The sequence below is a fragment of the Homo sapiens genome, chromosome 3, assembly GCF_000001405.40.
Source record: "Homo sapiens chromosome 3, GRCh38.p14 Primary Assembly".
In the NCBI taxonomy this organism is placed as follows: domain Eukaryota; kingdom Metazoa; phylum Chordata; class Mammalia; order Primates; family Hominidae; genus Homo; species Homo sapiens.
In genome coordinates, this window is record NC_000003.12 from 138,487,431 (window position 1) to 138,597,762 (window position 110,332).

Below are 110,332 nucleotides of genomic sequence, written 5' to 3' on the forward strand. Positions count from 1 at the left end.
TCTTTGTCCAGGCTAATGTATTAGAGATTTTCCCCAATGTTTTCTTGTAGTAGTTTCATAGTTTTGACGTCTTAGATTTGCCTTTAATTCGTCTTTATTTCATTTCTGTATAAGGTGAGAGTTTGGGGCTTATTTTCCTTCTTTTGCATATGGATATCCAGTTTTCTGAGCACCATTTATTGAAGAGACTGTTTTTTCTCAGTGTGTCTTCTTGGCACCCTTATCAAAAATGAGTTCACTGTAGGTGTGTGGATTTGTTTTTGTGATCTCTATTCTGTGCCATTGGTCTATGTGTCTGCTTTTATGCCAGTACCATGCTGTTTTGGTTACTATAGCTCTGTAGCATAATTTGAAGTAAGGAAGTGTGATTCTTTCAGTTTTGTTCTTTCTGCTCAGGATAGCTTTGGCTATTCTGGGTCTTCTATGGTTCCATAATACATTTTAGCATTGTTTTTTCTATTTCTGTGAAGAATGTCACTGGTATTTTGATAGGGATTGCACTGAGTCTGTAGATTGCTTTGGGTAGTATGGATATTTTAACAATATTAATTGTTCCAATCCATGAACACGGAATATCTTTCCATTTTCTGGTATCCTTTTCAATTTCTGTCATCAGTGTTTTATAGTTTTCATTGTAGAGATGTTTCACATCTTTGGTTCAGTTAATCCCTATTTAATTGTATTTGTGACTCTTGTAAATGGGATTTACAAGAGTAAATTTCCAATTTCTTTTTCAGATTGTTTAGTGTTGGCATATAGAAAGTCTACTTATTTTTTGGCCTGGCACAGTGGCTCATGCCTGTAATGCCAGCACTCTGGAAGGCTGAGGTGGGTAGATCACTTGAGGTCAGGCATTCAAGACCAGCCTGGCCAACATGGTGAAACCCAGTCTCTAGTAAAAATACAAAAATTAGCTGGGCATGGTGGTGGGTGCCTGTAATCCCAGCTACTCAGGAGGCTGAGGCAGGAGAATCACTTGAACCTGGGAGGTGGAGGTTGCAGTGAGCCGAGACTGTGCCATTACACTCCAGTCTGGGCGATAAGAGCAAAACTCCGTCGAGACGAGGGGGAGGGGGAGGGGGAGGGGGAGGGAGAGGCAGAGTCTACTTATTATTTTTTTTTTTTTTGAGACAGAGTCTTGCTCTGTCACCCAGGCTGGACTGCAGTGGCGCGATCTGGGATCACTGCAAGCTCCGCCTCCCGGGTTCATGCCATTCTCCTGCCTCAGCCTCCCGAGTAGCTGGGACTACAGGCGCCTGCCACCACGCCTGGCTAATTTCTTTTTGTATTTTTAGTAGAGATGGGGTTTCACCGTGTTAGCTAGGATGGCTACGATCTCCTGACCTTGTGATCCGCCCACCTCGGCCTCTCAAAGTGCTGGGATTACAGGCATGAGCCACCACGCCCAGCGATCTACTTATTTTTGTATGTTGATTTTTTATCCTGCAATTTTACTGAATGTGTGGGTTCTAGTTTTTTGATGGAGTCTTTAGGTTTTTCCAAATATCATATTCATCTGCAAATAAGGATAATTTGACTTCTTCCTTTCCAATTTGGATGCTCTTTCTTTCTTGTCTAATTGCTCTAGCTGGGACTTCTACTACTATTTTGAAAAACAGCGGGCAACCTTGTTGTGTTCCAGATCTTAGAGAAATGGCTTTCAGTTTTTCCCCTTTCAGTATGATACTAGCTGTGAGTTTGTCATATATGGCTTTTATTATGTTGAGGTATGTTCCTTCTACACGCAATGTTTTGAGGGTTTTCTTTTTAATCATGCAGGGATTTTGAACTTTATCAAATGCTTCTTCAGTATCAATTGAAATGATCATATGGTTTTTGCCCTTCATTCTGTTGCTATGATGTATCACATTGATTGATTTGCTTATGTTGAATCTTCCTTGCATCCCTGGGATAAATCCTACTTCATCATGATGAATGATCTTTTTAATCTGTTGTTTAGTTTGCTAGATATTGTTGAGGATTTTTCCATCAATATTCATCAGAGATACTGGCCTGTAGTTTTTTTTTTTTTTTTTTTTTTTTGCCACCTAAGCCTCCCGAGTAGCTGGGCCTACAGGTGCACACCACCATGCCTGGCTAATTTTTGCATTTTTTGTAGAGACAGGGTTTCCCCATGATGGCCAGACTAGTCTCAAACTCCTGACTTCAAGTGATCCACCTGCCTCAGCCTCCCAAAGTGCTGGGATTACAGGTGTGAAGCCACCACACCTGGCCTAGTTTTCTTTTGATGTGTCTTTGGTTTTGCTATCAGGGTAATACTGGCCTCACAGAATGAGGTTGGAAGTATTCCCTTCTCCTCCATTCTTCAGAATAATTTGAGTAGAATTAGTATTAGTTCTTCTTTAAATGTTTGGTAGAATTCAGCAGTGAAGCCATTGGTTCTCAGGCTTTACTGGGAGACTTATTACAGCTCAGATCTCATTACTTGTACTGGTTTGTTCAGGTTTTGGATTTCATGTTCATGGGTCAATCTTGGGAGGTTTTATGGGTCTAGGAATTTATCCATTTCCTCTAGATTTTCCAATTTATTGGCATATAGTTGTTCACAGTAGCCACTAATAATCCTTTAAATTTCTGCAGTATCAGTTGTAATGTCTTTTATCATCTCTGATTTTATTTGAGTCTTCCTTTGTTAGTCTGACTAAAGGTTTTGTCAATTTTCTTTGTTTTCAAAAAACCAACTTTTGTTTCATTGATTTTTTGTATTGTTTTCTTCATTTCTAATTCATATATTCCTGTGTTTATCTTTATTATTTTTCTACAAATTTTGGGCTCAGTTTGCTCTTGCTCTTCTAGTTCTTTAACCTTTTCCTGTTTAGAAAAAAAAAAAAAGTGCAGCTCGCTGCCAGTGCTCATTCCATTTTACGTAAACATGCTCTTTGAGGCTGAGGCAAATCTGATTTTCAATGTGAAAATAAAATATAAAAACTGTTCTTGTAGTTATTTCTAAACAAAACTAACGTCAGAATCATTGGAATCATAAGAATCATCTATTTCAGAAAAATCAGATTCGTCAAATGAATCTTCAGCCAACACCTGTTTGAGAATGACCTTAACATCACCTGTAGGAATGCTACATTTTCTAGGATTTGACAATTTCAGCAACTGACAATTACTGCATTTTGTAAATGGAAATACCACTACTAAAAACAGACTGTTATAAATAGAATGATATATTTTGTTTCCAAAGTAAATATATTACAGCAATGTGAAAATAATAAAAATGAGCTATTTCATGGCAAAGTTATCTTAAGGTAAACACTGCAGCTGTAAGGACCCCTGGCAAGTATTCTCAGGGCAAATGGGAAAAGAGTGAAGATGCATCATTAGGTTATTTGAAGTTTTTCTTATTTTTTGATGTAGGCATGTATAGCTATAAATTCCTATCATACATACTACTGTTTTTGCTGTATCTCATAGGTTTTGAGATGTGTTTCAAGAAAATTTTCAATTTACTTCTTAGTTTCTTCATTCACCCACTGGTCATTCAGGGACATACTGTTTAATGTCTATGTGTTTGTATAGTTTCCAAGATTCCTATTGATTTCTACTTTTAATCCATTGTGGTCAGAGAAGATGCTTGTTATTATTTCAATGTTTTGAATGTTTTAAGACTTGTTTTGTGACATAACATATGCTCTATCCTTGATAATGATTCATGTGCTGAGGAGAATAATTTTCAGTATTCCTCAGCCTTTGGATGAAATGTTTGGTAAATATCTATTAGATTCATTTGTCCCACAGTGCAGATTAAATCTGATGTTTCTTTGTTGAGTTTCTGCCTGGAAGATCTGTCTGATGCTGAAAGTGGTGTGGTGAAGATGCCAGCTGTTATTGTATTGGGATCTCTCTCTTTAGCTCTAATAATATTTAGTTTACATATCTGCATGCTCCAGTATTAGCATAAGTATTTATAAGCCTATCGTGTTGCTGGATTGACCCCTTTATCATTATATAATGACCTTTTTGTCTCTTACAGTGTTTGCCTTGAAATCTATTTTGTCTAATATAATTATAGCTACTCCTGCTTTATTTGTTTCTAATAGCATGGAATATCTTTTTCTATCCCTTTGTTTTCAGTCTATATGCATCTTTATAGGCTAAATGTGTTTCTTGCAAGCAATAGATCATTGGGTCTTGTTTCTTCATCCATTCAGCCACTCTTTGTATTTTGATTGTAGAGTTTAGTCCATTTACCTTCAATGTTATTACTGATAAGTAGGGACTTACTCCTGCCATTTTGTTGTTTTCTGGTTGTTTTGTAGTCTTCTTTTCCCTCTTTCCTGCCTCCCTGTCTTTCTTTTAGTGAAGGTGGTTTTCTCTGGTGGTATGATTTAATTTCTTGTTTTTTATATTTTTTTAATCCATTGTATATTTTTAGATTTGAGGTTACTGAAAGGCTTACTGCAAGTTATAATTCATTATTTTAAACTGATGACAACACTGATTGCATAAACAAGCAAAAATAAAATAAAAACTCTACTGTTGATCTCTCCCAGCCACCCCCCACCGCCACCCTGCCCCACCATGGCCACCACCAATGGGACTGCATTGGATTAGACCTGAAGCCAGCACAGCACTGGGTCTTGCCCAAGGCCTGCTGTAACCACTACTTGACCACCACCTACCTCTCTCTCTCTCCCACTATGGCCACCACCACTGGGACTGCATTGGATCAGACCTGAAGCCAGCATAGCACTTGGTCTTGCCCACGGCCCACCATAACCACTACTTGACCACCACCTACATTCACTCAAGGCCCTAGAGTTCTACAATCAGCAGGTGGCAAAGCCAACTAAGTTTGTGTCTTTCCCTTCAGGGTGTCAGGTTTCCCCAGGCCCTGGGCAAGTACAGAGATGCTGTCTGGGAGCCAGGGATTAGAGTCAAAAACCATACAATTTTGCCTGATGTTCTATTCTACTGTGGCCAAATTGGCACTCAAATCACAATATGAAGTCCTTCCTGCTCTTCCTTCCCCTTTCCTCTGGCAGAGGGGCTTCTCTCTGTGGCCACCACTACCACTGGCACACAGGAGGTTCTGCTAGGCCACCACCGATGTTCACTTAAAGCCCAAAGGCTCCTCAGCCAGCTTGTGGTGAATGCTGCCAGGCCTGGGACTCACCCTGAAGGGCAGTGGGCACCCAGGGCAGGGTCCAGAAATGCTGTCCAAGAGACTAGGCTTGGATTCAGGGACCCCAAAAGCCTCAGGGACCCCAAAAGCTCTATTGTGGCTGAGCTGGTACCTAAGATGAAAAGACAAAGTCCCCTTTACTTTTCCCTCTGCTTTTCTCAAACAAGAGGAGTTTTTCATCATAGCCACCACAGTTGGGAATGTGCTAGGTCACACCTGAAGTCAGCATGTCTCAGAGCCCAAGGCCCACAGCATACTATCTGGGTATTGCTGCTAGTAATTCACAGCCCAAGGACTCTTTAGTCAGTAGGTGATGAATCCTGCCAGAACAAGGTCCTGCCCTTCAAGGCAGTGGCTTCCCTATTGACCCAAGGTGTGCCTAGAAGTGTTCATGAGCTAGGGGCTGGAATGGGGGCCTTGCGACTCTACCCAGTGCCCTAACCTACTGTGGCTAAGCTGGTATCCAAGATGCAAGGCAAAGTCCTCTTTACTCTTTGCTTTCCTTTCCTTAAGCAGAAGCAAGGAGTCACTTTCATTGCTGCCTGCCTGGGGTTGGGGGAGGAGTGGTGCAAGAACTCCCTTAGCTGCACTGGCTGGTGTCTCCCTAAGTCATGTGTCACCCTAGTCCTCCGGCTCTGAGCCCATCCAGCACTAGGAGATGCCTAGGAATTAACTGTAATCTTTGTGTCCTAGACTGCCTTTCAAGTTTACCTAGGACCCCAGAGCACTTTGGCCCACGGTGGCAAGGCTTGCCAAGAAACTCAAGTTCTGATAGCTGGAATGGACAATTCCACTCTGGCTAGGTCTGGTCCAAATGCTCCCTCCATGCATTTGCGCTGGCTTAGCCCAGCATGGCTTTACTCTCCACTATGACAAGGCAGCACTGAGTTCAATGTGAAGTGCCCCAGTTGCTGTGCTCTCCCTCCCCCAAGCACACAGACTCAGACCCCACAGTGCAGCCACTGCCAGGGGGTCAGGGAGGGGTGGCATCAGTGATTCAAAGCTATCTCTCTAACCCTCTTCAATGCCTCTTTCAGCAATATGAAGTTAAAACCAATACTGTGATTGCTCACCTGATTTTTGGTTCTTGTGATGGTGCTTTTCTGTGTGTAGATAGTTGTTAAAAGTTGGTGTTCCTGCAGTGGGAATCAATAGTGTAGGCTTCTATTCTGCCATCTTGCCCTGCCATCAATTTCTTGGAATAATTTAATCAATTCATAGTATTTACATTATTGAATATCCAAATGCTTTTTGTACCCAACCCTCAAGACACAAGGTCTTCCACAAATTGTAAGTTAGTGTTTAGAAATGTAACTGCAGGCTATCATGACAAAGAATTTTAAATCTAGAAGGAGCCTATTATCTTACGTCTGATCCCTAAGGTCATAACACCAAGGATGTGGATGCTTGTTTGCTGACATTTACTCACCATTCCACCATGCTGCTTCCTGGAAATGTGTTATAATATTCTATATGCCCACCAACAAGAATGACAGAGAAATCTTCCTAGACCTGCTGCTTATAAAAGTGGGGAAGAATAGTCCAAAGTGACTTGTACTTATGGGTATGAGGCAGAACGCTGACCCTTAAGAAAACGTGACTGCATATTGAGAATACAGAATAAACAGAAGGCAGCAAGTAAAGTACTCTTACATAAAATGCAGCAAGGATGTACAAGTTGCCCAAGGAAGGTTCAGCCTAGGAAGAGAATATGACTCATTATTTGTCAGTAATATACAAGCATCACTGAGGACACTTATGTTTGGAAATTCTTTACAGAAATTTTATTTGAGATCTCAAGTCCTTATAAAAAGTGCATTACATCAAGATTGCAAAAGACACTTTTTAAATGAGAGACTTCTATCTACTCATCCATTTTACCCTATGATTCATTTCCTACCCTAACAGAAATGATGAAACAGTTTTTCTTTCTTCCTTTTCTTCCTCCTGCTTTGAAAGGGCAACTGTCATGAGGGATATCTTAACAGAATGTGCCAATTAATCCTTGCCAGGAGAGCAGTAGCTTCCTACTGGCTAAATTTAGAGAGCCCTTGGCATTCCTTTTGGTGTGGCTCAAAGATTATTACAAGCTGAATCTAAAAGATTGCAACCTACTACTTGCAATCTGTCTCCCTGGGCTCCTCTTTTACTCACAAACTCCACTCTAAAACAACCTTAAATTTTAAGCACTCAATAATTGCTTTAGAAATGAAGGGATCTAAAGTTAATTACCTTACCCTTGCAACTATTTTCTGTATAAGAATCTCAAAGTTAATAAAAATTATACAGATGAAGAATGACCTAATACTAAGAAGGGGATGAATTCTGAGAGCAAATACATTTTACAACCCTTGTCTCAAAATAAGATCAATCCTACAAAATACAAAATGTTAAGAATACAATTTACACAGTAAAAATGATTTGATTTGTTTTCAGTATGAAAGTACTTTTAATTTCTTTACTGCAGGTACAATGGCATCCAAGTCATCAATTTCTGTAATACAAAAACAGTAATAATAAAAGAGAGTAACTTTTTCTAGTGGTAAACTCACATGAAACAAGAACCTATATGCAAAGGCAAACCCCAAACATAAAGGCAATAATACTGGTGCTTTTGTGCACATGAAGTTTTTCTCCGATAGTGATGATAGATTATCACTGATTCGGATACAGATGCTTCACAGGGGCTCTGTTTATATAAGTTACCACATACCCACAAGTACCCTCTGATTCTAGTATTAACTTCATTAGCAGCATGTCCTTATTAACAGATCCAACTGCCCACATGTGTGATATGTTAGTGTCTCATTAGATCTGTATCACTACACGGGTGCATCTACATGATGAAATCCCAGGTAGAGGCGTCTCCTCCCTAGGTCTCCACGTGAGGACTTAGGAATTTCTTCTCATAGAACAGTCTTGTCCTCTTTAATTTTCTTGGGAAGATTTCTTAGTAGTGGATCACTCTAAGATGAAAGGTATCTGCCAGCTGGGTGCAGTGGCTCATGCCTATAATCCCAGCACTTTGGGAGGCCGAGACGGGAAGATCATCTGAGGTCAGGAGTTTAAGACCAGCCTGGCCAACACGGTGAAAACCCACCTCTACTAAAAATACAAAAATTAGCTGGGTGTGGTAGTGGGCACCTGTAATCCCAGCTACTTGGGAAGTTGAGGCAGGAGAATTGCTTGAACCCCAGAGGCAGAGGTTGCAGTGAGCTGAGATTGCGTCACTGCACTCTGGCCTGGGTGACAGAGAGCAAGACTATGTCTCAAAAAAAACAATTATCTGCCTAATCAAAAAGATAGCCTCATCGAGTGTACAAACCTCAAGTACAATATATTATAGAGCTTAGCCTGGTCCAGCTTACCAGATAAACCAATCCAGGCTCTTTTTTGACAGGCTCTTTCTGAATTTGATTTTTCTTCCTAAGACTATCTTATTCCAACCAGCCTAAGTTAGAATTCACTCTCTGAAGCTCCTGGCCACCAAAGGAGCAAAATCCTTTTTCTCATTATCCAGATCCCAGCCCTACTTAAGGTAAGCCACAATGGCAGGTTCTCTAGATACCCACACTTTTTTCTAGCTTATTCTGTTAAGCCATCATTAATAAACGCGTTCCCTTACATAAAGCATGCTTTCTTGGATTCCAACTCTCTCCATTGTGTAGCTGGATCTTGGTTGCTCTTCACTTAGCCTACACACATAGCCCATGCTCTCCTACTATTCATTTAGTTCTTTTAAGCTCCCGACTTCAGTCAGAATACTTGTCTGAACCCACTAACAAAGCATCAAGATATGGGAACAGAAACAATATAAGCAAACCTACAACAGAGAATTTGTTTACAATTCCCTTACATTGTGGTAAGGTACAAGATCAAGGTATTCCCTGACTCCGCCCCCTGCCCATTCTGAAATTACACCTGTTTTCTCATTAAGTGAGAAACCTGCCTTACAAATGAACCTCACAGCAAAGGACCTTGGCCGATATGGGAATTTCCTCAGTCAATCACACCATTTACATGAGAAAAAGAATGGATTGTTTTTTTACTCACTAAAGGTACTCTCCATGTCTGTTACTCAGTATGCCACCCTGCACCTACATGCTTAGTGACACCTATTAATTAAAAAAACTGTCATGTTTGCCAGATTTAACTTTCCCAATGTTAATGTTTAACACCAGAACTTCAACTTTGACCAAATTACAGAATTCATCTCCAGAGAAACCTGGCTTTCTGAAGCAAATGATCTTTATGAACCATGCTGAGTGTCATAATATCTGAAAGGAAGTTTCTATAGAAGCATTCTGAAATAAGTGTTACCAGCACACCCTATTAAAATATGTTTATTAATGTGCCAAATATTTATGAATGATGAGAACATCACTGCTTAAGTTAATAGCAATCCCAAAGCAAGAATCATATTATTCTATGAAACCAGGCTCTTCAGGATATCAGACAACACACTTATACAGTTTCATACCTCATCTCAAGTTTAACTTTCAAATTACATTTTCACTTGCTGTGATCTTTTTAAACATGAGGACAAGCCTAAAGCAAGCTCACTCATTGTCTCCCTTGCTTCCCCACTGCACATAAGACTGGTCACAAAACTTCCTTTATGTTCAGTAGGCTATATATTCTAATTAGATACTTCTTTCACTTATTCTTCTTATCAAGTTTTCATTGACTCATTCCCTTATTTTCATACCAAGCTTCATCTCCTCTTCTAAAAGCAAAGAGCCATTCTTTAAAAAAAAAAAAAAATCTTTCAAATGAGCTATACAGAAAAAATTCACTGGTGAATACATCACTTTAAAACTTTAAAAATCATTCTTAATAGTAAGATAAATAATTTTATAGCCATATGTAATTATATTTAAACTAGATAAGGTCTCTATTTTGCCTTATGAGTCCTAAGCAAATTTTTTCCTTTTAGGAGACACTACTACTAATGAAGCCCTCAATCTGACCCTCAGTATAAGTGTAATATTTCATCTTTTCCTTTCCACAGATATTTATGACTTTATGTTACTTCATATAACCAGAGAGGAAATATTATTTGTATATTTAAAAAATTTTGTAGATAGGTGGTATCTTAAGAAAAAAAAAGGAGGGAGGAAGGACCTTCTAAGATCATAAATCCTAAGAATATTTCTCATTAGACAATGACAGAGCCAGGGTTAAACTAGGCATGGACAGAATGATGCCATCTCTCATGATAAGGTCCTCCAACAAAGGTAGTTCCTATTGCTGTTAAGGGTCTGTGTTTCTGTTCTATGGACTAATCCAAACAAACTCTAACTGCTTGTAAGGAATGTGTTTCCAGAACTGTTAGTGGTTTCCAACCACTAGGTAAAAATACTAATCCAGTGACCAAGGAACACCCTTTTCTTAAATGCACTGACATTTTAAGACTCAAAATTTCACCATCACCACCAGAGATCTTACCTAAGATTTCAAGTAGATCATTAGTAAATGCCTGAAATGCTGGGAAAAATTCCTCGTGTTCTTCCAATTTGTAGATAATGCTGTTTAAAAAATGCACAATTTAAACCTGATTTCTAACTTTGGGTTCTTGCATCTGATTGCAAACAGAACATTTTCAAAATAGAAACTATATTGCTAATTTAAATATAAACTTAATGATCATTTACTACAGTCTTTTCTTTCTGAGCTTTTTGTTAATCCAATATCACTTTTCTTAAAAAAGCATTTCAATATCAATGTAAAATTTGTTAAATTCATATATAACATTCTTTTTTTTTTTTTTTTTGAGACAGAGTCTTGCTCTGTCACCCAGACTGGAGTGCAGTGGCGCTGTCTCGGCTCACTGCAAGCTCCGCCTCCCGGGTTCACGCCATTCTCCTGCCTCAGCCTCTCGAGTAGCCTCCTGTAGTGCCTGCCACTACGCCCGACTAATTTTTTGTATTTTTAGTAGAGACGGGGTTTCACCGTGTTAGCCAGGATGGTCTCAATCTCCTGACCTCGTGATCCGCCCACCTCGGCCTCCCAAAGTGCTGGGATTACAGGCGTGAGCTACCACGCCCAGCCAATATACAACATTCTTAACATGGCAAATTTCCCATTAAGCTCAAGGCTTCTTAGATCATGCTTTTACAGCATTTTCTAAAAATAATTGGCTTTTACACCCAGTATCCTATTAAACATTAAGAAAAAATATCAGGCTGGGCACAGTGGCTCATGCCTGTAATCCCAGCACTTTGGAGGCCAAGGCAGGAGGATCACTTGAGGTCAGGAGTTCGAGACTAGCCTGGCCAACATGGTGAAACCCCACGTCTACTAAAGTACAAAAATTAGCTGGGTGTGGTAGCGCATGCCTGTAACCCCAGCCACTCAGGAGGCTGAGGCATGAGAATTGCTTGAACCTGGGAGGCGGAGGTTGCAGTGAGCTGAGACTGAGCCACTGCACTCCAGCCTGGGCAACAGAGTGAGACTCTGTCTCAAAAAAAAAAGAAAAGAAAAAAAGAAAAAAAATCAGTAGTCAGTAAAACTGTGGGAAGGAAGAAATAGGCCAATAGCAAGATATATGTTCCTTTTAAAAGCACCAAGTGTCAGATTATGTAAGGGTTCTTCTAGGAAAACTTGCAAAACATATGGTTTATGTGGTATATATTGTGTGTTTCCCTTCACATATGCTGTAATATAAAATTGGGGGTCAGGTGTGGGGAAAGTTGCTTTAACTATAGCTACAATGTCTTGATATTTTCTAAAAATACCAGCTTTTATGTTATAGATGCCTAGTCTTTTAAAAACTCCTCAACATTTATCTTCTAATCAAATAAATATACTATTAATGATTATTCAGTGGTCTATGGTAGTGTCCTAAAAATAGAACTTATTGATATAATCAGAACTTACATGATGTTGCTAACAAGGTTTGAATTTCTCCATATATAATATTTCCTGAAAACAGGCTTATGCTGAAGAGTACCTGACCTTCTTTATAGGCCTTACAATCTATTTTTATCTTGAAAATATTTGGCATTTCCTCCATCCCTAAGGGTTTGAGATTATCTTAGATTGTCAAGTTACTTAAAAGATGCTATTCCAAGGCTGGGCATGGTAGCTCACACCTGTAATCCCAGCACTTTGGGAGGCCAAGGCAGGCGGATCACTTGAGCCCAGGAATTTGAGACTGGTCTGGGCAACATGGTGCAACCTTGTCTCTATCTCTCTCTCTACACACACACACACACACACACAAATTAGCTGGGCGTGGTGGCGTGTGCTTACAGTCACACACACACACAAAAGATGCTATTCCAAACAGGGAAGGTAAATAAGTTTTGAAAGTCTTTAATTTCACCCCTCCAGGAACTCTCGATAATACTTATTTTAATTTTTATTGTTTAGAGACAGGGTCTCACTGCCTTGCTCAGACTGGACTTAAACTCCTGGGTTCAAGTGATCCTCCCACATCAGCCTCCCAAGTAGCTGGGACTACAGGCGTGTGCCACCACACCCAGCCATTCTGGATGATACTTTGTAAACTTTTAAAACAAATACCTCTGGAGGTCTTCAGGTCCTAATACCTGCATAACCTGCTCATTCACATCTTCATTAATCAGCCTACAGAGTTTTCCAACAGTGCTTACTAGCACACACAATGAGGATGAACTATCTGCAAAAGAGAAATAAAAGGATATTTTAACAGAGAATTTCCAAAATTACATACATCAAACATTTTATGCTTCAGTTATCCTCAATTTTTCACTTAAACATTTTTTAATCTACTTTTTGTTAATTTATTAAAAATTCTTAAATGGGGGCCCAAAATGACAAATTAGGTCATCACCTAATTCTAAGAGTTCTTGGAGGTTTCTCACAGCATTGTTCATTTCTCCAAGCCTAGTATAAACTTCATTCATTCGGGGATAGACTCCATTTAAAGAAGGCACATCAAATAACTTTTGGAAGTGAGAAACAATAGCTTGCAAAGTTTGAAAGTGTGGCATATTGCTGTCCTGTCCAAAAAAGAGGTAAAAAAGAAAGAGTTCATTATCTTAAAATAATCCCAAATAAAAACTTTTAAAAGACAAATAGAACTCTAGTAGAACAAATATCAATATCCACAATTTATCAGTTTTTGAGATAAGAAACATTAGAAGGTGACCGTTCATGTAGGTATTACCTTTTCCTTATTTTCAACTTCTTCCAGCATAGTATCTACTATAAACAACAAATCTTCAACTTTGATACCTTCATTTTCATCCTGCTTCTTCAAATTAAGCCAAGGTACCAGTTCTGCAGATAGTGTTTTCAAGGACTTATACAAATCCTTTATAACAAAAGAAACTATATGGTATTATTGATTTAAATAATTTCTATAGTAACATAATAGAACATAATTAGTAAAATTATAAGTTTTATATATTATATGTTTTATAAAATTAATAAAACATAATTACACAGGTTAAAAAAATATATATGTAACCATCATTTTTTTTAAATAAAAATACTACTACCAATTTAGAACAAGTCAGTTAAAATTAGGTTTCTCCAGGTAAACACAGGCTTTACAGAAAACATTATATATTGATTATTCTGAATCTGAGTGCTCTAAGTAATTTTATGTTATTTATTATTGTTCCATAATATTTCATTATTTTGAATTGTTGATACACAAAGAATAAACTTGCCCTTGAATTTTGGTTTTGAATATGTTATATAACAGCTTTATTGAGATGTAATTCATATACCATAAAATTTACCCTAAGTATACAATTCAGTAGTTTTAATATTTTCACACATGTACAAACATCAGCACTATCCAATTTCAGAACATATTCATTACTCCAAAAAGAAATCTCAGACCCACTAAGAGTCCTTCCTTCCCCATTTTCCCTTCCCTGCAGCTCCTAGGGTTAATCTCTAAACTATTTTCTGTTTCTATGGATTTGCCTATTCTAGGCATTTTGCATAAAGGGAATTATACAATAAGTAGTCTTTTATGAATGACGTCTCTCACTTAGCATAATGTTTTTAAGATTTATCCATGTTATAACATGTATCTCCAGGCAAGTTTTTAATGTGAAAGGTTCCCTAAATGTATTCTACATTATAATACTCCACTTAGTTTTCTTGGCCTAGTTGTGGTGCCCTAATTGATTTTAAACTGTGCACAATGGGCAAGGCTACTGAAAGTTTAGAGCTCTAGACTGATCAATCGACAAATATTTAGAATTCCTAGTCCGAAAATCTGAAATGCTCCAAAATCTGAAACTCTGAGCAACAACAGGACACTCAAAAGAAATGCTCATTGGAGCATTCTGAATTTCGGATTTTTGGATCAGTGATGCTCAAATGGCATATATTCTGCAAATACTCCAAAATCTGAAAAAATTCTTAATCAAAATACTTCTAGGCCCAAGCACTGTGGATAAGGGATACTCAATCCATATGTGTATGGCACAGCGCTTGGTCCTTTAGAACAACGCTGTCCAAAAGAAATGTAATGTGAGCCACAGTAATTTTAAGTTGTCTAGGGCCATAGTATGGAAAGTGAAAAGAAACATGTGATATTAACTGTACTAGTATATTTTATTTAACCCAATATATCCAAAATATTATCATTTCAATATAAAATCAATTATTTTAATTTTTCCCATACAAAGTCTTCTAAATCCAGTGTATATTTTACACTTATAACACATCTGAATTAGGACTAGCCACCTTTCAAGTGATCAATAACCACATGCAGCTAGAGGCTACCATACTAGACAGCACAGCTCTAGAGAACAGAAAGAAGTACAAGAAGTTCCTCCTTTTTCTAACTTATTTTAGTACTTCACTTGACACTCTCCACTTAAGGCTCAGACTTCACATATTGGTATCTTTAACCTTTCAATTGGTAGGAAGGCAGTTACTATTTTAGTAATTCATAGCAATAAATTCCATGTCAAATGAATGTTTTACAATCAATGCCACTAGAATTTGAAAAAAAAAAAAGTCAGCAAGTAACAGCATAATGATACCTTTATTAACCAATGCTCCAGGAACAAGGCACATTTATAAAGTAATCTATGGTAAAAAGCATACCCAATCTAATACATTTTTGCTTCAGAATAAAAGAGTATTACAAAGCTAAGAAGAAAAGATGTTCTGGTCTCCTAAGCAGTGACAGGATGGTTGTAGCACAGTCCATCAAGTAAGCTCTGAAAAATATAAGAGGGTCTCCTAGGTTCTTTACATTGCCCAGTTGTGGAGATGTAGAAGTACTACCATGAGCCAGCCTACCGTGTACGTCTGGCCTCTGAAGCACTGGAGAATAGCAAAGCAAAAGTATTCAAGAGTGTACTGGGTTGGGGAAAGCTACAACATCTGTAGTTCACCTTTCTTGGAAAGGCAGGAGGGAAAAGACACAAGGCTGGAGGCAGCTGGCTCCATGTCTTTCCCAGCCTTCTTTTCTTCCAATTTTTAAAACTAGTAAAATACCCATAAAATTCACCATCTTAACAATTTTTAAATGTAAGTTCAGTGTTAATATGTTCATAATGTTGTGCAACCAACATCACCATCCATCTCCATAATTCTTTTCATCTTGTAACACTGAAACTTTATACCCATTAAACAATAACTTCCCATTTCCCTCCTCCCTCTAGCCATCACCACTCTACTTTGTCTCTATGATTTTCACTAAGTATCTCATACAAGTGGAATCATATAAGTGGAATCTTCTTGTGACTGACTTATTTCACTTAGCATAATGTCCTCATAATGTTCACCCATGTTGCAAGGGTCAGAATTTCTTTCCTTTTAATGGCTGAATAATATTGCAATATATGTATATACCACATTTTGCTTATCCATTCATCCCTCAAACCTATCTTACTCTTTAAAGCCAAATTTAACCTGAGGGAAAAAACTAATCTGGGAAGATGGTTGTCCCAAACTTAGAGGTTGCTACATATCAAATAACCTTTGATATGAGGCCTCAGAGAATCTCATGTAGTTTCTTAATTTGGACCCTGAAACTGTAGTATTAATATCTGAAGCACTGCTCAAAATCCATGAGTTACTCCAATGGCAGAAGTAACTAATTCTTAATAATTTCTTCTTGGGTGTCCTCAGAATATTCTAATTATAAAGCGAATTCCTTGCCTCCTCCTCCTCCTCAGAAAACCATACAATAGCAAGAACTCACCACCATGGCAAAGCCCTTCTTGGGGGCTACAATCAGAGTGTTCTCTTTCTCCTCCAGACTCTAGAGCACAAGTTATCTGCATCATTCACTCAGAACTTCAACCGGTAATCTATTTTTATGTCACTCATTTCCTTTAACGATATAAATGATTACATTTTGTTTCATATTTTTTAGTATATTTTGTCTAATTAGTCTGAATCTTGTGTTCATCCCATAATGGCTTAGCATGATAAACGATCAATAACTATCCATTAGTGTGATTCTTCCCTTTGTCTTCTTCCTCTTCTAGTCTTTTCTTCTAGGAAGGCTAGGGCTTTTTCTAGTCCATCCCTTCTGAGATGAAGAAAGGTGGAGTCAGCACTGTTTCCTCCTACTGGGAGAACCCTCTGACAGGCAGTGATTGAGGAAATACCATGATTTACACTATTACTAATTATTTTACACTCTTCTGAGATACAGACTGGAGGAACTCCGGTCTATAAAGTAAGTATATTAATCTAGCACTGTCACTCAATCAAAATGTTTATGTATTGTATAGCTCTGTCTGAGCCCTATATAAAAAGGGAAGTCGAAATTTAAAAAAAATTAACATCACCACCCCCAATTTTGTTGTCTTGGAATATAATATTCTGCTTCATTCCTTTTAACAAATATTAATTGAGCACTCATTCATCAGGAGGATCTTGGGGACATATCAGAACAAATAAAAACACTGTCTTCATGGAGCTTATACATTCTTAACAGATATCTTCTGCATCATTTGTACTTCATGTAATAAGACTTATGTTGCAAACACTGTTATTGAATCACATTTTCATTAACAGGCATATGCTATGTATTATATTAGTTACTAATAAATCTAAAGTGTAAAGGGCAAAGAAGTTAAATACTACTGATTTCAACTATTTACCTTTCAGCAAACTAGTTAACAAAAACTGAAAAAACCTGAAGCTATGCAATAAATACACAATAACTCTATAAATAAAATGTGGTCTTCCATGAAGAGATAGGATAGGGAAGGGTAGCGTTGGCTGCTAGCTTACTATCTGTTCTAGAGAATAAGCAGAAATGGAGATAAGCTCAGTTCTGAGAGACAGAAAATAAAGTGTGAAGAGAGAGAAAATATCCCCAATTATAATAAAATGAAGGATAAGACATTATATCTGAAGAGGGATAAGGGCCAGGAAAATCGCAGCATGGAGATATGAAAAGGAGGCAGATGAAGGTAGAACAGGGAAGGGCCTAGAAGTACAAAGTGGATCCACTATAGATTTTCAATAAGGAAACTAACCCCAAAATTTCTTGTTTGGTAGAATCTTAGAGGAGGTAAAGCTTACAGTAATGACAACATCAAATAGACAGTACCTAAAATAGATATGTAAGTAGGAAGATTTCGGTTTTAGATAATAAGCTTTTTTAGCTTTAGAGTTAACACACAAACAAAAAAATTAAACCCTATTTAATTTTTAGCCCTGAATTAAGTCCTATTAATAAAGCACATAGAGTCCAATAGATGTTCAAAGCATATAATCATAGTCAACCCCTTACCTTTAAGGATGTCAGTTGATCTGCCCACATTTCTATTACAGGAACAAGATGCTCAAATCCACAATCTTGAACAAGATCTTTATTAAAATTTTGGACTCCCCCTTTGGTCTGTTTATAAATTATTACTGGAGCTCTTGGATTGTGGATAATTGAATTGATGCTACACAGCACCTTTAAAAAAACATAGTGTATATAGTCAAAATATTTATCCTATGCCTACAAAGTTATATATTTTAAAGGAGTGCTTTATGTCTATATATATTATATACACATATTTCATTAAATATACAAAGAAAATTATCATAAGGAATTGGCTCATGCAATTATGAAGACTGACAAGTCCCAAGATCTGCAGTGAGTAAGCGAAGACCCAGAAAAGGTAATGGGTATTTGCAGTCCAAATGCAGGCAGACTGAGACCCCTGCAAGTGCTAATGTTTCAGTTTGAGTCTGAAGGCAAGAAAAAAACCAGTGTCCCATCTTGAAAGCAGTCAGGGAGGAGGAGCTCCCTCTTATTCAGCCTTTTGTTCTACTCAGGGCTTTGAATCATTGGATGAGGCCCACCCCATTAGGAAAGGCAGTCTGATTTACTAAAGTCTACTGATTCGGATGTCAATCTCATCCAGAAGCACCTTCCCAGACACATCCAGAATAATGTTTAACCAAATATCGGGCATCCTATGCCGCAGTAAAGTTGAAACAAAATTAACTATTACAAACACTACCTAGGTTCAAAAATTGTTAGTATTTTGCCATATTTGCTCACTATCTATATTTTTAGGTGAACCATTTGAAGAAACTCTTCACCCTCAAATAATAAAGCATGCATCTTTTAAAAGTAGGCATATTCTCCTACAAACTCACAAGAACATTATCAGACTATTTAAGGAAATTAACAGCAATCCCCAGGCTGAGTGTGGTGGCTCATGCCTGTAATCCCAGCACTTTGGGAGGTTGAGGCAGGAGGATCACTTGAGCCCAGGAATTCAAGGCTGCAGTGAGCTATGATAATGCACTTCAGCCTGGGCAACAGAGCAAGACCCTGTCTCCAAAAATAATATCATTGATGCCTGGATTGAATTTTAGGTATCTTAATATATTAAGATAGTATACTATTTGACTATAACCCTCTCCCCATAAGTGATGGGTTCTACCTTACATATCATCCGAGGAAAAAAAGGGAGACCTCAAAAAGCATGTTTAAAGAGAGAAGAATAAAGCCATTTCCTATTACCACCATCAAGTTCAGCCTATTTAATAAAAAGTTTCACAATATAAAGATAGCATTTTGCTCTTGAATCTTTGTCCCTGGTCATACTTCAAGATATAACTAATAGGCCTCCTGGTAATATGACTTAAGATGTTTATTACTTCAGATGTTTATTTAGAAGCTTTTTAAGTCCAAATTAGTATAATTCAATATTTCACTTCAAATTGATGTATGTATATTTGTTTTATATATTTATTTGACAGAGTCTCACTCTGCAGCCTAAGATGGAGTGCAGTGGTGTGAACGGAGCTCACTGCAGCGTTGAATTCCTGGGCTCAAGTGATCTTCCCATGTCAACCTCTCAAGTGCTAGGACTACAGGCACAAGCCACCATGCCCAGCTAATTAAATTTTTTTTTTTCTAGAGATGTGGTCTCACTATATTGCCCAGGCTGGTCTCAAACTCCTGCCCTCTAGCAATCCTCCTGCCTCGGTCACCCAAAGTGTTAAGATTACAGGCATGAGCCACCATACCCGGCTTGAATTCCCCTTTTAAAGGACAAAGCCTCTCAAATTGAGTCTCAGAAACAAAATGAAATCCAGTTATATACTGGTACAAGAAAGTCTAAAACAAAACAGTTTTCAGAAAGGTGCTTGGTTCCCATTTACAATAGCAATAAAAGTTATAAAATACCTAGGAAATAACAAGGTATTTCCTAACAAGAAATATGCAAGAGCTAAATTTAAAAATACACAACACTTTATTGAAGACTATAAAAGATGACCCTGATGAAAGTACATATTTCTGAATGTGATGATTCAAAAAGGTTAAGGTGTCATTTCTCCAAATATTAATCTATAAAGTCAATTCAATTTTAGTTCATCTCAATGAGATTTATTTTTTAATTTGAAAAACTGTTCATCCAGAAGAATAAATGTGCTAAAAATATAGCCAATAAAAAAAATTTTTTTAATGATAGGATACTTGCCTCAAAGGCTATTAAAACTTTTAACTATAGAAATTAAAATATGGAAATAGTTGAGAAATGCAACAGACTAGAGAATCTAAAAACAAATCTGTGCATATAAATGAATATGATCTATGATAAAATGTTATTTCAATAAAGTAGAGAAAAAAGTAGCGTATTAGAGACTGCAAACACAAATGCCCAGAGAATTCAGGTACGAGTATAAATGAGTGACGTAAGGATGAATAGGGACTGCTAACTATAGAACACATGCTCATATCTGACAAGGGAAAGGCCTAATTCTGCTGTGATAATAACCATGCAGGAATTTGTTGCCAGATCTTCTGACTTTTTAGGAGAAGTTAGAAATAGCAGCCTAGAAAAAATAAAATATCTTAATTTTTAAAAAAATGAATAATCTAAAACTTAAAAATCTTATGTGTACCCAATAAAATGTGAGTGAAAGTCCAGTTCAGTCACTAAACTACCAGGTTTAACTGCTCAGCTATTCAATAAATGATCTATAAAACTAGGAAGGTGAGATTCCCTATATCACACCATATAGAAAATTAAATTTCAGATGAACTAAGGTCTCTAAACAAAAACAAAAGCCATACAAGGACCCTAAGAAAATAGATTTACTTAATAATAATGGTAACAACAGAAACAATACGAGGGAAAATGGCTTACATGGGGAAAGTAGGGAAAAGGATTATAGAAACTTTTAAAAATCATAAAGCTCTTTACTAACCTCCTTTGAACTAGGCCAGAGTCTCTTTTAAGTAGTAAGACGAATTCTACAATGTTTTTAGTCAAATAGTTATGTCACGGAAAGACAAGACAGAATAAGTACACATAAATATGAGGTGCAAGTATTCCTTACCAACTGATAATTTATTACACCACAACTGATAACCAAGATTCATGACAAACATCAGTCTTTTTGTCATGAAAAATCAATTCAATACCTGAAAGTATCTCTGGTCAATTAGGGCCTGTTGCTGATTATATTTGCTGGGCTCATCTTTCTTCTCTGTGTCCTCAGCCTTCTTATGATTAATAAGCTCCTGTAATCTAAAAGGGGGAAAAAAATCAAGATAATACAAAATTACTTCCTAGACACTGGACCAAGATGATAAACTAAGTCAATGATCCAGCCACCCTCCCAACAGCCTTATATCACTTTACTTATATGTGTGTGTGCACACATGTATGTATGTGTATGTATAAACACATACATATATGCATATATAGAGTTAAAAAAAATTTTTTTTTTTTTTTGAGACAGAATCTCGCTCTATCACCCAGGCTGGAGTGCAGTGGCGCAATCTCGGCTCACTGCAAGCTCCGTCTCCCGGGTTCACACCATTCTCCTGCCTCAGCCTCCTGAGTAGCTGGGACTACAGGCGCCCGCCACCATGCCTGGCTAATTTTTTATATTTTTAGTAGAGACGGGGTTTCACCGTGTTAACCAGGATGGTCTCGATCTCCTGACCTCGTGATCCACCCACCTCAGCCTCCCAAAGTGTTGGGATTACAGGCGTGAGCCACCGTGCCCGGCCAGAGTTTAAAATTTTTTAAATCATATTGTCACTGGAAAACTAGAAGGCCCTCTCAATAAATCGCAAATTAGAAGGAATCTCTGAAGACAGAAGAGATCAGATTGAAGAAGAAAGTTCTAACCACCCCCCAGCACCCACAAAAGACAGCACAAGAGAGAAATACAACAAAGGATGGAAGCGACTTCCATCCAACGTGCTCCAAGATCACAGACTACAGATAAAGGGAGCAGGAAGCATGGGAAGGGCCACTGGTTTGGGTACTGTAGCAGGAACAGCTAGACGTTTGGTCCCTCTCTCTTTGTATTCTACCAGTGGCAAAGAACAGAAAATGGCAATGCCTGGGCCAGTCAAGAGGGCGTGGAGATCCAACAGACCATTATTCCAGGTGGCTACTAGAATGCTAGGGGAAAGGAGAGTCTCTTCACCCAGAAATACAACTATGTATAAGTGTATCCACCTAGTAGTAAACACTTGTCCTTCTCCAAATATCTAGAAGACAGGCTGTAGTAATCTTTCTTCTCCCTCCTCATGGCTTTGAAAACAGTACAGTAGTACACGCTGATCCGTAGTTTCATTTTCCATGGTTTTAGTTATGCAAGGTAAACCAGGGTCCAAAAATATTAAAAGGAAAATTCCAGTAATAAATAAGTTTTTTTATTTTATTTTTTTTTAATGCTCACTAGTCTGAGTAGTGTGATGAAATCTCATGCTGTCCCACTCCATCCCACCTAGGATGTGATTCATCCCTTTGTCCAGCTTATCCATGCTGTAACTGTATACATACACTACCTACCAGTTAGTCACTTAGTAGCCATCTTGATTATCAGATCAACTGTTGGGTACCACAGTGCTTATGTTCAAGTAACAATCCTTCTTTAACTTAATAATGGACCCAAAATGCAAGAGTAGTCATGTTAGCAATTTTGATGTGCCAAAGAGAAGTCATGAAGTGTGTCCTTTAAGTGAAAAGGTGAAAGTTCTCCACTTAAGAAAAAAAGTGTATGCTGAGGTTGCTAAGATATACAGTGAGAACGAATATTCTATCTGTGAAATTGTGAAGAAGGAATAAGAAATCTGGGCTAGTTTTGCTGTTGGACCTCAAACTGCAAAAGTTACAGCCACAGTGTGTGATACATGCTTAGTTAAGATGACCTCAGGATCACCTGAGGTCAGGAGATTGAGACCAGCCTGGGCAACATGGTGAAACTCCCTGTCTACTAAAAAAAAAAAAAAGAAAAACAAATACAAAACTTAGCTGGATATGGTGGCGCATGCCTGTAGTCCCAGCTACTCGGGAGGCTGAGGCAAAAGAATCGCCTGAACCTGGGAGGCAGGGGTTGCAGTGAGGTGAGATCGTGCCACTGCACTCTAGCCTGGGTGACAGAGTGAGACTCCATCTCCAAAAAAAAAAAGAAATACTGTGTTAGGACTAATGGCATGGAGAGTTTTGAATGCTAGCCCAAGGATATTAGATTTAGCACATAAAAAAATGAGAAATCATTGATTGTTTTTCAACAGGAAAATGACATGATGGAGTTTTACTATTCTATTTTACAAACAGCAGGCAGAGCGCATCGTTAATGAGTCATAGAGTCAGTTTAGTGGGTTGAAGTCCCAGCAGGAAACTGATGGCATACTCAAATTGAAGAGGGGTAATTTGAAGGATTATTACGAGACTACAGTAGTCCCCCCTTGTCAGTGGGGGATACATTGTTCCAGGATCCCCAGTAGATACCTGAGACCTCAGAACCAAACCCAGTTGCCATCAATTGGAACACATTTCTGTCCATGTCTTCCACCCACAAATTTAATGCTTTTTCCATCTTTTTTTTTTTTTTTTTTTTTTGAGACGGAGTCTCGCCCTGTTGCCCAGGCTGGAGTGCAATGGCACGATCTCAGCTCACTGCAACCTCTGCCTCCCGGGTTCAAACAATTCTCCTGCCTCAGCCTCCCAAGTAGCTGGGATTATAGGCACATGCCACCATGCCCAGTTTTTGTTGTTGTTGTTGTTTTTATTTTTAGTAGAAACGGTGTTTTACCATGTTGGCCAGGCTGGTCTCAAACTCCTGACCTTGTGATCCGCCCGCCTTGGCCTCCCAAAATGCTGGGATTACAGGAGTGAGCCACCGTGCCCCCCCAGTCCTAACACAGTATTTCTCCTGACTCCTTTCTTACTTGATTCTACTACTTCCCTACAATTACCTACACCAGTCACATATATTCCCCTTATATTCACTCAGTTGCTATTCTCTGCTTTCTAGTGAGTATATGCCCAAGCCAAATTATAAATGACTTCCTATTTACTACATTCACATTCTTCACAGTTTTGCCTAAAGGCAGTGCCATGAGCATATTATCTAGAACAAAAAAGGACACAGAAAAGCTGATATGGCCTCTAGAAGGACTAGACGTAAACTGATATATCTGAATTTAAATGTTACTTCCTTTCACTTAGGTGAAAATGTTCAACTTATCAATGAATTGTTTGCAAATCTGATTAATAAATGTTACACTGTAGATATACAACATTTTTACTGTCAGTGCAATAACCTAAATATATAATTGCATGTACTGATCAGTTACTCTGGGAAATGAAATGTGATTTCATTAACCAGATGAATAAATAGATACCCTCACTTAATAATGACAGTAACTACAACTTATTGGGAGCCTAATGATGATAACTAGTAGGTACTGAGAGCCTTCTCTATGCAGGAATTCTAAGCACTTTACATGTATTCACTCATTTAGTCCCATTGTTTTTCTATTTATATAAGACAATGATTAGTAAAAGCTGGGGACTCATAGGAAACTGGTTCACTTAGTCTCACAGAAAATATCTGCCATTAACAGTATTACTGAAAAACTTCACATTCTGCAAAATCATGCAAGTAATTAACAGGGCTCAGGAGAAAATAGTATTAGAAACCAGACTACTTACAACTGATGTAGCTTTAGAACTGGAGAATAAAAACAATAATTGGTGCCTCAGGAGTTAAGTTGGACAGATCAAGCATGTCTGGAGATTGCCTCAGGATATATTAAAAATGCACAGACAACAAAGAAGAAATGTTGGCTTATGGATGCCAAGACATAAAGACTGAAGTGGAGCCTTGGGCCAAAGAAGCTGAGGTTAAAATGGGCAAAGGAGGAAGTGCAACTTGCTTCCAGCCTATAGTCTGTCTAATGCTGGGGGTCAGGGAAGGAGCCCAGGGTACTGCTGCTCATTCTAAATTTTCTTAAACTAGAGCTAAAAAGGGCACTTGTCTATGTACTAGCAAAGCTTGCCCCTTTCCTGAAGGCTATAAATATTACTGCAGTTATTCTAGTGCCTTGAGTCTAGGAAAAACCACACATGAACAATATAACTTCTATGTTATATTGCTGATGATCCCCTCATTTTCTATTTACATGACTTAATTGGCATTTTAGAAACCTGTGTTGTAGCTGCCTGGACTGTACTCAGAAATACGCTAGAGCTGTTCTACAGTATCCAGAGCAGTCAGGAAGGGCCTGAAAGATAATAAAAATCCCCTAGGAGTGCCTAAGGGGTACTTCACATGCTTTGCAGACACTCATTCCATGTATTCAACAGCAGCAACTATGTTTTTTTGTGGACACTGAGAAAACAGAAAACTGTACCTCCAACTTAAAATATGCTGTTTTATCTATTTTGTATAGCCATCTCCATAAGATAACTTTCCATGTGCAGAAACTTTATAGCTTTTAACTGTGTTCTGTTGGAGCTTTTCCATGATCTCACAGTGGAATAAGATCCATGCTGGAGATCAGGAACAAGTTAAAAAAAAGGACTGCCAATTTTGTTTTTAAAAATTCCACTAATTTAGCTACATGCAAAACACATAGGTGCATCAATGTGAGCTTCTCAAAGCTATACTGTTCCCCGAGTCTTTTACCCTACAATCTTAGGACTTTCTAAGATAGTTAGTGATGAAAAGAAGGGTGGTTCACTTCAACCCAGCACCAGTGCCAAACTCTGAAGGCAAGTGTTTCTCTAGGTGAAAAGTCCAGCTCCTGGCTAAAATCCAATGTGTTATATTTCAGGCACAGCCACAGGTAATTACAAAGGCTCTGCCTGGAAGATCTCTTGCAGGGAAAGCTGTCCTCTCCACACCAGACATGATGCACAGCCTGTGCACTGCAATCTCTCGAGACAGTTGCAGTCAAGGACACGCCACCTCCTTTCCTTCCTGAAAGCTATACTACTACTACTACTGTTATTCTAGTGCCTTGCCACAAGCATTTCTGCATTCCTACCCTAGTCACCTGCATTAGGGGCCTCTTTACTTGGAGCTTAGACTGAGGCATGTGTCAAGTACCTCTATCCAAGATCTTCTTATTGGTGGAGAAGCCTTAATTAAAATACTTTTCTCCACTCTGACTCAGTACTTTTCTACTCCTAGCCTTTCTTCTCCCTACACTTTAAAATAGCAGGAATCTTTTGTGCAGGGCTCCTAGGCAGTGAGATGATTCCCCCCATCTGGGTGTATGTCAGACTGTTCCTCACCTGGTGCTATTCCATAGGGAAAAATGCAACACTGAAGAGTCAGCCCTTTTCATTTTGGCCTCTTGTTTATCCTATAGCAGTAAGTTAACAGTTTGACTGTTAATTTCACTTTGACTCATTGGCCTAACCACTTCAAGGACTGTCAGCTCAACACAGAGTGGCTGTAGGATTTTGTTTTTCCCCTAGCAAAACATAAATACTATTGAAAAATTAAATGAAATTAGTGTAGTACCTTTGTTTATCTTATAGGGACAGACTTATTTAATCACTTCCTAAGAAGGAAATTTTATAATCAGCCTGTTTGTAATACTAACTCAAGAAGAGTCCATGTTCTCCCACATTAAATTGTTAATAGCCTTATTTGACATTGAAAGTTGGTTAACTACAAATCTAAAAAAAAAAAACAAACAAACTCAATTTTCTCTGGTTCCAAAAGGAAAAGAGACTATACCCTCTTCCATTTTCTTGTAGCATTTCCTTTAGAAAATCTGTAACTACAAATCCTTTACTCTCTTTAAGATGTACATAAATCTTATTAAGAGCTAAAGAAGGCTCTTGCCAGTTTTGAATCTCAGCAATGTCTTTCTTGGGGGCTTTGGAATCATTTCTTTGAAATGTGAACATCTCGGAAGATGGTACCTTGTTTCCCTGTCTCTGTTGGAATTTCGTCAAGGCTCCTGGCCCCAAGTTGTAACCTCTTACTTATCAAAAAGACATTAGAAGTTTTTATTTTTCCTTTAATACAGATAATTAACATGTATATAATGGATTGTATCTGCCTTGCTATACAAAAGGGTGACATTTCTTTCTGTCTTTGCAATATCTCTAACAGATTGCCTGTAATGTGCATCACAATCTGATTGAATCTGATTGAATTCAGTAATAAAACTGTTTCTTTTTTTTCCTACGTTTGTAAAGAGAATTCACTGGATTGACAGGAGATTTTAGTTTTAATTATTTCCCCAGCATCAGTAGTACTTTGAAAAAATATTCTACCTCTGGCACTACAGAAATAAAAATTTTTAAAGTTTTACCTTGAAAAGTAAATTTTTTTAAGTTTTTAAAGTTTCTTTAATTTTAAATTTTTTAAGTTTAAGTTTTTAAAATCTTTTTTAAGTTTTGTTAAGTTTTACCTTGCAAAGTAAAATTTTTTTAAGTTTTACCTTGAAAAAATTTTTTTCATTGAGTGTTTTGTTTAGTTCTAACTGTATGGTAGCTAAGAGTATAAGTTTTGGAGTCAGAATGATTGGGTAAGGATCTGATTTCTGTTCAGTTCTTCCATATACCAGTAACCTGTATAACTTGGGCAAGTTATATAACACTCCCAAATTTGTTTCCATGTCTAGATACTACCAAAGTTTTAAACTTTATTAAAAACAAAAACACATCATTTCTTCAAAATTTAGCAGAAAAATATAGCAGGAATTGGGTCTGAATCATAATTTTAAAGGACAATAATAAAAGTCACTCGAAAGACCGGAGCCCAAATAAACAACAACAAGAACAATATATATATGCAATCAATTCTCATTATTCATGGTAGTTATGTTCTATAAAATCACTATGAATGCTGAATTAGCAAATACTGAACCACTGCTCCTAGAGGAAATACAGGGTCAGGGTCCTGCAAGTCTGGTCACATTTTCCTTAAATGATCAATATATAACCTTGTTGTCTGTATGTTTCTATTTAAAGACACCTTTAAAATATATATTTTTTTGATTCATTAACATTGAACTCATGGACAACAGCACTCTATAACTCATACCTGATAAAGCTTATCTAATAGGTGTATTTTTTCCACAAGGCATATTATAGCCTTCTTGTGGATAAGAACACCAAACAGCACTTCAGCACTAACTCAGAGGCCATCTTAAAGAAATCACCAACAAAAGGCATAGAAATGCAAAAAAAAAAAAAAAAAAAAAGTATCACTAAATAGATGGACAAAAGGACATTTGTTTATAGTATGAGAGCTCAAACAACAGGGCAGATCATCATCTTGTTTGAAAACTAAACATGTGTGTGTTGGGTGACCCAAATTATTTGCCACTGTGTACATGTCCATGAATGACTACAGGTGCTGTATGGATTTGTGATTATAAATAAATTTTAGCAGGTAGACAAATTCATAAATATGGAATCTATTAATAATGAAGACTATCTATCTCTACGTATGTGTAAGTGCATACACATGTGTACGTGTGTGTGTGCATGTTATACACTTGCTTTAGAGTCAACAGTCAATTCTCATTATTGCCTTCTCTTTTTACTTCCCTACATCCTCCTTCTCCTAGTTGCTTCTCTCTCAATCTCCTATCTCATTAGTGGCACTGACAACCACCTTGTTATTCAAGGTTAAAACTCGGGAGACTTCTGACTCTTCCTTTTCCCCCACAACTCCCTATATTCAACCCATCATGAAGTCCTATTAGTTCTACCTCCATTCTCCAATTCCAAATACTTCTCATCACCTCCACTACTGCCACCTTTGACCATGTCACTACCATCTCTTCTCCAAACTCATATAATGGCTACTCTCCCACGATTGTACGTTTAGTACTTATAGCATATCGAAATTGTCTTATTTTTTCATTATCTTTCTCCCTTCATGTAATCTCTATGAGGTCAGGGACCTTTTCTATTTTGTTTACCACTGCAACCAGTGCCTAGAATGCCAAACAGATGTAAGAAGAACTGTAAGTACACAAAATATCAAGGAATAGTAGGAAGGGAATAATTATTCATTGAATATGCATGCATCCTTTCTGAACCTTCCACTTCTCTTTTCTTGTTTAGTTTTCCTCCTCTATTATCTTTTTTTTGGGGGGACGGGGGGTGGAGGGACAGGGTCTTGCTCTGTTGCCCAGGCTGGAGTGCAGTGGTGTGATCACAGCTCACTGCAGCCTTGACCTCCTGGGCTCAAGCAATCTTCCCACCTCAGCCTCCTAAGTAACTGGGGCTACAGGTAAGTACCGCCACACCTGGCTAATTTTTAAATTCTTTGTAGAGACAAGGACTCACTACATTGCCCAGTCTGGTCTCAAACTCCTGGACTCAAGCAATCCTCCTGCCTCAGTCTCCCAAAGTGCTGGGATTACAGGCGTGAGCCACTGCACCTGGCCCCTATTATTTTAACCCAGTATGTAATTCCTGGATACTCATGATACTTGCCTGTCACTGTGTTATGTGTTGCCATAGGAAGGAGGAAACAGAGCTGTCGCTGAAAACTGAATCATATATGCTAATACAACTGACTTAATATATTTAATGCATATATTAACTCATAGCTTTCAAAATATGTCATCCCAACACTCCCCACTTTCTCAAATCCCATTCCCTTGAATCAAAGAGTACACATAGATAATCTTCAGAAAACACAATCACTGAGATCAACTCTTTGAAACACTGAGCACTTGCTTTTCAAAGTCAGGAAGGGTACAAGCAGTAGATATAAATGGCTCACTGCATTCCTTCTGGTACTTTTAAAGTGTGATAACGCTCACTTTAAAACATTCAGATCATAATTATCAACAGCAAAAATTGGAGGCTTGTCACTTCTAATTTCATTGATTCTCTTGCAATTCTTCCATTACTTCCCAAGATAATTTTCTATTTAAAATCTTTGTCCTTTATTACTTTAGGCAACTACCTTTTTTGTTCTCACTTAAATATATAGCCAAATCCAGCATGGTAGAAATTGCTCTTAAACTGTGAAACCAGAAACACCCCCTTTTAATGTCATTTTCCCCATCAGCCTGGTAGGTCCAAGCCAAAGCCACTAGTAGGTAGCATAAGCTGACATGTAATAAAAATAAATAAAATAAGGCCAAGCGCGGTGACTCATGCCTGTAATCCCAGCACTTTGGGAGGCAGAGGCGGGTGGATCACGAGGTCAGGAGATCCACACAGTGGCTAACACAGTGAAACCCCGTCTCTACTAAAAATACAAAAAAAAATTAGCCAGGGGTGGTGGCAGGTGACTGTAGTCCTAGCTACTTGGGAGGCTGAGGCAGGAGAATGGCGTGAGCCCAGGAGGCAGAGCTTGCAGTGAGCTGAGATTGTGCCACTGCACTCCAGCATGGGCGACAGAGCAAGACTCCGTCTCAAAAAATAAATAAATAATAAAAATAAATAGGGGTGGAGCCAAGATGGCCAAATAGGAACAGCTCCAGTCTACAACTCCCTGCATGAGCAACGCAGAAGACGGGTGATTTCTGCATTTCCAACTGAGGTACGAGGTTCATCTCACTGGGGAGTGTCGGAAAGTGGGTGCAGGACAGTGGGTGCAGCGCACCGAGCGTGAGCCGAAGCAGGGCAAGGCATCGCCTCACCCGGGAAGCACAAAGGGTCAGGGAATTCCCTTTCCTAGTCAAAGAAAGGGGTGACAGACAGCACCTGGAAAATCGGGTCACTCCCACCCTAACACTGCACTTTTCAAACACCCTTAGCAAACAGCACACCAGGAGATTATATCCCGCACCTGGCTTGGAGGGTCCTACGCCCATGGAGCCTTGCTCTTTGCTAGCACAGAAGTCTGAGATCAAACTGCAAGGCGGCAGCGAGGCTGTGGGAGGGGCGCCCGACATTGCTGAGGCTTGAGTAGGTAAACAAAGCGGCCAGGAAGCTCGAACTGGGTGGAGCCCACCGCAGCTCAAGGAAGCCTGCCTGTCTCTGTAGACTCTAGCTCTAGGGGCAGGGCATAGCCAAACAAAAGGCAGCAGAATCCTCTGCAGACTTAAATGTCCCTGTCTGACAGCTTTGGATAGAGTAGTGGTTCTCCCAGCTCGCAGCTGGAGATCTGAGAACTGGCAGACTGCCTCCTCAAGTGGGTCCCTGACCCCCGAGTAGCCTAACTGGGAGGCACCTCCCAGTAGGGGCAGACTGACATCTCACACAGCCGGGTACTCCTCTGAGACAAAACTTCCAGAAGAATGATCGGGCAGCAACATTTGCTGTGCACCAATATCCGCTGTTCTGCAGCCTCTGCTGCTGATACCCAGGCAAACAGGGTCTGGAGTGGACCTCCAGCGAACTCCAACAGACCTGCAGCTGAGGGTCCTGTCTGTTAGAAGGAAAACTAACAAACAGGAAGGACATCCACACCAAAACCCCATCTGTACATCATCATCATCAAAGACAAAAGGTAGATAAAACCACAAAGATGGGGAAGAAACAGAGCAGAAAAACTGGAAACTCTAAAAATCAGAGCACCTCTCCTCCTCCAAAGCAATGCAGCTCCTCACCAGCAATGGAACAAAGCTGGACGGAAAATGACTTTGACGAGTTGAGAGAAGAAGACTTCAGAAGATCAAACTACTCCGAGCTAAAGGAGGAAGTTTGAACCCAAGGCAAAGAAGTTAAAAACCTTGAAAAAAAATTAGACGAATGACTAACTAGAATAACCAATGCAGAGAAGTCCTTAAAGGACCTGATGGAGCTGAAAACCAAGGCACGACAACTACATGACGAATGCACAAGCCTCAGTAGCCGATTCGATCAACTGGAAGAAAGGGTATCAGTGATGGAAGATCAAATGAATGAAATGAAGTGAGAAGAGAAGTTTAGAGAAAAAAGAATAAAAAGAAATGAACAAAGCCTCCAAGAAACATGGGACTATGTGAAAAGACCAAATCTACGTCTGATTGATGTACCTGAAAGTGACGGGGAGAATGGAACCAAGCTGGAAAACACTCTGCAGTATATTATCCAGGAGAACTTCCCCAATCTAGCAAGGCAGGCCAACATTCAAACTCAGGAAATACAGAGAATGCCACAAAGATACTCCTCGAGAAGAGCAACTCCAAGACACATAATTGTCAGATTCATCAAAGTTGAAATGAAGGAAAAAATGTTAAGGGCAGCCAGAGAGAAAGGTCGGGTTACCTACAAAGGGAAGCCCATCAGACTAACAGCTCATCTCTCAGCAGAAACTCTACAAACCAGAAGAGAGTGGGGGGCAATATTCAACATTCTTAAAGAAAAGAATTTTCAACCCAGAATTTCACATCCAGCCAAACTAAGCTTCATAAGTGAAGGAGAAATAAAATCCTTTACAGACAAGCAAATGCTGAGAGATTTTGTCACCACCAGGCCTGTCCTACAAGAGCTCCTGAAGGAAGCAATAAACATGGAAAGGAACAACCGGTACCAGCCACTGCAAAATCATGCCAAATTATAAAGACCGTCGAGGCTAGGAAGAAACTGCATCAACTAACGAGCAAAATAACCAGCTAACATCATAATGACAGGATCAAATTCACACATAACAATATTAACCTTAAATGTAAATGGGCTAAATGCTCCAATTAAAAGACACAGACTGGCAAATTGGATAAAGAGTCAAGACCCATCAGTGTGCTGTATTCAGGAAGCCCATCTCACATGCAGAGACACACATAGGCTCAAAATTAAGGGATGGAGGAAGATCTACTAAGCAAATGGAAAACAAAAAAAGGCAGGGGTTGCAATCCTAGTCTCTGATAAAACAGACTTTAAACCAACAAAGATCAAAAGAGACAAAGAAGGCCATTACATAATGGTAAAGGCATCAATTCAACAAGAAGAGCTAACTATGTTAAATATATATGCATCCAATACAGGAGCACCCAGATTCATAAAGCAAGTCCTTAGAGACCTACAAAGAGACTTAGACTCCCACACAATAATAATGGGAGACTTTAACACCCCACTGTCAACATTAGACAGATCAACGAGACAGAAAATTAAGAAGGATATCCAGGAATTGAACTCAGCTCTGCACCAAGCGGACCTAATAGACATCTACAGAACTCTCCACCCCAAAGCAATAGAATGTACTTTCTTCTCAGCACCACACCACACCTATTCCAAAATCGACCACATAGTTGGAAGTAAAGCACTCCTCAGCAAATGTAAAAGAATAGAAATTATAACAAACTGTCTCTCAGACCACAGTGCAATCAAACTAGAACTCAGGATTAAGAAACTCACTCAAAACCACTCAACTACATGGAAACTGAACAACCTGCTCCTGAATGACTACTGGGTACATAACAAAATGAAGGCAGAAATAAAGATGTTCTTTGAAACCAATGAGAACAAAGACACAATATACCAGAATCTCTGGGACACATTTAAAGCAGTGTGTAGAGGGAAATTTATAGCACTAAATGCCCACAAGAGAAAGCAGGAAAGATCTAAAATTGACACCTTAACATCACAATTAAAAGAACTAGAGCTCCCTCTCCCTCTCCCTTTTCACGGTCTCCCCCTCTCCCTCGTCTCCGTCTCCCACTTGGCCACAGTCTCCCTCTGTTGCCAAGGCTGGACTGTACTGCCGCGATCTCGGCTCACTGCAACCTCCCTGCCTGATTCTCCTGCCTCAGCCTGCTGAGTGCCTGGGATTGCAGGTGTGCGCTGCCACGCCTGACTGGTTTTTGTATTTTTTGGTGGAGACGGGGTTTCGCCATGTTGGCCGGGCTGCTCTCCAACTCCTGACCTCGAGTGATCTGCCTGCCTCGGCCTCCCGAGGTGCCGGGATTGCAGACAGAGTCTTGCTCACTCAGTGCTCAATGCTGCCCAAGCTGGAGTGCAGTGGCATGATCTCGGCTCGCTACAACCTCCACCTCCCAGCCGCCTGCCTTGGCCTCCCAAAGTGCTGAGATTGCAGCCTCTGCCCGGCCACCACCCCATCTAGGAAGTGAGGAGCGTCTCTGCCAGGCCGCCCATCGTCTGGGATGTGAGGAGCCCCTCTGCCCAGCCGCCCAGTCTGGGAAGTGAGGAGTGCCTCTTCCCGGCCGCCACCCCGTCTGGGAAGTGAGGAGCGTCTCTGCCTGGCCGCCCATCATCTGGGATGTGAGGAGCCCCTCTGCCCAGCCGCCCAGTCTGGGAAGTGAGGAGTGCCTCTTCCAGGCCGTCATCCTGTCTAGGAAGTGAGGAGCGTCTCTGCCTGGCTGCCCATTGTCTGGGATGTGGGGAGCACCTATGCCCGGCCGCCCCATCTGGGATGTGAGGAGCGCCTCTGCCCGGCCGCCCTGTCTGGGAGGTGAGGAGCATCTCTACCTGGCCGCCACCCCATCTGGGAGGTGAGGAGTGCCTCTGCCCGGCCGCGACCCCGTCTGGGAACTGAGGAGCGCCTCTGCCCGGCCGCCCCGTCTCGGGGGGTGGGGAGACCCTCTGCCCCGCCGCCATGTCTGGGAAGTGAGGAGCCCTTCTGCCCGGCCGCCACCCTGTCTGGGAGGTGTACCCAACAGCTCATTGAGAACAAGCCATGATGACGATGGCGGTTTTGTCAAATAGAAAAGGGGGAAATGTGGGGAAAAGAAAGAAAGATCAGATTGTTACTGTGTCTGTGTAGAAAGAAGTAGACATAGGAGACTCCATTTTGTTCTGTACTAAGAAAAATTCTTCTGCCTTGGGATGCTGTTAATCTATAACCTTACCCCCAACCCCTTGCTCTCTGAAACGTGCTGTGTCAACTCAGGGTTAAATGGATTAAGGGCGGTGCAAGATGTGCTTTGTTAAACAGATGCTTAAAGGCAGCATGCTCCTTAAGAGTCATCACCACTTCCTAATTTCAAGTACCCATGGACGCAAACACTGCGGAAGGCCGCAGGGTCCTCTGCCTAGGAAAACCAGAGACCTTTGTTCACATGTTTATCTGCTGACCTTCTCTCCACTATTGTCCTATGACCCTGCCAAATCCCCCTCTCCGAGAAAAACCCAAGAATGATCAATAAATACTAAAAAAATTAAAAAAAAAAAAAAAGAACTAGAGAAGCAAGAGCAAACACATTCAAAAGCTAGCAAAAGGCAAGAAATAACTAAGATCAGAGCAGAACTGAAGGAAATAGAGACACAAAAAACCCTTCAAAAAAATCAATGAATCCAGGAGCTGGTTTTTTGAAAAGATCAACAAAATTGATAGACCACTAGCAAGACTAATAAAGAAGAAAAGAGAGAAGAATCAAATAGACGCAACAAAAAATGATAAAGGGGATATCACCACAGATCCCACAGAAATACAAACTACCATCGGAGAATACTATAAACACCTCTACGCAAATAAACTAGAAAATCTAGAAGAAATGGATAAATTCCTCAACACATACACCCTCCCAAGACTAAACCAGGAAGAAGTTGAATCTCTGAATAGACCAATAATAGGCTCTGAAATTGAGGCAATAATTAATAGCTTACCAACCAAAAAAAGTCCAGGACCAGATGGATTCACAGCCAAATTCTACCAGAGGTACAAGGAGGAGCTGGTACCATTCCTTCTGAAACTATTCCAATCAATAGAAAAAGAGGGAATCCTTCCTAACTCATTTTATGAGGCCAGCACCATCCTGATACCAAAGCCTGACAGAGACACAACAAAAAAAGAGAATTTTAGACCAATATCCCTGATGAACATCGATGCAAAAATCCTCAATAAAATACTGGCAAATGGAATCCAGCAGCACATCAAAAAGCTTATCCACCATAGTCAAGTGGGCTTTATCCCTGGGATGCAAGGCTGGTTCAACATACACAAATCAATAAATGTAATCCGGCATATAAACAGAACCAAAGACAAAAACCATATAATTATCTCAATAGATGCAGAAAAGGCCTTTGACAAAATTCAACAACCCTTCATGCTAAAATCGCTCAATAAATTAGGTATTGATGGGACATATCTCAAAATAATAAGAGCTATTTATGACAAACCCACAGCCAATATCATACTGAATGGGCAAAAACTGGAAGCATTCCCTTTGAAACCTGGCACAAGACAGGGATGCCCTCTCTCACCACTCCTATTCAACATAGTATTGGAAGTTCTGGCCAGGGCAATCAGGCAGGAGAAGGAAATAAAGGGTATTCAATTAGGAAAAGAGGAAGTCAAATTGTCCCTGTTTGCAGATGACATGATTGTATATCTAGAAAACCCCATTGTCTCAGCCCAAAATCTCCTTAAGCTGATAGGCAACTTCAGCAAAGTCTCAGGATACAAAATCAATGTGCAAAAATCACAAGCATTCTTATACACCAATAACAGACAAACAGAGAGCCAAATCATGAGTGAACTCCCATTCACAATTGCTTCAAAGAGATAAAAAACCCAGGAATCCCACTTACAAGGAACGTGAAGGACCTCTTCAAGGAGAACTACCAACCACTGCTCAATGAAATAAAAGAGGATACAAACAAATGGAAGAACGTTCCATGCTCATGGGTAGGAAGAATCAATATCGTGAAAATGGCCATACTACCCAAGGTAATTTATAGATTCAATGCCATCCCCATCAAGCTACCACTGACTTTCTTCACAGAATTGGAAAAATCTACTTTAAAGTTCATATGGAACCAAAAAAGAGCCCGCATTGCCAAGTCAATCCTAAGCCAAAAGAACAAAGCTGAAGGCATCATGCTACCTGACTTCAAACTATACTACAAGGCTACAGTAACCAAAACAGCATGGTACTGGTACCAAAACAGATACATAGAACAATGGAACAGAACAGAGCCCTCAGAAATAATGCCACATATCAACAACCATCTGATCTTTGACAAACCTGACAAAAACAAGAAATGGGGAAAGGATTCCCTATTTAATAAATGGTGCTGGGAAAACTGGCTAGCCATATGTAGAAAGCTGAAACTGGATTCCTTCCTTACACCTTATACAAAAATTAATTCAAGATGGATTAAAGACTTACATGTTAGACCTAAAACCATAAAAACCCTAGAAGAAAACCTAGGCAATACCATTCAGGACATAGGCATGGGCAAGGACTTCATGTCTAAAACACCAAAAGCAATGGCAACAAAAGCTAAAATTGACAAATGGGATCTAATTAAACTAAAGAGCTTCTGCACAGCAAAAGAAACTACCATCAGAGTGAACAGAATGAACAGAGTGAATCAGAGTGAACAGAGTGAACAGGCGACCTACAGAATGGGAGAAAATTTTTGCAATCTACTCATCTGACAAAGGGCTAATATCCAGAATCTACAATGAACTCAAACAAATTTACAAGAAAAAAACCAAACAACCCCATCAACAAGTGGGCAAAGGATATGAACAGACACTTCTCAAAAGAAGACATTTATGCAGCCAAAAGACACGTGAAAAAATGCTCATCATCACTGGCCATCAGAGAAATGCAAATCAAAACCACAATGAGATACCATCTCACACCAGTTAGAATGGCGATCATTAAAAAGTCAGGAAACAACAGGTGCTGGAGAGGATGTGGAGAAATAGGAACACTTTTACACTGTTGGTGGAACTGTAAACTAGTTCAACCATTGTGGAAGACAGTGTGGTGATTCCTCAAGGTTCTAGAACTAGAAATACCATTTGACCCAGCCATCCCATTACTGGGTATATACCCAAAGGATAATAAATCATGCTGCTATAAAGGCACATGCACACGTATGTTTATTGTGGCACTATTCACAATAGCAAAGACTTAGAACCAACCCAAATGTCCAACAATGATAGACTGGATTAAGAAAATGTGGCACATATACACCATGGAATACTATGCAGCCATAAAAAATGATGAGTTCATGTCCTTTGTAGGGACATGGATGAAGCTGGAAACCATCATTCTCAGCAAACTATCGCAAGGACAAAAAACCAAACACCGCATGTTCTCACTCATAGGTGGGAGTTGAACAATGAGAACACATGGACACAGGAAGGGGAACACCATACACTGGGGCCTGTTATGGGGTGGGGGGAGTGGGGAGGGATAGCATTAGGAGATATACCTAATGTTAAATGACGAGTTACTGGGTGTAGCACACCAACATGGCACATGTATACATATGTAACTAACCTGCACGTTGTGCAGATGTACCCTTAAAGTATAATAAAATAAAAATAAAAATAAAAATAAATAAATAAAATAAAAAATCCTAATAAAAGAGGCAATTTTGGTAAAAATATAATTACTTGACGTTTTTCTTAAGGGCTTTTTCCAGCTTCTTCACCTGCTGTTTATAAAGTCTTAATTCATGCTGCGTAGGCCTGTGGAAAATAAATAATGATAAATTAATTCAATTTACTGAATAAAAGCATAAAGGTACTTAAATATTAACGACATACAAAACTTTGTTACTTGTCACAAATATACTTATTAAGCTTCTGAAAATATTTCATGACTGCTAATTTGGAGTTTACTGGCCATTTAGATTTCTTCTTCTCTGTAATCCCTTATTCAAAGCCTTTTAGTCGTTTTTTGCTGCTAATCTGTTACTTGTTTTTATAGTGAAATATTTCAAGTATACAGACAAAAACAGAGAACATTATAACAAATCCTGGTGTATCCACCACCTAGCTTTATCAAATTTGAATATTAACAGATTTGATTCAAATCTTAACTCAAACTTTATACATATACTTAAAATTCCCTCATTAATGTCATTCTTCTCCTTCCCATACCATAGAGAACCACTATCCTCAATTCATTGTTCATTATTCCCATGTATGTTTTTAAATTTTTACTACATATTTATATAATCATAAATTTACATATTATTGTGTTCAAGGTTTTCACATTTTATATAAATGGCTTATGCTAGGTATCAGGTCCTTCTCTCCATTAAGGTATAAGTTTTTTCTTGTTGTTTTTTGTTTTTTTTGAGAAAGGGTCTCACACTGTCACCTAGGCTGGAGTGCAGTGGCACAAGTTCAGCTTACTGCAACCTCCACCTCCCAGGTTCAAGCTATTCTCTCACCTTGGCCTCTTGAATAGCTGGGACTACCGATGCGTACCACCACACCGGGCTGATTTTTGTATTTTTTTTGGTAAAGACAGGGTTTCACCAAGTTGGCCAGGCTGGTTCTCAAACTCTTGACCTCAGGAGGCCTGCTTCGGCCTCCTAAAGTGCTGGGATTACAGGTGTGAGCCACCACGCCCAGCCATTAAATATAAGCTTATTGAGAACAGGAAATTTGTTTTGGTCCCTTGTTCACCCCAGAGTTTGGGACAGTGTCTAACTTACTATAGGTATTCAAATATTTGTTGAATGAAAAAAGGCTCAACAATGTTCATTCTTTATTACTGTCAACATAGAGAGTGTCATCCTTTTGTAGCTATGCTGGATATATCTTTCTGTTGTGTGCCATTATAAATTTTACTTTTCTTCTCATCCCACAGCACAGGAATAAGAATAACAAGGCATTCCAGTATAATTTGAGAATGAGAACTCCGCTGGCAAAAGACTGAATCTAATATAGTAAATATTAATGTATTATACATTTCAAAATCAATAAGAGTAAATTTCAAATGTTTTCAACCACAAAAGGTATTAGATGATGGATATGTTAATTAGCTTGATTTAATTATTCTGCATTATAATCATGAATCGTAACATCACTTTGTGCCTCATAAATATATACAGCTGTAATTTGTCAATTAGCAATTAAAATAAAAATTTAAGATAATAATCATGCTGAGTGAAAGACGATAGACAAAAAAAGAGTAAATATTGTATAGCTCCACTTATAAGAAGTCTAGGAAATATAAACTAACGTATAATGATTGAAAGCAAATCAGTGGTTGTCTCAGGGAAAGGCAAAGAGGGGCAGGAGGGATTACAAAAGGGGCAAGAGATAACTTTTAGAGTTTTTTGTTTTGTTTTGTTTTAAGAGACAGAGTCTCTGTTGCCCAGGTTGGAGTGTGGTGGTGTGATCACAGCTCACTGCAGCCTTGACCTCCTGGGCTCAAGTGATCTCACCTCAGCCTCCTTAGTAGCTGGGACTGCAGGAGTACGCTACCATGCCTGGCTAATTTTTTTTTTTTTTTAATATGGAACGCTTCATGAATTTGCGTGTCATCCTTGCGCAGGCCTGGCTAATTTTTAAAATTATTTGTAGGCCGGGCACGGTGGCTCACGCTTGTAATTAACACTTTGGGAGGCCGAGGCGGGCGGATCACGAGGTCAGGAGATCGAGACCATCCTGGCTAACATGGTGAAACCCCATCTCTACTAAAAATACAAAAAATTAGCCGGGCGTGGTGATGGGCGCCTGTAGTCCCAGCTACTCGGGAGGCTGAGGCAGAAGAAATCACTTGAGCCCGGGAGGCAGAGGCTGCAGTGACCCAACATCGTGCCACAGCACTCCAGCCTGGGCGACAGAGCAAGACTCCGTCTCAAAAAAAAAAAAAAAAAAATCTCAATGGGCTAAAATTATTTGTAGAGATGAGGTCTCACATGTTGCTCAGGCTGGTCTCGAACTCCTGGCCTCAAACAATCCTCCTACCTGGGCTTCCCAAAGTGCTGGTATTATAGGTATGAGCCACTGCACCTAGCCTCCAAGGCGATTATCTTGACTGTGATTGTTAGGGTGATTATCTGGATTATAACTGTTTCATAGGTGTATACACATATCAAAATTCAATAAATTGTGTACCTTACATATATGCAGTGTACTGTACATCAATTGTAACTCAATAAAGCTATTTTTTAAAAGCAAAAAAAAAAAAAAGACTGAATCTATTTGAAGTTTTTTTTTTTTTTTTTGACACAGGGTCTCGCTCTGTCACACAGGCTGGAGTACAGTGACACAATCATGGCTCACTGCAGCCCTGACTTCCTGGGGTCAAGTGATCCTTCCACCTCAGTCTTCGGAGTAGCTGGGACTACAGCCACAGACCACCACACCCAGCTAATTTTTATATTTTTTGTAGAGAAGGGGTTTTGCCATGTTGCCCATGCTGGTCTCGAATTCCTGCCTCAAGCAATCCACCTGCCTCAGCCTCCTGAAGTGCTGAGATTACAGGTGAAAGCCACTATGCCCAGCTTATTTGAAGTTCTTAGCTAGTTTTGTCTTCTTCACTGTGGACTCCTATTTTCTCATTTCCCTTGCCTACCCATGTGCTCTTGTTCCTTTCATAAGTTATCACGGGAAAGAACTGACTAAAGTGAGTATAAGAATATTATGTACTCATGATTAGCTTTAGAGCAAAGGAGCTAGAATGGTGCATTTAATATTCCAAATTCCAGTATGTTTACTTTTCAAAGGATGAAGAAAAATTGGCCGGATGCAGTGGCTCATGCCTGTAATTCCAGTACTTTGGGAATTCTGGCACTGGGCCTAGGAGTTCAAGACCAGCCTAGGCAACACAAGGAGACCCCATCTCTACCAAACAAAAAATTAAAAAATTAGAGGCTGAGGATGGTGGCTCATACCTGTAATCCCAGCACTTTGGGGAGGCCAAGGAGAAAGGATCACTTGAGGTCAGAAGTCTGAGACCAGCCTGACAAACATGGCAAAACCTCATCCTACTAAAAATACACAAAATAGCCAGCCGTCGTGGTGTGCACCTGTAATCCCAGCTACTCGGGAGGCTGAGGCAGAAGAATCGCTTGAACCTGGGAGACAGAGGTTGCAGTGAGCTGAGATCGCGCCACTGCACTCCAGCCTGGGTGACAGAGTAAGACTCTGTCTCAGTTAAAAATAAATAATTTTTAAAATTAGCTGGGTGTGGTGGCTTGCACCTATAGCCCCAGCTACTTAAGAGGCTGAAGTGGAAAGATTGCTTGAGCCCTGGAGGTCAAGGCTGCGGTGAGACGTGATCACACCACTGCACTTGGCCTGAGTGACAGAGTGAGACCCTGTCTCAGGAAAAAAAAAAAAAAAATTAAGTTTCTCTCACCTGGTTTCCAAATCTTTTTGGAGGTTCAGCTTTTCACTTGAAAGTGCATCAATCTTAGATTTTGATTCCTTGAGTTGATTCTGTAATGACTGCAACACATTTCATAGAAAAATAATTAACTTTCTTAGATTACTTAGTTTATTAAAAAGTATTTATTAGTTATGCAGTCCCCATACCATTAAAAGGCCTTTATAAGTTGGTGAGGCATCCAGATTTCTGTAGTCGTTTTCTTCTTCTGACTGACTTTCATCTTCTTTATATTGCCTATGAAAATATGTATGCAGTATACTTATGAAAAATCTATCTTCAAAGAAAAAAACTAATTAAACCAATGTAATGAGGGTTTAATAATCTAAACATGAATTAAAATTAATCCACATTTCCTACTTGTTCTCATAGAGAATGGTATTAGAACACTACTACTATCTAATATTATAGTACATACAGTATCCATTTACTCTCTTTTTACTTAGAATATATGATCCATGAGGACCAGAACTTTGTCTTATTCACCACTGTATCTCACTGCCTAGAAAAAGTATGGAATATAAGAGGAGGTGAAAAAGCACTGCTGAATAAACAAACGAAACATAGGTGGAACATCCATGTTCTTTTAAAAAATGCATTCTCCACATACTATTTTTTCCTTCTAGTACATTTAGGTCACCAAAAAACCTATATGAAGAAAATGTAGATCATAAGTGGAAAAAGCAACAGATTTAATAGTCTTGGTTCAAGCCTTGATAACACCACTAACTAGTTGTATTATTTGAATAAGTCAATCTCTCAGAATTTATTTTCTCATCTGTAAAATAGTATCTGTCACATCTACTTTACAGGACTGGTGTAAAAAGCAAATGAAAGATACTGAAGGACTCTGTGAAATGCAAAGTGCTAGCAAATAAGTATGATTATTTTTAGCAATCTTGATTAACTATCACTGTGATGTCCTATATGGTAACCAATAGCTACATGAGCTAGTGGTTACCGCTTAACACTTGAAATACGGGTAATGCCACCAAGGAACTAAACTTTTAATTTCATTAAATCTTAAATTTAAAAATTGAAGTAGTATAAAATACTTTTCTGTTAAACACAACTTTATTGTTTAGGACTACATTTCACTTTAACTATTGTATCACATAAAGTATTACTATTGTAGCCTAGTGTGCACTGGGTACATGCATGATTTCTAGTATTACACATAAACATATCACCAGTCTAGTAAGTATCAATGGATTGATTCAGTTCAAATGATTTATTCCCAATGTGTTTATTTTACACATGTGCATATAGTCTGATGATAAAAACAACAACAACAACAAAAAACTTCGGACAACACTGGCCTTAAAAAAATGGACAAGCAGAGAAGCTTTTGCCACTGCGAGAGGCCCATGTCCCACCTGTCTTCTTCCTTTGGTCTTGCTGCTTCAGTTCTACAGGGTCACAGCTCTTCTCCTCTGCTTCCTGTTTATCCTACTTAGGCCTCCAAATCTTGGCCTGGCTTCCCCCGTCTTCTCTTTCATCTTCTTTACTAATGTAATACTTGTCAATGAATTGTTACATCCTCCTGTTACAGTACTCCTACTTCTTTAGATGATACCTATATCCTATTTGTAGATCTCAAAATCTATCCTGAAATTGCCAGAATCTCACTTTCAAGTTAGTACTTACTCTTAGAAAGGAGACTGAGTTTATAATATAAACTCCACTCAGTCAATGAATCCCGAAAAACTCCCTCCTTAGGAGAGAGACTCTTTTTATTGCTGCAAATTTTCTCATTTGTAGAATATTATTTATTAATGTATCTCCTATTTTCTTCCTATCCTCCACTTCCCTCAATAAGACATCCAATCCAAATATCTGACCCAAGGATAATTTGTATAGGCCAAAATACTTTACTTCAGCTAGACAATTGATGAAAAGCTTTTTAAGTTAAAAAGTGATTCTTTTCCAAGTCACTCATTCCTCAGCCCCAGATTTTCATTACAAATTCATGACAACTAAATTCAATACCACCACTCCAATGGCCTCAATCCTTTTTATCATCTTTAGTCAGAGAACCCCGTTTGCAGAACTCTACAAGTACCTCTCACATCATATTCTACACAAAAGATTTCCTGATGGATATGTTATGTTAAATCTTTTCTACTCTTACTAAAAACCCCAAATCCCCTCTTCATCATCTAGATCAGGGGTCAGCAAACTGCTGTCTGCAGGCTATATTCAGCAGGCTGTTGGTTTTGTAACTATTTTTATTGGAACACACCTGTGCCAATTCATTTACATATTATCTGTGGCTGATTTTGTGCTACAACAGCCGAGTTGAGTAGTTGTCCTATCTTTGTAGAATCTCCACCATCTAAACGACAGTTTCATTTGGAAGTCAGAAGGTCCCTGAAGCTACTTGATAAAATGCTGCTTTCTGAAAAGAACATAAAGCAAGAAGTTGCTTTTTAATTAGTTGCTCTCTTCTTCCCTTCCTTCCTTCTTCTTTTCCTTTTTTTTTTTTTTTTTGGAGTCCCCACAGTACTACAGATAATCAGCAACCAGCAACCCACAGAGCTCTGCCATTATTCTCTCCAAGATTTTGGAAAGTCACTATTCTTGGGGCAAGAATACTAGAGCATACGCTTCATAAAAGTGAAGAATTTATCTGCTTTATTATGGGATCCTAATTACTTAGAACATGGTACAAAATAGGTGCTCAAATAAATATTTGTTAAAAGAACTGTTCCATCTATAAATAATAAAAAGATTAGCTACTGTTTTAGTGACCTTACATTAAAGCATTTTAGATTATATCTTAGATATCCTTCAGCTATTTTAGTTTAGCCAAAGACCATTTATCTCTATGCTTATTTAATCAGGTGATAAGTGTGTTTTAATCTATAAGCTTGATTTTTCACTGACATTTTATCTTTATCTCACATAAATCTGCATACTAATTAGGTTACACTTTGATAGGCAGCCAATCTAATTCTATGCACTTTGCGGATATACTTGGTAACTACCCAGGGGCTAGATCATATCAGTAGAAAAAATTATAATACTTCAAGAAAATAAAGGGAAATACCATTTCTGCTATGACCAATACTTTGGTGATAATTAAGTATACATAATTTAACATAAATACAACAATACATCTTGACTTAAGTTGTAAAATACAGTCTTCAAGTTCTTTATAAAAAAGAACTTCACAGTGACATATTAGGTGGATTTCCATAGTATATTAAAGTTTCAAAAGCTACAGAAACTTCTGGTGTGAATACTGGATTAAAACCTTTAAAAACTGTAATACAGGATTACTCGTACCTTTGTGTATGAATTTTTCTAATTTTAGATTCATAGTAATCAATTAGACAAAGCAACCTAGAAAACAGAATATTGAATTATTTTCAAAATGCGGTATGGTATTACAGCATCTACTAGTTTCACCACATAATTTCAAATTACAGTGTAAAAGTAAGTACAGATTATCTGGCAGGCTTTAAAAAATTTAAGTGATTCTTACCAAAAAGCAAATACTATACTAAGTCATATGTTATATTAATTTCAAAGTATAGATTTAAAAATAACTATAAACATTATATCTCAACATATTAAATGCATATCCTCCTTGTCCCAACAATTCTACCTCTAGCAATATCTCCCACAGAAATAAGTCAAAGGATGCAACTCAATATGAACAAAGTTGTTCACTGCACCATTATTTAAGAGTGAAAAGCCAGAAATAATTTAACTCTCCATCAGGAGAAAGGTTAAATAAATAATGGCACATCCATACTACAGAAAATAATGGGCTGGGTGCAGTGGCTCAAGCCTGTAATCCCAGCACTTTGGGAGGCCAAGGCAGGCGGATCACAAGGTCAGCAGTTCGAGACTATCCTGGCCAACATGGTGAAACCCCATCTCTACTAAAAATACAAAAAATTAGCTGGGCGTCGTGGCGAGTGCCTGTAGTCCCAGCTACTCGGGAGGCTGAGGCAGGAGAATCACTTGAACCCGGGAGGCGGAGCTTGCAGTGAGTCAAGAGCGCACCACTGCACTACAGCCTGGTGACAGAGCAAGACTCCATCTCAAAAAGAAAAAAAAAAAAGAAAGAAAAAGAAAATAATGGAGAAGTAGAAAAAATAATGTAACTTTGTATGTCCTTAACAAGGAATGATGATGGAAAAAATTAATGTTGCATAATCAAATGTATATTTTTTACTTTTGTCTAAAAAGAAAAGAAAAAAGTTAGATGTGAATATGTATATATACTGAAAAAGAACTCTGTGGGTTCTTAACCAGAGAATAATATTGTAAGCTAGCGGGTGTATGAAGGGGCAATGTTGCCATATTGACTAGTTGGAGAGGGGGCAGAATGCTAAAAATTCATCGGTGAACAACACAACAATACACAAAGAAGAACTGTCTCACTCAAAATGCCAACAGCACTCATTTTGAGAAACAGTAGGAAGGACACACACCAAATTGTTAGGAGAGGAGGTTATTTCTGGGATGTGGGGATTAGGAAAGCAAGCAGATTTGTTACATTTTACCATATACACTTTCATATTGTTTGAATTTTTATTTTTTGTTTTTTTTTGTTTGTTTGTTTTTTGAGATGGAGTCATGCTGTCGCCCAGGCTGGAGTGCAGTGGCGTCATCCTGGCTCACTGTAAGCTCCACCTTCCAGGTTCACCCCATTCTCCTGCCTCAGCCTCCCGAGTAGCTGGGACTACAGGCGCCTGCCACCACGCCCAGCTAATTTTTTGTATTTTTAGTAGAGACGGGGTTTCACCGTGTTAGCCAGGATGGTCTCGATCTCCTGACCTCGTGATCCGCCCGCCTCGGCCTCCCAAAGTGCTGGGATTACAGGCGTAAGCCACTGCGCCCGGCCTGAATTTTTATAAACATTTATTGCTTTTGTGATTTAAAAAATGAGAGAAAAACAAAATAATACTATGCTTTCATGTGTTATTCTTTTTAAACGAACAATATACTGTTTCCCTCCTATCTTGGGAAAATATTACCAACCCATCCCCCTCTTCAGAACTAATTCAGCCAATTGTGCTCTTAATGTCACAACTTTCTAGATTACTCTTTTTCTCTTCAACCCTTCCCCAATTACTCTTTTTCTCTTCAAGCCTTCCGCATCTTAACATATACCAGCTTTCACATTATCCTGAAAATATGCTTTAATCTTTATATCCTGCACAAATCCTCTTGACCTACTTCCCCCTTATGCTATGATTCTATTTCTAATATTTTCCTTCATAAAAAAACTTCATTCATTCTGAGTGATTGTAACCAATTATCTTCAATAAAGTTTTAGGGAGGACTTATTACATGTTAAGTACTGGGAATTCTGAGCAAATAAAATAGTGGGAAAGTAAACAAGTTAACCAATGAGGAAGCATGCAACACTGCCGATCACCCTCTCCTTGAAACACTTTTGTTCCTTGGTTATCATGATACCCAAACACAATTCCTCTTCTGCCTCTTCTTTCTCTATATGGACTTTGGAAGTTCTCTGGAGTTTGGCCCTTTTAACAACAGGCCTGATATGTCTACTTGGATGACTGAAGGTGCCTAAGTATATATCCATAAATGAATTCATCGGTTTCTTCCCCGTTCCTTCAAATGTAGTTTAAAAACTGGCCATCTTTGACTCCTCCACTCCTTTCAACATCTATAGCCAATTCGTCTGGACAACTCCTATCCATCTTTGCAGTGTCTCTCCCTTTTTTTTGGTCCTAGTTAAGACCTTCATTAGCCCTCTACTACTACAACCGATTCCTAACTTGTCTTTCTGTCTCTGGGTTTAATCTCCTTGCTCAGGAATCTTTGGGTATGTTCCCTGCCACACAGAAAGTAGAACTCAAACTCTTCGGCCAATTTAAGTCTCTCAAAGTTACAGCACACTTTCCATATTGTCATATTGTCTCTTAAGACTCTTCCCAGAATCTCATGTATCCTATGTTCCAGACCTCTTGGACTCTTGACGTCCCAAACACATTCACTTTTCCTGTTATCATATTTCTCTAATTGAAACATCCTTTCTCTCACCTCTTCCTATTAATATTCTATAGTTCCTAGTAGTCCAGCTAAAAAGATAACTCATTCATGAAGCCTATGTAGTCATTCTTACCTTTCACTAATTTCTCCCTATGTCACACCCACTTAGTATCCTATCTGCCCCACCTTATAGTACATACCACTATCTGCTTTATATTTTACTTACATGCATATATGTCTATCTACCCAACTAGACTACCAGGTCACTGAATGCAGGAATCATGGCTTTCCTCATCTGTGTGTGCCCTATTACTTAGCCCAGTACCCGTGTAACTTTTAATAATATCTGTAGTGGCTACAACTCATGTATTTCCAATAGGTTTAATTCACAATTTTTCATTTCAGTGTCTCAAACTGAAAGTTTGCATTGACAAAAATCAAACAGTGGAAAATCTCTGGCCCACTGGACAAATTCATACCTGAATTAGCCTGACTTCATCTGGTACATTGCAAGTTCTCTCAGTGCTTCTCTCACCCTCTTACCCAGTCATCTTAACTGTTTTTTGTTTTTTCATTCTTCCCTTCCAATTTCTCTCTTCTTCTTCCCACTGTAGTTCTCTCTCCCTCACCTCTCTCCTTTTTGTTCTTCCTTACCTCTCCTATTTTTCTTACCTAGCCTCCCTTTTCTATTTATTCACACCTCTCACTAACATTTTTATGTTTTTTTATGTGTTTGTCGTTACTTTTCCTTCAAGAGGATGAAAATTATATATGTGTATATATGTGCATTATCTCTCAAATAATTATCAAAAAATCTATAGTTTTAACTTGTTTTTACTTTATATCTGACCTCATTTATTTTTATTGTAAAATAGAAACATCTAATTATTCAAGATTTCCAGTCCTACTAGGTAAACATATAATACCGCTTAAAATGCAATCAGTTTAAACTGTTAAGAGAAAAAAAGAAGGTGCTAGTACATAAGAGAGAATATGTATATAATATCCATACTACTTATATTGCTAAAAATAACTCTAAACATTTAAAATCAATTACCTATAGGGGAGGTAAGGATAGGATAGAATAAAGGGGACAGGAATGAAAACACAACTTCTCTGAATATAAATAATGAATAGTTTTGATTTTGCAATTACATAAATGTTTACACATTCAAAAGTAAAAATTTAAAAAGCAATCCCTGAAAATTGAAAAGAAATTGAAACAAACCTAACTGCATTATAATTTGGTGACGCAAACACACAGAGAAACAAGTATTTCAAGATATTTTAGAAATATACATCTTGACTGCATACATAGTGGAATATATTAATATCAAAGAAAGCTGCCCAGAAATTTAAATCTCATTCAGTAGGCTTATTGTTAGTAATTCTAGTTTTATTATTTTGAAACTATTTTTATGTATTATAGGATATAGCAAATAATTATAATATTGTTCTTAAGAATGATTTTCAGTAGGAAAGACAACAGTTACAAATGTAAAATCAGAATTTAAATAAAAATACTATCTTAACTTCAGCTAGGTTAAAAAAAAAAATCAATGATGATTTTTTTTTCCCTCCAAAATATATAGTCCCTGGTTCTTTCCACTAAAAACTCCTAAAATCAATAACATAATAAAACTAAGCAACCCCAAAACCCATACAGCGATCTCTCAATAGTATTCTTCACTAAAAGGATCAGTTATTTTGAGAAATGTCTGATTAATTATGAATTTATTTAAAAGTTTAGTGTTATTTTTAGTAAATGTTCAATTCCATTCTTCAAAGGACCTCTAGAACAAAAAAAAAAAAAAAAAAGAACAGGATGAGCAGGGAAAAACAATGCAGAAGAGGAGGAGAGAGAGGCTTTTCTAGTTTATAAGAGTTATAACCACCCCCAAGATAATATCAGGTAAAACAAACAAACAAACACAACAATGAATCTAGCTACATATCAATTTATGTAGCAAAATTACTGTCTATCCAAGACGGTATGAGGAACTCTTTTGCACAGATAGGCAAACACTCTGTTTTGAGTGACAATGCGATCTTCTTCCTCCTTTTTTAATCTACAGACTTCCATTTGCAAAGAAGCAATAGTTTCTTCTTGCTCCGTTCGTTTTTTCTTATAATGCTGGCACTTCACCTATAAGATATTTTTTAAAAACATGATTATGATATGTACATCTAGGACATGCTATCCTAACAGTATTGTACACAAAGGCATCTTCATAGTTTCTACTGAGCTGTTTCATTCAAGAACTTCAGTATTGAGGCTGTTTTTAAATGAGTATAAGCTCCAGGAACATTAATATATCATAAACCTGAAAAAATATAAGTCAAATAGCTATAAAATGGGGAAACTACAGTTCATAATTGCGTGCATTCAAGACATTTCTTACCAAGTAAAGGAACTCAAGAATTTCCATAAAACTGGTATAATTTTATGTTTAAGTTTACATTAAAACAATAATCAGGAAAGAATCAATATTAATTGGGGATTGCAAATGGTGTAGTCAACTTAGGCATTCATGCAATGTGGGTGACTGCAAACTCACAGTAAGTCCATAACCAGGAAATTATCATCAAGAAATAATCAGGGAGAAAGACATCACCAAAATGGCAAAGTTGAAGCAATCTGGCTTCACTTCCCCCAACAGAAAACCAAAAACCAATATCCAATGCCAAGATTATTACCAGCAATATCCCAGAACTCAAATCTGAGGATGGGACAATCCCCGGGACCACAAAGAAGTGAAAAAATTTCAAGCAGATGGTAAGAGAATCGGACTTCTGTAACTGTGATGCCTCTCCCCTAATCTGCAAGGAATTGCCTGTGGAAAATTTTCCCCAGACTCAGTTTCTACACTGGAAAAAGTGAGATCAAGACCAACTTCCCCACTATCTTGGGTTCCTTGCAGGAGAACTGTTCCTGCCTCAACCCACAGAAAGCATCACAAGTGTCTATAGCAAGAAAAACTGAGAGCAACCAAAGACAAAGATGGAAGGTGGGAATAGCAGCAACCCCAGCCTGCAAAATCTGCTTGGTATCTCAGCCAAAGAAGATGCTAAATCAGAGTGGCTGTTCAGCAGCACCACACTGTAGGAGGTACACTCTACAGGTTCGCTGGGTATGAAACCCTAGCCAGCTTTTCCACACAGCTGGGGTATCCCATTTGGGATCTCCCCAACCTAGTACCATCAGCACTCTGAATGCTTGCCAGAGCTGTAGCAAACCTGGACATGAGCCACCATCTAGTACCAAGAAGGAAGCAGTGACCTAGCATAAAGGAAATTCAACAGGTGAATTGTAAAGAACCTCTATGTAAACATATCCAAGAAAAACCCAAACAAGCCAGACAGTGAAAACTGAAATAACTAATCCTTCAATGAGAAGACATAGATATATGTCCACAAGAAACAACAGCTAACAAAGAACCATGACCCCCACAGATGGAAAAAGGAGCCAGTGACTGACCCTAACGAGACAGTGTGGTGAGATTCTTCAGATCAAGAATCCTTATTCTTTTTCTTTTTTTTTAAGTCATCTGGTTCTGGGCCTTTATTTGTTCAGAGGTTTTGATTATTGACATAATCCATTGTTACACATCTACTAAAGTTTTTTACTTCTTCTTGAGCCAGTTTTGGCAATTTCTGTGTTGCTAGAAATATGTCCATTTCATCTAGGTTAGCTAATCTGTTGTCATATAATTGTTCAAAGTATAGTCTTATAATCATTGCTTTAATGGAGGGGTGGAGGTTTAGGGTTTACTTCCTTACAACTTTCAGTGATGTTAAATCTCTTTTATCATTGTTTTCGTTTGTTTGTTTGAGACAGAGTCTCACTGTCGCCCAGGCTGGAGTACAGTGGCATGATCTCAGCTTACTGCAACTTCCACGTCCTGGGTTCAAGTGATTCTCCTGCCTCACCCGAGTTGCTAGGATTACCATCACACCTGGATAGTTGCGTACCATCACACCTGGATAGTTTTTGTATTTTTAGTAGAGACAAGGTTTCACCATGTTGGGCAGGCTGGTCTGACCTCAAGTGATCCTCCTGCCTTGGCCTCCGAAAGTGCTGGGATTACAGGTGTGAGCCACCATGCCCAGCCCTTTTTATCATTGTTAAAGAATTTTCATGTTATATCTCTATATTCCTTAATCATTGCTTCTTCCTAATCCCTGTCTGCCCAGGATTCAAAAACTCAGTGAACTCCAATATAACACAGGGAATCAATTCAGAAATCTATCAGTGAAATTTTAAAAAGGTATTGAAATAATAACTTTTAAAAAAACAAACAGAAATCCTGGGACTGAGAAATACATTCCCTGAACTGAAAAATGCATTAGAGGCTTTTAATAGCAGACTGGATCAAGCAGAGGAAAGAATCAGTGAGCCTGAAGACAGGCTACTTGAATATAAACAGAGAAGAAAAAAGAAAAAAGAATACCTACAAAATATAGAAAATTACCTCAAAAGAGCAAATCTAAGAATCATTGGCCTTCAAGAAGGAGTTGAGAAAGAGCAAGGGGTAGAAAACTTATTCAAAGAAATAGTAACAGAAAAGTATCCAAATTTACACAAAGATATAAACATCCATGAACAGGAAGGTCAGAGATCACCAAACAGATTCAATTCAAATAAGCCTACCCCAAGGCATATAATAAATTCCCACCTAGGCAATACCATACTGGACATAGGAATGAGTAAAGATTTCATGACAAAGACACCAAAAGCAATTGCAACAGAAGCAAAAATTGACAAATGAGATCTAATTAAACTTAAGAGCTTCTGCATAGCAAAAGTAACAAAGTAAATAGAAAACCTACAGAATGGGAGGAGACATCTGAAACTATGCATCCGACAAAGGTCTAACGGCCAGCATCTATAAGGAACTAAATTTAGAAGAGAAAAACAAATTCATTAAGAAGTCGGCAAAGGACAAGAATAGACACTTTTCAAAAGAAGATTATACATGCAGCCAACAAGCATATTAAAAAAAAAAGCTTAGGCCAGGCGCGGTGGCTCATGCCTGTAATCCCAACACTTTGGGAGGCTGAGGCAAGTGGATCACCTGAGGCCAGGAGTTCGAGACCAGCCCGGCCAACATGGTGAAACCCACTCTCTACTAAAAGTAAATTATTCAGATGTGGTGGCGCATGCCTGTAGTCCCAGCTACTCAGGAGGCTGAAGGAGGGGAATCGCTTGAACCTGGAGGTTGCAGTGAGCCGAGACCACACCACTGCACTCCAGCCTGGGCAACAGAGCAAGACTATGTAAAAAAAAAAAAAAAAAAGCTCAATATCACTGATCATTAGAGAAATGCAAATCAAAACCACAATGAGATACCATCTCACACCAGTCAGAAAGCTATTATTAAAAAGTCAAAAAATAAGGCAAGGCAAGGTTGCAGAGGAAAGGGAACACTTATACACTGTTGATGGGAATGTAAATTATTTTAACCATTGTGGAAAGCAGTATGGCAATTCCTCAAAGAGCTAAAAGCAGAACTACCATTTGACCCAGCAATCTCATTATTGGGTATATACCCAGAGGAATACAAATCATTCTACCATAAAGAAACATGCATGAATGTTCACTGCAGCACTATTCACAACAGCAAAAACATGGAATCAACTGAAATACTCATCAATGGTAGACTGGATAAAGAAAATGTGGTACATATACACCATAGAATACTACATAGCCATAAAAAAGAACAAGATCATGTCTTTTGCGAGAACATGGATGGAGCTGAACGGCATTATCCTTAGCAAACTAATGCAGAACAGAAAACCAAATACTACTTGTTCTCACTTATAAGTGGGAGCTAAATGATGAGAACTTATGAACACAAAGAAGGTAACAACAGACACTGGGGTGGAGGGTGGGAGAAGGAAGAGAAGGAGAAAAGATAACTATTGGGTACTGGGCTTAATGCCTGGGTGATGAAATAATCTGTATAACAAACCCCAATGAAACAAGTTTACCTACGTAACAAACCTTCACATTTACCCAAATCTAAAAGTTTAATAAATAAGTACATTCTCAAAGTCAAGCACAAAGAGAAGATCCTAAAAGCATCAAGAGAAAAGAAGAAAACAAAATATAAAGGAGCTCTGATTTATCTGGCAATAGAATCCTCAGCAGAAAGCATATTGGCCAGGAGGGAGTGAAATAACATATTCAACGTGGTGCTGAAAGAAAAAGAAAAAGAAAAAGAAAAAGAAAAAAAAAAACCTGTCAACCAAGAATATTATTCTCAGCAAAGCTATCTTTGAAATACAAAGGAGATAAAGCCTTTACCAGGACAAGCAAACACTTGAAAGGGACTCATAAGAAATGCTAAAGGGAGTTCTTCACTATGAAAGAGAAGGACACCACATGCAAAAACAAAAAAACATTTGAAGGTATAAAACCCATTGGTAAAAGTGAATATACAGACAAACGCAGAATACTCTAATAATATAATTGTGGTGTGTAATCCAGTCATATCTCTAGTATGAATACTAAAAGACAAATCTACTTAAAACAGTAGGCTAGGCACAGTGGCTCATGCCTATAATCCCAGCACTTTGGGAGGCAGAGGCAGGCAGATTGCTTGAGCTCAGGAATTTGAGACCAGCCAGGGCAATATGGCAAAGCCCCATCTCTACCAAAAATACAAAAAGTTAGCTGAGTGTCGTAGCATGCACCTATGATCCCAGCTACTTGAGAGGCTGAGGTGGGAGCATCACAAGATCCTCAGTGTGTCGCTTCACCAGCCAGAAACCTCTGTGGCCAGTGGTACCTCTGCTTGAGTTTTGCTCACACCTGCTGGGCTTATTCTGCCCACTCGGCCTGGCAGGCTGCACTCAGCTTGTGCTACCAGCCCAGACCCCATGCCTGCTAAGGGCAAGCCAGGTGCAGAGCAGTGAGGGGTGTGTGAGTTAGCAAATGTGGGGTCTGGCTATGTGCACAGCCAGGCACACTGGCTGTTGCAGTGAGGCAGGCAGCTCCAGCCACCAGCACAGGCACTGGCTCCATGTGAGACTGTGGCTGGACCAGATGTACTGCAAGCAGCTTCCGCTGTGGGCACCAATGCCTGGACAAGGGGAATGCAGGGGCGCCTGAAAGCTCAGAGATGCCAGGAACCACAGAGGCCCAAAGAGGGTGTTAGAGTGTGTCAGAGCCCTGGCTCTGGGAGCCCTGAGGTTTGGGATCCCAGAAGAGTCACAACTCTTCTCTCCTTGTCACCCGCAGCGCAGCAAGTCGGGGGATGTGTTTCAGGTGGCACATGTTTCAGCCCATTTGTGTTACAGCTGTTTCAGTCCCACCACCCTGCTCTGGCCAGTGGCTCCTGGGCTGGCCTGGCCCCACAGCTGCTTCCCATTGCATGGCGCAGCCACCAGGTGCCAGTGGAGGGTGGGAGGCCTATGATGTGACAGCACCTCTGGCTCAGAAATCCTGAGGTCTGGGCCCCTAGAAAGGTCACCACTCTTCACTCACGCAGTTTGTCTTTGTCACCACGCACAGCCCGGCGAGTCGGCCAGGAACGTGTTACAGCTCCTTTCACTCCCGCCATTCAGTGAGTCCCAAGTTCTTGTCCTGTGTCCAGGAAGAATGAGGTTACACAGACAACTGGAAGGTGAGCAAGGTGGGGAGAAGCCTTATTGAGTGACAGAACAACTCTCAGTAGAGAGGAGACCCTAAGTGGGCAGCTCCTATCCACAGTCAGGTAGTCCCAATGAGTTGATGAGTCCCTGAGTCTAGCTGAGCCTTGGGTTTTTACGGGCTCAGAAGGGAGGAAGTATGTGCTGACTGGTCCATGGACAGCCATGGGAAGGCCTGGAAAAAGCATCATCCAATTGGCCAAAAGGCATGAAGGAAGTTCTCACTCCAGGTTGCGGACTCCACCTGGCACTGGCAGCCTGGCCTCCAGGCTTCAGGCTGTCCTTGGCTTGAAGGTGAGGTTTCACTGAGGACCTGCCCCTTCTGCCTAGGAACCTGTCTACCTCTCACCACCATCAACATGCCATCTGCAGTGCCCAGGCTGTCTGCACTGCAGGACACTCACAGGCCCATGCCAAGCTGCCCTCAACCTCCCAGCCTCCCTTCTGCGCTCGTCGGCATCCAAAGTCTTGGGGGAACCAAGGCAGTAGGGGGCTGGCATGTCAGCACTGCCCCGAGTGTACACACACCTGACTGGGTCATGACAGCACCCGTGCTCAGCCACAACTTCACTCTACACCAGAGTGGGTACTGGGAGTGAAGAGAGGCCAGGCAGTGGGAGCAAGTACTTCCAAGCCTGAGGGGGCAGGGGGCTTTCCAGGCCCATAAGAGCGCAGGGATGCCCAAGTCCCAAGCTGTGGCTGGGCAGATGCAGCTGTGCCTGGGAGCACAGGGTCCCCACTGGGATCACCTGTTCCTAGCCCCTGACAGCTCCATGGAGCACGCAGCCCTGCCTGCACCTCCTCCACTGCTGGCTTCCTTACAGCAGCTGCTTCAGATTTGTTGCCACCTCTATCAGGAGGATAGCTTGAGCCTGGGAAGTGGAGGTTGCAGTGAACTGAGATTGCACCACTGCAATCCAACCTGGGTGACAGAGTGAGACCCTATCTCAAAAAAAAGAAAAAACAAAAACAAAAAGCTCCCCCTCAAAATAACTACAGCAACTTGTTAAGGTATAGATAATGTAAAAAGATGTAAACTGAGACAACAAAAAGTCATAATATGATGGAGTAAAAGTGTAGAATGTTTTAGTTTTTCCTTTGTTTGTTTCTATTATTTGTGATCAAGGCAAGATATCTATTTAAAGTAACCTGTTGTCCAGGCACAGGCTCATGCCTGTAATCTCCACACTTTCGGAGGCTAAAGCAGGAGAATTGCTTGAGGCCAGGAGTTCAAGACCAACCTGGCCGACACAGTAAAATCCCCATCTCTTTTAAAAACTCCTTAACTTAAAAAATAACTTGTTATATCTATAAAATGTTTTTTTGTAAATCTCATGGTAACTACAAAGCAAAAATAAAACAGGTACACTAAAAAAAAAGCAAAAAATTAAAACAACCAAAAAAGAAGAAAATCACTTGACCACAAAGGAAGACAGTAAAAAAGGAAGAAAACACAATGAGATATCATCTCACTCCAGTTAGAATGGCTATTACTCAAAAGACAAAAAAAAAAAAAGTACTGGTGAGGATATAGAGAAAGAGGAATCCTGGTACACTATAGGTGGGAATGAAAACTAGTACAACTACTATGGAAAACAGTATGGAGGTTCCTCAAAAAACTAAACCATATGATCCAGCAAACCCACTACAGAGTGTGTATGTATGTATGTATGTATGTATGTATGTGTGTGTGTGTGTATATATATACACACATATTATATATATAAACATATTGAAGAGGTATCTGTACTCTCTTGTTTATTGCAGCACTATTCACAACAGCCAAAATATGAATTCAACCTAGGTGTCCATCAATGGATGACTGGAAAAAGAAAATGTGGTATGTGTACACAAATGGAATATTATTCAGCCATAAAAAGGAATGAAATCCTGTCACATGCAGCTACATGGATGAAAATGGAGGTCATTACGTTAAATGAAATAAGCCAGGCCCTGAAAGACAACTATTGCACATTCTCACTTAAATGTGGAAACCAAAAAAGCAGATCTCAGAAAGAGAGAGCAAAACAGTGGTTAACAGAGGCTACAAAAAGTAGGAGGGAAGGGGGAAATGAAGAGAGGTTGATTAATGGGTACAACAATACAGATACATAGAAGGAATAAGATGTAGTATATGATAGCACAGTAGGTTGACTATATTAACAATAATCTATTATATATTTCAAAATAGCTGGAAGAGAAGAATTCTAATGTCTCCAACATAAAAAAATATAAATATTTGAGGTGATGGATATCTCATTTACCTTGATTTGATAATTACACATTATATGAATATGTCAAAATATCTCATGTAGCATGAAAATTGTTGCGGGAAGTCAGGGACCCCAAATGGTGGGACCAACTGGACCCAGGGCAGAGGAACATAAATTGTGAAGATTTCATGGACATTTATCAGTTCCCAAAATTAATACTTTTATAATTTCTTACACCTGTCTTTACTGCAATCTCTGAACATAAATTGTGAAGATTTCATGGACATTTATCAGTTCCCAAATAATACTCTTTTAATTTCTTATGCCTGTCTTTACTTTAATCTCTTAATCCTGTTATCTTTGTAAGCTGAGAATGTATGTCACCTCAGGACCACTATTGTACAAATTGATTGTAAAACATGTGTGTTTGAACAATATGAAATCAGTGCACCTTGAAAAAGAACAGAATAACAGTGATTTTCAGGGAACAAGGAAAGACAACCATAAGGTCTGACTGCCTGCAGGGTCAGGCAGAATAGAGCCATATTTTTCTTCTTTCGGAGAGCCTATAAATGGATGTACAAGTAGGAGAGATACCGCTGAATTCTTTTCCCAGCAAGGAATATTAATAATTAATACCCTGGGGAAGGAATGCATTCCTGAGGGGAGGTCTATAAACGGCCGCTCTGGGAGTGTCTGTCTTATGCGGTTGAGATAAGGACTGAAATACACCCTGGTCTCCTGCAGTACCCTCAGGCTTACTAGGATTGGGAAATTCCAGCCTGGTAAATTTGAGGTCAGATCAGTTCTCTGCTCTCAAACCCTGTTTTCTGTTGTTTAAGATGTTTATCAAGACAATATGTGCACAGCTGAACACAGACCATCATTAGTAATACTAATTTTGCCCTTTGCCTTGTGATCTTTGCTTTGCCCTTTGCCTTGTGATCTTTATTGCCCTTTAAAGCATGTGATCTTCGTGACCTACTCCCTGTTCATACACCCCCTCCCCTTTTAAAGTCTTTAATAAAAACCTGCTGGTTTTGCGGCTCAGGACATCATGGACCTACCAATATGTGATGTCATCCCCGGAGGCCCAGCTGTAAAATTCCTCTCTTTGTACTCTTTCTCTTTTTTCTCAGACCAGCCAACACTTAGGGAAAACAGAAAGAACCTACGTTGAAATACTGGGGGCGGGTTCCCCCAGCAGAAAATATGTATAGCTAGTATGTATCAATAAAAAAGAGTCAGTATGTACCCTAAGATTTATACAAAGGAATATGTATTTTCAACAATTTATTCTCTTGTCATCAGCAAGATATCACTTGCCTGGTTTCCCCTTATTCTCTAGCTTCTATCCCTCAGTATCCTTTTAAAGCTCATTATCAAAAAGCACTATCATAGCCAGATGCGGTGGCTCATGCCTGTAATCCCAGCACTTTGGGAGGCCAAGGTGGGCAGATCCCTTGAGGTCAGGAGTTCGCGATCAGCCTGGCCAACATGGTGAAACCCCGTCTCTACTGAAAATACAAAACTTAGCTGGGCGTAGTGGTGGGTGCCTGTAGTCCCAGCTACTCAGGAGGCTGAGGCACAAGAATTGCTTGAACCCAGCAGGTGGAGGTTGCAGTGAGCCGAGATCATGCCACTGCATTCCAGCCTGAGTGACAAAGCGAGTCTCCATCTCAAAACAAATCAACAAATAAAAAAAAACAAAAAACACTATCACCCTTATTAATATACTATTCATAAATGAAAAAGACTCAGTGAAAACCCTTTTCCCTACCTGGCCTGTATAATACAGACACAAATCTCTTATGGAACAGGACACTCATGTCTAAGCACATGTTCATGTGCCCATGGTGTAATGTTTGCTGAGACTTAGCAACCCTCAGAGGAAAAAAGGTTCTCAGCTTCTGGAACTATTTCATCTTATAAGATGAAAAATGAAATGAAATGAAATTGAAATGAAATAATGAAATTGAAATGAAATAAAAAACGGATGTGACTCATGGCTACTCTAGTACCATGGGTTACATCCAGAAGGAATCCTCTGCCTCAGCCCTCCCTAGAAGCCAGGGAGGACCTCTGCAGCCAAGTGATGAGGGTGTCAGTCCCACCTGTTTCTACAAGTTAAGCCATGAACTAGAACTAGAAATTGAGTTTTACAAAACTGTAGGATAGAAAAGCAATACAGTAGTCCTCCTTATCCATGGGGGATACATTCCAGGATCCTCAGTGGATGCGCAAAACTTCAAATAGTACTGAACCCAATTGCCATCAATTGGAACATACGAGTTTCTGCTTATGACTTCCACCAACAAATTAATGGCCTTTTCCATCTTAACTGTGCACTATCACTCACTGTGGCCATAACAGTTGCAGTTTGAGGTGTGATAACAAAACTAGCATTAATTTCTTTTTCCTTTGTCAGGATAACATAGAAGATTCGTTCTCACCATAGATCTTAGCAACCTCAGCAATTTTTTTTCTTTCCTTATTAAGCCAAGAACTTTCACCTTTTCACTTAAAGGAAGTACTTCACAGCTTCTCTTTGGCATATCCAAATTGCCAGCATCATTCCTCTTGCATCTTGGGCCTATTATTAAGTAAAATAAGGGTTACCTGAAAATAAGTACTGTGATACTATGACAGTAGATCTGATAACCAAGACAGCTACCAAGTGACTAATGGGCAGGTAGCACATACAGTGTGGATAAGGTGGAAAAGGGATGATTCATGTCCTGAATGGGACTGAACAAGATTGTGTGAGATTTCATCATGCTACTCAGAATAGTGTACAATTTTAAACTTATGAACTATTTATTTCTGGAATTTTCCATTTAATATTTTTGAACTGCAATTGACTGACCACAGGGAACTGAAATCACAAAAAGCAAAACCATGGATGAGGGGGAACTACTGTATACAAAAATCAGTTAGATATCTCCTAATTCATTGTATCAGGCCAACATTATCCTGATACCAAAGCCAGAGATACTACAAAAAGAAGAGAACTACAGACGAATATCTATTATGAATATGAATGCAAAAATCCTGAACAAAATATTAGCAGGCCAAATTCAATAGCATATTAAAAGGATTATATACCACAACCAAGTGGAATTTATCCTTGGAATGCAAAGATGGCTCAACATACAAAAAATCAATCAATGTAATACACCGCATTAGCACAATAAAGGAAAAAAGCCATATAATCATCTCAATTTTCAAAAATCCCAAAACACTCCTGGGGAAACTTTAGCCCCCAAAGCTAAACTCACTTCTTTGGTTTTCCTTTCTAAGATCATGGTATGTGCACAGCACCTTCCTCCAAAGAGGATTTTGATTTTACGTAAAATGCAATATATAAACTATCATTTCTCCAACTCCTTAAACTAAGATCTTGGCTTGAGGTTCCCTGGTTATATCCAGGAGATTGGAAACCAGATTGTGACCCTGCTTACTCTTTGGAATAAGATGCCTTAATCTTAGGCTTCAAATAATTCCCATTAATACTTTTTAAAATACTATTCCCTGCATATGCAGATAAGCAGGCACATAAGGAAACAAGACACCATGAACTACAGTGTAAAGAAACAAGACATGGAAATTCTAGGGGAAAATGGCAGATAGGAGGCAGGACTAGATTGCAGTTCCCACTCAGATGAACAGAGCAGTGGGTGGAGACTCACATCATGAACTTTTGCTCCAAAACTACTACAGGAATACATCAGGAAAGCTGAGAAAATCCACAGACCCTCTGAAAGAAGCAGACTGCTCCTGCAGGACCTAGGAGACACCCCAAATATTGTGAATGCCCAAGCTATGAAAGTAGGAAAGGAGAGATTGTCCACCCCTGAATACATACCCTCACTGGGGAACCTGAAGGTCTAGCTCATGGGACAGGATTTGACTTTACCTGGAGCTGAGTCAAATTAGAGAGCTGAGCAAAATAAAGGGGTAGAGGAAGGAATGGGAAAAGCCCTGTGGGCTCTCTGGGTCCCCTGGGAAGCCATTTCTGACTTGTCTCACAGGGGTCCTTTGGGAGGGCTGACAGAGGAACTGGTAAAAGACCATACAGGAAGGAAACCTCCAGCTGAACTTTCTAACAACTCCAACCGGACGTGAAGCTTTCTGGCCGAACTCGGGGAAGGGCATGAATCTAGTGTGCAGATTTGAGAAGCGGGGAGGCACGGAAGCCCTGCTGGCTTTCTCAGCTGGGAGGCTGGTAGCCTGAGGCAAATTCTCAGCTCTGCTCACTCACTGCCTGGAAACAAACTTGGTGTTGTTGGGTGGGGCGGGTAGTGGGCATGATGGGAGTGAGACCGGCCTTTTGGATTGCGTGGGAGCTGGGTGAGGCCTATAACTTCCTGCTTTCCCCAACTTCCCTGACAATCTGCATGACACAGCAGAGGCAGCCATAATCCTGCTGGGAACAGAACTCCACTGAACCTGGGACCCATACCCCCATGCCCCACAGCAGCTGCAGCAAGCCCTGCCCAAGGAGAATCTGAGCTCAGACACGCCTAACCCTGGCCCAACATGATGGTCCTTCTCTATCTGCTCTGGTAGCTGAAGACAAAGAGCATATTCTCTTCGGAGTTCTAGGGCCCTGCCTACTGCCTGATCCCCGTTATACTACCACAGCTGATGCACTCTTGAATGTGCCACCTCCTGGCAGGAGGTCAACCAGTGTAAAAATAGCGCATTAAACAACCAAAACTAAAAATCCTCACAGAGTCCATTTCACTCCCATGCCACTTCCACCAGAGCAGGTGCTGGTATCCACTGCTGAGAGACATGAAGACGGTTCACATCAAAGGACTCTGTGCAGATAATCCCCAGTACCAGCCTGGAGCCTGGTAGCCCTTCTGGGTGGTTAGATCCAGAAGAGAAATAACAATCATTACAGCTCAGCTCTCAGGAAGCCACATCCCTGGAAAAAGGGAGATAGTATTACATCAAAGGAACATCCCGTGGGACAAAAGAATCTGAACAGCAGCCTTGAGCCCCAGACCTTCCCACTGACATAGCCTACCCAAATGAGAAGGAACCAGAAAAACAATTCTGATATGACAAAACAAGGCTCTTTAACACTCCCCAAAAATTACACTAGCTCACCAGCAATGGATCCAAACCAAGAAGAAATCCCTGATTTACCTGAAAATAATTCAGAAGGGTGATTATTAAGCTAATCAAGGAGGCACCAGAGAAGGGTGAAGTCCAACTTTTAAAAAATTCAAAAAATGATACAAGAAATGAGGAGAGAAATCTTCAGTGAAAAGATTGCATACATTTTTTGTTGTTGTTGTTTTTGAGACGGAGTTTCGCTCTTGTCACCCAGGCTGGAGTGCAATGGAGTGATCTTGGCTCACTGCAACCTCCGCCTCCCAGGTTCAAGCTATTCTCCTGCCTCAGCCTCCTGAGTAGCTGGGATTACAGGCATGTGCCACCACGCTTGGCTAATTTTGTATTTTTAGCAGAGATGAGATTTCTTCATGTTGGCCAGGCTGGTCTCAAACTCCTGACCTCAGGTGATCTGCCCGCCTCAGCCTCCCAAAGTGCTGGGATTACAGGCATGAGCCACCATGCCTGGCCAATTGCATAAATTAAAAAACAATCACAACTTCAGGAAATAAAGGACAAAGAGAAAGGCAAAATGTTCTGGAAAGTCTCAGCAATAGAATTGAATAAGCAGAAGAAAGAACTTCAGAGCCTGAAGACAAGCTTTACGAATTAACCCAATCCAACAATGACAAAGAAAAAGAATAAAAGAAAATGAACAAAGTCTCCAAGAAGTTTGGGATTATGTTAAACGACCAAATCTAAGAATAGTTGTCATGCCTGAGGAGAAGAGAAATCTAAAAGTTTGGAAAACGTCTCTGGGGGAATAATTGAGGAAAACTTCCCCAGCCTTGCTAAAGACCTAGACATTCAAATACAAGAGGCTCAAAGAACACCTGAGAAATTCATCGCAAAAAGATTGCCTAGGCACATTGTCATCAGGTTATTTAAAGTCAAGACAAAGGAAAGAATCTTAAGAGCTGTGAGGCAAAAGCACCAGGTAACCTATAAAGGAAAACCTATAAGATTAACAGCAGATTTCTCAGCAGAAAACTATAAGCTAGAAGGGATTGGAGCCGTATATTTAGCCTCCTTAAACAAAACAATTATCAGCCAAGAATTTTGTATCCAGAGAAACTAAGCTTCACAAAGGAAAGATAGTCTTTTTCAGACAAACAAATGCTGAGAGAATTCACCACTAACAAGCCAGCAATACAAGAACTACTAAAAGAGCTCTAAATCTTTAAACAAATCCTGAAAACACATCAAAACAGAACCTTTTCAAAGCATAAATGTCACAGGACCTATAAAACAAAAATACAATTAAAAAAATCTGGCTGGGTGCAGTGGTTCATGCCTGTAATCCCAGCACTTTGGGAGAACGAGGCAGGTGGATCACCTGAGGTCAGGAGTTCAAGATCAGCCTGGCCAACATAGTGAAACCCCGTCTCTACTAAAAATACAAAAATTCACCAGGCATGTTGGCGTGTGTCTGTAGTTCCAGCTACTCAGGAGGCTGAGGCAGGAGAATCACTTGAACCCAGGAGGCAGAGGTTGCAGTGAGCCGATATCCCGCCACTGCACTCCAGCCTGGGTGACAAGAGTGAAACTCCATCTAAAAAAAAAAAAATAAAATAAAACAAAACCCAAAGTATACAGGCAAAAAATAGCATGATGAATGGAATAGTACCTCACATCTTGATACTGATGTTGAATGTAAATTGCCTAAATGCTCCACTTAAAAGATATAGAATTGCACAATGGATAAGAATTCACCAATCATCTGTTGCCTTCAAGACACTCAACTAACATATAAGGACTTACATAAATGTCAGGTAAAGGGGTGAAAAAAGACATTCCATGCAAATGGACAAAAGCGAGTAGGAGTAGCTATTCTTATACCAAACAAAACAAACTTTAAAGCAACAGCAGTTAAAAAACAGACAAACAGGGACATTATATAATGATAGAAAGCCTTGTCCAACAGGAAAATATCACAATCCTAAATATATATGTACCTAACCCTGGTGTTCCCAAATTTATGAAACAACTACTACTAGACCTAAGTAATGAGATAGACAGCAACACAATAATAGTGGGGGACTTCAATACTCCACTGACAGCACTAGACAGGTCATCAAGACAGAAAATCAACAAAGAAACAATGGATTTAAACTATACCCCGGAACAAATAAACTTAACAGATATTTACAACACATTCTACCCAACAACTGTAGAATATACATTCTATTCATCAGCATATGGAACTATCTCCAAGATAGACCATATGATAGGCCACAAAACAAGTCTCAAAAAATTTAAGAAAATTGAAATTATATCAATTACTCTCTCAGACCACAGTGGAATAAAACTGAAAATCAACTCCAAAAGGTACCTTCAAAGCCATGCAAATACATGGAAATTAAATAACCTGCTCCTGAATGATCATTGGGTCAACAATAAAATCAAGATGGAAGTTCAAAAATTCTTTGAACCGAGAGATAATAGTGACATAACCTATCAAAACCTCTGGGATACAGTAAAGGTGGTGCTAAGAGGAAAATTCACCACCTTAAATGCTTACACCAAAAAGTCTGAAAGAACACAACTAGACAATCTAAGGTCACACCTCAAGGAACTAGAGAAACAAGAACAAACCTGACCCAAACCCAGCAGAAGAAAGGAAATAACCAAGATCAGAGCAGAGCTAAATGAAACTGAAACAATCAAACAAAAATACAAAAGATAAATGAAACAAAAAGCTGGTTCCTTGAAAAGATAAATAAAATTGATAGACCACTAGCAAGATGAACCAAGAGAAGAGAGAAGATTCAAATAAGCTGAATTAGAAATGAAGCGGGAGATATTACAACTGACACCACAGAAATACAAAAGATCATTCAAGGCTACTATCAAAACTTTTACGCACATAAACTAGAAAACCTAGAGGAGATGGGTAAATTCCTAAAAAGACACAACTCCTAGTTTAAATCAGGAAGAATTCGAAACCCTAGACAGACCAATAACAAGCAGTGAGAACGAAATACTGCCTTCAAAAAAAAAAATACCGGCTGGGCACGATGGCTCACGCCTGTAATCCTAGCACTTTGGGAGGCCAAGGTGGGTGGATCACGAGGTCAGGAGATCGAGACCATCCTGGCTAACACGGTGAAACCCCGTGTCTACTAAAAATACAAAAAAATTAGCTGGGCGTGGCAGCGGGTGCCTATAGTCCCAGCTACTTGGGAGGCTGAGGCAGGAGAATGGTGTGAACCCTGAAGGTGGAGCTTGCAGTGAGCTGAGATTGGGCCACTGCACTCCAGCCTTGGCGACAGAGAGAGACTCCATCTCAAAAAGACAAAAAAAAAAAAATCCAGGACTAGACAGATTGACAGCTGAATTCTACCAGACATTCAAAGAATTGGTGTCAATCCTATTGACACTATTCCAAAAGACAGAGAAAGAGGGAATCCTCCCTAAATCATTCTATAAAGAAAGTATCACCCTAATACCAAAACTAGGAAAAGATATAACAAAAAAAGAAAACTACAGACAAATATCCCTGATGAACATAGATGCAAAAATCCTTAACAAAATATGAGCTAAATGAATTCAACAGCATATCAAAAAGATAATCCACCATGATCAAGTGGGTCTTATACCAGGTATGCAGGGATAGTTTAACATACAAAAGTCAATAAATGTGATACACCATATAAACAGAATTAAAAATAAAAATCACATGATCATCTCGATAAACTCAGAAAAAGCATTTAACAAAATCCAGGCCAGGCATGGTGGCTCACACCTGTAATCCCAACACTTTGGGAGGCTGAGGTGGGTGGATCACCTGAGGTCAGTAGTTCAAGACTAGCCTGGCCAACATGGTGAATGAAACCCTGTCTCTACTAAAAATACAAAAAATAGCCAGGCATGGTGGTGCATGCCTGTAATCCCAGCTACTCAGGAGACTGAGGCAGGAGAATCGCCTGAACCTGGGAGGCGGAGATTTCAGTGAGCCAAGATCATGCCACCGCACTCTAGCCTGGACAACAGAGTGAGACTCCATATGAAAAAAAAAAAAAAATCCAGCATCCTTTTGTCATTAGAACCCTCAGCAGAATCAGCATACAAGGGACATACCTCAAAGTAATAAAAGCCATCTATGATAAATCCACAGCCAACATAATACTGGAAAAGTATTATGAAAGCATTCCCTTTGAGAACTGGAACAAGATAAGGATGCCTACTCTCACCACTTCTATTGAGAACTAGAACAAGATGAGGATGCCTACTCTCACCACTTCTATTCAACAGTAATACTGGAAGTTCTAGTCAGAGCAATCAGACAAGAGAAAGAAATAAAGGGCACCCAAATCAGTAAAGAGGAAGTCGAACTACTGCTGTTCACTGGCAATATGACTGTATACCTAGAAAACTCCTTAGAGTTTTCTAAAAAGCTCCCAGAACTGATAAATGAATTTAGCAAAGTTTCAGGATACAAAATTAATGTACATAAATCAGTATCTCTGCTATACACCAACAGTGACCAAGCTGAGAATCTAATCAATAACTCAATCCCTTTTACTGTAAAAATAAAATAAAGTACTTAAGAATATACCTAACCAAGGAGGTGAAAGACCTCTTCAGCAAATGAGTTTCTTGTAGATTCTGGATATTAGTCCTTTGTCGGATGTATAGATTGTGATGATTTTTTCCCACTCTGTGGGTTGTTTGCTGACTGTTCCTTTTGCTGTGCAAATGGTGCTGGGATAATTGGCACGCCACATGTAGAAGAATGAAACTTGATCCTCATCTCTGACCTTATGCAAAAATCAACTCAAGGCCAGACACAGTGGTTCATGCCTGTAATCCCAGCACTCTGGGAGGCGGGTAGATCATCTGAGGTCAGGAGTTCAAGACCAGCCTGGCGAACATTGTGAAACCCTGTCTCTACTAAAAATACATAAATTAGCTGGTCATGGTGGCAGGCACCTGTAATCCCACCTACTCGGAAGGCTGAGGCAGGAGAATCACTTCTACCCAGTAGGGGGAGGTTGCAGTGAGCCAAGAGTATGCCATCGCACTCCAGTCTGGGTGACAGATTGAGACTCCATCTCAAAAAAAAAAAAAATCAACTCAAGATGGATCAAGGACTTAAATGACTTAAATCTAAGACCTAAACCATAAAAATTCTAGAATATAGTATCAGAAAAACCCTTCTAGACATTGGATTAGGCAAAGATTTCATGACCAAGAACTCAAAAGCAAATGAAACACAAAGATAAATAGGTGGGACTTAATTAAACTAAAGAGCTTTTGCACAGCAAAAGGAACAGTCAGCAAACAACCCACAGAGTGGGAAAAAATCATCACAATCTATACATCCGACAAAGGACTAATATCCAGAATCTACAAGAAACTCAAACAAATTAGCAAGAAAAAACAAATAATCCCATCAAAAAGTGAGCTAAGGATATGAATAGAGAATTCTGAAAAGAAGATATACAAATGGCCAACAAACACATGAAAACATGCTCAACAACACCAATGGTCAGGGAAATGCAGATCAAAACCACAATGTGATACCACCTCACTCCCACAAGAATGCCCATTATCAAAAAATCAAAAAACAGTAGATGTTGGTGTGGATGTGGTGAAAAGGGAAAACTTCTACACTGCTGGTGGGAATGTAAACTAGTACAACCACTATGGAAAACAGTGTGGAGATTCATTAAAGAACTAAAAGTAGAACTACCATTTGATCCAACAATCCCACTACTGGGTATCTACCCAGAGGAAAAGAAGTCATTACACAAATGTACAATTCATATAATGTATAACATTATACAAAAGCACAATTCACAATTGCAAAAATGTGGAAGCAGCTGAAATGCCCATCAATCAACAAGTGGATAAAGAAACTGTGGTATACATACACGATGGAATACTACTCAGCCATAAAAATGAATGAATCAATGGCATTCGCAGCAATCTGGACAGGATTGTAGACTATTATTCTAAGTGAAGTAACTCAGGAATGGAAAACTGAACATATGTTCTCACTTATAAGTGGGAGCTAAGCTATGACAATGCAAAGGCATGAGAAAGATACAACGGGCCGGGCACGGTGGCTCACGCCTGTAATCCCAACACTTTCGGAGGCTAAGGTGGGTGGATCATGAGGTCAGGAGATCAAGACCATCCTGGCCAATATGGTGAAACCCCATCTCTACTAAAAATACAAAAATTAGCTGGGCATGGTGGTGGGAGCCTGTAGTCCCAGCTACTCAGGAGGCTGATGCAGGAGAATTGCTTGAACCCGGGAGGCAGAGGTTGTGGTGAGCTTAGATTGTGCCACTGCACTCCAGCCTGGGTGACAGAGTGAGACTCTGTCTCAAAAAAAAAAAAAAAAAAAAAAAAGAATTATCAAGGAACCTGCCCCCGACAGTCACGTAAGTTCTTTTCTATTTTCCCTAAGCATCGTCCGGGTTGAGAAATAAAGGGACAGAGTACAAAAGAGAGAAATTTTAAAGCTGGGCGTCCGGGGGAGACATCACGTCGGTAGGTTCCGTGATGCCTCCTGAGCTGTAAAACCAGCAAGTTTTTATTAGGGATTTTCAAAAGGGGAGGCAGTGTACAAATAGGGTGTGGGTCACAGAGATCACGTACTTCACAAGGTAATAGAATATCACAAGGCAAATGGAGGCAGGGCGAGATCACAGGACCACAGACCGGGGCGAAATTAAAATTGCTAATGAAGTTTCGGGCATCATTGTCATTGATAACATCTTTTCAGAAGACAGGGTTTGAGAGCAACCGGTCTGACCAAAATTTATTTGGCGGGAATTTCCTCGTCCTAATAAGCCTGGGAGTGCTATGGGAGACTGGGGCTTATTTCATCCCTACAGTCTCGACCATAGAAGACAGCCACACCCAAGGGGGCCATTTTAGAGGCCTACCCTCAGGGGCGCATTCTCTTTCTCAGGGATGTTCCTTGCTGAGAAAAAGAATTCAGTGATATTTCTCCCATTTGCTTTTGAAAGAAGAGAAATATGGCTCTGTTCCGCCCAGCTCACCGGCGGTCAGAGTTTAAGGTTCTCTCTCTTATTCCCTGAACATTGCTGTTATCCTGTTCTTTTTTCAAGGTGCCCAGATTTCACATTGTTCAAACACACATGCTCTACAAACAATTTGTGCAGTTAACGCAATCATCACAGGGTCCTGAGGCGACATACATCCTCCTCAGCTGACAGGATTAAGAGATTAAAGTAAAGACAGGCATAGGAAATCACAAGGGTATTGATTGGGGAAGTGATAAGCGTCCATGAAATCTTCACAATTTATGTTCAGAGACTGCAGTAAAGACAGGCATAAGAAATTATAGAAGTATTAATTTGGGGAACTAATAAATGTCCACGAAATCTTCACAATCCACATTCATCTGTCATGGCTTCAGCCAGTCCCTCTGTTTGGGGTCCCTGACTTCCCACAACAAAGAATGATACAATGGACTTTGGGGACTCAGAGGGAAAGGGTGAAAAGGGAGTGAGGAACAAAAGACTACAAATTGGGTTCAGTGTATACTGCTTGGTGCACCAAATCTCACAAATCACCACTAAAGTAATTATAAATGTAACCAAATACCACCTGTTACCCCAAAGCCTATGGAAATAAAAAATTTTTAAAAAAGAAATAAGACATAACAGATCAAGCCCACAAAGAACATCCAATATTAGAGTTATCAGACACAGACAATTTTAAAACTATGCTTCTATGCTTAAGGAAATAAAAGAGAACTCCTGTTCTGTAAATAATAGACTAGGTAATTCAGACCAATTATCTTACTGAGAAAAACTTTAAAAAGATGATCAAAAAATTTTTAAATCTGTTTGAAAGTGCTAACAAGGAAATGAAAATTACAGGACCATGATTCTGGAGAAAAAAGAAAACTGGCCAGGCACAGTGGCTCATGCCTGTAATCCCAGCACTTTGCGAGGCCGAGGCAGGCGGATTGCCTGAGGTCAGGAGTTCGAGACTAGCCTGGCCAACATGGTGAAACCCTGTTTCCACTAAAAATACAAAAATTAACTGGGCGTGCTGGTGCACACCTGTAATTCCAGCTACTCAGGAGGCTGAAGTGGGCAAATCATGTGAACCTGGGAGGTGGAGGTTGCAGTGAGCTGAGATCACACCACTGCACTCCAGGCTGAGAGACAGAGCAAGACTCCGTCTCAAAAAAGAAAAGAAAAAGGAAACTCAAAGTAGCAAGTCTAGCTTTTGGAGCTACATTTCCCACAAGTGTGTTTTCAGACACCTGAAAAGGTGTCAGAAGCTAAGAAGGTGACCAAAGATATTTTTTCTTATGCCTGCCAGGGATATGAAACAAAAATTAGACACAAAGGCCTAACAAAGAAGGGAAGGTCCTAGGAAACTTCTCACACTACACCCTAGGAATAATGATGAACTAGAAATACACTAGTTTTCTTTGGGACTGAGGTATATTTCAAACCATCACAATCTCTAAAGCTGGATTAAGATGATCCCAGATTACTAGTACACCTAGATGTCTACCAGAAGCAATCATGATTACCTCTAGGGTAAAATAACACCACAGTAGATCTCAACTTATTTCTACAACTGTTCCTATACAAAGCTCAGCACTCAGTAAAAAACAACCAGGCACACCAGGAGTAAAAACAGCATAAAAGGAAACCTACAAAAACAGCAGGCTATAAAAAGTAATCCACTGAGAACCAGAGAGTCAAATTATCAGACATGCTGACTTCTAAAAATTGAGGTGAAGTTCACATAACATAAAATTAACCATTTTAAAGTGAGCAATTCAGTAGCATTTAGGACATTCACAATATTATGCAAACACCACCTCTATCTTGTTCCCAAAATCAGACACAGATTTTAAAATAAGTAAATTTAATATATTCAGAGACACAAAACAGATAATTTCAGCAGAAAGCTGGAAACCAAAGCAAAGACACTAGAAATTCTAAAACTAAAAAATACAATAACCGAAAGAAAATATCCAGAATAAAGTATCAAAAGACAAAAGGAAGAAACATAAAGAATAAACATGAAAGACATAGGGTAGTCAATGATAAATACTAATGGAATTGGACTCCTGGGCAAATTGAAAAGAGAAAATGAGGCAGAAACAATATTTGAAGACATAATAGCTAAGAATGTACCCAAACTGATGAAAGACATCAAGCTACACGCTCAAGAAATGCTGCAAAATCAAAGGAAGATAAATCAAAAGAAAACTCGCCTAGGCACAAAGTAAAAATGCTTTAAAACAAAAACAAGCTGAGCCTGGTGGCTCACGCCTGTAATCCCTGCACTTTGGGCAGCCAGGGCCAGCAGATCACTTGAGGCCAGGAGTTCAAGACCAGCCTGGCCAACCTGGTGAAACCCCATCTCTACTAAACATACAAAAATTAGCTGGGTGCACACCTGTAATCCCAGCTACTCAGGTGACTGAGGTGGGAGGATCACTTGATCCCAGGAGGCGGAGGGTGCAGTGAGCCAAGCTTGTGCCACTGCACTCTAGCCTGGGCAACAGAGCAAGACTCTATACCAAAAACAAAAAACAAACAAACAAAAACAAGGAGAAAAATATTAAAGGTAGTCAGAGATATTATAAATTGCCTTCAAAGGAACAGCAAATAGATTGACAATTGAATTCTCAGCAGAAACAATGAATCCAAGAGACAATGGAATATTTTCAAATGCTGAAAGTAACTACCAACTTATAATTCTATACCCAGTGAAAATATTCATCAAAATTAAGGTGACAAATACCAAGTGTTGATGAGGACATAAAGAAACTAGAATTCTCATACATTGGTCAGAATGTGAAATGATAGAGCTACTCTGAAAAAGTCTGACAGTTTCTTAAAAACTTAAATGTGAGGATTGCTGCCAAGATGGCTGAATAGGAACAGCTCCAGTCTGCAGCTCCCCAGCGAGATCGATGCAGAAGGCGGGTGATTTCTGCGTTTCCAACTGAGGTACCGTGTTCATCTAATTGGGATTGGTTGGACAGTGGGTACAGCCCACAGAGGGCAAACCGAAGGAGGGTGGGGTGTTGCCTCACCCAGGAAACACAAGGGGTTAGAGAACTTGCTCTACTAGCCAAGAGAAGCTGGGAGGGACTGTGCCGTGAGGAACAGTGCACTCTAGCCCAGATACTGCGCTTTTCCCATGGTCTTCACAACCTGCAGACCGGAAGATTCCCTCCAGTGTCTATGCCACCAGGGCCCTGGGTTTCAATCACAAAACTGGGCGGCCATTTGGACAGATACTGAGCTAGGTGCAGGAGTTTTTGTTTTTTTTTTTTCATACCCCAGTGGCACCTGGAATGCCAGTGAGACAGAACCGTTTGCTCCCCTGGAAAGGGGACTGAAGCCAGGGAGCCAAGAGGTCTGGGTAGGCAGGTCCCACCCCCATGGAGCCCAGCAAGCTAAGATATGCTGGCTTGAAATTCTCACTGCCAGCGCAGCAGTCTGAGGTCAACCTGGGACACTTGAGCTTGGTGGGGTGAGGGGCGTCCACCACTGCTGAGGCTTGAGTAGCAGTTTTACTCACAGTATAAACAAAGCCGCCCAGAAGTTCGAACTAGATGGAGCGCACCACAGCTCAGCAAGGCTGCTGTGGCCAGACTGCCTCTCTAGATTCCTCCTCTCTGGGTAGGGCACCTCTGAAAAAAAGGCAGCAGCCCCAGTCAGGGGCTTAGAGATAAAACCCCCATCTCCCTGGGACAGAGCACCTGGGGGAAGGGGCAGATGTGGGCACAGCGTCAGCAGACTTAAACGTCCTGGCCTGACGGCTCTGAAGAGAGCAGCAGATCTCCTAGCACGTTCGAGCAGCAGATCTCAGAGCGTTCGAGCTCTGCTAAAGGTCAAACTAACTCCTCAAGTGGATCACTGAACTCCGTGTCTCCTGATTGGGAGACACCTCCCAGTAGGAGCCAACAGACACCTCATACAGGAGAGCTCCAGCTGGCATCTGGCAGGTGCTCCTCTGGGATGAATCTTCCAGAGGAAGGAACAGACAGCAATCTTTGCTGTTCTGCAACCTCTGCTGGTGATACCCAGGCAAACGGGGTCTGGAGTGGGCCTCCAGCAAACTCCAGCAGACCTGCAGCAGAGGGGCCTGACTGTTAGAAGGAAAACTAACAAACAGAAAGGAGTAGCATCAACATCAGCAAAAAGGATGTCCACTCAGAGACCCCATCATAAGGTCATCAATATCAGAGACAAAAGGTAGATAAATCTACGAAGATGGGGAGAAACCAGCACAAAAAGGTTGAAAATTCCAAAAACCAGAACGCCTCTTCTCTGAAGGATCACAACTCCTCACCACCAAGGAAACAAAACTGGATGGAGAATGAGTCTGACGAACTGACAGAAGTAGGCTTCAGAAGGTGGGTAATAACAAATTCCTCTGAGCTAAAGGAGCATGTTCTAACCCAATGCAAGGAAGCTAAGAACCTTGAAAAAAGGTTAGACAAATTGCTAACTAGAATAACCGGTTTAGAGAAGAACATAAATAACCTGATGGAGCTGAAAAACACAGCATAAGAACTTCATGAAGCTGGCCGGGTGCGGTGGCTCACCCCTGTAATCCCAGCACTTTGGGAGTTCAAGGCGGGTGGATCACAAGGTCAGGAGATCAAGAAATCCTGGCTAACACAGTGAAACCCCGTCTGTACTAAAAATACAAAAAATTAGCTGGGCATGGTGGCAGGCACCTGTAGTCCCAGCTATTGGGAGGCTGAGGCAGGAGAATGGCGTGAACCTGGGAGATGGAGCTTGCAGTGAGCCGAGATTGTGCCACTGCACTCTGGCCCGGGCGACAATGCAAGACGCCGTCTCAAAAAAAAAAAAAAAAGAAGAACTTCGTGAAGCATACACAAGTATCAGTAGCCGAACTGATCAAGCAGAAGAAAGGATATCAGAGATTGAAGATCAACTTAATGAAATAAAGCGAGAAAACAAGATTAGAGAAAAAAGAATGAAAAGGAATGAACAAAGCCTCCAAGAAATATGCGACTATGTGAAAAGACCAAATCTACGTTTGATTATTGTACCTGAAAGTGACGGGGAGAAAGGAACCAAGTTGGAAAACACTCTTTAGGATACTATCCAGTAGAACTTCCCTAACCTAGCAATATTATAGGCCAACATTCAAGTTCAGAAAAAAACAGAGAACACCACAAAGATACTCCTTGAGAAGAGCAACCCCAAGACACGTGATTGTCAGATTCACCAAGGTTGAAATGAAGGAAAAAATGTTAAGGGCAGCCAGAGAAAAAGGTTGGGGTTACCCACAAAGGGAAGCCCATCAGACTAACACCAGATCTCTCTCCAGAAACCCTACAAGCCAGAGGAGAGTGGGGGCCAATATTCAACATTCTTAAAAAATATTCAACCCAGAATTTCATATCTAGCCAAACTAAGCTTCATAAGTGAAGGAGAAATAAAATCCTTTACAGACAAACAAATGCTGAGCAATTTTGTCACCACCAGGCCTGCCTTACAAGAGCTCCTGAAGGAAGCACTAAACATGGAAAGGAACAACCAGTACCAGCCACCGCAAAATCATACCAAACTGTAAAGACCATCGACACTATGAAGAAACTGCAGCAACTAACAGGCAAAATAACCAGCTGCCATCATAATTACAGGATCAAATTCACACATAACAATATTAACCTTAAATGTAAACGGCTAAATGCCCCACTTAAAAGACACAGATTGGCAAATTAGATAGAGTCAAGACCCATCAGTGTGCTGTATTCAGGAGACCCATCTCACTTGCAAAGATGCACATGGGCTCAAAATAAAGGGACGGAGGAATATTTACCAAGTAAATGGAAAGCAAAAAAAAAAAGCAGGGGTTGCAATCCTAGTCTCTGATAAAACAGACTTTAAACCAACAAAGATCAAAAGAGACAAGGGCATTGCATAATGGTAAAGGGATCAGTGCAACAAGAGCTAACTATCCTAAATATATATGCACCCAATACAGGAGCACCCAGATTCATAAAGTAAAGTTCTTAGAGACCTACAAAGAGACTCAGACTCCCACAAAATAATAGTGGGAGACTTTAACACCCCACTATCAATATTAGACAGATCAATGAGACAGATAATTAACAAGGATATTTAGGACTTGAACTCAGCTCTGGACCATGCAGACCTAATAGATATCTACAGAACTCTCCACCCCAAATCAACAGAATATACATTCTCAGCACCACATCACACTTATTCTAAAATTGACTACATAATTAGAAGTAAAACACTCCTCAGCAAATGCAAAAGAACAGAAATCATAACAAACAGTCTCTCAGACCACAGTGCAATCAACTTAGAACTAAGGATTAAGAAACTCACTCAAAACCACTCAACTACATGGAAACTGAACAACCTGCCTTTGAATGACTACTGGGTAAACAACGAAATGAAAGCAGAAATAAAGATGTTCTTTGAAACCAATGAGAACAAAGACACAATGTACCAGAATCTCTGGGACACATTTAAAGCAGTGTGTAGAGGGAAATTTATAACACTAAGTGCCCACAAGAGAAAGCAGGAAAGATCTAAAATCGACACCTAAAATCACAATTAAAAGAACTAGAGAAGCAAGAGCAAACAAACTCAAAAACTAGCAGAAGTCAAGGAATAACTAAGATTACAGCAGAAATGAAGGAGCTAGAGACACAAAAAACTCTTCAAAAAAATCAATGAATCCAGGAGCTGGTCTTTTGAAAAGATCAACAAAATGGATAGACCACTAGCCAGACTAATAAAGAAGAAAAGAGAGAAGAATCAAATAGATGCAATAAAAAATGATAAAGGGGATATCCCCACTGATCCCACAGAAATACAAACTGCCATCAGAGAATACTATAAACATGTCTATGCAAATAAACTAGAAAATCTAGAAGAAATTGATAAATTCCTGGACACATACACCCTCCCAAGTCTAAACCAGGAAGAAGTCAAATCCCTAAATAGACCAATAACAAGTTCTGAAATTGAGGCAGTAATTAATAGCCTACCAACCAAAAAAAGTCCAGGACCAGATGGATTCACAGTGAATTCTACCAGATGTACAAAGAGGAGCTGGTACCTTTCCTTCTGAAACTATTCCAATCAATAGAAGATAAGGGAATCCTTCCTAACTCATTTTCTGAGGCCAACATCATCCTGATACCAAAACCTGGCAGAGACACAACAAAAACAGAAAATTTCAGGCCAATAACCCTGATGAACATCGATGTGAAAATCCTCAATAAAATACTGGCAAACCAAATCCAGCAGCACATCAAAAACCGTATCCACCACGATCAAGTTGGCTTCATCTCTGGGATGCAAGGCTGGTTTGACACATGCAAATCAATAAATGTAATCCATCATGTAAACAGAACCAAAGACAAAAACCACATGATTATCTCAATAGATGCAGAAAAGGACTTCGACAAAATTCAACAGCCCTTCTTGCTAAAAACTCTCAATAAACTGGGGATTGATCGAACGTATCTCAAAATAATAAGAGCTAATTATGACAACCCACACCCAATATCATACTGAATGGGCAAAAACCAGAAGCACTCCCTTTGAAAACCAGCACAAAACAAAGATGCCCTCTCTCACCACTCCTATTCAACATAGTATTGGAAGTTCTGGCCAGGGCAATCAGGCAAGAGAAAGAAATAAAGGGTATTCAAATAGGAAAAGAGGAAGTCAAATTGTCTCTGTTTGCAGATGACATGATTGTATATTTAGAAAACCCCATTGTCTCAGCCCAAAATCTCCTTAAGCTGATAAGCAACTTCAGCAAAGTCTCAGGATACAAAATCAATGTGAAAAAATCACAAGCATTCCTATACACCAATAATAGACAAACAGGGCCAAATCATGAGTGAACTCCCATTCACAATTGCTACTAGGAGAATTAAATACCTAGCAATACAACTTACAAGAGATGTAAAGGACCTTTTCAAGGAGAACTACAAACTACTGCTCAAGGAAATAAGAGAGGACACAAACAAATGGAAAAACATTCCATGCTCATAGATAGGAAGAATCAATATTGTGAAAATGGCCATATTGCCCAAAGTAATTTATAGATTCAATGCTATCCCCATCAAGCTACCACTGACTTTCTTCACAGAATTGGAAAAAAACTAGTTTAAAGTTCATATGGAACCAAAAAAGAGCCTGCATAGCCAAGATAATTCTAAGCAAAAAGCTGGAGGCAACACACTACCTGACTTCAAACTATGGTACAAGGCTATATAACCAAAACAGCATGGTAAGGGTACCAAAACAGATATATAGATCAATGGGACAGAACAGAGGCCACAGAAATGACACCACACATCTACAACCATCTGATCTTTGACAAACCTGACAAAAACAAGAAATGGGGAAAGGATTCCCTATTTAATAAATGGTGCTGGGAAAACTGGCTAGCCATATGCAGAAAACTGAAACTGGACCCCTTTCTTACACCTTATACAAAAATTAACTCAAGATGGAATAAACACTTAAACCATAAAATCCCTAGAAGAAAACCTAGGCAATACCACTGAGGACACAGGAATGGGCTAAGACTTCATGACTAAAACACCAAAAGCAATGGCAACAAAAGCCAAATAGACAAGTGGGATCTAATTAAACTAAAGAGCTTCTGCACAGCAAAAGAAACTACCATCAGAGTGAACAGGCAACCTACAGAATGGGGGAAAATTTTTGCAATCTACCCATCTGACAAAGGGCTAATATCCAGAATCTACAAAGAATTTACACAAATTTACAAGAAAAAAAACAAACAACCCCATCAAAAAGTGGGTGAAGGATATGAACAGACACTTGTCAAAAGAAGACATTTATGTGGCCAACAAACATATGAAAAAAAGCTCATTATCACTGGTCATTAGAGAAATGCAAATCAAAATCACAATGAGATACCATCTCATGCCATTTAGAATGGCGATCATTAAAAAGTCAGAAAATAACAGATGCCGGAGAGGATGTGGAGAAATAGGAACACTTTTACACTGTTGGTGGGGGTGTAAATTAGTTCAACCATTGTGGAAGACAGTGTGGTGATTCCTCAAGGATCTAGAACCAGAAGAAATATCATTTGACCCAGCACTCCCATTACTGGGTATATACCCAAAGGATTATAAATAATTCTACTATAAAGACACATGCACACGTTTATTGCAGCACTATTCATGACAGCAAAAACTTGGAACTAACTCAAATGCCCATCAATGATAGACTGGATAAAGAAAATGTGGCACATATACATCACGGAATACTATGCAGCCATGAAAAGGAGGAGTGCATGTCCTTTGAATCTGGAAACCATTATTCTGAGCAAACTAACACAAGAATGGAAAACCAAACACTGCACATTCTCACTTATAAGTGGGAGCTGAACAATGAGAACACATGGACACAGCAAGGGGAACATCACACACTGGGGCCTGTCAGGGGCTTGGGGGCTAGGGGAGGGATAGCATTAGGAGAAATACCTAATGTAGATGACGGGTTGATGAGTGCAGCAAACCACCATGGCACGTGTATACCTATGCAACAAACCTGCATGTTCTGCACATGTACCCCAGAACTTAAAGTATATATATATATATAAAAAAAAAACTTAAATGTATACTTACCATATGACTCAGGAATTCTAATTCTAGGTATCTACCCAAGAAAACTGAAAGCATATGTCCACACAAATATTTGAACATACAGTTTACAAGAGCTTTCTTTGTAATAGCCAAAAACTAGAAACTAAAATGTCCATCAACAGATGAATGGATAAACAAACTGTGATATATCTATACAATGGAGTACTTCTCAGCAATAAAAAGGAATAAACTATGGATATGTGCAACTACATGGGTGAATCCTGAAATAATGCTGAATGAAAAAAACTGAATATCAATTATATTAATAGCCCATGCCAACTGAATTGTCTTTTCCCAAAAGTCTTTCAATATACCTCAAACATTTGCAAATTTCCTTGACCTCTTTGCATATACATACAAAACCAATGTTTCCTTTCTCCCAACTACCAAACATGCAGCACTAAACCATTCTAAAATTGGAAACAACTGTATACCAAAAATAGAAGAATGTGTCTTAAACTATGAAATAATTATTCTCCACAGGCACTTTCATCTTCTCAAGAAAGCAAAGATTGATTAGTATGGTGAAGAATAGAAGAAGCTGACACCTCAAAACATGCCACTTTGGCATAAGGATTATTCTGAGTTGAAGGCAACTAAGATGATAACACAAGAAAAGCTCTCTTCCCTTCCTTTATTAGCCTAAAGGAGGACATAAATCTGTATAGAAATTTATCCAGTGACAACCCTGGATCCTTATTAGCCCAGAGGTGGCACTAGAGGACTCTACATAACCAAGTTTACTGACTAGCCCTTATCTGTCATTAGTCCTTAATATATTTACCTTCCCACAATTTGCTTCCCTAGAGACTCAAAGTCCTTTTCCTTTGTCTTGCCACTTCTCTGCAAATTTATTGGGGGTGGCTGTTGTTAAGATGCTATGGAAGTCCAAGTTCTAGCAACCTCTTTAAGCCCAACATCCATGGGTTTCTCCCATGTATATATGATATAAACATATTCATAAACTTGTTTGTTTTTCACTTGTTAGTTTTTTGTTACAGAGTCCTGACTGAGAATCTGAAAGGGTAGAAGTAAAAATATTTTTTCCTTCTCTATAATAGAATGAGATGTTTGACTAGTATGTAATAGAAATGAGGCAACCTAGCAACATTCAGGGGCGGCAATTCCTTGGGTTTGCTGATTTCTGTTTACACTCTATAAAATACCCATCAGAGACTTAAAAAAACAAACAGCCAATTTCAGTTGATCATATTGGCACAGATAGCCTTCCCCAACCCCAGGTATCCACTCCTCAATCATATTTGCCTTTCCCCTTCTATGGGTGACTGAAGCATGAAACCTCCTCTGTACCAATTTATAAGCTACACGACAAATCTTTGGGACCTGGAACAAAGAGCTAAAGGCACGATAAATCATTTATGACAGATGAAACTATTTGATAGAAAATACATGGCATTACATTCAAGTCACCCCTTATCAATGAACTCTCATGTATCTGTTCTTTGAAGTGCTTAAAACCCTGGTAAATTTGTAAGCTTTGTATTTCTAATAATTTAATTTGTTATTAATTACATCTCAACCTGTCTGAAAGATAAATAGATATCTTCCCCCAACAAAGACCACTGGTCTTCCTGCTCTCAACTTGTTCACTCAGCCAAAGACCTGGCACAGCACCTTTACAGCTTCTGATGGCTGCTTTTTCACACCAATAAGTCAATGATTTAAAGAGCTTCAGATTTCCACATGCCCTATATCTAAGAGCAAGGTCAAAACCAATGCATATAGAAAGTATTTCCAAAATACCCCTCCATTTAGAGAGATTTTATAAATATACTATTGATGAGGAAAGCAACCTTGTTAACAAAGCCAACCTAGGCCGGGCGCAGTGGCTCACACCTATAATCTCAGCACTTTGGGAGGCTGAGGCGGGTGGATCACGAAGTCAGGAGTTCAAGACCAGCCTAGCCAAGATAGTGAAACCCCATCTCTACTAAAATACAAACAATTAGCCGGGCGTGGTGGTGCATGCCTGTAGTCCCAGCTACTTGGGAGGCTGAGGCAGGAGAATCGCTTCAACCCGGGAGGCAGAGGTTGCAGTGAGCCTAGATCACACCACTGCACACCACATCAGCCTGGGAAACAGAGTGAGACTCTGTCTAAAAAAACAAACAAAAAAAAAACACAAAAAAAAACAAAGCCAACCTAAAAATTTAGCATTCTAATGGTAGAGGAGTTTGTCAAACAATGTCTTCTCTGAAACTATGGTCAATACCAGCAGCTCTACTACTGCCTGCCCCAAGCTGGCACATAAACAAGGTCAGAGCACCAACTGCCTCTGTCCTCATACTAGAGCCCCCTAGTATCTCTGATTAATTCTCTCGGACTCCATGGAATTTATACTAACTCATCTGATCCTTCCAATACTGCCAGCACACACTGAGGGGACTTCCAGACCCTGCCTGATGAATACTGCTCCCTTTTAGATAGCCTGAACTCACATATGCAAACGTATATATAGTGTTGTGTCAGCAAAACCACTAAAATAAGGACTCAATGTTTATAATGACATAATGTTAGTAAAGATCAGAAACAACTCATACAACTAAACATTAGTTACCAGCATAAGATTCATTTCTTTTAATCACAATAAACACCCAAGTTTTAATAGTTTTTTAAAATTAGGGAGTTAATTATTTAATGTTATAAAATTGCCATTTCTATAAAAAGAACTCAGTTTTAGACATAAAAAGTTGTAGATGCCAGCCAGGTGCAGTGCCCCACACCTGTAATCCCAGCACTTTGGGAGGCCGAGGCAGGCGGATCACTTGAGCTCAGGAGTTTGAGACCAGCCTAGGTAACATGGCAAAAGCCTGTCTCTATAAAAAATATAAAAATTAGCCAGGCGTGGTGGCATGCGCCTGTAGTCCCAGCTACTCCAGAGGCTGAGGTGGAAGGATCACTTGAGTGCAGGAGGCAGAGGTTGCACTGGGCTGTGATTGCGCCACTGCACTCCAACCTGGGTGACAGAGCCAGACGCTGTCTCAAAAAAGTAAACAAATAAACAAACAAAGTTGTAGATGCCTATTAGATATCCAGTAGAGATATCAAGTAGGCAGCTGGATATGAGTCTGGAATTCGGGGAGAGGACTGGGCTACGGATATAAATTTTGGATCCTATGTTAGATTGACATCACCAAGGGCATCAGAGTATGTAAGAAAGAGAAAAGATCTAAGGACTGAGCACTGGGGAATTCCAACACTAAGAGGTTAGGGAGATGAGAAAAAAAAACAGCAAAAGAAATTAGAGAATGATCAGTGAGGTCAGAGGGAAATAAAGGACATTCTAGAAACCAAGTGAAGAGAATTTCAAGGTAGCAGTGATAAGCCAAAAAAGGTAAAAACCACTGAATCAAACAACATGGAAGTCACCTGGGACCATAATGAGCTGTTTTAGTACTAACTAACCATCATCTAAGAATTCATAACTCAGTACCTGTAAAGTTTTCTGCTCCTTTTGAAGATCTTTTATTTTATTCTGTTGGTGGCAAGCCCTACTTAGTGATTCATCCTCCAATTCACCAATTTTGGATTTCACACTTTCCATAATTTGTTCCAAGTCATTAGCTCGTTGTTCTTGATTGGCTGCTCGGCTTTGCTCTAGCTGAAGTTCATTTCTAAGTTAATAGACATACAATTTCTTCCCTTAGTATTAAAAATAAATCGAATTACCAAGCATATCCATATAAGAATGTATTGCCTTTCTAAAGTTTCTTTGCATTCTCTTTATCCAAAATGCTTGGAACCAGAAGTGATTCATATTTCAGATTTTTTCAGATTTTGGAATATTTGCATCATACTTACTAGTTAAGCATCTCAAATCTGAAAATCCAAAATCCAAAATGCTCCAATAAGCATTTCCTTTAAGCATCATGTTGGTGCTCAAAAAGTTTCAATTTTTGGAGCCTTTCAGATTTTCAGATTTGAGATGCTCATCCTGCAACAGAAACTAATAGAAGAAATATAGGGTACCATTAAACATCTATGCTAAGCTATTACCAAAAGATTTACCTATTAAAATTTTACCTACAAAAATATTTTTTAGTTTAATATTTAATCAAAATGGGAAATTAAATTTCAAGATTTTTTTCAAGGCAGTTATTTTTAGAACGCATACAAACAATTCAAAAGAAATCTTTTCCATTTTCTCACCTAAGCTGTTGATTAGTTTCTATAAGCTCCTGTATCATGTTCTGTTGACATGATGTTTCTTCCACCAACAATTTCAAATTCTGTCTCATCCTTTGTGATGACTGTTTGTCAAAAATGATGAGATCTACATTTAAAAAGTATATAATACAGATAGTAAAAATAAAAGGCAAAAAAAATTTTTTAAGGAAAAATAAACTTTTTACCTTAAGCATCAAGAATAGGATCTAATTACCTTTGAGATCTGTTCTTTTGACTAGAGACAAAGGTTTTAAGCCATGCATCATCAATAGCACATTTATGCTTTCCCATTCTGCTTCTTCCTGCTACAATTACAGAAAGAGAAGAAAGGGTTAACTTTAGATATAAAGTGAAGAAATTCTCTCATATATAATTTCCTGCATTTTCAGAATAGAACTTTTTCTTCAAAAGTTTTAAGTATAAATGTTTATGCATATATAATATCCAAAAAACACATTTATTGTTTCTAGCAAAATTAGTAATAGACTAGAAGTATGTAAATAAGCACAAATTGTTGCATTATACAGAATACTCATATGTAGGCCTCAATGGACAAAACCAACAACAACAACAAAAACACCTTGTAATTTCAGTGAATCAAATAAATCTAAGGTTTTAGATTTAACTAAGCCAAACCAAGCCCTGCTCAGAATAAACAGCTGTAAACTAGGCTATAATAACTGGATAGTAAAGAAAAGAAAAGGTGAGTCACTTCTAAGTATCACTTTCTTTTTTCTTTCTTTTTGAGACAGAGTCTTGCTCTGTCACCTAGGCTGGAGTGCAGCGGTACGATCTCGGCTCACTGCAAGCTCTGCCTCCCAGGTTCACACCATTCTCCTGCCTCAGCCTCCCGAGTAGCTGGGACTACAGGCGCCCGCCACCACGCCCGGCTAATTTTTTGTATTTTTAGTAGAGATGGGGTTTCACCGTGTTAGCCAGGTTGGTCTGGATCTCCTGACCTGGTGATCCACCCGCCCTGGCCTCCCAAAGTGCTGAGATTACAGGCGTGAGCCACCGCCCCAGCCCCTAAGTATCACTTTCATAATGACTAGGGTCACAAAAAAATCAAAACATACCTGACTAGTTGGAGCCAATATTTCAGACAGCTCCTTGTCAAATGGACAAGGTCTAACTATAAAAAGGAGCCCGTCCATCTGGATAACTGACTCTAACAGAATCACCCTGAAAGACACTCTCAAAGTCAAACAAGTCTTTCTTTTTGACTGTTGACTTCTTCCTCCTTTTTTTTACATCTCCTCCCACTCATAACTTTTCTCTCATTTATGCTTTAGTCTTTCTGATCACAGAGTTTAACTACGTGGTAGACACAACTAAAATTAACATTGATGTTGTTTTAGGAGCCAAAAGCTCTGAGTTAGTGTCTCAGAACTTCTACTGTAACTCATAAAAACAAAATGCTCTATACATAATAAAGTCACATATTTTGAATGATTAACTTATACATATTGTTTCCTGATACCTCTTACATTTTAAGATAAAGTAATTGTAAATTCTGAAAATAGTTGGGAATGGCATTTTCCAAAGTACATGCTACAGAACACTAGTCTAATGAAATGTTCATCAAACTAGTGTTAAGTATGTATGAAATGCTGTATACTAAATCCTCCCTTTGGAGACTAATATTGTGAAGTCTTAGAGTAATTAAACCATTTCATAGTCTTTAACCCAGCATTTCCTAAAATTATTTGAGAAAGAATCCTTTTAAAGTCAAATTTTCCTGTTTGTAGATGTAGCATTCTTTGGCACATATTTTGAGAAGCAGTGTCTTAAAATATTTTAAGTTTACCTGTTTTTCAGTCATGAGTCTGTCTGATGGTTGACTGGAATCCTGGGGTTTAGGGGCTACCGGAAACATAGTTACTTTTGTAGAATCAAAAGAAACAGAAATTGGCAATTAAAAAATTTGAGTTGCCTAAATGAAAAAAGACAAAAAGTGCAAAAGGAGTTAAAGAAAAGTATATTTAAAAGAATCCACTACTCTTGCAGGGCAATTCAGGTCATTCCTGCGTCAAAACTTTGTGACTTCTTAGATAGCTGATTGTAAGACTCATTTGAATAAACCCTATCTTATAATGTTCTCCTCTGGAAATAAAGCATTCTGGGATTTTACACATATACCACACACACACATACACTCTGTCCTGTCTAACCCCCCACCACAGAATGCATAACTGGTACCCAAGAACAGAGGAAAGAATGGAGTAGAAGGAGCATTTGAAGAGCTAATGGCTAAGAAAAATTTGAGAATCAATGAAAGACATAAATCCACACATTCTAGAAACCCAACATATTGCAACTGGGATACAGTAAAAAAAAAAAAGAAAAAAGAAAAAAAAAGTCAGTCATACCTAGACACTAATATCTTCAATGTGCTGAAAGAAAATAATTGCTTATCTAAAATTCCAAAGCCAGTGAAAACATTCATTAACGAATAATAAAGGCAAAAGTAATATATTTTCAAACACATGACACAAAATAAATCTGAGAGTGTTCATTGCATCTGCTCTGTAAAAAAATTCTAAAGAAGCTGCTTCATGCAGAAGACTCCCTGATGGAAAAGCAGAGATGTAGAAAAAAATAGAGCAAAAAAATGGGCGAGTTTAAACACAGACTACATAATGAGATCTTGTGAAGTATAAAATGTACAATTAAAATGCACAGTAACAGAAATATATTAGCTGAGAGTAGGGTAAATGGAGTAACAGTGTTCTAAGTTTGTTTACAATGGAGGTGGACACTGGTAAAGGTATCTGTTAACACTGGGCTTTTGTATAAGTTAAGGATGCTTGAGAATTTCTAGGACATCCACTGAAGAACTGAACAGAAGTATATAATTTTCTAACTAGTAAAGGGGAAAAACAAGACTATAATGATGCATTTTTAAAAATAAACCCAAGGGCATCCAAGATGGCCAAATATGAAAGGCTTCAGTCTGCAGCTCCCAGTGTGACTGATGCAGAAGACAGGTGATTTCTGCGTTTCCAACTGAGGTACCTGGTTCATCTCGTTGGGACTGGTTGGACAGTGGGTGCAGCCCACAAAGGGCGAGCCGAAGCAGGGTGGGGCATTGCCTCACCCAGGAAGTGCAAGAGTAGGGAGATTACCCATTCCTAGCCAAAGGAAGCCGTGACAGACTGTACCAGGAAAATCCAGACACTGCTACCCAAACACTGCGCTTTTCCAATGGTCTCAGCAAGTGGCACACCAGGAGATTATATCCCATGCCTGGCTCAGTGGGTCCCATGCCCATGGAGCCTTGCTCACTGCTAGCGCAGCAGTCCAAGATTGAACTGCAAGGTGGCAGCCTGGCTGAGGGAGGGGCATCTGCCATTGCTGAGGCTTGAGTAGGTAAACAAAGCGGCAGGAAAGCTTGAACTGGGTAGAGCCCACCGCAGCTCAAAGAGGCCTGCCTGCCTCTGTAGACTCCACCTCTGGGGGCAGGGCATAGCTGAACAAAAGGCAGCAGAAACTTCTGCAGACTTAAATGTCCCTGTCTGACAGCTCTGAAGACAGCAGTGGTTCTCCCAGCATGGTGTTTGAGCTCTGAGAACGGACAGACTGCCTACTCAAGTGGGTCCCTGACCTCCGTGTAGCCTAACTGGGAGACACCTCCCAGTAGGGCCCGACTGACACCTCATACAGCCAGGTGCCCCTCTGAGATGAAGATTTCAGAGGAAAGATCAGGCAGCAATATTTGCTGTTCTGCAGCCTCTGCTGGCGATACCCAGGCAAACAGGGTCTGGAGTGGACCTCCAGCAAACTCCCACAGACCTGCAGCTGAGGGACCTAACTGTTAGAAGGAAAACTAACAAACAGAAAGGAAAAGCATCAACATTAACAAAAAGGACATCCACACCAAAACCCTATCTGTAGGTCACCATCATCAAAGACCAAAGGAAGATAAAACTACAAAGATGGGGAGAAACCAGAGCAGAAAAGCTGAAAATTCCAAAAATCAAAGCGCCTCTTCTCCTCCAAAGGATCGCAGCTCCTCACTAGCAACAGAACAAAGCTGGATGGAGAATGACTTTGACGAGTTGACAGAAGTAGGCTTCAGAAGGTCGGTAATAACAAACTTCTCCAAGCTAAAGGAGGATGTTCAAACCCATCACAAGGAAGCTAAAAACCTTGAAAAAAGATTAGATGAATAGCTTACTAGAATAAACAGTGTAAAGAAGACCTTAAATGACCGGATGGAGCTGAAAACCATGGCACGAGAACTATGTGACACATGCACAAGCTTCAGTAGCTGATTTGATCAAGTGGCAGAAAGGGTATCAGTGATTGAAGATCAAATTAATGAAATGAAGCGAGAAGAGAAGTTTAGAGAAAAAAGTAAAAAGGAATGAACAAAGCCTCCAAGAAATATGGGACTATGTGAAAAGACCAAATCTATGTCTGTTTGGTGTACCCAAAAGTGATGGGGGGAATGGAACCAAGCTGGAAAACACTCCTCAGGATATTATCCAGGAGAACTTCCCCAACCTAGCAAGACAGGCCAACATTCAAATTCAGGAAATACAGAGAACACCACAAAGATACTCCTCGAGAAGAGCAACCCTAGGACACATAAGTGTCAGATTCACCAAGGTTGAAATGAAGGAAAAAATGTTAAGGGCAGCCAGAGAGAAAGCTCGGGTTACCCACAAAGGGAAGCCCATCAGACTAACAGCAGATCTCTTGGCCGAAACCCTACAAGCCAGAAGAGAGTGGGGGCCAATATTCAACATTCTTAAAGAAAAGAATTTTCAGTCCAGAATTTCATATCCAGCCAAACTAAGCTTCATAAATGAAGGAGAAATAAAATCCTTTACAGACAAGCAAATGCAAAGAGATTGTGTCACCACCAGGCCTGCCTTACAAGAGCTCCTGAAGGAAGCACTAAACATGGAAAGGAACAACCAGTACCAGCCACTGCAAAAACATGCCAAATTGTAAAGACCATCAATGCTAGGAAGAAATTGCATCAACTAATGGGCAAAATAACCAACTAACATCATAATGACAGGATCAGATTCACACATAACAATATTAACCTTAAATGTAAATGGGCTAAATGCCCCAATTAAAAGACACAGACTGGCAAATCGGATAAAGAGTCAAGACCCATCAGTGTGCTGTATTCAGGAGACCCATCTCATGTGCAGAGACACACATAGGCTCAAAATAAAGGGATGGAGGAAGATCTACCAAGCAAATGGAAAGCAAAAAAAAGCAGGGGTTGCAATCCTAGTCTCTGATAAAACAGACTTTAAACCAGCAAAGATCAAAAGAGATAAAGAAGACCATTACATAATGGTAAAGGGATCAATTCAACAAGAAGAGCTAACTATCCTAAATATACACGCACCCAATACAGGAGCACCCAGATTCATAAAGCAAGTCCTTAGAGACCTACAAAGAGACTTAGACTCCCACACAATAATAATAGGAGACTTTAACACCCTACTGTCAATATGAGACAGATCAACAAGACAGAAGGTTAACAAGGATATCCAGGACTTGAACTCAGCTCTGCACCAAGCAGACCTAATAGACATCTACAGAACTCTCCACCCCAAATCAATAGAATATACATTCTTCTCAGCACCACATCACACTTATTCAAAAATTGACCACTTAGTTGGAAGTAAAGCACTCCTCAGCAAATGTAAAACAACAGAAATCACAACAAACTGTCTCTCAGACCACAGTGCAGTCAAATTAGAACTCAGGATTAAGAAACTCACTCAAAACCGCACAACTACATGGAAACTGAACAACCTGCTCCTGAATGACTACTGTGTAAATAACAAAATGAAGGCAGAAATAAAGATGTTCTTTGAAACCAATGAGAACAAAGACACAACATACCAGAATCTTGGAACCAACCCAAATGTCCATCAATGATAGACTGGATTAAGAAAATGTGGCACATATACACCATGGAATACTATGCAGCCATTAAAAAGAATGAGTTCATGTCCTTTGTAGGGACATGGATAAAGCTGGAAACCATCATTCTGAGCAAACTATCGCAAGGATAGAAAACCAAACACTGCATGTTCTCACTCATAGGTGGGAACTGAACAATGAGAACACTTGGACACAGGAAGGGGAACATCACACACCAGGGCCTGTCGTGGGGTGGGGGGATGGGGGAGGGATAGCATTAGGAGAAGTACCTAATGTAAACGACGAGTTAATGGGTGCAGCACACCAACATGGCACATGTATACATATGTAACAAACCTGCACGCTGTCATGTACTCTAGAACTTAAAGTATAATAAATACATAAATAAATAAACCCAAGGGTCAGGCACAATGGCTCATGCCTCTAATCCCAGCACTTTGGGAGGCCAAGGCGGGCAGATCACGAAGTCAGGAGATCAAGACTAGCCTGGCCAACATGGCAAAACCCCATCTTTACTAAAAATATAAAAAATTAGCCGGGTGTGGTGGCTCATGCCTGTAATCCCAGCTACTTGAGAGGCTGAGACAGGAGAATCACTTGAACCCAGGAGATGGAAGTTGCAGTGAGACGAGATGGTGCCACTGCACTCCAGCCTGGGTGACAGAGAGAGACTCTGCCTCGGAAAAAATAAAAAAATTTTTAAAAACCCAAAAGAAGAGAAACACAAGCAGACAAGAGGTAAAACAAAGAGAAAAGCACATGGTACTTGACAATATGGTAGATTTAAATCCATATCAGTAATTACATTAATCATGAATGGCTCCAGTTAAAAGAGACTGTCAAACTAGATTTTTAAAAATCAAGCTATATGCTGTTGAAGGGAAAAAAGACTTCTAAAACACTAAAAAGCCACTTAAAATAAAAACATTAAAGCAGTTAAAAGTAAGAGAATAAAGAAACAATTCTGGGAAGACGGCATGGCCACAGCCTAGTTTTTTCATCTCTGCATCCCACATTAAAACAGAAGCAACTAGAGAGCAAAGCTAAAAACCCAAAAGCAATAGCAGGTCTTCCCTATACATGGGGATTGGTTTCAGAACCACCTGCAAGTACCAAAATCCATGGATGCTCAAGTTCCTTCAATAAAATGGTGTAGTACCGTTGGCCCTCCTTATCTGCAGGTTTCAATCTGCAGTCGGTTGAATCTGTGGATACAAAACTGGCAGATATAGAGAGCTAACTATTTATATCAAAAGCTGGTGAAAAGTTATTCTCACGAACACTAAAATATAAGTGGGGGAGGGCAAACCACTAACGGCCATAAAAGCTGCATGGTACCAGCATCTGTGCTGGAAGAAAAAAAAGCTACAGGCAGTGTCTGATGGTTATGAGAATGAGAGAACTCCCTAATTCATTGGTATCGCTAATATTCACTATGGCACTAACATGAAACAGGAAGTGAAACCAGAAGGGGTTTTACCCTTTCCTAGAAGAAAAACAGAAGATGCTGGAACCCTGTGAACACTCAAAATGGACATGTTACATTTCCATGACAGAGCCCATGATGAGAAGAAACTTTTGGGAATAGAATCAAAACTGAGCAAGATAGGGATAAGAGAGAAGGGAAGATCCACACCAAAATAGGGAAGAAAATAGAAGCAGGAAGTCTCAGAAAACAAACTGCCATATTTTCAAACACTACACAAAAATATTAGAAGTCCAAGATGTTAGAAAAGCTTTCCTGAACTCTCAACCATTATAAAAGTTCAGAAAAACTAATTTTACATAAAAGTGAGCAAAGAAAAGCACTGAGGTCTAACCCCATCAAAAGTTAATATTGAAGGCGGAGCAAAATGACTGAACAGAAGCCTCCACCGATTGTCCTCCCAACAGGAACACCAAATTTAAGAACTATCTTTACAAAAAAGCACCTTCATAAGAGCCAAAAATCAGGTGAGCAATCACAGTAACTGGTTTTAACTTCATATGGCTGAAAGAGGCACCGAAGAGGGTAGGAAAGACATTTATAAATTGCCAATACCATTCTCCCCCAATCCCCCGGTAACGGCCAGCCATGTGGCGCAGAGAGAGAATCTGTGCACTTAGGGGAAGTAAAGTGCAGTGACTGTGGAACTTTGCATTGAAAGGCAGTACCAACAACACCAGGAAGAATTCAACCCACTGGAGGGATCATTTAGACCAGTCCTAGCCAGAGGGGAATCACCCATCCCAGTAGTCAGAACTTGAGTTTCAGCAAGCCTTGCCAACGTGAGTTAAAGTGCTCTGGGGTCCTAAATAAACTTGAAACACTATCTAGGCCACAAGGACTGCAACTCCAAGGCAAGTCCTAGTGCTATGCTGGGCTCAGAGCTAGTGCTCTTGAGGGGCATGTGACCTAGTGAGACAACAGCCAGGGCAACTAAAGGAGCATTTGCATCACCCCTCCCCCAACCCCAGGCAGCACAGCTTGCAGTTCCAAAAGTAAACCTTTCCTTCTGCTTGAGAAGACAAGAGGGAAGAGTAAAGAGGACTTTGTCTTGCAACTCGGATACCAGCTCAGTCACAGTAGGATAGGGCACTGAGCAGAGTTATGAGGCCCCCATTCCAGACCCTAGCTCCCAAACAACATTTCTAGACACATCCTTGGCCAGAAAGGAGCCCACTGCCTTGGAGGGAAGGACCCAGTCCTGGCAGGATTTATCATCTGCTGATTAAAGAGCCCTTGGGCACTGAATAATCAGCAGCAGGAACCAGGTAGTATATGCCATGGGCATTGGGTGAGACTCAGACATGCTGGCTTCAGCTGTGATCCAGCACATTCACAGCTGTGGTGGCTATGAGGACAGACCCCTTCTGCTTGAGAAAAGTAGACGGAAGAGTAAAGAAGACTTTCTTGAGCTTAGATACCAACTTGGCCCAACTGGGGAAGAGCATTAAGAAAGCTCTTGGGGTTCCCAATTCCAGGCTTTGGCTCTTAGCTTCTCTGGACCTACTCTGGGCCAGAGGAGAAGCCACTGCCCTGAAAGGTGAGTCCCAGGCCTGGTAGCATTCACCAGCTGACTAAAGAGCCTTGGGCCTTAAGTGAACCTAGGCGGTACCCTGGCAGTACTCCCCATGGGTCTGTGGTGGCGGTAGACAAGTGGAGCCTTCTCTGCCTGGGGAAAGGGGAGGGAAAAATGGGAAGAACCTTTTCTCATGGTTGTGGCACCAGCTCAGCCTCAGTAGAATAGAGCACCAGGTAGGTTTCCAAGGATTCTGATTCCAGGCCCTGGCCAGACCAAGTACAGTCCCAGTAGGGCCGGCCACAGGGATGCCTGTGTCACCCCTCCCCCAATTCCAGGCAGCTCAGCACAGAGAGACTCCATTTGTTTCAGAGAAAGCAAGGGAAGACAAGAGTCTCTGCCTGGTAATCCAAAGAATTATTCCAGATCTTGTCCAAGACCAGCAAGGTGGCAACTCTGTAAGTCTGCAAAAACCACAGCTTTACTGAGCTTGGGGTATCCTGTAACTCAGATATATAGCTGCAGTGACCAAAAACTGAGATCACAACACTCAAGTCACTGGAAAGTCTTCCCAAGAAGGATGGGTACAAACAAGCCCAGACTACAAAGACTACAATAAATACCTAATTCTTCAATGCCCAGACACCAACAAACATCTACAAGTATCAAGCCCATCCAGGAGAACATGACCTCACCAAACTAAATAAGACACAAGGGACCAATCCCAGACAGACAGAGATATGTGACCTTTCAGATAGAATTCAAAATAGCTGTTTTGAGGAAACTCAAAGAAATTCAAGATGACACAGATAAGGAATTCAGGATCCTATTAGACAAATTTAACAAAGAAACTGAAATAATTTTTTAAAGTCAAGCAGAAATTCTGAGTGTGAGAAATGCAACTGACATAATGAAGAATGCATCAGAGCCTCTTCATAGCATAATTGATCAAGCAGAAGAATCAGTGAGCCTGAACACAGGCTATTTGAAAATACACGGTCAGAGGAGACAAGAGAAAAAAGAATAAAAAACAGGCCGGGCATGGTGGCTCATGCCTGTAATCCCAACACTCTGGGAGGCCAAGGCAGGTGGATCACCTAAGGTCAGGAGTTCGAGACCAGGCTGACCAATATGGTAAAACCCCATCTCTACTAAAAATACAAAAATTAGCTGGGCATGGTGGCGTGTGCCAGTAATCCCAGCTACTCGGGAGGCTGAGGCAGAATCGCTTGAACCCAGGAGATGGAGGTTGCAGTGAGCCGAGATCCCGCCACTGCACTCCAGACTGGGCGACACAGTGAGACTCCATCTCAAAAAAAAAAAAAAAGAAAGAAAAGAAAAAAGAATGAATCATGCCTATAAGATCTAGACAATAAGCTTCAAAAGGGCAAATCTAAGAGTTATTGGCCTTAAAGAGGAAGTAGAAAGAGATAGGGGTAGAAAGTTTATTCAGGCCGGGCGCAGTGGCTCATGCCTGTAATCTCAGCACTTTGAGAGGTGAAGGTGGGTGGATCACCTGTAGTCAGGAGTTCAAGACCAGCCTGGCCAACGTGGTGAAACCCTGTCTCTACTAAAAATACAAAATTAGCCAGGTGCAGTGGCACACGCATGTAATCCCAGGTATGCGGGAGACTGAGGCACAAGAATCGCCTGAACCTGGGAGGTAAAGGTTGCAGTGACCCGAGATCGCACCTGAGTCAGGGTGACAAGAGTGAAACTTGTCTCAAAAAAAAAAAAAAAAAAAAAGAATAAGAAAAGAAAAAGGAAAGAAAGAAAGTGTATTCAGAGGGATAACAGAGAACTTCCTAAACCCACAGAAAGATATCAATATTCAAGTACAAGAAAGCTGTAGAAAACTAAGCCGATTTAACCCAAGGAGACTACCTCAAGGCATTAATAAGCTCCCAAGGTCAAGAAAAAAAAAATTCTGTAAGCAGAAAGAGAAAAGAAACAAATAATATACAATGGAGCTCCGTATAGGCCAAGAGTGGCATGACATATTTAAAATGCTGAAGCAAAAAAAACTTTTACCCTAGAATACGTCAAACATGAATGAGCAATAAGTTTGTTCCCAGACAAACAAAAGCTGAGGAATTTCATCAACACCAGACCTGGCCTACAAGAAATGCTAAAGGGAGTTTTTTTAATCTGAAAGAAAACGACGTTAATGAGCAGAAATTATTTGAAGGTACAAAACTCACGGGTAATCAAAAGTACACAGAGTCTGGGCACAGTGGCTCATGCCTGTAATCTCAGCACTTTGGGAGGCCGAGATGGGTGGATCACGAGGTCAGGAGTTCAAGACCAGCCTGGCCAAGATGGTGAAACCCTGTCTCTACTAAAAATACAAAAATTAGCCAGGCGTGGTGGCACATGCCCATAGTCCCAGCTACTCGGGAGGCTGAGGCAGGAGAATCGCTTGAACCTGGGAGGTGGAGGCTGCAGTGAGCCAAGATAGCGCCACTGAACTCCAGCCTGGGTGACAGAGCGAGACTCCATCTCAAAAAATTAAAAAATAAAAAATAATGAGCCAGGCATGGTGGCCTTTAATCCCAGCACTTTGGGAGGCTGAGGCGGGCAGATCACAAGGTCATGTTCAAGATCAGCCTGGCCAACATAGTGAAACCCCATCTCTACTAAAAATACAAAAATTCTCTGGTGGCGTGTGCCTGTAGTCCCAGCTACTCGGGAGGCTGAGGCAGGAGAATCACTTGAACTCAGAAGCCAGAGGTTTCAGTGAGCCATAATCATGCCACTGCACTCCAGCCTGGGTGACAGAACTAGACTCCATCTCAAAAAAATAAAAATAAATAAATAAATAAGATAATGGATTATAAGATAGTATTTTCAAGCCTCATGGTGACCTTACATCCAAAAACATACAATGGATACACAAAAAATAAGAAGCAAGAAATTAAAACATACCACCTAAGAAAAATCACCTTCACTAAAAAAAGATAGGAAAGAAGGAAAAAAGAAGAGAAGACCACAAAACAACCAGAAAACAACAAAATGACAGTAGTAAGTCCCTATTTGTCAATAACATTGAACATAAATGGACTAAACTCACAATCAAAACACTAGAGTGGCCGAACTGAAATACACTTCACCTATAAAGACACATATAGACTGAAAATTAAGAAATGGAAAAGGATATTACATGCCAATGAATCCAGTATAGCAGGAGTAGCTATACTTATATCAGACAAAAGAGATTTTAAGACAAAAACTGTAAGAAGAGACAAACAAGGTCATTATATAATGATAAACAGGTCAATTCAGCAAGAGTATGTAACAATTGTAAATATTATACACCCAACATTGGAGTACCCTGATATATAAAGCAAATATTATTAGAGCTCGAGAGATAAATCTCAATTCAATAATAGTTGAAGACTTCAACACCACCCTTTCATCAGACAGATCATCCAGACATAAAATCAACAAAGAATCATCTGACTTAATCTGCACTATAGAACAAATGGACCTAACAGATATTTACAGACGTTTCATCCAATGGCTGAAGAATACACATTCTTCTCCTCAGCACATGGATCATTCCCAAGGATGGACCATATGTTAGGCCACAAAACAAGTGTTAAAACATTAAAAACAAACTGGAATAATATAAAGTATCTTCTCTGACCACAATGGAATAAAACTAGAAATCAGTTAACAGGAGGAATTTTGGAAACTATTCAAACATATGAAAATTAATCAATAGGCTCCTGAATCATCAGTGGGTCAATGAAGAGATTAAGAAGGAAACTGAAAAATGTCTTGAAACAAATGATAATGGAAACAGAACATACCAAAACCTATGGGATACAGTGAAAACAGTACTGAGAGAAATTTATAGCTTTAAGTGCCTACATGAAAAGAAAAACTTCAAATAAACAACCTAATGAACTAGAACTAGAAAAGCAGAGCAAACCAAACTGAAAGTAGAAGAAATAATAAAGATTACAGCAGAAATAATGAAATTGAAACAAATAAGACATAAGAACAATAAAACAAAAAGTTGGTTTTTTGAAAAGATGTAGAAAACTGATAAACCCTTAGCCAGACTAATGAAGAAAAAAGAGAAAAGATTCAAAATCAGAGATGAAAAAGGAGACATTACAACCAATACTGCAGAAATACAAAGGATCATTAGAGCCTACTAGGAGCAACTATATACCAATAAACTAGAAAATCTAGAAGAAATGGATAAATTCCTAGACACAAACAACCTACTAAGATTGAACCATAAAGAAATCCAAAACCTGAACAGACCAATAACAACTAACAACATTGAAGCTATAATAAAAAGTCCTCCAGCAAAGAAAAGCCTCGGACTCCATGGCTTCACTGCTGAATTCTACCAAACATTTAAAGAATTAACACCAACCCTACTCAAACTATTCTGAAGAATGGAAGAGGAGGGAATACATCCAAACTCATTCTATGAGGCCAGTATTACCCTGATACCAAAACCAGACAAAGACATATCAAAAAAAAAAAAAAAAAAGAGAGAGAGAGAGAAAAACCTACAGGCCAATATCCCTGATTAATATTGATGCAAAAATCTTCAACAAAATACTAGCAAACCAAATTCAACAACACATTAAAAAGATCATTCATCATCAACAAGTGGGATTTATCCCAGGGATGAAAGGATGATTCAACATATGCAAATCAATCAATGTGATACATCATTATCAACAGACTGAAAGACAAAAACCATATGATCGTTTCAACTGATACTGAAAAAGCACTTGATAAAATTCAACATTCCTTCATGATTTAAAAAAAAAACCCTAAAAAAACTAGGTATAAAAGGAACATACCTCCACATAATAAAAGCCATGTATGACAGACCCACAGGCAGTATCACACTGAATCGGGAAAAACTGAAAGCCTTTCCTCTAAGATCTAGAACAGAACAAGGATAAAAAATTGACAAACCTTTAGCCAGACTATGAAGGAAGAAAGGAAAAAAGATTCAAATAAAATCAGAGATGAAAAAGGACTGGAATTGCTGTAGTTAGGACTAGAATTGCTCTAGCTAGAGATGAAAAAGGACTGGAATTGCTCTAGCTAGCAGTTAGACATGAGAAAGGAAAAAAAGGCCATCAAAATTTGAAATCAAATTATCCTTGTTTGCAGGTGACATGATCTTATATTTGGAAAAACCTGAAGACTCCACCAAAAAGCTATTTGAACTGGTAAACAAATTCAGTAAAGCTGCAAGACACAAAATCAGCTTAGAAAAATCAGTAGCATTTCTATAAACCAACAAGGACAATCTGAAAAAGAAATCAAAACAGTAATCCCATTTACAATAGCCACAAAGAAAATTAAACACCTAGGAATTAACTGAACCAATGAAGTAAAACATCTCTACAATGAAAATTATAAAATACTGATGACAGAAATTGAAGAGGCCACAAAAAAATGAAAAGATATTCCATGTTCATAGATTGAAACAATCAATATTGTTAAAATATCTATATTACTCAAAGCAATCTACAGATTCAATGCAAATGCCTAGCAAAATACCAATGACATTCTTCACAGAAATAGACAAAATAATCCTAAAATTTAAAGCACAAAAGACCCAGAATAGCCAAAGCTATCCTGAGCAAAAAGAATAAAACTGGAGGAATCACATTAACTGACTTCAAATTATATTGCAGAGCTATATTAACTAAAACAGCATACTACTGCCACCAAAACAGACACATAGACCAATGGAACAGAACAGAAAACCCAGAAACAAATCCACATACTGACAGTGAACTCATTATTGACAAAGGTGCCAAGAACATACATTGGGGAAAGAAAAGTCTCTTCAATGAATGGTGCTGGGATATCCATATGCAGAAGAATGGAACTAGACCCCTATCTCTCACCATATACAAAAATCAAATAAAAATGAATCAAGACTTAAATCTAAGCCCTCAAACTATGAAAGTACTACAAAAAAATTGGGGAAACTCTCCAGGACATTGGATTGGGCAAAGATTTCTTGAGTAATATACCACAAGCACAGGCAACCAAAGCAAAAATAGACAGGTGGGGTCACATTGAGTTAAAAAGCTTCTGCACGGCAAAGGAAACAACAAAGTGAAGAGACAACCCACAGAATGGGAGAAAATATTTGTAAACTACCCATCTGACGAGGGTTAATAGCCAGGATGTATAAGGATCTGAAACAACTTTTTTTTTTTGAGTCTCACTCTGTCGCCCAGGCTGGAGTGCAGTGGCACAATCTCGGCTCACTGCAACCTCTGCCTCCCAGGTTCAAGCGATTCTCCTGCCTCAGCCTCCTGAGTAGCTGGGATTATAGGCACATGCCACCACACTGGCCAATTTTTTATATTTTTGGTAGGAAATCAGCATATTAAAGAGATATCTGCACTCTCATGTTTACTGCAGCATTATTCACAAAAGCCAAGATTTGGAAGCAACCCAAGTGTCCACTGACAGACAAATGGATAAAGAAAATCTGGTACATATACATAATGGAGTACTACTCAGCCATAAAAAAAGAATGAGCTCCTGTCATTTGCAACAACATGGATGGAACTGGAAGTCATTATTTTAAGTGAAATAAGCCAGGCACAGAAAGACAAACATCACATGTTCTCATTTATTTGTGGGATCCAAAAATCAAAACAATTGAACTCATGGAGACACAGAGTAGAAGGATGGTTACCAAAGGCTGGGAAGAGTAACAGGTGGGCTGAAAGGAAGAGGGGATGGTCAATGGGTACAAAAAAATAGAAAAAAAGAATAAGATCTAATATTTGCTAGCACAATGGGTTGACTATATTCAATAATAATATAATTGCACACTTTTAAGTAACTAAAAGAGAATAATTGGATTGTTTCTAACACAAAGGATAAATGCTTAAGATGGTGGCTACCTCATTTACCCTGATATGATTATTATATATTATATGGTGTATCAAAATATCCCATGTAACCCATAAACATACACATCTGTGCACCCATGAAATTAAAAAAATTTTAAATTGTAAAAGTTCATATTAAAAAAAATCTCTACAGACAAGAAAAATATACTAGAAAGACGTGCTCACAAAACAGATAGGAACTATAACCTCTATATTAAAACAAACTAAAATACATGTAAAACTCTGTAAGACATAAACAACATAATTAGAAATAAAACTTGGAAATGAGCTGATAGAATCTAGAAATTAGTAACTTTTAAAAACTAATTATTTCTGAAATGAAGATTAAAGAAGGAAAATGAATGAGTAAAGACTACAGACAATGCCTTAAGAGAAATAGAGATTAAAAGGAAAACAATTTTAAAAAATTAAAAAGAAATGAAGAAGAAATATGAAAATGACAAAGATAGGCAAAGAAGCTCAAACATACACATAATAGTGGTAATTGAAAAAGAAAACTAAAACAACAGAACCAATTAAAAAAACTATAATTCAGGAAACTTTCCTGATTTTAAAATTCATACAGAGCTGCAAAAGATCTATAAAAGACAAAACAACTTTGAAAAAGAACAGGCTGGCCATGGTGGCTCACACCTGTAATCCCAGCACTCTGGGAGGCTGAGGCAGGAGGACAGCTTGAGGCCCAGGAATTCAAGACCAGACTGGGCAACATAGCAAGACCCCATCTCTACAAAAAAAAGATTAGCCAGGCATTGTGGCATGAACCTGTAGTCCTCGCTACTTAGGTGGCTGAGGTGGGAAGACAACTTGAACCCAGGAGTTTAATCAGTGAGCTATGATTGTGCCACTGCACTCTAGGCTGGGTGACAAAGCAAGACCCTATCTCTAAATTAATAAATGAATGAATGAAAAAGAAGAACAAAGTTGAAGGACTAATACTATATCATTTCAAGGTTTATAAAGCTATAGTAATCAAGACAATATAGCATTGATATCAAGATAGACAAACAGATTAATGAAACTAAATAGATTCCAGAAACAGACTCATACATATATGGACAACTAATTTTCACCAAAGATACGAAGGTAATTTAGCAGGAAAAACGATAGTTTTTTTTTTTCAATAAATGATGCTAGAACAATGGGATGCCCATGTACAAAAAAAAGAGAAAGAAACAGGACTTTCAGCCATATCTCACACCATATACAAAAAAATTAAAATGAATGACATAAATCTAAAACTTAAAATCACAACATGTCTAGAAAAACACAGAAAAACTGTATGGCCTTGAGTTAGGCAAACATGTCTATGATATGACACCAAAAGCATGATACAATTCAAGAACAAATGGGGCTTCATAAAAATAATGTCTGCTCTTTAAAATATAACATTCTGAGAATGAAAAGAGAAACCACATACTCAGAGAAAATAGTCAGGAATCAGAAAAGGTTCATATCCAGAATATATAGGGAACTCTCAAAACTTAGTAAGGAAGTTAACATCAACAAGAAGTAAACAACTGAACTTAAAAATGGTCAAAAAATTTCAATAGACATTTCACAAAAGAAGACATACAGATGGCAGCTAGGCACACAAAAAGATGCTAAACATTGTTAGTCAGGAGGGAAATGCAAATTAAAACACACGATGTGACACCACTACACATATTAGAATGGCTAAGAATGACTAGACCAAGTGTTTTCGAGGATGTGAGGGAACTAGAACTCTCATATACTGCCGACGGGAATTTAAACTAGTACAACCACTTTGTAAATCACTTTGGCTATTTCTTAAAAGGTTAATAAGCACTTACCATAAGACCCAGTCATGCCATTCCTAGAATTTACCCAAGAGAAATGAAAGCATTATGTCCACACAAAGACTGTACACAAATGTTCGTAAGAGCTTTATCTATAATAGCCAGAAACTGGAAACAACTCAAATGTCCAGCAGCAGGTGAACAGACACACAAACTGTGGTATACCCATTGGATGGAATACCCCTCAGCAATAAAAAAGAATATGTGCAACATGGATAAATGTCAAAATAATTACGCTGAAAGCCAGCCATAAAATAGTACATACTATAACATTCCATTTATATAAAACTCTAGAAAATGAAAACCAACTGTGGTGATAGAAAGCAGATCAGTGGTTGCTGAGAGAATTGGAGGCTAGACACAGAGACTACTAACGAGAACAAGGGAATTTGGGGGGATGATGGATATATTGACAATCCTGATTGGGGTGGTTTCATAGGTGTATATGTAAGTCAAAACTTATACTACATATGTGCAGCTTATTGTATATTAAATATATCAATAAAGCTGTTTTAAAAATAAAGTTTTCCTGAAATTTAAAAAAAGATTTGAAACTACAAATGGAAAGAAAATATGAAGTACCTGAGAATACTGACCCAAAACAACCAACACAGTGATATATTCTAATATTATTAGCAGACTTTAATGAAAAAGAAAAAATTTGGCTGGGCGTAGTGGCTCATGCCTGTAATCTCAGCACTTTGGAAGCCTGAGGCAGGTGGATCACTTGAGCCTGGGTTCATGACCAGCCTGGGCAACTTGGCAAAACCCTGTCTCTCAAGAAAAAAAAAAAAAAAAATTAGCTGGGTGTGGCAGCATACACCTGTAGTCCTAGCTACTCAGGAGGCTGAGGTGGGAGGACTGCTTGAACCCAGGAGGTGGAGGCTGCAGTGAGCCAAGATCATACCACTGCACTACAGCCAGGGTGACAGAGTAAGACTGTATCTCAAAAAGAAAAAAAGAAAACAAATTATTTGGTTATCTACAAGAAAAAAACCCACATGACTTATAAGAAGAAGAAAAATTAGATAATAATCTGACTTTGATACCAATACTTTATTCCAGAAGAAAAAGGAGTAATGTATTTAAGAAATTCACGGAAAAGAAGTGTGAGCCAAAGACTTTATATCTGCAAAATTGACTTTGAAGTATAAAAAGAATAAACTTTGATCAATATATAAGAACTCAGACAATATTACTTCCCGAGGAATCTAACAATGTATTAGCTTCAGGTAGCCAAAATGCCTAGAGAGACCTCAGCATAAACACTGGTGGTAAACATTAAATATATTAATAGAACTAATAGGCTAAGAGGGAAAAAGCAGAACATGAAATGGCTATATACTCTGACAATGCAGATAGAGCATAACTGTTAAAACAGAGAGAGAAGAAAAAATGAGAAGAACATAAGCCAAAAAAAAAAGGTTTAATGTTTTCAGTAATCATATTGATGGTGATTTCAGAAATATAGTTCTGATACTGTCATATGTATAATACAGAATAATGAGTAAATATGGAATATTCTATTTTCTCCTATATTCTTGAGAATCATGATTCTCAGTATGGAAAAAAGGAGTTACAGTTGTGATAGAGAAGTTGTTAAGTAAAAGCTCTGTAATCTCAATCTGAAGACTGGAAGTAGAATACATTAGGTATCTTTTAACATGTGTGTCTATAGACAGATACAGGTATCCTAGCTCTGTCTACTGAAATGCCTGAAACAGTGACTAACTCAGGATCTTTAGCATTCAGACTGTAACTGAAATATTATTTCCCTCTAAATGAAACCCGGGCATTTTAAAGAAATGGCTGATTTCATATCTGCGATAGGAATTGTTCAATATATTATATAACAAGGAAGCTATCAAAAACTAGGAGGCCAGGCTCACAGTGCAGCTTGGCCAACATGGTGATACCCCGTTTCTACTAAAAATACTAAAAAAAAAAAAAAAATAGCCGATCCTGGTGGTGTGTGCCTATAATCCCAGCTACTTAGGAGGCTGAGGCAGGAGAATCACTTGAACCCAGGAGACAGAGGTTGCAGACAGCTGAGATCGTGCCACTGCACTCCAGCCTGGACAACAGAATGAGACTCTATCTCATAAATAAATAATAAAAAAAAAACAGGGAAGTGATTACTACAAAACTATAAAACCCAGAAGAATGGTGACTAAATGGGAACACAGGAGTTTTGACTGGGATAGGGTAATGGAGGGGATCTGGCATACCTGAATGGTATGGTCCTGTAATAATTTATTAAGCTATACATTTGGTATGTGATTTATAACAAAAATTTCATTTTACGCTAAAAAGATTTTGTTAAATAACAAAAAATAGAAAAGTAAAGGAAATGCTAACCTAACCAAAATAAAGCTGGTACGGGTTGAACGTTCCTAATATGAATATTTGAAATCCAAAATGCTCCAAAATCCAAAACTTTTTGAGCACCAACTTGACACCACAAGTAGAAAATTCCACACCTGACCTTATGTGACAGGTCACAGTCACAACTTCATTTCATGCATAAAACTATTAAAAATGTATAAAATTAGCTTCAGGCTGTGTGTATAAGCTGTATATGAAACAATAAATGAATTTTGTGTTTAGAGTTACCCAACTCTAAACAAGATACCTCATGTATATACAAATATTCCAATTTTTTTTTTAATCTAAAAGTCCAAAACATAGTTCCAAGCATTGCAGGTAAGGGATACTCAACCTGCAGAGCTCTGTAGCCAGACTGCCTGGGTTCAAATCATGGATTCTGCCACACAGCCAGGAGAGTACAGTACTAATCTCTGTGTGCTTCAATTTCCTCATCATAAAATAAGGATAATAAAAGTACTCAGCTCACGAGTTAAAGATTAGAAGAGTTAATATAGAAAGAACATAAAGCATTGTCTGGCACACAGCAGGATGGAGACTGTGATTAGAGTTGGTGATCAGCTTTCTGTGTTATCTTAAGTAGGTATTTAACCTCTCTGAGCTTCAGCTTCTTTGCTGAGTTGTAAAATATCTACCTGATAGGATTATCAGGAAGTCAAAAGGAAATATATGTAATGAACCTAGTATAGTACTCAATAAATATTAGATTTTTTTCCATGGCCTCCCAACATCTGGAGTCATCCGTTACATTAGACATACCTCAGTCATAGCATATTACTCTTGCACTTTACACCTGGTCATTCAGGTTGATCTCAATGAAATGATCACCCAACGAGTCTCATGTCTGAAACTGGATCTTCATCTAGGTTTCAAAAAGATAAAAAGAACAAAATCTTGAAATGTTCAACCTCCTAGTAAGAATGGTCTTGTGTTACTCCCAGAGCAGGCATCCAAGGTACTGGTAATCACAGATAAAGCAGGCACAACTGAAATAACTGCTAATGGCCTTCCCAGCTCACCATCATATGCCTCTTCCCTTCTCTTCTCTCTCCTTCTTATCTTTCCTCTCCCTACCTTGTTAAGACATTTAGCTGGGTATCCAAATCTATCATCATCTATCATCAATTCTGACTTCTGGCTCCACAGGTAGGATATTCTCATTTGCAAGGATACTAAAATGAAGCATCCTCAGACAAACTACCACTGATCACAAAAGCAAACACAGGAACAAAACTACTCCTCATTTGCACCTGTGACCAAGCCCTCCTTTTCAGAGGACCATTCTGTGAAATAAACGGGCCAATAGTTTGCAGCAGCCTTTTCCCCACTACAGGCTGTGACAGGACAAAGGTCTGGAACTTTAAAGTCACAGGAAGAGACCAAATGCTTTCTAGGGCCAAAACAGAAGCTACAGCTTTAATTACTGTCATAACACACTTAAAATAAGATTGTTGGGGGTAGGAGTCGGGGGGTAGGAGTCGGAGGGTAGGAGTTGATTTGTACATGGCATAGTAAGCCAAGCATAGAAAAGCAAAAACATAATTGCATCTTCTGGCACTTTCTAGGTTTCCCGAGTCTTTCAGCCAAATTGCCCTTTATAGGTCTGAAGCCCCTTGTAACATGCTCCATATCTTAAAATTTAATTATTTTTTTCACCATTTGGGGTGGGGGAGGGGAGCTGACAATAAACCATGGCCAATAACTGTTCCTTCTCAACTGAATCACACCAAAATCTGTAAGCATCTTCAAAAGTATATACTTCAAATTACTGCAATAAATGAACATGTAACCCTTTCGAAGTCTCTATTCCTTATTAAATGCAAAAGCTCTATTCTAAAAATATTGCAACTTGCTGTTTAATGTTCCTAAGAAAGAGCTGAACTTACCCCAAATAGGAAAGAGTTAAAATGGAATGTCATCTCAACCAAATCATTCTGTCTCAGGAGAGGTGACATGAAGGGGCAGAACCTTGCTTTGAAGCAAAAGCTGTAGGGAAAACTCCAAGTCAGCCACCTCTTCCCCAAAAGGCGGGGCAGGGGAGGCCAGAGTCTACTTGGCAATATTTAAAGTACAAAACTCATGCAGAGGCTTGAAACCAATATGGGTAATGCCTGCACAGAGTTTAATATATTATACATATATTTTTGAGACAGAGTCTCGCTCCGTCACCCAGGCTGGAGTGCAGTGGCGCGATCTCGGCTCACAGCAACCTCCGCCTCCCGAGTTCAAGCGATTCTGCTGCCTCACCCGCCCGAGTAGCTGGGATTACAGGCGCACACCACCATGCCCAGCTAATTTTTGTATTTTTAGTAGAGACGTGGTTTCATCATGTTGGCCAGGGTGGTCTCGAACTCCTGACCTCAGGGGATCCGCCCACCTCGGCCTCCCAAAGTGCTGAGATTACAGGCGTAAGCCACTGCGCCCTGCCTGTTTAATATCATTGATTGAAAAACAAAGTGGCAGTAAAAAAGGAAACTCTGATTGGTCTCTCTGTTACAGGTGACTTAGCCTTCTGGCATTTTTCACCTTGAAAAACTCCTATTAGGCCCTGTATAAAGTCAGAGGTCTCCTGAATCCGGAATGAGGTTAATAAACTGGAGAAAGAGATACTCACCTGTGCTATTCGCCTAACCGCCCCCTTCTGCTCCGAGTCCTCACTCCCCAAACAACCTTCGCGGTTGTTTGACACAAAACTAGCGCTTCAGCCCGGGTCGATTTTGGGGGATGGAGTAATTACCTACAGCTTAAATCGAGTCTGTGCCCGACGTGATTCTAAGCTTTACTCTTACTGCCTCATTTAACCCTCACAACCACCTTGTAAGGCAAGAATTACCAGCTTTAGTATACAAATAAAGAATCGGAGGCGCTGAGACATTAAAGGAGAAGCCAAAGAACACAAAGCCTGGGGAGCTGGGACTGGAGGCAGTTTTGTCCGATCCCCAAACCCTTACGCAGGGATTTTTAATTGGCGCGACCCTGTCCCAGATGGCTCCTCCCCGACAAGGGTCAGTCTGACCACTTTTAGGCCCAGGTGAGGTCAAGTCCGGGGTACTCCGGGAAGGGGCTCACGCCGACGCCTCTGAGAGCCCCGAGAGCCACTCACCTTACTCAGTCGCCGGCCTCCCACCAGCAGCCAGCCGGGCCAGGTTAGGCTGGGATCAGCTACGTCAGGCCCCGCCTCCGCGACCGTTACCACCGCCGGGGGAGGGCGGCCAATCGAGCCCGAGCGCGTCGAGGGCCAGCCCCTCTTTGGCCTGCGAATGCCCCCAAACGATTCTCTCCAGCCTCTCCGGGAAGCTGGGTCCGCCCCGCTCCCTCCGGTTGGCTCACTACGGGGGGCGGGGCTTACCGCAAACGAAGGCGTCGGTGCGATGTGCTGGTCTCGGGCACGCTGGCGCTTCCAACGCACTCCTTGGGTGCCCTGTCACTTACATGGAGGCTTATTTGCCCGGAAGACGTCAGAAATACTTGTGGCCGTGGGTGAAAGTGAAGCCTGGGTTACCTGGCCACCAGAGACTGCCCTCTCTCTCGCCCCCTACCCCGCCGCGACTACGAGCCCTTGCTGGGGTACGGGTCAGCATGTTCTCGATGTTCCAGACCTGAATGACCACTGTAGCAGCTGACATTTGGAGGACCCCAATAAATATTTGTTGACGACAGTTCATCTTCCCATTCAGCATTTTCCACATCTCGACGAAGCGTCAGGCCCTACCTGAGGCTGTAGCTGTCCACCATTGTCATTGTATCTTATAGCCACATGGTGTCGCTGTTGACAACTTGTCTTTTCAAATCAGTCAAATGATGTAGGTCTGTGTTACAGTCAAATGTTGCAACAGACTGTGTTGCAGTCAAATGATGCAGGTCCCACAGTAGCCAACAGGGATGTCCCATCTAGGGCATCAGCCAAGGGTCTCTCATCAGGAGATCCAAGGGCTCTTGGAGCTCAATACTTTCAGACCCTTCTTAGCCTTCTTCCAGGCAGCTGGGACTACACTTAGGTTTGATCTCTGTGTTTGCCCCATGCAAACATGTCCCTACCCCAACCTACGCCTACCCACTGTGCTTTCCATACCTGGATATTCACTCTAACGACGGTTAGCAGATTGCATTTTCAGTTCTCAAAATGCAAATAGTCTCAGTGCTTCCCTTTTCCAAGATAATAGGGTGCCCTTGCATACTCTTCTGAGAATGGCTGCCCTAATTGTAGAGGCCAAACATCTTTGAGTCAGTTATTATTATTTTGGATGCACGTGATATAGAATCTGAGTTAAACTGTCTTCCTAAAAAATAAAGAAGTTGCTTATCTCGCATAACAGAAAGCTCAGAGGCAAGGGAGACTTTGATTAATTCAGTGGCTAAGCAAGTTAACAAGGACCCAGTTGCTATTAGTCTCTGCTTTGTTGTAAAAAAAAAAAAGGGTAGACTTCAAATTCATACTAACGTGATTTTCCAGATGTCTACTTGGAGAAATCAGGACCACATACTTTCTTTTTCATCTAAAACCTTTCCTTCTGGTTTTTTGAGCCAATAAGTTCACACAGGCACACACTCTTCCTCTTTACCAGTAACTGCCTGGGAAATGTACAGACAGCTTAAGCCTGGGTTCCAGAAGTGAAAAGGAGCTATGACAATTGGAATTGGCAATGGTGTCAGTGCTCTTTGAGTCACATGAGTTGCAAGGTGGAGACATGGCTATTTGAATAAAACTGGAGACCTGTAAAGGAGAAGAGGAAAATGGATGCTAGATGGATGATCACCAGTATCTTTCACAGTCTTCAAAGCACAAGAAGGCTGATTCCTCTCTATTTTCTAACTGAATTTTTTATGTGGTGAATGGAGGGGAAGAGTTGCTATAGCACTGCCCTCCAAAACAATTCCCTTCTTATGGACCATGAAAGCCTTTCCAGCACCTCTCTTTGCTAGAGAAGGAAAACATCCCTGCACACAAACTTAGTCTTTCACTGAGAATCCTGCTACATTGGTCTCAAGAGTTTTCTATGGGCCTCATCTACCCAATAGAATTCTAATAATTCTAAACATTCATTTAACATTCATTCATTTATAAAAATGTGTTGGCCGGGCACAGTGGCTCACGCCTGTAATCCCAGCACTTTGGGAGGCCAAGGTAGGTGGATCACCTGAGGTCAGGAGTTCGACAACAGCCTAGCCAACATGGGGAAACCCCATCTCTACTAAAAATACAAAATTGGCCGGGTGTGGTGGCACATGCCTGTAATCCCAGCTACTTAGGAGGCTGAGGCAGGAGAATCGCTTGAACCCGGGAGGCGGAGGTTGCGGTGAGCCGAGATCTCACCATTGCACTCTAGCCTGGGCAACAAGAGCAAAACTCCGTCTCAAAAAAAAAAAAATTTTTTTGTTAAGCACCTGTTTTGTACCAGGGATTGAACTAGATGCTGAGTCAGATTTATAAGTGGGGGAGTTTACAATAGTAAGTAAGCCCAGTTGTGATTCCTGCCTTCGTGGATCTTATAGTCTAACTGCGGAGAAAATATGAAACAAATGCAATTAAGTATATATTATTAATATAATAAGTGATATCAAAGAAGAGAAGAGGGGCTATGGAGGAAGCCTCTCTGATGAAGTGACACTTAAGTTGAAAGCCAAGCATGTCTTCATTTCGGCTTTCTGCTTTCCTCTGTACTTTGGCTTCCTAGCATAAATTATAACTTTCATTAGCAGTTAAAACACATCTTTTATTTCTCAACTTCTTTTTTTTTTTTTTGAGACGGGAGTCTCGCTCTTGCCCAGGCTATAGTGCAGTGGCGTGATCGTGGCTCACTGCAAGCTCCACCCCCCAGTTCACGCCATTCTCCTGCCTCAGCCTCCCGAGTAGCTGTGACTACAGGCGCCTGCCACCACGCCTGGCTAATTTTTTTTTTTTTTTGGTATTTTTAGGGGTTTCACTGTGTTAGCCAGGATGGTATCAATCTCTTGACCTTGTGATCCACCTGCTTCGGCCTCCCAAAGTGCTGGGATTACAGGCGTGAGCCACTGCACCCGGCCTAATTTCTCAACTTCTAAACTGATTCTCAAATTTTCTTCTGGGTATAGAACTGTCATATTTCTCCCTAGAAAAACATGAGTATATCATATGTAATGGTAATCATGATGAATTCTCAAAGATTCTTCAACTCATAAGTTTTTTAGACTTAGATTCCTTTATTACATGAATACATTTGTTTCTGCCTTTTCCACAAGAATTTGAACCCCTGGGAACATGAACCATGTCTTACTAAACTTCATCCTGCAGCTAGCATATTTCCTTGGTGCACAGTAGGTGCTAAACACAGCTTTGAACTGTAGCAGGACTAACCACAGACAAAACCTCTCAGACGCTGAGTTGTATAAGGAAGGGCTTTATTCAGCTGGGAGCATCAGCAAGCTACTGCCTTAAAATCCGAGCTCCCTGAGTGCACAATGTCTGTCCCTTTTAAGGGCTCACAACACTAAAGATTTCACATGAAAGGGTTGTGATTGATTTGAGCAAGCAGGGGGTATGTGACAGGGACTGCATGTACTGGTGGTCAGAGAGAAACAGAACAGGGCAGGGAGTTTCACAATGTTCTTCTATACAATGTCTGGAATCTATGAATAACATCGGTTTCTAAGTTATGAGTTGATTTTTAACTACTGGGTTTAGGCCAGGC

General features: G+C 39.8%; 1 protein-coding gene across 25 annotated transcripts, besides 1 other annotated feature; it reads right to left on the reverse strand.

Moving 5' to 3' along the window:
- Positions 1 to 6,913: 6,913 nt before the first annotated feature.
- On the reverse strand, positions 6,914 to 106,830 carry CEP70 (centrosomal protein 70). Of its 25 annotated transcripts, none has more exons than NM_001288964.2 (18): positions 106,768 to 106,830; positions 104,424 to 104,526; positions 85,429 to 85,484; positions 83,836 to 83,926; positions 83,604 to 83,727; positions 82,888 to 83,068; positions 49,748 to 49,917; positions 45,084 to 45,140; positions 41,945 to 42,032; positions 41,769 to 41,857; positions 38,060 to 38,134; positions 21,009 to 21,114; positions 17,865 to 18,035; positions 13,305 to 13,451; positions 12,969 to 13,137; positions 12,680 to 12,794; positions 10,601 to 10,680; positions 6,914 to 7,646 (listed from the first exon to the last, which is right to left on the reverse strand). In NM_001288964.2, exons 3-18 carry the CDS (start codon positions 85,441 to 85,443, stop codon positions 7,585 to 7,587), a joined length of 1,740 nt encoding a protein of 579 aa, NP_001275893.1. In that variant the 5' UTR covers positions 85,444 to 85,484; positions 104,424 to 104,526; positions 106,768 to 106,830; the 3' UTR covers positions 6,914 to 7,584. The 25 variants fall into 25 exon arrangements, with proteins under 25 accessions (NP_001275893.1, NP_077817.2, NP_001307527.1 ...); NM_024491.4 differs by having other exon boundaries at positions 85,429 to 85,502; NM_001320598.2 differs by having other exon boundaries at positions 85,429 to 85,554.
- Positions 107,035 to 107,094: an enhancer, noted in NCBI's record as "active region_20603". NCBI's record gives its function as "activates an Ori minimal core promoter by ATAC-STARR-seq in GM12878 lymphoblastoid cells {active_cell/tissue: GM12878}" and the evidence as "EXISTENCE:reporter gene assay evidence [ECO:0000049][PMID:35858748]".

Excerpts from the sequence above, each read along its gene's own strand:
- CEP70 (XM_017007271.2), bottom strand. The coding sequence starts at position 85,497 with ATGTTTCCGGTAGCCCCTAAACCCCAGGATTCCAGTCAACCATCAGAC. Across the intron at positions 83,069-83,603 it reads GAAACTAATCAACAGCTTAG|AAATGAACTTCAGCTAGAGC; the intron begins GTGAGAAAATGG and ends CTATTAACTTAG. Across the intron at positions 41,858-41,944 it reads CTTATAAAGGCCTTTTAATG|TCATTACAGAATCAACTCAA; the intron begins GTATGGGGACTG and ends AATGTGTTGCAG.